The sequence below is a fragment of the Urocampus carinirostris genome, chromosome 6 (assembly GCF_059441175.1).
Source record: "Urocampus carinirostris isolate Australia breed hairy pipefish chromosome 6, RoL_Ucar_1.0, whole genome shotgun sequence".
NCBI lineage: Eukaryota > Metazoa > Chordata > Actinopteri > Syngnathiformes > Syngnathidae > Urocampus > Urocampus carinirostris.
The window spans coordinates 42879509-42987088 of NC_142354.1; the positions used below are offsets into that span (position 1 = coordinate 42879509).

General features: G+C 40.4%; 4 protein-coding genes across 6 annotated transcripts in view; 2 read left to right on the plus strand and 2 right to left on the minus strand.

Annotated features, from left to right (window-relative positions):
* Positions 1–22711, plus strand: part of phactr3b (phosphatase and actin regulator 3b) — a 72216-nt gene extending 49505 nt beyond the window's left edge. For both annotated transcript variants that reach the window (XM_088339056.1, XM_088339057.1), the window contains exons 9-13: positions 10056–10111; positions 14504–14565; positions 15827–15967; positions 21058–21134; positions 22222–22711. In XM_088339056.1, coding sequence (XP_088195182.1) covers positions 10056–10111; positions 14504–14565; positions 15827–15967; positions 21058–21134; positions 22222–22237 — 352 coding nt within the window. In that variant the 3' untranslated portion in view covers positions 22238–22711. The remainder of the gene's footprint in view (positions 1–10055; positions 10112–14503; positions 14566–15826; positions 15968–21057; positions 21135–22221) is intronic.
* Positions 22712–28104: 5393 nt separating this feature from the next.
* ppp1r3db (protein phosphatase 1, regulatory subunit 3Db) lies at positions 28105–37337 on the minus strand. Its single transcript, XM_088339060.1, has 2 exons — positions 37291–37337; positions 28105–29261 (listed from the first exon to the last, which is right to left on the minus strand). Exon 2 carries the CDS (start codon positions 29237–29239, stop codon positions 28379–28381), a length of 861 nt encoding a protein of 286 aa, XP_088195186.1. The 5' UTR covers positions 29240–29261; positions 37291–37337; the 3' UTR covers positions 28105–28378.
* A 129-nt stretch (positions 37338–37466) lies between these two features.
* LOC148364856 (solute carrier family 41 member 1-like) lies at positions 37467–60400 on the plus strand. Its single transcript, XM_088339118.1, has 10 exons — positions 37467–37598; positions 44675–44782; positions 47369–47440; positions 51627–51771; positions 51852–51998; positions 53954–54098; positions 54170–54249; positions 57824–57958; positions 58021–58169; positions 60236–60400. The coding sequence occupies exons 1-10, from the start codon at positions 37467–37469 to the stop codon at positions 60398–60400; spliced, it is 1278 nt and encodes a 425-aa protein (XP_088195244.1).
* Positions 60401–66574: 6174 nt separating this feature from the next.
* Positions 66575–102375, minus strand: LOC148364857 (carbohydrate sulfotransferase 11-like). 2 transcript variants are annotated; one of them, XM_088339059.1, is made up of 3 exons: positions 101994–102375; positions 82872–82951; positions 66575–69708 (listed from the first exon to the last, which is right to left on the minus strand). In XM_088339059.1, exons 1-3 carry the CDS (start codon positions 102085–102087, stop codon positions 68866–68868), a joined length of 1017 nt encoding a protein of 338 aa, XP_088195185.1. In that variant the 5' UTR covers positions 102088–102375; the 3' UTR covers positions 66575–68865. The 2 variants fall into 2 exon arrangements, with proteins under 2 accessions (XP_088195185.1, XP_088195184.1); XM_088339058.1 differs by having other exon boundaries at positions 82866–82951.
* Positions 102376–107580: the final 5205 nt, after the last annotated feature.

Genomic DNA, 107580 nt, shown 5'->3' on the forward strand with positions numbered 1-107580 from the left:
TCTCGGCACACGTTCAAAGTTGATCGTGAATATTTGAAGTCACCGATATTGCACTTTGCTCCTAGTGGGTTCCTGCAGAGCTCACAGAGGAATTCCTGTGTGATGCTTGATCCTGTGGGAAAGGGCAGAACATCCATGCCTTGTGTTTAGATTCCATTTGGCTATTTTATATGTCAGTCTTTGAACGTGTCCTCTTCATGTTGCGCAATGGACCTTTGGGGTCGGGAACCTTTTTGACCCAAAGAGCCATAAAAGCAAAAAAATATTTCCAAAAGAAATTGAGAGAGCCACATCATATATTTTCAGACAATATTTTTTCACTGTGTGTCATTTGATGATTTCATCAAATGTATGAAATGATAATAATGCCAAATCCTGTGTCCCAAATCAATGTAAATATGCCATTTACAATTTGTCTTCCACCTTCAGTTAAGAGTGTTGAGGCCATTTTTTTCCATGTCCTTAATAACGGTTTCAAAACAATGTGCAAGCAAAGTCCTTTTGTAAAAATGTCACCAATTACTGCAAACGATAAGCATATCGTCATATTTACTTTAGATGTAGACTGCACTGAGCGACAGAGAGAGAGAGAAGGAAGTGCCTTGCGCTTTGTGCAGGGATCCGCCCACCTGTCATTTTTTTACATGAAATTTGTCCTTAATAACGGTTTCAAAACAATGTGCAAGCAAAGTTCTTTTGTAAAAATGTCACCAATTACTGCAAACGATAAGCATATCGTCATATTTACTTTAGATGTAGACTGCACTGAGCGACAGAGAGAGAGAGAAGGAAGTGCCTTGCGCTTTGTGCAGGGATCCGCCCACCTGTCATTTTTTTACATGAAATTTGTCCTTAATAACGGTTTCAAAACAATGTGCAAGCAAAGTTCTTTTGTAAAAATGTCACCAATTACTGCAAACGATAAGCATACGTCATATTTACTTTAGATGTAGACTGCACTGAGTGAGAGAGAGAGAGAGAAGGAAGTGCCTTGCGCTGTGTGCAGGGATCCGCCCACCTGCCATTTTTTCCATGAAATTTGTCCTTAATAACGGTTTCAAAACAATGTGCATGCAAAGTTCTTTTGTAAAAATGTCACCAATTACTGCAAACGATAAGCATATCGTCATATTTACTTTAGGTGTAGACTGCACTGAGCGACAGAGAGAGAGAGAAGGAAGTGCCTTGCGCTGTGTGCAGGGATCCGCCCACCTGCCTTTTTTTTTACATGAAATTTGTCCTTAATAACGGTTTCAAAACAATGTGCAAGCAAAGTTCTTTTGTAAAAATGTCACCAATTACTGCAAACGATAAGCATACCGTCATATTTACTTTAGATGTAGACTGCACTGAGTGAGAGAGAGAGAGAGAGAGAGAAGGAAGTGCCTTGCGCTGTGTGCAGGGATCCGCCCACCTGCCATTTTTTCCATGAAATTTGTCCTTAATAACGGTTTCAAAACAATGTGCATGCAAAGTTCTTTTGTAAAAATGTCACCAATTACTGCAAACGATAAGCATATCGTCATATTTACTTTAGATGTAGACTGCACTGAGCGACAGAGAGAGAGAGAAGGAAGTGCCTTGCGCTTTGTGCAGGGATCCGCCCACCTGTCATTTTTTTACATGAAATTTGTCCTTAATAACGGTTTCAAAACAATGTGCAAGCAAAGTTCTTTTGTAAAAATGTCACCAATTACTGCAAACGATAAGCATATCGTCATATTTACTTTAGATGTAGACTGCACTGAGCGACAGAGAGAGAGAGAAGGAAGTGCCTTGTGCTTTGTGCAGGGATCCGCCCACCTGCCATTTTTTTCCATGAAATTTGTCCTTAATAACGGTTTCAAAACAATGTGCATGCAAAGTTCTTTTGTAAAAATGTCACCAATTACTGCAAATGATAAGCATATCGTCATATTTACTTTAGATGTAGACTGCACTGAGCGACAGAGAGAGAGAGAAGGAAGTGCCTTGCGCTGTGTGCAGGGATCCGCTCACCTGTACTGCTCACTCAATCAAAGTCGTTTGCCAGCGTTTTTATTCATCAGTTGAAATGGTTTCTTATCGAACTTCTGCATGAAGTTGCTTCGGCTTTATATGGACCAAAATCGGGACAAAATCACTTGACTTTGGAACGCCACAGAGAGATGTGCAATAGTTACATTTTGTTTCGGAGCCATATGTACTCATGAAAGGAGCCATATATGGTTCCCGAGCCATAGGTTCTCTACCCCTGGTACAGAGGAACCCCAGGAATAATTTGGCCGGAATTTATCAGTCAAGGCCAAATAAGGCACAAAACAAGCACCGCATACAATCCACTAGCCAAAGGAGGAAGACTTCCAGGTCAACAACCTCGGTCAGGAAGTCGCACGATAGATTTGTTTGGGTTAGCGAAAGTGAAGGAGGTTCTCTTCATTTTTTTGTGGCATTTCAAGCTAAATTATCTGCCACTTCTGGACTGGCTGAGATGCTTGCAAGGGTGCCCTCGTCCCGCCTTTGCCTTGGAGCCGTGCTAGTGAGGAGGAACGAGCGAGGCATTAGGACACACCTCGGTGGGCAGCGGCTGCCTGAATCATCTTGAGCGCTCTCCTTCGCTCTCGGTGGCCCAGATTTTGCATCATTGCTTGCCGTTGGAGGGGACTCGTTCTTTTGACATGCTTCTGAGGTCATCTCACAAACGATAGCTTTATATTTCATTTACGAAATACTCTACCGATGAACTTTGGAAATTACAACGCCTGTTCCCCGTCCTCTTTTGTCCTGAGGACAATAGCGTTGGTGGCTACACCATTTGGTCCTACTGTATAATTGGACATTACTGGAAATAGGAGAATTTCAACTGTTTCTTTTTCTTTCTTTTTTGTTGTTCTACACTGAAAACAAGGTTCTTCTTCTGTGGTGAAATAAAAGACATTCTCCTACGCTGAAAACGAGGAACTGTCAGACAGGACGAAAGGAAGACTGAGATCACTTGCGCTCGTTTCTTGGTTTTATTGAAAGGAAGGAAATGACAAGGTGGGATTCTTCGATCCGTTGGTTGGCGGATTGACGGAACTTGACAGGCGGGTGAAGGCTTGGCGGGAATGGTCGCGGACAGGCGTAATCGTAGTGTTGTTGGCCAGGGCTGGAGAAGAAGGGCGTCGTAGTATTTGGAAAAGAGTTCAGGAGTCAGACGGGCAGGACAGGTCGTAGGCAATTACAGAAACGGGTCGGCAACGGAGATTAATCAGAAGAAAACAGGGAGCAGGCAAAGAGTCAGAGGTACGGGCTTACTGAGCTGAAGGCAACAGGTAGCGTGAGTACAATCAGACAAAGTGTTACCGGAAGCTGGGGATTTAAATGTACAGGGTGCACCAATCAGCTGTCCTGGCTGTTGGCGCCAAATCCTGAACACAGGTGTTCCCGATCCGGGTGATTGTGACAGGAACATCTCGATCTATGCCGGGAACTTGTCAAGAGCCCACTCGGGTGGTGCGGGAAAGAAGTGCAGAAAGCAGTGGTCTTTTATGTAAGCAGGGTTTGGTATACAGGAAGTCAGCTATCGAGGCAACAATTGTGGTCCAAGATCCATGCAAAAATATCATATATATATATATATATATATATATATATATAAATATATATATATATATATATATATATATATATATATATAGTATGTTGTAGGCTTGTATATGTAACTCTTGTATTGTTTTGTACTGTAAAACAAACATTTCAGAAAATATATAATAATATAATAATAATAATAATAATTTCCTTGTATTGTCATTCTGTGTAACAATGTACACAGAACGAAATGTCGATTGCACCTGACCCGTTGTAGCGAGCCGATGCAGCCGCAGCCAACAGAGGGCGCCGCCGACCACTTTTTAAGTCTTAGGAATGACTCGGCCGGGGCGCGAACCACCGACCCCCCAGTCTCAAAGCGGGCGCCTTACCATCTAGGCTACTGAGCTGGTCTAAGATTAACTGGGCAACCCGGTGGACAATTCTGTGTACGGTGGACCTGGGTACACTGAAGACCTGTGACACTGCATGGTAGGACAGACCGTGGGCCAGCCAGTACACGTAGATCAGGACCTCCAGCTCATGGTCCCAAACGTGGTCCTGTTACCTCTTCAGCAGCTCCTACAGTGCATGCATGGCCTTCCTGCTCAGCCTGAAGTCTTGGATGAGTTCAGACTCCACATCGGCTGGATGGGAACATTCCTTTCCAACCTACAGTAGCTTATGGAACGGCCACTCTTGTAATGATGCATCAGGGCTGCATAGCGCCGAAGCCGTCTTCGGTTTAGTGCATTTCTCCTCCGTTGATTGAAGAGATGGAGAAAAGTGATAAGCACCCAGGGGATCGGGGATATGCTCTATTAAGAAAAATTAAATAGAGTTTAACTCACTTTTGGAAGTTACACTTAAAGGGGTCCTTCTCCGTGGTAAAAAGTGGCAGGAAAAAAAAGCGTTCCAACCATTTTCTCAACCGCATCAAGCTTTCTTATTCCACTTTTATTTCAAAAGAAATGGCTGGCGTCTTCTTTACTCTTTACACCATCCATATTGAATGTGAACGGATGCACGAGATATTTAACAATAAAAATGTCAAAGCTCTTAGAGTGCTGGAGATACAATATAGAATGTTTGAACTCGAACTCGGAAGAGGAAGCGGATTTCTTCTTCGGGGTGGATGCTGGGTGACCTCTCACAGCGCCACACGCCTGTAGAGGCGGAAAGAAGCACTACAGTAATATCCTGTGCACACAATACAAAATCTAACTTGCAGCAATGAAAAAAATGTTGGTATCTACCGTTTTACGTAAGTTAAATGGTCGTAAGTAGGAGAGCGTCTGTACTGTTATAGTAAATTTGATTTTGATGTCTGTTAACATGGCACATGTAAACAAATTGCATTTTCGTGCGGATAAATTGATTACAAAGCATGGGCAGTGTTCATTTGAGCTCTGAAAAGTGATGGGTCCCGGGGACTCGCATGCTCAAAAATCGATGGGTCCCAACGGAGATCTATGGCTCCCCAAAATTTAGTGTTATCCAGGTTGAAATTGTAAATCGGCGACAAATATATAATATAAATCTTTATATTCATTCAGTTTTAATCATCACAGTTCATTGGTAATACAAAGCAAGTTATCACTTCAGATATTTCAGTTCATATATTCTTCGTGGTTTGCTGTCCCGCCACAGTTGTAATGCCTTCTCAAGGTCCAATCCATTATCCTTTTCCTCATAGCGTCACCAGGAATCTCATTTAGTCCATTTTTGCAGAAAATTCCTTTTATTGCTAGAAGTATTCGAATCGTTCACTTCAGCACACGTGTTTTCCTTGCCTGACGCGATCTTCCGAAGAATTTCTCCGCCGTTTTTTCGTGCCGGAATTATTGCCGTTGTTTTCACTTTCTGCATTATGTTTCGACTTATTACTGAGACCGAAGAAATTATCAATTTTGTGTTGATTTTCACCTTCCCTGGACGACAACCACTTCAACAATGACGTCGTCTCGAAGCAACAAGATCTCGTTTGCCGTGCAGAGCGTGCAGACGAAAACTCGGACCGCGAGACCAAAACAACAATGGCAGACCTGCCTGACGAAAAGTTTGGAGTGTGGTAAATCTTTGTTAAAAATAAAAGGGTAACAATGACAATTTTGTGTCGAAAAAGTTGATTTGACACTATGCGTCCCCAGCAAAAATGATGCGTCTAGGACGCAGGGACGCGGGCAAACCAGAACACTGCATGGGGAAAGTGAAACACAGCTGTCGCCAGGGAAATTGCCTTTCCACGTCACTTATTGAAAATCAGTTTGCTTTCGTCACAGACCCTTAAAATTGTAATCTTGCCATTGTTATGTCACCCTGGAGTCTCATAAACAAAATGCTTAATGTACATCCGAGTTCAAAAGATTTTACTTCACTTGAGACCAATGTTCCCTGTAATTTTCCTTACGGGTCTGAGCGTTCACACAAAGTCGGTGAGCAACGCTTGAAACAACAGTGAGCAACAGCAATCCCGAGTGTGGCAACTTAATCATTATCAAACATGTCCAAAACTTGACATCACGTTACATTTTGCTGAGTTTACGGCAATGCAAAAAAATGTTTTCACTTTTGAACGAATTGACTAATGGAGTATTGCAAAGGTTGTACAGCCTACAAACGTTATTTGTTTTTTACAATTCTTTCACAAGATATCCATTTCTTTTTATTTCCTGATATATTTTGTTGCATAATATTAACATTTTTGGGGGTTATTGAGTCGGTTGTAAGATACAGAAGTGTACTTAATCACATTTTTAGTGGAAGTATAATGTCTGCAACAAGATTCACTTGATATCATTGGAAATTATTTGAAAGCAACACAAACTTTTTCTTCTTTTTTCCGTGTTTTTTTTTCACTTTTTTTTTTAATTCCTTTTAAAAAAAATCTCATTGTGTTTATTTTTTCCGAGCTGTTACTTTTTCTTTTTGTTCTCTATTTACTTTTTTCCTTCATTTCTTTCTTTTCTTTTTTTCTAAACGTTTCCTTCTTTTTTCTCTTCCTTTTGTTTCTTTTTTTCTCAGCTTTTCACTACTTTTTCATTTTGGTGTTTTTTTCTTTTTTGTTCTATTTCCCCCTTCCTTTACCAGCTCAGTAGCCTAGATGGTAAGGCGCCCGCTTTGAGACTGGGAGGTCGGTGGTTCGTGCCCCGGCCGAGTCATTCCTAAGACTTAAAAGTGGTCGGCGGCGCCCTCTGTTGGCTGCGGCTGCATCGGCTCGCTACAACGGGTCAGGTGCAGTCGACATTTCGTTCTGTGTACATTGTTACACAGAATGACAATACAAGGAAATTATTATTATTATTATTATTAAGTCATTTTGTGCATAATTGTACATAATATTTGGTCATGTTGGGATGAAAGAAGCAAAAACAACCTGAAGAGCCGTTTAGGACCCGAAAGAGCCGGTTCCTTTTAGTGAGCCGAGCCGAAGGAGCCGGTTCTCGACAAACTCTACTAACTTAACTCAACTTCGTTCTACTTCGACTCGACTTCAAAATATCGCATTTAAGGCACAACGTCAGGGGAACCCGTGTATTTTTACCTTCATGCACTGTAACTTTGACTTAAGTCGCTTCTTAATTAGTAATTTTGAGCCCTGATTTTTGTGCGCTGGCTCGATTTTCTTGTGCACTGAGAATGCGCGAGCAGTGCGCAATTGCGCATGCGCGCAGTTTAGAGGGAACACTGATATACACTACATTTCACAGTTTCTAAAACCTGAAACAAATTCATACATATACAATAAAAAAAATATTTTGAAGACAAAAAAACAGTGGATTTGTTTGCAATGGGGTCAGGTCGTGTGGGGGGGGATTGTCTGGAAATGCGATTGATCGAGCGTGTTGATTTGTTTTCAGAATAACAATAGCTGAATGTAGCATTTTATTGCATCTCATGCTAAAGTTCAGGTGATGTGGAATGCTGACTCGTGATTCTTGATGCACTAGATTGGGGTTTGTTGAAAGGTCAGTAACCTGACCCGCTATCAGCACTTAGTTTTTTTGACATGATCTCTGGAATTGGAGCACAAATTGTCCACGCATGAAGATAACATGTTCGAGTAGGAAAACAGTAATGTGCAGCCAGCCTTGTGCTGCCTCTGGCATTTATTGATCAGTATGTTATATGATGTACCGCTCACAAAGTCCTGATGGGAAGTCCGACTCTTTCTAAAGAACCGACATTTTCGGCTTAGCTCACTGAAAAGAACCGGCCCTTTCAGGTCCCAAACGAGTCCCCGGATTGTTTTTGTTTCTTTATTCCATACATTACCAATCGTGTAACATTATGCATGAAACAGCTTAAAAGAAAGAAAGAAAAGAAAGAAAAAAAAGCAAAATAATAAAAAACACAAATAAAAAAAATCAAAAGAAAAAAATTTCAGAATGGAAAATGGGAGTAAAAAAGAAGCAAAAAACAAGGGAAATCAAAAGACAAATATAAAAGAAAAAGGAAGGGGAAAAGAAGTCAAAAATTGGTAAAAAGAAAAAAAAGATGAAAAAGTGAAAAGAAAAGATGAGAAAAAGGTAAGAAAAAGAAATAAAAAGAGAGAAAATTGAAAAAAGAAAGAAAGGAAGAAAAGCTAAGAAAAAAATACATACATTACCGATCGTGTAACATTATGCATGAAATAGCTTTAAAGAAAGAAAGAAAAAAGAAAAATAATGACAAACACGGATAAAAGAATCAAAAGAAGAAAAATGTCAGAATGGAAAATGGGAGTAAAAAAGAAGCAAAAAACAAGGGAAATCAAAAGACAAATATAAAAGAAAAAGGGAAGGGGAAAAAATAAGTCAAAACTTGGTAAAAAGAAAGAAAAGATGAAAAAGTAGAATGAAAAGATGAGAAAAAGGCAAGAAAAAATAGATAAAGAGAGAGAAAAGGGAAAAAAGAAAGAAAAGAAGAAAAGCTAGGAAAAAATTACATACGTTACCAATCATGTAAGATTATGCATGAAATAGCTTTAAAGGAAGAAAGAAAAAAAATAAAATTAATGACAAACACAAATAAAAGAATCAAAATAAGAAAAATGTCATAATGGAAAATGAGAATAAAAAAGAAGCAAAAAACAAAGGAAAAGATGTACAAAGCTCAGAATAACGAAACAAAAGAAGAAAACATGATAGGAAAGAATGAAAAATAGAAGAAAAAGAAGAAAAATCAAGAACAAGAAGTAAACGGCTAGGAAAAAAGAAACAAAATTTAAAAAAAAAACAAATACAAAAGAAAAAGGGAGGGGAAAAGAAGTCAAAACTTGGTAAAAAGAAAAAAAGATGAAAAAGTGAAAAGAAAAGATGAGAAAAAGGCAAGAAAAAATAAATCGAAAAAGAAAAAAGGGAAAAAAGAAAGAAAAGAAGAAAAGCGTCCCGTTAATATGTCTATGAATAATAATGTAGCATTAGTAGCAAAACTAATTTTTGTTGAAGTTTGTTATTTAAGACATGTTTTGTTCTTGTTTGGTCTTTGTTGTTGTTTCTTGTCATTTTGGGTTATTTCCCGACCGTTTTTTGTGTCAATTTCCTCGTTTTTTTTGTCAGTTTTGTGTTTTCTGATTGTTTTATGCTCGTTTCTTGTCATATTTTGGCTCAATTCTCGTCACTTTTTTGACATTTCTTCTCACAATTTTTGTTCATTATTAGTTATTTACAGGGTTGGGTAGGGTTACTTTAACTGGATTACCTTCAATGACTTTTGGATGACTCCAATACCAAATATGCTGATAAAAGACAAAAGAAACTAAATATGAATGAGATTATGACTCACAACACGTGGTAAGCTTTCTCTCCTGGCTTTGATCTCTTTGATCTCCGGCAAAACGAACATAAAATGCGACAGAAACAAAATGAAAATAAATCCAAACAAGCTTGCCAACATCATTTTTGCCGTTCCATGTGTTCCGTAACTCCCCAAGCTTGCACAAAATGGAGTCATTTGATTCATATTTCGTTTCTTTTGCCTTTTATGAGCATATTTGGTATTGGAGTAATCCAAAAGTCATTGAAAGTAATCCAGTTAAAGTAACCCTAACCAACCTTGGTTATTTATTTTGGTTATAAACAACCTATTGAAAGTAAACAGCGTGGAATCCCAGGGAAAAAAAACACACACTTAATCGATCGGGAGCCAACTCCCGTCGTTCACTCGCCAGAGCTCGTAAAGCCGCTTCGCTCGCGAAAGACACATCACTACTACAAAGGCGGAGCGCGTGCTGCGCTCCGCTCACAAATCATCAGCATCCTCGCCGAAAAACTCTCTTTTTTTCTCAACTTCTCTTGCAAACCCACGAGGATGTCATACGAAACTTTTTGAAATCGCAACAACAGTGCCATTGTTTTCCTTTCGGGCGAATTTCGAGGGTGGATTCTGATGTGGATTCGGAGTTCGGAGTACGCGTGCAAGTGCGCTCTTTGGCGTTGCGCACGCAGGAAACACGAAAATTGGAACTGAGAACCCCCCAAAAACTGCAAGATGGTCCAGAACGTGATTCTGGTGTTTTTTCGCAGGAGACTCAGCCAGCGGCCCGCAGTGGAGGAACTGGAAAGTCGGAACATCTTGAAGCGTAAGTCCACTCGAAGTTTGGGTCAGGTCGAAAACAGCTAGTTTAATAGCAGGGTTGGGTAGGGTTACTTTAACGGGATTACTATCAATGACTTTTGGATTACTCCAATACCAAATATACTAATAAAAGAAAAAAGAAACGAAATATGAATAAAATGATGACTCACAACACGTGGTAAGCTTTCTCTCCTGGCTTTGATCTCTTTGATCTCCGGCAAAACCAGGGTTGGGTAAGGTTACTTGAACTGGATTACTTTCAATGACTTTTGGATGACTCCAATACCAAATATGCTAATAAAAATAATAATAAAACTAAATATGAATCAAATGACTACATTTTGTGCAGGCTTGGGGAGTAACGGAATACATGGACCGGCAAAATGCTGTTTGGATTTATTTTCATTTTTTTTCTGTCGCATTTTATGTTCGTTTTGTTGGAGATCAAAGAGATCAAAGCCAGGAGAGAAAGCTTACCACGTGTTGTGAGTCATCATTTTTTTCCTATTTAGTTTCTTTTGTCTTTTATTAGCAGATTTGGTATTGGAGTCATCCAAAAGTCATTGAAAGTAATCAAGTTAAAGTAACCCTACCCAACCCTGGTTGCATTTTATGTTCGTTTTGCCGGAGATCAAAGAGATCAAAGCCAGGAGAGAAAGCTTACCACGTGTTGTGAGTCATCATTTTATTCATATTTACTTTCTTTTGTCTTTTATTAGCATATTTGTTATTGAACTCATCCAAAAGTCATTGAAAGTAATCCAGTTAAAGTAACCCTACCCAACCCTGGTCGCATTTGATGTTCGTTTTGCCGGAGATCAAAGAGATCAAAGCCAGGAGAGAAAGCTTACCACGTGTTGTGAGTCATCATTTAATTCCTATTTAGTTTCTTTTGTCTTTTATTAGCAGATTTGGTATTGGAGTCATCCAAAAGTCATTGAAAGTAATCAAGTTAAAGTAACCCTACCCAACCCTGGTTGCATTTTATGTTCGTTTTGCCGGAGATCAAAGAGATCAAAGCCAGGAGAGAAAGCTTACCACGTGTTGTGAGTCATCATTTTATTCCTATTTAGTTTCTTTTGTCTTTTATTAGCAGATTTGGTATTGGAGTCATCCAAAAGTCATTGAAAGTAATCCAGTTAAAGTAACCCTACCCAACCCTGGTTGCATTTTATGTTCGTTTTGCCGGAGATCAAAGAGATCAAAGCCAGGAGAGAAAGCTTACCACGTGTTGTGAGTCATCATTTTATTCATATTTAGTTTCTTTTGTCTTTTATTAGCATATTTGGTATTGGAGTCATCCAAAAGTCATTGAAAGTAATCCAGTTAAAGTAACCCTACCCAACCCTGGTTGCATTTTATGTTCGTTTTGCCGGAGATCAAAGAGATCAAAGCCAGGAGAGAAAGCTTACCACGTGTTGTGAGTCATCATTTTATTCCTATTTAGTTTCTTTTGTCTTTTATTAGCATATTTGGTATTGGAGTCATCCAAAAGTCATTGAAACTAATCCAGTTAAAGTAACCCTATCCAACCCTGGTTGTTTATCATCTTGCTGCTACGGAAACCCGTAAAAACCATAAAACATTGTGAAATGCTGGACCAAAATAAAACATTAAATTAAAATGGTGCACTTTAGTCACCTTGAGTCTTCGCAGTTTTTAATCTTCTTCATGCTTTCTAGTGCAGGTTTTCGGTTGCACCCCACATTACAGCGACACCTGGTGATCAAATATCACGTAAAAAAAAGTCCATTTTTTTGCGATCGCAAATAATTGACCGACTTTCGTTCCAAAATAAATGGTCTTTGACCTCATATGCATCTTCAAAAGTTAAGCGACGAATCGGCTGTCAGTTTTTCAGTCCAGGAAACGAAAGCGTGGGCAGGCGTTGCTGCAACTCGAGGAATGAGATTGCACGACAGTTGTCCGCGTTCGGGACTGACCACCTGTGAGCCTGCGAGCAGCTGCCTGTGTCCATTTTCCATTTTACATTGCGCAGAATTGGAGCTTTTCCTTCTTTTGCCGTTTTTGGGTCATCTATTCCAATGGATTTCAACTGGTCTGACTTCAGGAGCCACCATCTCACCCTACATACTAATCGTGACACGAATCAGGGTTGGGTAGGGTTACTTTAGCTGGGTTACTTTCAATGACTTTTGGATTACTCCAGTACCAAATATGCTAATAAAAAACAAAAGAAACTAAATATGAATAAAATGATGACTCACAACACGTGGTAAGCTTTCCCTCCTGGCTTTGATCTCTTTGATCTCCGGCAAAATGAACATAAAATGCGACCAGGGTTGGGTAGGGTTACTTTAACTGGATTACTTTCAATGACTTTTGGATTACTCCAACACCAAATATGCTAATGAAAGACAAAAGAAACTAAATAGGTATCAAATGATGACTCACAACACATGGTAAGTTTTCTCTCCTGGCTTTGATCTCTTTGATCTCCGGCAAAACGAACATAAAATGCGACCAGGGTTGGGTAGGGTTACTTTAACTGGATTACTTTCAATGACTTTTGGATTACTCCAATAACAAATATGCTAATAAAAGACAAAAGAAAGTAAATATGAATAAAATGATGACTCACAACATGTGGTAAGCTTTCCCTCCTGGCTTTGATCACTTTGATCTCCGGCAAAATGAACATAAAATGCGACCAGGGTTGGGTAGGGTTACTTTAACTGGATTACTTTCAATTACTTTTGGATTACTCCAACACCAAATATGCTAATGAAAGACAAAAGAAACTAAATATGAATAAAATGATGACTCACAACACATGGTAAGTTTTCTCTCCTGGCTTTGATCTCTTTGATCTCCGGCAAAACGAACATAAAATGCGACAGAAACAAAATGAAAATAAATCCAAACAGCTTGCCAACATCATTTTTGCCATTCCGTGTATTCCGTTACTCCCCAAGCCTGCACAAAATTTAGTTTCTTTTGTCTTTTATTAGCATATTTGGTATTGGAGTCATCCAAAAGTAATTGAAAGTAATCCAGTGAAAGTAACCCTACCCAACCCTGATAGATAGATAGATAGATAGATAGATAGATAGATAGATAGATAGCAGGGTTGGGTAGGGTTACTTTAACTTGATTACTTTCAATTACTTTTGGATAAGTCCAATAACAAATATCCTAATAAAAGACAAAAGAAACGAAATATGAATAAAATGATGACTCACAACACGTGGTAAGCTTTCTCTCCTGGCTTTGATCTCTTTGATCTCCGGCAAAACGAACATCAAATGCGACAGAAACAAAATGAAAATATTCCCCAAAAAAAGAATTCATATGGAAAGGAAAAGTTCAAGAATTTATATACGTGTAACCGCGGTGTACCCGTCCCACCAAAGATCCCCATTCGCGCTGGACTCGATGATGAGGTTTTTATTACAGTTGCTGCAAATGAATGAGTCACAACACGTGGCAAGCTTCTCTGCTGGCTTTGATCTCGTTGGCAGCTCGTCGTAGATTGCAAAAACATATCAAAGAGCTTTCTTTTCAGTTTACATAAAATACATTTTAGAATATCAACCATCACAATACATTCTTACATCCATTTTAACAAGAGATCGTATAGTGTTTTTTTAACGTTTACAATGAATTCAACATACTTTTCTTTAAACTGAATTTCAACCAACATTTTATTTTTATATATATGAAAAAATAGAAATAATAACAATAACGAGTATAAAAACAGGTACAATTTACCTGCAAATGAATGAGTCACACACAACACGTGGTTAGCTCCTCTGCTGGCTTTCAACACTATAAGGGGAATTAGCATTTTAGCACAAAACGAAAATGAATCCAAACAGCTTGACAACATCAATCACATTACTGTGCATGTTGAGAGATTTGTCAGCTGTGGTTTTAATGTTTAAAATTAACTTTTTTGCGGAGCACCAAAAGATCGTGGCTTACCGTTACCGCGCTGTAGACTGCCAACGGCATCCGCCTTCCGGTCATAAGATCAAAAGCCAAACCAAACCTTACCCCATACCAGCAGGTGGCACTGTTGGACTCATCATTTCAGGAGACTTACACAAAAACTATACAACATATTTCAGCAGGAATTTCAAATAAATAAAATTTGTCATTAGACCCGTTACATAAATTTATAAACAAACTTTACCAGTTTTTCTGTGGTGTGGATCGGCGAGTGGCAATCGTCATTTACAGGGTACGGTTGCCATCTTTTGTTAGACTGTAGGTTATTTTTCTTAGCTTTATTTTCCCGTAGGCTTTCTTCCCCTCTGGACACTGGTCCGCAACCCACCAGTTGAAAAACACTAATCTGTTGATCCAGTTCCACAATTGCAACAGTGAAGTGACATTTTCACCGAAAAAGCTTTTCATTTTTGTCTCTCAACAGAAAGAAATGACCAGACAGAACAAGAGGAAAGGCGAGAAATCAAACAACGGCTGAACAGAAAGGTACACATCGTCATCTCTTTTTTGTTTAGGCACAGCACACAAAAACTTCACTCATTAGTTGACAAAAGGAAACAATTTACCCCAAAAAACAATTATATGACACATAAAAATGTGCCTAGGGAGGTGCAGAAGCTTAGAAGTACCTACCCCTATTCCATTTTCTTCCCTTGCAAGCAATGTTCCCTGTAATTTTCCAGGGGTCTGAGCGTTCGCACAAAGTCAGTGAGCAACGCTTGAAACCACAGTGAGCAACAGCAATTCCAAGTGTGGCAACTAATCCATTATCAAACATGTCCAAAACTTGACATCACGTTACATTTTGCTGAATTTTCGGCGATGCAAAATGATTTTTCTCTTTTGAATGAATTGACTCATGTACTATTGCAAAGGTTGTACGGCCTACAAATGTCGTTTGTTCTTACAGTTCCTTCACAAGATATCCATTTCTTTTTATTTCCTGATATATTTTGTCGCATAATATTAACATTTTTGGGGGCTTATTGAGTCGGTTGCACGATACAGAACTGTACTTACTCACATTTTTTTAGAGGAAATACAATGTTGGCAACAAGATTCACTTGATATCATTGGAAATTATTTGAATGCAACACAAATGTTTTCTTATTTTTCCCTGTTTTTTCCCTACTTTTTCATTTTGGTATTTTTTTCTTTTTTGTTCTATTCCCCCCTTCCTTTAAGTCATTTTGTGCATAATTTTACATAATATTTGGTCATGTTGGGATGAAAGAAGCAAAAACAACCTGAAGAGCCGTTTAGGACCCGAAAGAGCCGGCCCCTTTTAGTGAGCTGAGCCGAAAAAGCCGGTTCTCGACAAACTCTACTAACTTTACTCAACTTCGTTCTACTTCGACTCGAGTTCCAAATACCGCATTTAGGACACAACGTCAGGGGAACCCATGTATTTTTACCTTCATGTACTGTAACTTTGACTTAAGTCGCTTCTTAATTAGCAATTTCGAACCCTGATTTTTGTTGTTATAGGCTTTGTTTTCCTCCGGAGGGGGGGGGATGAGGGGGTGAGGGACAGACAGAGATGGGCGGATCCAACTAGATGTTTGATCTTACTGTACACACTGTCCAGTGTTTTTTCCCTAATTGCTCAGTCCACGTGTTGAATGGATTCGGGAAGTACAGTCCTTAAACATGCCCGATTAAAGTCGTTTGTTTTTGATACATTCGATGATTATTATCTGCAAAGCGCTGACTGTCTTTTTTGGGGGGTGTCTTTGATTTTTTGCAGCTCAATCAGCGACCGACAGTGGATGAGCTGCGGGACAGAAAGATTCTCATCCGTTTCAGTGACTACGTGGAAGTGGCCAAAGCTCAGGACTATGACAGACGGGCGGACAAGCCCTGGACCAGACTGTCAGCTGCTGATAAGGTAGCTAAGAATTCTTCTCAAGATGAACTCCATCGATATGTGAGAAATATACCATCGTTGTCTCTGTGGGAAAAAAAAGTATCGCAATTTTTGTTCATTCATACTTTTTTACATTGACGAAAACACCAAAATGAATACACCAAAAACATTTACAGTGGAACCTCGGTTCTCGGCCATAATCCGTTCCAGAACCCTGTTCGAAAACTGATTTGTTCGATCGCCGAAATCATTTTTCCCATTGAAAATAATGTAAATCGTTTTAATCCGTTCCAACACCCTGAATGTTTACCTTGAATGTTTAACGTAAACATAAAGCTAACCCAGGCTAATCGTACGTTCGCGTTATCGTAATCTTCCGTACGAAAGATCACGCTAACATGAACGTGTAAAAATAAAAAAATCAGGTCGTTTACAAGTCATTTAGCACCCGGGTCTCCACAACAAGTTGTGAGCGGTTCATTGGAAAGGGGGCTCTGTTCCAACACCCTGAATGTTGGGCTCCGTTCCAACACCCTGAATGTTGGGCTCCGTTCCAACACCTTGAATGTTTAACGTAAACATTAAGCTAACCCAGGCTCATCATACATTCGCGTTATCGTAATCTTCCGTACGAAAGATTACGCTAACATGAACGTGTAAAAATAAAAAAAAGGATAGAGAAAATAATTATGAATGGGATTTCTTACCTTTGTGGTGGTCAGCAGAGGGCGCTCGCACACCTCTTTCATATTTGGCTATTATTTCTTTCTTAAATGCAATAGTTGTACGCACTACTTTTCTTTTTTCACCTGTAGCAACTTTTGCTGCTTGCACTGACTTTCTTCTGAGGCATAATTAGGGGCTAAAACACCCGTACGCCGTTCATTTTTTTTTTAATTCCTTTAAAAAAAAATATCATTGTGTTTATTTTTTCCGAGCTGTTTCTTTTTTCTTTATGTTCTCTATTTACTTTTTCCTTGTTTGTTTCTTTTCTTATTTTCTGTTTTTTTCAGAATTTTTCTTTCTTTTTTCTCTTCCTTTTGTTTCTTTTTTTCTCAGCTTTTCATTACTTTTTCATTTTGGTATTTTTTTCTTTTTTGTTCTATTCCCCCTTCCTTTAAGTCATTTTGTGCATAATTTTAAATAATATTTGGTCATATAGAGATGAAAGAAGCAAAAACAACCTGAAGAGTCGTTTAGGACCCGAAAGAGCCGGTTCGTTTTTGTGAGCCGAGCCGAAGTAGCCGGTTCTCGAAAAACTGTACTTACTTTACCCAACTTCGTTCTACTTCGACCTTGACTTCCAAATACCGCATTTAAAACACAACGTCAGGGGAACCCGTGTATTTTTACCTTCATGCACTGTGACTTTGACTTAATTTGCTTCTTAATTTGCAATTTTGAGCCCTGATTTTTGTGAGCTGGCTAGATTTTCTTTTGCGCACTCACGCAGTTTAGAGGGAACATTGGAGGTGGCTGATTGTCTAACTGAAAACAGCTAGAAAAAGGAAACGTCAAGGGGATTGGAAATTAGAAATGGGGTAAAGCTGCTATCTTTTGGGGAAAAAGGGACTAAAAGAGCCAAACCCTGACATTTTTTCAATTTAAACTTCATGCTTTTAAGTGCTTTTAAGAGATGACTGCAAGACAACAATGTTCAAAAGATGAGATTGTCACAGGACCGGACCTGATCGGAGGCAGGAAGGTTGAACTCATTCGCGTTAACGATCAGTTACTTTTATTAAGGAAATAAAAGTCGTCCAACACTCAGAGACAAAAACAAAAACAGGCTTACAGGCAAACAGGAACTCAGACTAGGAATACTCACAAAACAGGCTTTTACTCAGAACGGGCAAGTACAGGTTTCCTCAAGTCAAACAGAACAGAATAATACAAAGTAATGCAATGAACCCGCAACCGGAAATCCCCAAAACCCGCCCTTAAGAAGCACACACGCAAATTAGAAAATCTGCTACAGCCGGTGCCAAGGGGGCGGGGCCAGCCGGTCGCCACGGCAACCATGCTGGACATGTCAGAGATATAATGATGCAAATAACACAAGCAAGTTCATTTTACTTTAAAGGTGGGGTGAGGTTGAAATTAGAATATTTTTTCTATTAAGTACACAATGACAATCTGAGTCCAATGGATCTTAATTTCTCCACACTGTGCCTATCTGCTTTTATCTTACCTTTATCAGAGCTGTTCGCGTCGAGCAGCTGATTAGGTAGAAGGAATGGAGCATAGAGTGACTTTATGCTTGTCATCGCAGTTTTTTGTTAGTGTAGCATGAAAAGTAAGAAAAGGCCTGTTTCAAATACAGTCCAAATGCCAACCGAAACCCGCAAAAAAACTGAAAAAAAGAATTTGATCAACCAAGTTTAAGAAATGAACATATTTGATGAATGAGCGTACTGAGGCTGCGATCATGGCCTGAGTCAGAAGATGGCGGCAGAGAGTATCAAATTTGGGACAGCACTTTTGTGTTGCAAGTTATAACGAAAGTACCGTATTTTCCGCACTATAAGGCGCAGCGGGTTATAGGGCGCACCCCGAAAAAATAGTTTTTGGTCCTATTTTTGTCATACATAAGACGCACCGGATTATAAGGCGCTACAATGGGAAACAGTCAGATAGTTCAGTCCAACTTATTACCCCCTTAACGTTCCCAAAGCTTGCAAAGACGCAAATACGTGTTGAGAACACGTGCGGATGCGGTGTCCGTACGATGTCACTCAAATACATCGTTCCATCATTCGGAAGGTTAAAGTCTTGGGATTCAAGAAATGCCAACCATTCCTTAGTATCTATTTTCTTTTTCGCTCGCAACTTTACTGTATATATGACAATAAACACTTGGAATTGAGTTTAATTTAAAAATAGACACTCCATTCCATCCATTATCTGCACCGCTTATCACAGAAACATCGAGTTCAGTCTGAAACAAGATACAGGGATGATCTATATAGCCGGAGTAGCTCACCGAAGTCGTTGTGTTCATAATAATGTGCAGCCGTGGTCCTCTTATATCCGTGAGTTTAGTAAATCCAGGAGAATAAAATATTTACAAATACAAAATAGTAAAAAAATGCTTTCTGTATGCCGTCAGCCACGTGCTATATGCATTCATCTTTTTCGGACAATTGCAGGCTTTGTTTTGCCGTTTAAGCCAATGCCAGCCTGTAAATGATAAAAAGGATCCGCCCCCTTTACCTCCGAATAACTTTAGCCAATAGTGATCGATTCAAATGATGATTGACACATTGGTTAGCCAATGAAACGCCGGTAAATAAATCCCAGCATACACCGCGGACTTGGCGTTCGGGGGAAAATCTAGTCGGCGGCTGCTTGCCTTAGTTGCAAGACTTTGCGACTTCATATTGATCCATATATAAGGCGCACTGTATTATAAGGCGCATGGTCAGCTTTTGAAACAAATAAAGGCTTTTAGGTGCGCCTTATAGTGCGGAAAATACGGTAGTTTTCCTTTTTTCTTTTCTTTTTGATAACAGATACATCTTTTTGAGGTCATTTTAGCTCTTAATGGACAGAAAAGTTGATAGGTTTATAGTTTAGTTCACGGTTCACAGATCCCTTTACCACCACGGTCGTAGGGGCACCACTTCCTGCGGTGTGTCTAGGGCATACGGGTCAAAGAGGCGGCCCGCGGGCCAGATCAGGCCCGCTAAGGGATTGAATCCGGCCCGTGAGACAACACTCAGAGAAGCGCAAGAGAAAAACAAGCTGCAGGTTGAAATAGGTCAACTTGATGTTGCCAAAGCCAGGTGCCTTGAACAAAGACAATGTACTTGCATTTCTCTCTCTCTCTCTCTCTCTCTCTCTCTCTCTCTCTCTCTCTCTCTCTCTCTCTCTCTCTCTCTCTCTCTCTCTCTCTCTCTCTCTCTCTCTCTCTCTCTCTCTCTTTCTCTCTCTTTCTCTCTTTTCTCTTTCTCTCTTCATCCCCTTCGCACTTTCTTTTCTCTTTTCTCTCCTTCTGTCTTTCTATTTCTCTTTGGATTTCTTTCTTCCTCTCCCTTTTTTCCCCCCTCTCTCACGACATTTTATCTCTTTTGTTTCTCACGCTCTTTCCCTCTCTCTCTTTTTTTTTCTTTGTCCCGCCCTCTCTCCTTTTCCCTCCCTCTTTATCTCTCTTTTTCTTTCTAAAATGACTACATTTTGTGCAGGCTTGGGGAGTAACAAAATACATGGAACGGCAAAAAATGATGTTGGCAAGCCAATTGCATTTATTTTCATTTCGTTTCTGTCGCATTTTATGTTCGTTTTGCCGGAGATCAAAGAGATCAAAGCCAGGAGAGAAAGCTTACCACGTGTTACGAGTCATCATTTGATTCATATTTAGTTTCTTTTGTCTTTTATTAGCATATTTGGTATTGGAGTAATCCAAAAGTCATTGAAAGTAATCCAGTTAAAGTAACCCGACCCAACCCTGTATATACACACTCCCCAACCTAACCCCCTCGACATTGTTTGCTGTGTACTGTTTCCTGCAGAACACAATGCATGATAGGTTGATATCAAAGACAATTCAATTCAATATATGCAAAGTATCTAAACCGTTGAAATTAAACTGTGATACAGCAAGAGTTTACGGTATACTCGCATATAAGCCTACATCACTTATAAGGCAATCTCTCAATCTGATCTAAAATAGCCGTACACAATAAATGGGAGAAAACATAACTGAACTATTCCATATTCACCTTGTCCTTGCGCTTTAAACCGCTCGAAGATCTCCTTCTCCATTTCAGGCTACTGCTCAGTTTATGATTTTTTTTCCTCACCAATGTCAAGATCAAACCTTTGCAAAAATCAGGAATGTCACAGTTTTCCACGTGTTGCAGTTCCAGGTCATCTGCTGTTAACACATTTGCTCTCCAGTGATGAATCCTCTTTCCATCTACACCAAACTTTCTTGCTGCTTGCAGGTTGCTGGGTTCTCCAGCGGCCTTTCTCACTTTTAGTCTGTAGTATTGGACAGGCATTTTTTTTTTCCTTCGGACATTTTTGCAAAAAAATAATTTTAGGAATGAAATGATCAAAATGAAGTACACTTTACCGTAAATTCTGACATGTGGCATGTTTCTGTGCAGGCGGCCATCCGGAAAGAACTGAATGAGTTCAAAAGTACGGAGATGGAAGTTCATTCCTCCAGCAAACACCTGACAAGGTTTGTCTATGGCCTTTTTGTGTTTTTTTTAGTGTGTGCGTGTGTGTCTGTATTTGTGTCTTTTGCACTTTATTTTTATTTACGCTAGACGCTGTTTGGCTTCCCCCTAGTGTCTCGGGGGCCGGAAGGGTAGATTAGAGAGAAAGAAGAAAAGAGAAAGAAATAAGAGAGGGGGAGAGAAGTAGAGAAGGGAGGACAAAGAAAGAGAGAAAGGGAGAAAGAGAGAAAAAAGCAAGAGAGCGAGAGAAAGCATGAAAAACAAGAGATACAAAGAGAAATAGTGAGACAGGGGAAAAAAGAGAAATATAGCGAAAGAGAGAAGGAGAGAAAGGAGAAAGAAATAAAGAGAGAAGGAGAATAGAAGAGAGAGAAAGAGAGAGAAGGAAAAGAGGAAGAGAGCAAAAGAAGGTAAAAAGACAGAAAAAGACCAAGAGGAACAAAGAAAGAGAAAAAGAAACACAGAGAGAGTGAAAGAGTCTATTCTCTGAGCGACAGGAAGCCAGTACAGATACCTGAGCACAGGACTGATATGGATGACTTCCGGGTTCTAGTCAGGACCCGAGCAGCAGCGTTCTGGATGTTCTGCAGCTGTCTTACAGCTCGTTTAGAAAGTCCATGGGCACCAGCAGAAGGCCTGTCCCTGAGGTTCTCAGGGTCCGAGATGGTTCCTATGGGACCAACATGTCACAGATGTACTTCGGTGCTAGACCATGAAGAGACTTATACACCAGCAGAGCTGTTTTAAAGTCTATTCTCTGAGCGTCAGTAAGCCGGTGCAGAGACCTGAGCACAGGACTGATATGGTCGTACTTTCTGGTTCTAGTCAGGACCCGATCAGCAGCGTTCTGGATGTTCTGCGGTCTTACAGCTCGTTTAGAAAGTCCAGTCAGAAGGCCGTTACAGTAGTCTAACCTGCTAGAGATAAATGCATGAATTCGTCTGGTTTAGACAGTAAACCTTTGATTCTGGCAATGTTTTTGAGATGATAAAAGGCTGATGATGTTATATAATAGAATTCTTGATTGATGAACCCAAAGTAGGAGCATATGTACCTACCCAACCTTTATTTATTTTTTTCTTTCTGCAGGTTCCATCGCCCTTAGCAAGGTTTCTTCTGTGAAGAGTTGCTGATATTTGGTTCAGTCAGTGAAGACCTTGCACAAAGTCTTCCAGTGTACCGACCCACAGTCAGTGGGTGTCCTGATATTTGGGTCCAGTTAACCTTCAGAGGCTATGTCTCTAGAAACGGAGCCGCGGGTAGACCAGATCCACTCACAGGAGCATCTCACGCGAACAACAGGAAAACTCACAATCTCAGAGACGTTTTTGTTTTGTTTTGAGGAAACGGACAATTTTTTTGCGGTGGGGGCGTGGGAGGTGCATGTGGCCCGGCGGTCCCGTTCCACTCTCGTTTGACTCCCCACCTTGTGTCTGACCGTCACTGGTTCAGTTGATGATGAGTTTCATATCGACAGCGTCAATGTTCTTAATCAAAAAACCTTGTCTGTGTACAAGAAGACCTCCCTTTGTAAGCACTATTTATTGTCTGCACAATACAGGTTTTCAATTTTTAAAAACACGTTTGTCTGTCATTTTATTCAAATTTAGTTTCTTTTGTCTATTATTAGCATATTTGGTATTGGAGTTATCCAAAATTAATTGAAAGTAATCAAGTTAAAGTAACCCTACCCAACCCTGATTATAATTGTGTTCATAGTATCAACTAAGCGTTAAATTTAACCTGGTTTGTCTATTTTGTCCAGCCGCCATTTTGCTAATGGTTATCCATTGTCAACTGAAAACGACACAGTGTTTGCTTAAACCTGAGCAACTGGCCAATCACAGCTGGGCTTCAGAGAGCAGTTGCTCTGTGATTGGACGTGATCAAAATCTCAGCAGCTTAGATCTAATTCTCAGTGGTCAGCTATTAGCAAAATGGTGAAGCTCTGAGATGGATAAAACAGGATGTTGCTCTTAATTTGATATTCTACAGATCACAAATCTCATAATTAAAGGGACATTGTGTTTTATTTAGTGCCTCCTAGTGGTAAAAAATAATGGCTAAGCAGGGTCAGGCCTGGTTTGAACTCAGACTGCTCGGGAATACCAGATACTGTAAAGAGGTCCTTTGGCAAACACTCTGCTACAACAGCACTGACGGTACCTTCCCCCGTATATGATTTTCCCTAAGAGACCAAATAAATTAAATTGAATAAGAATTATAGGAAAAAAATAAGATCAATATTACTTAAACACATTAAAAAGGAAAGTCTTTATTATTGACTGCCTCCTAGTGGTAAATAAAAAACCTTTTTATATCAAAAATATATATATATATTAATTTAAATAATAAGCATATGAACATGTATTTTTATAATACTTATAGGTCAAGAACTATTCATTTAATTTGCATAAAAATAGAGGAAGCTGGTATAATTATCTACAATTCTACAGCAACAAAGACATTTTTGGGAACTATTGTATTGTTATTTGTATTATTATTATTATTTTGTGTTTATTCATAAAAATATACAAAGGGAATTTATTTGGAAATCAGAAGCAATATTGATATAATGAAGGACTCTTACTCTATATAAGAAATGTTTACTTTTATTATATATTACTAGATATTTTTTCACTTTTATGTTTCTAAAATTTTGTGGGAAGATGCAGGGATTGCGGAACTCTATTTTTTGTATATTTTTAAAAATATGGTCAAATAAGAGACTGAAAATGAGCATAAGTACCGTAAATTCCGGACTATAGAGCGCACCTGATTATAAGCCGCAACCACCACATTTTAAGAGGAAAACCGATTTTGCACTTACACAAGCCACACCTGTATATAAGCCGCATGCGCCCACATTAAAAAATGTAACACAAACACAAAATTAACCCAAACCCGACTTTAAGTCCCGCGATTGAAACTAAATGTCCTTCATTAAAGTACACAGTCCAAAAATCCCAGCCGGCAAAATGAACGGAAAATGATACCGGTACTTAAGGTTTGATGCAGACCTGCAGAGTCCGGGTCCCGTTGAAAGTAATCCAAGGAAAAAAGTGTATATTTCCAAAGGTAAGGGTGGGAAAAATATATATCCACTATTGTCCGCCGTGTCCACAAACCGGTCTTTACCGGTCCCCACTTCCCGTCACCCCCCGTTTGTTCCGCCCCTCCTTTTTCATTCGCCCGTGCATGTGCCTTTCTTTTTGCATTTTGCATAATGAGGGTATGTTTAAGCTAATTTAATTTATGCACAAGCCAAGAAGTTGCAGTCTTCCTCGGCGCATATATTCCACCGGTCTAAATCTTACCTTTTGTACTCGAGCGCCGCTGGCAGCCGTTAGGAAAATGACATAAATTGGCCGCATCACTGAATAAGCCGCAGGGTTGAAAGTTTGGGAAAAAAGTAGCGGCTTATAGTCCGGAATTTACGGTATGTACCCCAAAAAACATACATGGAAAGAGAATGATTCCTCTTATTCTATATATTATTTATGGTGTTTAACTCACATTTCTAGGGTATGGATTGGCTTTCACAATATTCATCCTGCGGTTTCATACTTTTGCAAATAGGCATCATAGAAGGCCTCGCCATGCATATTTAAAACAGCGATAACATTTGTTTACCAACACATTCCATACAACTTCCATGCCATTTTTCCCCTTGCAGTCCCACAACCAAAATTTATTGTTAGCATCACAAGCTAGGTGATACGAATGATGTGTCAGCTTTGAATCACGTCATTCAACTTCTGTTACAAATTCTGAAAGGAAAATACTACGTAGCAGCCAAAAGTTTGAGTAGCCGAGCACATTTTGGCTCTCAGGACGTCGGAAACTTTCATGGAGCCAGCCAGTCAAAAACACAGTTTTATGCGCTTGCACATCTGACACCGGAAAAAACGAGGTCATGAGCCATTACTTATAATAAACATTAAAAATAAATAAGGTCCAAGGTCATCATTTGTCTTGCACAGACTACCATTAATCCATCACCTGATCAGAAACCTACATGAGGGCTGAAGGATTTTACACATTTGACTATAAAGGATTTTATACGATTGACTACAAATTATTCAGTTTAATGCAATACTGTGCTTTGGTTCAATGTACAAGGTCAGGGCAGGCTGGTGGAAGATATTGTTTACAGGAACGGCAGGAACACCTGATACTTCATATCGGTACTAAAAATAAAAGTAATAATAAAAATACCAGATTTTTAACTGCAATGTTTCAGACTGATACCAGACACCGATACCACTACAGATACCATTTAAAGTACCCTTTTTAACATATTCACACATCATTTCAAACCAACACCTATAACATATCAATTTAACCTTTTCAGTTACCATGTTAAAGAAATACCAATTAATTCTAAAAAGGATTTTCTTAAAATTGTCTAAAATATGTGGTATTCCTTAACTAATTAATTTCCAGGTCCAGATTGTAAAATAGCCATAATGGGAAATATACACCGTACCAAAAATATTAAAAAACAGTTATGAGCATGAATAATGGAATTTAATGCAATCTTGTGTACTCATAGTTGTGTCTGTCGTTAAAAATGGCATCAAATTTCACAAATCCAAAATATTTATAGTTGAATACATGCACTGGTATTGGTCTGGACAAAAGTGTTAATTTTGTTGTCCTCATGTTGAGGTTTTTGAGTTTTTCCTTGCCCTCATGTTGGTTCCAGATCAGGGGATGATGTAACAATAGTCTGAAAAATAGTCTGTGCAACCCTTTGAGACTCTTTGTGATTAAGGGCTATACAAATAAAAATGACTTGACTTGTTAATAACAGATGCAAGTAAATCATCAGACACTAGTATGGCAATTAAATCAAGTTTCAGTATCATAAATCAAAAGATCAAAGCGGCGCTGCCACTAGCGGCTGCCTTTTCCAGCAGCTGCCCTGTTGTTTTATTGTCTGCTCCTATCTTCGGTGTTTTTTCTTCCCATTTTGACAACTACACTATTTATTACTTCTATCCTATGGACATTGGTTTTAGCGCACAAAAATGCGTTTATTCAAGGAATCAACTCCTTGCCCTGAAGAACTCTCGTGCCGGCGTGATGAAGGGGCCTATCGTGGAAGAAGAGCCGGAGTTAGCTAAGCGGCTAGCTGCGTTATAAGTCTTCGGTACCATCCGTAATCATGGTAAATGCGAACTCACGACCAAATAAGATCATCGAGTGCTGGTGGAAAACATCGAAGCGCACAGGGAGCGCAGTTGCTGTGTTTTGCGGAAACGTGGCTCACGTTTAGCATTCCAGACGCTAACGTGTAGCCACCCGGAGCTACCCGGAGCTATCCGGCTTCGACGCTGCTATACAGAGACACGAAAGCCGGGGGGAATCGGAGAGGAGGCGGACTTGTTAACACGAGGTGGTGTAACCCTGGGCACAAAGATTTCAATCTGCCGCAGGGATGTCGAACTTTTGGACTAGCGTGACGTCATCCGCTCCGCTACAAGCACCCCTAGGGCATCATGTTAATCTGTAAATAAACAATGGGGTAGACTGCTGGAAGTGTGAATTTCCCTACGGGGATGAATAAAGTATCTATCTATCTATCTATCTAAATACTGCAGTTGAGTAAACGTGATTCTCACAAATATCTCAATCTCTGCCTCAAAAACATTTACCGTATTTTCCGCACTATATGGCGCACCATGTTATAAGGCGCACCTTCAATGAATGATATATTTTAAAACTTATGCCATACATAAGACGCACCCCATTATAAGGCGCTATAAGTGCATGCTGGTTTAAGATCAGGTAATTGTGCAATTTTGTAATTGTAATCCTGTGCAGTCCTTCGAGACATTTTTGGGATTAAGGGCTATTTACGGTAAATAAATGTGACGACTTGACTACAGTAGAGAATGTAGTTACGTTATGCAACCTCTAGATGTTGCCACGCTCAAGGGAATGTCAACAAAACATTCAAAAAGGTCCAACTTTATTAACAAACAAGCTTTCCACAACTCCATTCACTCCCAAAATAAATAAACAGCCGTTTTATTATTTTCTCTGAGGTAAAGCATTTTCGTGACACATCTTTGAACAACATCGACATATCATTTTATTTTTTGTCCATTTAGTCAACACGCAAAGAAAAAAACGTCTGATACTGTTATTTTAAATGAAACGTTAGTGCAATCGCAATAAAGTGACACTCGTAATGTGCAAAAACAACGAGTGCAAAGCAATAACATAATAACTGTAAAATGTAAAACGTAAACACACAAAAGAAAAACAAAGATCACTCTATAAGCTCCTCATCGACGAATCCCTCGAATTCTTCTTCTGCTGTGTTCGAATTGACCATATCTCAGTGAATGGGCCATCCAACACGTCCGGTGTTTTTGTGCCAGCGCTGTTGCCTTCATACGTATAGTTATCGTACTGACACTTCTGCTTGCCGCTCTTTGTTGAACAACCCACTGTTCAAGTGTCTCCTCTAACTCTGGCCATCTTGCTTTATTGCCACGGAAACTTTGTTGAGTTTTCCTTACTTGGCGGAGCTTATCTTCATCCTTTCTCCACTTCCGTACCATCGATTCATTTAAGTTTAACTCTCTCGCTGCCGCTCTATTGCCGTGTTGTGCTGCGTGACTGATCGCTTTGAGTTTAAACTCGGCGTTGTACGCGTGTCTCTTAACAGGAGCCATTTTTTATACAAATGCACGTATGAAAGAGAATCTCGCTCTCTCTCTCTCTCTCGCTCTCTCTCTCTCTCAAACGTGACATTCTGAATAATTCTGCGTTTGTTTAAGGTAAATTGTGCTTTACATCTTCACCAGTCATAACCCTGGATTCAGACAAATACTGTATTTATTGAATATGAATTAAGCAGTTTAATGGGGTAGCCATTTTGCCACTTAGTAAACAAATACAACACGAGCCCCGGCAACTACCAATCGTTTAATATTTCCCAGTATGCACAGCGCGAAAAATGGAGTCGGCGGCTGTTTCTCGTAGTTGCGAGACCTTGCGAATTTCATATTGAGCCATATATAAGGCGCACTGTGTTATAAGGCGCATGGTCAGCTTTTGAAAAAAAATAAGACTTTTAGGTGCGCCTTATAGTGCGGAAAATACGGTATTTAAAGTGATCAAATCACCACTAACCGTGGATCCCAATAGAGCTTTTGAGTACACCCAGGTAACTGAATCACATCATTGTTCAAACGGACATGCCCTAGCAACAGCGCCCTCTAGAGGTGACTTATGTAAAATGCAGCATGCTGTCCTCGCATTCCCTCGGAACCTTCACTTTATAACTGTGACACGTCAGTTTGTAATTGCAGCCATTGTTGTTGTCCCAGTAATCCGAGCCTTTGACGTGATAGCAGACGGCAAATTCCAGCAAAGCCCCTGGCAGCAAAATGAAAGGCGGCACCGGTAGACGGAATCGAAAGACGTCGCGTTCCCCTCCGGCCCCGCTCGACACCCACCAAGCCACCGTGTCCGTGGATGTCCTCCAGTTGGTAAAAGAGTAGTGAACTCTGACCTTTTTCTCATAGTCTAAATTAAGAACTTGAACGGTGCCGGTGATGCCCAGCTCAGAGCATGAAACCTTCTCCAGGCCAACGCCTTGCGCACGTACCCGGCTCAGGAAGTTGGGTTCTTCTCCCAAGTTTTCGGGGAAGCATGGTTTGAAGTGGGGCAGCGACAGCTCCAAAGACTTCCCGAAGGCCTTCTCAGAGCTCATCAGAAGTCGAAACATGACGTGGTGGGGGACAAGGGGTCGCTCTTTGACTCGGAAGACCTTCACCTCCTCTAAGTCCAGGCCCAAGGAGTCCACGAAACGGACTTGCTGGCTCCGGTGTTTCCGCCGGCGCTCAGACGGAGAAGGAAGGGACTGAGCTCGTCGTCTCGTTATCTTCTTGTTGGGCGAGCCAATTTTTGGGTCACTTTCCGCCAAAGGGGGTCTGGGGACTGGGGGACGGATCGGGATCGGAGCCCGGGGAGATGGCGGTCCGGGGTCATAAATGCACCGGAGGCGGAGGGTGGTGGGAGCTGTTTGTGGTGGGCCCCGCTTCTGGATGGCCATGTCGGTTCTCCATTTCTCGTAAACCTCGGCCATCTTGGTCGCATGAAGTATTTCGCTGTAGGAAAAGTATATCTTACATATTTAAAGGTGTAGGGTATATGGTTATAAGTGTTTTTGTTTATTGTTATCAAACACTTGAATTGTTATCAGTGTTTCCTCTAAGCGCACAAAAATGAGGGCTCAAAATGACTAATTAAGAAGCGACTTAAGTCAAAGTTACAGTGCATGAAGGTAAAAATACACGGGTTCCCCTGACGTGATGTCCTAAATGCGGTATTTTGAAGTCGAGTCGAAATAGAATGAAGTTGAGTAAAGTTAGTAGGGTTTGTCGAGAACCGGCTCCTTTGGCTCGGCTCACTAAAAGGAACCGGCTCTTTCGGGTCCTAAACGGCTCTTCAGGTTGTTTTTGCTTCTTTAATCCCAACATGGCCAAATATTATGTAAAATTATGCTCAAAATGACTTAAAAGAAGTGGGGAATAGAACAAAAAATAAAATAAAAATACCAAAATAAAAAAGTAGTGAAGAGCTGAGAAAAAAGAAACAAAAGGAAGATAAAAAAAGAAGGAAAAGTTTAGAAAAAAGCCAGAAAAAAGGTAGATGAAGAAACGTGGGAAAAAAGTAAATAGAGAACAAAGAGAAAAAAGTAACAGCTCGGAAAAAATAAACACAATCAGAATTTTTTTAAAGGAATTAAAAAAAAAAGTAGAAAAAAACACGGATAAAAGAAGAAAAAGTTTGTGTTGCATTCAAATAATTTCCAATTATATCAAGTGAATCTTGTTGCTAACATTGTACTTCCACTAAAAAATGTGATTAAGTACAGTTCTGTATTTTGCAACCGACTAACTAAGCCCCCCAAAATATTAATATTATGCGACCCTGCCCACTGCCCGATGATTGCTGGGATGGGCTCCGGCCCCCCGCGACCCTACTGAGGATAAGCGGTACGGCTAATGAGATGAGAGATGAGAAAATATATCAGAAAAAAAAAATGGAAATCGGCCGTACAACCTTTGCAATAGTACATGAGTCAATTCATTTAAAAGAGAAAAATAATTTTGCATTGCCGGAATCTCAACAAAATATAACTTGATGTCAAGTTTTGGACATGTTTGATCATTAATTATCTTGCCACACTTGGGATTGCTGTTGCTCACTGTTGTTTCAAGCGTTGCTCACCAACTTTGTGTGAACGCTCAGACCCGTAAGGAAAATTACAGGGAACATTGATTGTTATTTTTTTTTATAATGGAATATTCTGTATATACAGTCTATACAGTAATCCCTCGCCGTATCGCGGTTTACTTTTCGTGGCTTCGAAACTTCAAAAAGTGTATTTTTATTGTGTATTGTGATGTGCAGCAGACAACACACAGCAAATGTTTTTACGGGGTGCTTCGTGGAGCGCTGTGTGTGTGTGTGTGTGTGTGCTGGATGGCGTGATTTCCGTGACAGGCTGGGGTATGCTGTTAGTCAAACAACTGGGCAGGTGCACAACTCAACGTATCCACCAAAAACGTACTGCGAAGCACAGCGACAGCTACCAATTTAGTGGCTCATTACATCGAAATAAAAAACCAATGAATTAAATCAGACTCTGAGGAGGGCGGTACGGCGGCTCAGTGATTAGCATGGGATTCCTCTCACATTCCAAATACATGCGCGTCGTGTTGATCGTCCTACACTTCTCTCAGTGGGATGCGGAGATCATAATTCGCGCGTTTGTTACCTCCCGTCTCGATGACTGTTATGCACTACTCTCCGGTCTTCCGATGACCAGACTCAAGAGTCTTCAGCTGGTACAAAATGCTGCAGCGAGGCTTTTAACTAGGACAAAAAAGTCCCATCACATCACGCCGATTTTGGCTAACCTGCATTGGCTCCCTGTTAGCCTAAGATGTGATTTCAAGGTTCTCTTAATATTATACAAAATCATACATGGACTTGCTCCCTCATATCTTTCAGATCTGATTTCCCCCTATGTTCCGATCCGAAGCCTTCGTTCTGAAAACGCTGGTCTACTAGTGATCCCAAGAGCCAAGAAGAGATCCGCAGGTTCGAGAGCGTTCTCCATCCGGGCACCGGTGCTGTGGAATGCTCTTACCCCTGAGATCCGATCTGCAACCTCAGTGGAAATGTTTAAATCTAAGCTTTAAACACACTTCTACTCTATAGCATATGAATGATCTATACTTTTCGTGGACAATATCTCTGTATTATTTGTGATTGCAACATCCTTTGCTGTCTGGTAATCCTGAAAGGGGGATTACCTCATGTGCGGTCCCTTCTCAAGGTTTCTTCATTTTCCTCATGTTTCTGAATTTTTCCTTGCCCTCATGTTGGTTCCAGATCAGGGGATGATGTAATAATAGTCCGAAAAATAGTCTGTGCAGCCCTTTGAGACTCTTTGCTATTAAGGGCTATACAAATAAAAATGACTTGACTTGACTTGACTGTGCCATGAGGCTGGCAACCAGGTCAGGGTGTCTCCTGCCTACTGCCAAAAGATAGCTAGGATTGGCTCCAGCAACCCCGCAACCTTCAAGAGGATAAGCCGGGCAGAAAATGAATGGATGGATGGACTCTGAGGAATGTCAGGATAAATGAAAAAAAATGCCAATCACCACAGAGTGCTGCGTGGTTTAGAACTGGGTCTGGGAAGAGACAGAGGCGGCGGAAGAGCTGCGGCTACGTGACAACTCACACAAGCCACCCATGCGGAGCCTGTTTCTTACCAACGCCAGATCCATTACCCTTAAAACAGATGAGCTGGAGTTACAACTCATGGGAAACCGCTACATTAGCAGTGTTCTCGTTTGCCCGGTGGTAACAACGGCAATAATTCCGGTAAGAAAAAACGGCGGAGAAATTCTTCAGAAGACCGCAAAGGCAAGGAAAACACGTGTGTTGAAGCGAACGATTCGACGAAAGAAAATGATTTTCTGCCCAAATGGACTCAATTATATTCCTGGTTACACTATGAGGAGGATGATAAGGGATTGGACCTTGAGAAGGCATTACAACTATGGCGGGACAGCAAACCACGAAGAATATATGAACTGAAAAATCTGAAGTGATAACTGCTTTGTATTACCAATTAACTGTGATGATTAAAACTGAATGAAAATATAGATTTATATTAAATATTTGTCGGCGATTTACAATTTCAACCTCGATAAGACTAAATTTTGGGGAGCCATAGATCTCTGTTGGGACCCAGAGATTTTTGAGCATGCGAGTCCCGGAGACCCATCACTTTTCAGAGCTAAAATGAACAATGCATTAGTGACAGTTGTATTTCATTTTCATCAAGGAGACCTGGCACAACGCTAACATGCACTCTCTACATAACTTTCTTCCAAAAGGAGCGGGCCCCTAATTTCATTGTAGTATTGTTTAATGACAGTTAATACCATTCATCGATTCAACTTTTATTTGTAGATCTATCGTTGTTATTTTGTTACAGTCATATATATTATATGCAGTGTTCTCGTTTGCCCGCGTCCCTGCGTCCTAGACTTATCATTTTTGCTGGGGACGCATAGTCTCGAATCAACCCGGGACGCTACTTTTTTGACACAAAATTGTCATTATTACCCGATTACATTTTTTTAAAAGAAAGATTTACAGCACTCCAAACTTTTCGTCAGGCAGATCCGGCAGATGTTGTTTTGGTCTCGCGGTTCGAGTTTTCGACTGCACGCCGATCGATCTCGAGTTGTGTGGTGAAAAGTCCGTCTCTTTTTAGCGAAGCGGCTTTTTCGGCTCAACTCATTCAAGAGAGCCGGCTCTCAAACGGCTCACTTGCTTTGATGCATTATATTACGAATGGTTATGTTGTAAAAAGAAGTTAAGAAAAAAGGGAAGTATAAAAGGAGAAAATGAAAAAAAGACAGGTTTGTGGTGATCCCTTTAATCGGTATATTACCAACAACAATTTGATGCAGAAAATTAATTAGAATAGAATAGAATAGAATAGAATAGAATAGAATAGAATATACCTTTATTGTCATTGCTACAAATGGGCTAACATATTGTGACAACGAAATTGGGCATGACACTCCAGTTTTACACATTCATAGTGAGGTATGAGCAAGAAGATAAAGGAACAGAGAAGATAATGTTATAAGACAAGGGGGATAAGGCTATAGTTATAATTTACATGGTATTTACACAAAAAATGTCGGCATGTGGGATGTTACATACAGGGTTGTCGTGATAACGTTGGTATCGTAACGGTTGTGCAATAATTTGATGATTAAAACTGAATGAATATAGATTTTTATTATATATTTGTCGCTGATTTACAATTTCAACCTCGATAACATTAAATTTAGGGGACCCATAGATCTCTGTTGGGACCCATAGATTTTTGAGCATGCGAGTCGTCGGGACCCATCACTTTTCACAGGTAAAATGAACACTGTATACGAAACTGACATCTAAAAAAATGTTTCTACTTTGTGGAGTTTGACTATCGCGGTATGAGCAAAACCCTGCCAAAAAAAAGCAAATACTATATTTATTGAATATTCTATAATACATTGCAATTAAAGGGAAAACAACATTTTACAGGCTCAGGCATTTGTTAAACAAACAAAAGCATGTGTACTTTCTACTATTTAACATTACAAATAACCTCTGTACTGCCACACTATAATTTTGAAAATAATCTAGCTGCTACACTGTAATGTACTTTTTTATAAGATTTGTGCGTACGTAATGTAGGATTGTCAAGCTGTTTTACGTATTTGTACAACTTAAACCGCAACATTATTGGCGCACAGGTGGACGCAGATAGAAAAGGGGCGTGGCAACCGTTTTGCTAATCAGAATGCCAAAGACAAAAGTAGTGAAAAACAGCGAAAAGTAAACGGCGATACGGCGAGGTATTACCTTCGTTAATATATGTACACACATATGTATTATACAGGGTTGGGTAGGGTTACTTTAACTGGATGACTTACAATTACTTTTGGATTACTCCAATACCGAGCGGCTGCCTTTCCAGCAGCTCCCCTGTTATCTCTCACTTTTTGTGATTTTTTGTTTTATTTCCTGCTTCTATCTTCGGTGTTTTTCTTCCCGTTTTGACAACTACACTATGGATTACTTTCTATCCTATGGACATGGGTTTAGTGCACAAAAATGCGTTTATTCAAGGAATCAACTCCTTGCCCTGAAGAATTCTCGTGCCGGCGTGATGAAGGGGCCTATCGTGGGAGAAGAGCCAGAGCTAGCTAAGCGGCTAGCGGCGTTATAAGTCTTTGGTACCATCCGTAATCATGGTAAATGTGAACTCACTAACAAATAAGACCAACGAGTGCTGGTGGAAAACATCGAAGCGCACGGGGAGCGCAGTTGCTGTGTTTTGCGGAAACGTGGCTCACGTTTAGTATTCCGGACGCTAACGTGTAGCCACACGGAGCTACCCGTGTTGTGGTAAATACACTTGCATTTGTAGAATAGATTTGCATACATGTAGAAATTTAGAAAGACTTGCTTACAGTTGTGGGAAAAGGTCGGGTTGACATCGTTTGAAGATACTCTTGGCAGACGATTAAGTTTCCTTGAAGATAGCGTGCAAGGGACGGGACTCTCTGAACTTGATACGTGATACAGGACCGCCTTTTGGGGTGTATTCAATCTAAGCTTAATCGTCGCTACCAGCTTTAAAAACATTGTCATGTTCCCAGCTCTCTGAGAAACTTCATTGATGCATCAATAAAAGTTGTATCTCCCTCCCACGAGGCTGGCTCCTGTCCATTTTCCTTATCCACATATGAGAAGACTTTTCTCTCGATTATCGAACCTGCAATTTCCCCAACACCCGCAGCTATCCGGCTTCAACGCCGCTATACAGAGACACGAAAGCCTGCGGGAATCGGAGAGGAGGCGGACTTGCTAACAGGAGGTGGTGTATCCCTGGACACAAAGAAAAGATTTCCATCTGCCGCAGGGATGTCGAACTTTTGGACTAGCGTGTGACGTCATCCACTCCGCTACAAGCACCCCTAGGGCATCATGTTCATCTGTTAATAAACAACGGGGTAGACTGCTGGAAGTGTGAATTTCCCTACGGGGATGAATAAAGTATCTATCTATCTATCTATCTATCTATGCTAATAAAAGACAAAAGAAACTAAATATGAATAAAATTAATTTCGTGCAGGCTTGGGGAGTAACGGAATACATGGAACGGCAAAAATGATGTTGGCAAGCTGTTTGGATTTATTTTCATTTTCTTTCTGTCACATTTGATGTTAGTTTTGAGGGAGATCAAAGAGATCAAAGCCAGGAGAGAAAGCTTACCACGTGTTGTGAGTCATCATTTTATTCATATTGAGTTTCTTTTGTCTTTTATTAGCATATTTGGTATTGGAGTCATCCAAAAGTCATTGAAAGTAATCCAGTTAAAGTAACACTACCCAACCCTGGTATTATACATGGTTTAATATCTTGCAAAGATTACTGTCATAAACCAAAAAACAATGCACAAACCTCAGAGTTGCAACCACTGCTTGTTGAGAAGTTTGGCTCCTTGAAGTTCGACGAGAAAGCTTGAGTGTTGATCAACACAACAGCGTGGTGTCGACAGACTACTTTCACTTTAGCTCTTCACATTAAACCTGAAACCTGCCCGGGGATGGGAGGTGTACAGGGAATATTTATAGCAAATAGTGTTGGGCTGTCCCTTTCTGCTCTAATAATACTTGCAGTCATCTTGTTCTGCTCAAGTCAATTTTCCTTTTTTTTTTCCCTGACGGTAAACAGGGTTGGGTAGGGTTACTTGAACTGGATTACTTTCAATGACTTTTGGATTACTCCAATACCAAATATGCTAATAAAAGACAAAAGTAACTCAATATGAATACAATGACTAAATTTTGTGCAGGCTTGGGGAGTAACGGAATACAGTGGAACCTCGGTTCTCGACCATAATCCGTTCCATTTCTTTGTACGAAAACCGATTTGTACGATCACCGAAGTCGTTTTTTCCCATTAAAAGTAATGTAAAATTGTTTTAATCCGTTCCAACACCCTAAATGTTTACCACGAAAGTCAATATGAAGCTAACCCAGGCTAATTGTACGTTCACGTTAGCGTAATCTTCCGTACGAAAGGTTACGCTAACCCAAACGTGTAAAAATTTAAAAATCAGGTCGTTTACAAGTCATTTAGCACCCGGGTCTCCACAACAAGTGGTGAGCGGTTAGAGGATAAAAAAAAGAATTATGAGTAAGATTTCTTACCTTGGCGGATGTCTGCAGAAGCCATGCTGTATTGCTGAAAGAAGGGAAACTCGCACACCTTCTTCATATTTTGCTATTATTTCTTTCTTAAATGCAATAGTTGTACGCACTACTCCTCTTTTTTCACCTGTAGCAACTTTGCTGCTTGCACCGACCTTCTTCCGAGGCATAATTCGGAGTTAAAACACTCCCTTCACCGCTTTTGAAAAACGAAAGCAGAGAAGGAGTGCGTGTTGCCGTGACAACAGTTCTTCACGAGGGGTGGGGGCAATCCACACTCGTACGCGCTCAGCATCGCCCCGAACTGCGATTTTTTGAACGAAAAGCGAAGCAAGAATTTCTCGAAATTTTTGGTCAAGAACCGATTTGTTCGAACTGAGAGGCGTTCGAAAACTGAGGTTCTACTGTACATTGAACGGAAAAAAGCTGTTTGGATTTATTTTCATTTTGTTTCTGTCGCATTTGATGTTCGTTTTGCCGGAGATCCAAGAGATCAAAGCCAGGAGAGAAAGCTTACCACGTGTTGCGAGTCATCATTTTATTCATATTTAGTTTTTTTTGTCTTTTATTAGCATATTTGGCATTGGAGTAATCCAAAAGTAATTGAAAGTAATCCAACTGAAGTAACCCTACCCAACCCTGATCCCAATTACCTGGATTACTATTATTTTTACACAGTATGCCTGTGATATGTGGGCTCAGACTCAACACACAGGACCCATAAAATGCTGTTAGACTGCTCGTATAAAAAGAAAAAAAAGAAAAAAAGAATGCTGTCAGACCATCATAAATGCACATACTGTATCTATGCAGATTTTACACTGCTTACCGAACTTGGACCTGGAGCTCATCCAAGCGGACTTTGGGTGCAAGGTGGACTACGCCCAGGACGGTCCTTGCATGATAGGGGTGAAATTCATCAAACTCCAGTATGTCCTGAGCAGAGAACTGATCTTCCATGTATCTGGATTTCAATCAACTCCATGCTGAAAGTTCATATAGAAAATGATAGAAGACAAATTTGTGATTTCAGCTTCTAAAGAATCTTTGCAGAGGATCTGCCTTCAGGTGCTGCCTTCCTACATGCTGGCTGGGCTAGGGATGGTGATAGCCGGCATCCTCCTGGATCACGTGCAGGTCAGTGTCTGTTAACTCATAACTAACTTGCCCATTGGTAGGCCGAGTAACTTTAATATATTTCTGTTAAACCTTTACTGGCAACCAGTGTTCCCTCTAAGCTGCGCGCACTGCACATTCTCAGCGCACAAGAAAATCTAGCCGGCGCACAAAAATCAGGGCTGAAAATTGCAAATTAAGAAGCGATTTAAGTCAAAGTTAAAGTGCATGAAGGTAAAAATACACGGGTTCCCCTGACGTTGTGTTGTGTCCTAAATGCGGCATTTTGAAGTCGAGTCGAAGTAGAACGAAGTTGAGTAAAGTTAGTAGAGTTTGTCGAGAACCGGCTTCTTCGGCTCGGCTCACTAAAAGGAACCGGCTCTTTCGATTCCTAAACGGCTCTTCAGGTTGTTTTTGCTTCTTCCATCCCTATATGACCAAATATTATGTAAAATTATGCACAAAATGACTTAAAGGAAGGGGGAATAGAACAAAAGAGTAAAAAATACCAAAATGAAAAAGTAGTGTAAAGCTGAGGAAAAAAAACAAAAGGAAGAGAAAAAAGAAGGAAAAATTCTGAAAAAAAGCCAGAAAAAAAGAAAGAGAAACAAAGGAAAAAAGTAAATAGAGAACAAAAGGAAAAAAGTAAAGACAATGAGATTTTTTTAAAAGGGATTTAAAAAAATGGAAAAAAAACTGGGAAAAAGAAGAAAAAGTTTGTGTTGCATTCAAATAATTTCAAATTATACCAAGTCAATGTTGTTGCCAACATTGTACATCCACTAAAAAAATGTGATTAAATACAGTTATGTATCATGCAACCGACTAAATAAGCCCCCAAAAATGTTGTATGCGACAAAAGATACCAGGAAAAAAAAATGAAAATCTTGTGAAAGAATTGTTGTAAAAACAAATGACATTTGTAGGCCGTACAACTTTTGCACAATACATTAGTCAATTCATTCAAAAGTGATTTTTTTTTGCATTGCCGGAAACTTAGCAAAATATAACTTGATGTCAAGTTTTGGACATGTTTGATAATGACTCAGTTGCCACACTTGGGATTGCCGTTGCTCACTGTTGTTTCAAGCAGATGCTCGCCGACTTTGTGTGAACGCTCAGACCCGTAAGGAAAATTACAGGGAACATTGCTGGCAACATTGATCCAGTAAAGCAATGCCGTTTTCTACAGTAAGAAGCCGTACTCGTAAGGTTTTTGGGGAGTTCGGCAACCATGCTAGAGAGTATGTGGAGAGGTAGACGTGGACAGCGTTGGGCAGGGTAGGGTTACTTTAACTGGATTACTTTCAATTACCTAGGGATGACTCCAATACCAAATATGCTAATAAAAGACAAAAGAAACTAAATATGAATAAAATGATGACTCACAACACGTGGTAAGCTTTCTCTCCTGGCTTTGATCTCTTTGATCTCCGGCAAAACGAACATAAAATGCGACAGGAACAAAATGAAAAGAAATCCAAACATCATTTTTGCCGTTCCATGTATTCCGTTACTACCCAATCCTGCAAAAAAATTTGTCATTTTATTCATATTGAGTTTATTTTGTCTTTTATTAGCATATTTGGTATTGGAGTCATCCAAAAGTCATTGAAAGTAATCAAGTTAAAGTAACTCTACCCAACCCTGGACGTGGACCACATGCATATATTTTGTCCGTGTCCAAAGATGCTCAAGTTATTTCTTAATCGGTCCGAAATTAATTCTCATGTGTGACGGAATAGCATAAAACCTCTCGTCATAGAATATTAGTCAAAAAATCGGTCAGGGTTCAACAAGCTGTTACATACCTGTCAACCTGTACGATTATTATGCATTTTAAGACGTGTACGACGTACGAGAAAATCTGTACGGAAAAACGCAAATTTGTAGATAATGGGTACCATCCGGGATACACAGACTATCACGAAACAGCAAATCAATCAAGTCAAAAGAGTTTGCCGCGGTAGCCTCTATCTCGGCATCGTTTTTTTCGTTGCAAACGAAGCGTGCTTTGATGTAGTGAAAGGAACCGGCTTTTTCGGCTCAACTCATTAAAGAGAGCCAGCTCTCCAACGGCTCACTTGCTTTGATGCATTATATTACGAATGATTATGTTGTATAAAGAAGTTAAGAAAAAAAAGGAAGTATAAAATGAGAAAAAGAAAAAAGACAGATTTGTGGTTATCCCTTTTATCAGTATATTACCAAGAATAATTTAATGCAGAAAATAAATTCATAAGTTGAATAAGAAAATGTATTAGTCTACCTAATTATATTTGCGTGTATTTTTTCCTTCTACAGTGAACGTCCAAGCGACTTCATTTTTGAACTTTTTCTATAATAAACCTCATTCATGTCGAGCAACTCCGGATCTCACACCAAATCGTTCATGAACAATATATATGATATAACGAAACACATGTGTCAGGAGACCGGACCAGAACGGAGGCAGGGGGCAGGAAGGGAGAACTCATTTGCGTTAACGATCCGTACTTTTATTAATAAAATAAAAGTCGTCCACACTCAGGGACAAAACAAAACAAAAACAGACTTACAGGCAAACAGGAACTAAGACTAGGGATACTCACAAAACAGGCTTTACTCAAAACGTGCAAACACAGGTTTCCTCCGAATCAAACAAAACAGGACAGAGCAAAACAGAACAGAAAATGCAAAGAACCAGCCACCCGCAATACCCAAACCCCCCCCTTAAGAAGCAAACGCGCAAATTAGGCGATCTGCTTCAGCTGGTGCCCAGAGGGCGGGACCAGCCGGTCGCCACGGCGACCATGCTGGACACGACAACATGTACAATATAACATGTTAAACTACATAAATAAACACGTTTGAAAAAAAAATATGGCGTAAGATTATTTTTTATTTTGTAAGGGAAAATACGAAATTTTTTAGGGGAATGGAGCCCTGGAGCTTGACAGGTATGCTGTTAACATGCGTCTGTGTGTTCCTGAAGTGGGACTTTCCACTTTCAAGTGCCGATGTTTGATTTGTGAGCTTCAGCTGTTTGGCAGTCGCACTGACATTGAGGGTGACCGTGCCCCCCGCAGACGACCATGCAGGCAAATATACACTTTGACAAACAGAAAGGAAAATAAATCAATGCTTCAATCAACAATAAGACGAGACAGGCGATTGTTGTTTCTTCTCAATAAGTAGAATTGGTTTATTCCTGAAAAATGTAAAAAATACATTTTTTCATTTTAAAATTAGGACCATAGTACCACGTATTTCATGTTGAGAAGGCAAAAGAGACTTTTGCCTTTAATTTCTGATTCTTTAATTGTCGTGTCCAGCATGGTCGCCGTGGCGACCGGCTGGCCCAGCCCCCTGGGCACCAGCTGAAGCAGATCGCTTAATTTGCACGTTTGCTTCTCAAGGGGGGTTTTGTGTATTGCGGGTTGCTGGTTCATTGCGTTTTCTGTTCTGCATTATTCTGTTCTGTCTGTCTGGAGGAAACCTGTGTTTGCACGTTTTGAGTAAAACCTGTTTTGTGAGTATTTTTAGTCTGAGTTCCTGTTTGCCTGTAAAGCCTGTTTTTTTTTTTTTGTCCCTTAGTGTTGGACGACTTTTATTTTGCTAAATAAAAGTATGGATCGTTAACGCGAATGAGTTCATCCTTCCTGCCCCCTGCCTCTGTTCTGGTCCGGTCTCCTGACATTAATTGCTTATACTTTTGTTGCTTTGGAGTGTAACTTTATGCTCGTAACTACAATTTTGTTAGTGTAGCATATGAATGGTAAAAGAACGAAAAGGCCTGCTTCTAGTAGAGTCCAAACGCCAACCCAAACCCCAAAAAAGATTTAAAAAAAAAACTTTATTCTAATGCGTCTAAGAAATGCATGTACTTGCATGCAAAACATAAGTTGCTTGACTGCAATGATGGCACAAGCCACAAGATGGCTCAGCGTGTAGGAAAATTCCAAATTCTGTGCAGCACCTTTGAATCAATAGGTTTTTCAAATTATTTTTTATTACCACAAGAGGGCGCTCGATTTTAAAAATACACACACACACACACACATATATATATATATAAATACTGTGATTGGCTGGCAACCAGTTCAGGGTGTCCCCTGCCCACTGCCCGATGATTGCTGGGATGGGCTCCAGCACCCCCGCGACCCTACTGAGGATAAGCGGTGCAGTTAATGAGATGAGATGAGATGAGATTTTATATATATATATATATATATATATATATATATATATATATATATATATATATGTATATGTAACCGCGGTGTACCTGTCCCACCAAAGATCCACATTCACGCTGGACTGGATGATGATGTTTTTATTACAGTTCCTGCAAATGAATGAGTCACAACACGTGGTAAGCTTCCCTGCTGCCTTTGATCTCTTTGATCTCGTTGACAGCTCGTTGTAGACTGCCAAAAACCCCCACCTTCCTGTCGCAAAGTCTAAAGCCAAAACAAATCTCACCACATACCAGCAGGTGGCAGTGTTGGACTCATCATTGCAGGACACTTATACAGAAACTATAGTTTTTATCACTTCCGTTACATATATATATATAAATATATATATATATATATATATATATATATATATATATATATATATAAAGAACATTTCCATTAAATAAATTGTACAAGAACTTGGCATAGCCATGAGTCCAAATAAAAACAATAATAATGAAATTATTACTAATTATAATACTATATGTATACAGTACTCCGCAACTTTAAAGTGAATAAGCACTTTGGAAAATGGACGAATGTATGTATACAGTAAGTTTTCCATAATGTTTAGTTCAGCTTGTTTTCTGTTTCTTATAACTTTGATTGAAAACATAATCGTTTTTAGTTTATCTGATTAATCCCAAAATAAGGAACTGATTCATGGATTAATATTCTTCTTTGTCGCAGCCCTTTTAAACAAATGATTATAATGTTGACAATAAGTATTTTAGTCAGAAATATGAAATTAAACTATAAAGAAGGGCAGCACGGCGGTGCAGTGGTTAGGAGTTTGTATGTTCTCCCCGTGCTTGCGTGGGTTATCTCCGGGCACTCCGGTTTCCTCCCACATTCCAAAAAACATGCATTTCAGGTGAATTGGCCGGTCCAAATTGTCCCTAGGTGTGAATGAGCGAGCGAGTTGTCTGTCCCTGTGTGCCCTGCGATTGGCTGGCAACCGGTTCAGGGTGTCCCCTGCCCACTGCCCGATGATTGCTGGGATGGGCTCCAGCACCCCCGCGACCCTACTGAGGATAAGCGGTGTAGCTGATGAGATGAGATGAGATGAGATGACTATAAAGAATGGGTGAGGTCCCAATATCCAAAAGGGTGCAATTCTCTGCCATCATAAAAACGCAGGTATTACTCACAATGGAGAGCTGCAGAGAATAAAGGACATCCATGAGCAATGTCCCAAGACCCAAAGTCAAATTTCTACTGAGTCATTGCCAGTGTGTGTGTGTGTGTGTGTGAGGTACATGAGGTAATCCCTACAGCTCAGCAGTGCAAAATTTGAGTTTCTGAAATATGCTTCTTTTGCAACCTACAGCAAGGGCAGTTTAATGCAATACTTTGTATACAGGGTTGGGTAGGGTTACTTTAACTGGATTACTTTCAAATACTTTTGGATTACTCCAATACCAAATATGCTAATAAAAGACAAAAGAAACTAAATATGAATCAAATGACTACATTTTGTGCAGGCTAGGGGAGTAACGGAATACATGGAACAGCAAAAATGATCTTGGGTTTATTTTCATTTTGTTTCTGTCGCATTTGATGTTCGTTTTGCCGGGGATCAAAGAGATCAAAGCCAGGAGAGAAAGCTTACCACGTGTTGTGAGTCATCATTTGATTCATATTCAGTTTCTTTTGTCTTTTATTAGCATATTTGGTATTGGAGTCATCCAAAAGTCATTGAAAGTAATCCAGTTAAAGTAACCCTACCCAACCCTGCTCACATGATGGCAAACTTCGCTGAGTCCCTGGATCCAGGCATCTTCAACTTTTTCCAATGTTTCCTTCTCTAGCTCCTCACTAGGTTACTTTAACTTCATTTTTTGATTACTCCAATACCAAATATGCTAATAAAAGACAAAAGAAACTAAATATGAATAAAATGACTAAATTTTCTGCAGGCTTGGGTAGTAACGGAATACATGGAACGGCAAAAATGATGTTGGCAAGCTGTTTGGATTTATTTTCATTTTGTTTCTGTCGCATTTGATGTTCGTTTTGCCGGAGATCAAAGAGATCAAAGCCAGGAGCGGAAGCTTACACTCCATTCCATCCATTATCTGCACCGCTTATCACAGAAACATCGAGTTCAATCTGAAACAAGATACAGGGACAATATAAAACCCGGAGTAGCTCACCGAAGTCTTCGTGTTCATAATAATGTGCAGCCAATATCCTCTTATATCCGTGAGTGCAGTAAATCCAGGAGAATAAAATATTTACGAATACAGAATAGAAAAAAATGCTTTCTGTGTGCCGTCAGCCACGTGCTATACGCATTCATCTTTTTCGGCCAATTGCAGGCTTTGTTTTGCCATTCAAGCCAATGCCAGCCTGTAAATGATAAAAAGGATCCGCCTCTTGACCTCCGAATAACTTTAGCCAATAGTGATCGATTCAACTGATGATTGACACATCGTTTTCGGCCAATTGCAGGCTTTGTCTCCCGTTTAAGCCAATGCCAGCCTGTAAATGATAAAAAGGATCCGCCCCCTTGACCTCCGAATAACTTTAGCCAATAGTGATGGATTCAAATGATGATTGACACATTGGTTAGCCAATGAAACGGCAGTAAATAAATCCCAGCATACACCGCGGACTACTTCGCCTTCGGAGGAAAATCTAGTCGGTGGCTGCAAGTTAGTCGGAAAACTTAATGTTGATCCATAATTAAGGTGCACTGTATTATAAGCCGCATGGTCAGCTATGGAAAAAAATAAAGGCTCTTAGGTGCGCCTTATAGTGCGGAAAATACGGTACTCAATTTTTGGGTGCCAGTATCAGTCTGAAAATTTGCAGTAGTGTACATCCCTAATGTTACTGATGATAATGATTCTTAATAGATGTTATACTTTTCAGCACTGGGTGGTGTTCCAAGAAATCTCCGAGGTTTTTATCCTGGTTCCAGCTCTGGTGGGCCTGAAGGGGAATTTGGAGATGACTTTAGCGTCCAGATTGTCGACAGCCGTGAGTGGAAACACACCAATACATTTCATACTCTCCTAAAAAGGAATCTGTAACTATTTACCTAGATCTTCTTCTTCTTTTTGCATTAAAACGTGCGCTCACTTTTGCTGTATTCAGTGTTCATTTGAGCTGTGAAAAGTGATGGGTCCCGGGGACTCGCATGCTCAAAAATCTGTGGGTCCCAACAGAGATCTATGGCTCCCCAAAATTGTGTGTTATCCAGGTTGAAATTGTAAATCGGCGACAAATATATAATATAAATCTATATATTCATTCAGTTTTAATCATCACACTTAATTGGTAATACAAAGCAGTTATCACTTCAGATTTTTCAGTTCACAAAAATATTGTACATCATACAAAATAATATTGCTGAAATATTAGTCTACATATTCATGCAGTTTTAATCACTTTAGATTTTTCAGTTCATATATTCTTCGTGGTTTGCTGTCCCGCCACAGTTGTAATGCCTTCTCGAGGTCCAATTGCAGCAACGGAATTTCCATAGCTAATTTGTGGTTTTCATTGTCGTTGTGCCGATCGAACGCGCTTTTCTGAAAGTTCGTATTGCGAAATGATTTATGCAATTCAGTTTTTTTGTCACGCTGGGTGCACGCATCACAGAACATATAGCCTCCATTATCATCCTCCTCGTAACTAGGAATATAATTGAGTCCATTTTGGCAGAAAAGTCCTTTTCTTGCTAGGAGTATTCTTTTGTTTAACTTTCGTCGAATGGTTCGCTTCAAAACACGTGTTTTCCTTGCCATCGCGGTCTTCTGAAGAATTTCTCTGCCGTTTTTTCTTGACAGAATTATTGCCGTGGTTACCGCTTTCTGTATTATGTTTCGACTTATTACCGACACTGAAGAAATTACCATTTTTTTGTTGATTTGCACCTTATACCAACTGTTTTTACGAAGGCATACTTCTCTTTCACTCGACAACCACCAAAACAATGACGTCATCTCGAAGCAACGAGATCTCGTTTGCCGAGATCGGCGCGAGACCAAAACAACAATGGCGGATCTGCCTGACGAAAAGTTTGGATTGCGGCAAATCTTTGTTAAAAAAAAGAAGTAGTCGGGTAATAATGACAATTTGGTGTCAAAAAAGTGGCGTCCCGGGGACGCACGTTGATTCGACACGATGCGTCCCCAGCAAAAATGATGCGTCTAGGACGCAGGGACGCGGGTAAACGAGAACACTGTGTATTGGTTTCAATATTGTTTATTGTATAAGTTCAAATATTGGATACAAGTATGTTATTTCCAGTGAATGATAACAATTAACAATTAAATGACATTTAAGCAGGGGTAGGCACAGTTCTAAGGTCTTGGGAACCTTCTGTGTGGGTTCAAATCCAGCTACCGGACTTACTGTGTGGAGTTTGCATGTTCTCCCCGTGGGTTGCGTGGGTTTCCTCCGGGCACTCTGGTTTCCTCCCACATTTCAGGTGGATTGGCCGGTCCAAATTGTCCCTAGGTGTGAATGAGCGAGTGAGCTGTCTGTCCCCGTGTGCCCTGCGACTGGCTGGCAACCAGTTCAGGGTTTCCCCTGCCCACTGCCCAAAGATTGCTGGGATGGGCTCCAGCACTCCTGGGACCTTACTGAGGATAAGCGGTGTAGCTAATGAGATGAGATGAGGCTGCCCCTCACCTGTCATCATGGAGATATAAGATTAGAAATATATTTAATGAGTATATTTTTATAATGTTGTGGTTCTCTCTCGTCTAACCTCAAAATTTGGGGATTTTCTTTTTCCACATCGCTAAATTTTTCACATTGTATTACAAATATTACGCAACTTGTACGTAACATATTGCCAGGGTTGGGTAGGGTTACTTTAACTGGATTACTTTCAATTACTTTTACCAAATATGCTAATAAAAGACAAAATAAACTAAATATGAATCAAATGACTCCATTTTGTGCAGGCTTGGGGAGTAACGGAATACATGGAACGGCATAAAGCTTTTTGGATTTCTTTTCATTTTGTTTCTGTCGCATTTTATGTTCGTTTTGCCGGAGATCAAAGAGATCAAAGCCGGGAGAGAAATCTTACCACTTGTTGTGAGTCATAATTTTATTCGTATTTAGTTTCTTTTGTCTTTTATTAGCATGATTGGGTAGGGTTACTTGAACTGGATTACTTTCAATGACTTTTGGATGACTCCAATACCAAATATGCTAATAAAAGACAAAATCAACTAAATATGAATAAAATGACAAAATTTAGTGCAGGCTTAGCGAGTAACGGAATACATGGAACGGCAAAAATTATGTTTGGATTTATTTTCATTTTGTTTCTGTTGCATTTTGTGTTCGTTTTGCCGGAGATCAAAGAGATCAAAGCCAGGAGAGAAAGCTTACCACGTGTTGTGAGTCATCATTTTATTCGTATTTAGTTTATTTTGTCTTTTATTAGCCTATTTGGTATCGGAGTCATCCAAAAGTCATTGAAAGTAATCCAGTTAAAGTAACGCCTACCCAACCCTGTTTACGTGATATTTTTAATTCAACTCTCCAAAATGTTTCAAGCAAGTGTAAATATTCAAAATTTCATTCGACGCTCTTTGTGTGCAGGCCAACACTGGGAAGTTGGTGGAACCTCAGCAGAAGTGGAAGACGCTAAGCTGTAATTTAGCTCTCATCCAGGTGAGGCCCGCATCCTCGTTCCATTCCTTGAGTTTTGGTGATTTACTTGAATTCAACCTCCGGGATTCTGACCTAATATTTGGATGAAGAGACAAGAGCTGAAGAGAGCAGTTCTGTTGAGGTTACAAAGAAAAAAAAAAGAAACTGTTAAAGTCAATCATTATCAAGACTATTTAGTGGCTATACTTGCACAGATAAAATACATGTATATAGTTGAATTCTACATGATGGTGGCAGAAAAGAACTTACGTCCTTCCTGGGTGAAGTCCAAACAGAGAGAGGGAGTGGTTTATTTTGCGTCAGAGAAATCAGTACACTCGAGAACACGACTTCAAAATAAAAGAATACAAGATTGATAAACGTACAAGAGATATAATTACACTCATTGTTGAAACGTTACTTTATGTGTATGTGTGTATGAGAAACATTGTTTTTATATTTAGTAATATAAAAACAAGCTAATTACCTTGAGACAGAAATTCAAGAGATTTACATTGAAAACCTGACAGACACAAACAGAATATTCTGGGCTGGTGATCTTAACAAAGTCCTCCCTTAATAAAATGGCTGACCACTGTTTTTGTAGGAAAGGGGCATGAATTGATAGAAATGAAACTTAACTTAAAAATGAAAGCTAACTGAGATAGGATTTTCCTGTAAAAGTATGAGAATCCACTTTTGTTAACACTGGATCTAAATATATTTTGCAGATGATATGGTAAGATTATGGCAGATTTATCAGAACACCGCTGCTGGGAAAGTACAGCCATTGAATGGATATATTGAAATATCAAATGAATACAGCAAGTAAATACCGTAAATTCCGGACTATAGAGCACCTGATTATAAGCCGCACCCACCACATTTTAAGAGGAAAACCGATTTTATACTTACACAAGCCGCTCCTGTATATAAGCCGCATGCGCCCACATTAAAAAAATGTAACACAAACACAAAATTAACCCAAACCCGACTAAGTCCCGCGGTTGAAACTGAATGTCCTTCATAAAAGTACACAGTCCAAAAATCACAGCCGGCAAAATGAACGGAAAATAATACCGGTACTTAAGGTTTGATGCAGACTTGCAGAGTCCGAGTCCCATTGAAAGTAATCCAAGGAAAAAAGTGTATATTTCCAAAGGTAAGGGTGGGAAGAATATATATCCACTATTGTCTGCCGCGTCCACAAACACTCACCTTTACCGGTCCCCACTTCCCGTCAGCCCCTTCTTTTTTATTCGCCCGTGCAAAACATATCAGAATAAGTGTCTGAAATAAATACATTACAAAAATATACAGTTGCAAATACATATTATACATGGTTACACATATTTACAAAGTAAGACGGTACACCAAGAGAGTTTTCAAAGCTTTAATAATAACTTTCATCCCAAACGGTGCCTGTGACAGGTAGCAACACACGAGCAACACGCTCGCAACACAGTAAACGGGTCTGTTAAAAAAAACATATCGTACTTGTAAAAATCACGGTAAACCGTCCTCATCTTCCTCCTTAGAACTGAAGCCGTCAAAGTCGTCTTTCTCAGTGTCGGAAAGAACACAATTTAATTTATGCACAAGCCAAGAAGTTGCAGTCTTCCTCGGCGCATATAATCCACCGGTCTAAATCTTACCTTTTGTACTCGAGCGCCGCTGGCGGCCGTTAGAAAAATGACATAAATTGGCTGCATCACTGAATAAGCCGCAGAGTTGAAAGTTTGGGAAAAAAGTAGCGACTTATAGTCCGGAATTTACGGTACTTCATTCAAATATGTGGATAAATAAAGTGCATTTATAACAACTAAATGAATCGTGTGATTTTCAAAGTAATGATGTGCTAATAAAATAATCAAATCTAGCTGGAAAAAACATGCAATCATGACTATATTTTCAATTACGCATAATAATAATCTAAGACACAGCTGTCAAACAGGCGGCCCGCGGGCCAGATCAGGCCCACTAAGGGATTGAATCCGGCCCGCGAGACAACACTCAGAGAAGCGCAAGAGAAAAACAAGCTGCAGGTTGAAATATGTCCACTTGATGTTGCCAAAGCCAGGTGCCTCGAACAAAGACACTGTACTTGTATTTATTTCTCTCTCTCTCTCTCTCTCTCTCTCTCTTTTCCACCCCTTTTCTCCCACTCTGTCTCTTTCACTCTGTGTCTCTCTTTTTCTCTTCCTTTGTTACTCTTTGTTTCTTTCTCTCTCTGTGTCTTTTAACCTCTTTTGCTCTAACTTCCTTTTTTCCTTTTCTCTCTTTCTCTCTTCATACCCTTCGCGCTTTCTTTCTCTTTTCTCTCCTTCTGTCTTTCTATTTCTCTTTGGATTTCTTTCTTCCTCTTCCTTTCTTTTCCCCCTCTCTCATGACATTTTATCTTTTGTTTCTCACGCTCTCTTCCTCTCTCTCTCCTTTTCTTTCTTTGTCCCGCCCTCTCTCCTTTTCCCCTCCCTCTTTCTCTTATTTCTTTATCTCTCTTTTTCTTTCTCTTTAATCTACTAGTTCGGCCCCCGACAGAATGTTTGTTCTATCGTGTGGCCCCCGAGTTAAAATGAGTTTGACACCCCTGATCTAACACTACCCAGAAAAAATACATCCATATAGAAATCCATCCATTATCTGCACCGCTTATCCTCAGTAGGGCCGCGGGGTGCTGGAGCCCATCCCAGCTATCTTCGGGCAGGGGACACAGGGACAGACAATTCCCTCGCTCATTCACATCTGGGGACAATTTGGACCGGCCAATCCACCTGAAATGCATGTCTTTGGAATGTGGGAGGAAACCGGAGTGCCCGGAGAAAACCCACACACGGGGAGAACATGCAAACTCCACACAGGAGGTTTGATTTCATGACCTCAGAACTGTGCCGTACACGCGCTAACAATCCAGGTCCAGGCTTTCATTCAGCACCAGTTTAAATCAGTAAAAAGCACATCTATATGCCTTTAAAACGTTATTTCCCAAAATGCATCACTTCAAAACAAGGAAGTGGACACGCAAACTATCGGCATACCCTTCACAGGTTTGCAGCAGCAGACAACAAAAATAGCACCAGTAAAAGATAGAAAGTTTATCGGACAAAAGCTGCAGCATAAATACTCCAAAGAAGCAGCAGAACATTTTTCATGCTTGTTCACGTTTTTTTTTTGTTAGTGTAGCCTGGAAATGATAAAAGTATTAAAAGACCTGTTTTAAATGCAGTCCAAATGCCAACCCAAACCCTCAAAAAGATGAAAGAAGAAGAGTTTATTACCGTAAATTCCGGACTATAAGCCGATACTTTTTCCCTAATTTTCAACCCTGCGGCTTATTCAGTGATGCGGCCAATTTATGTCATTTTTCTAACGGCCGCCAGCGGCGCTCGAGTGTTGCTACCATTAACTGGCCTGTCAAAGCTATATTATTATTATTAAAGCTTTGAAAACTCTCTCGGTGTACCGTCTTTCTTTGTTAATATGTGTAACCCATGTATAATATGTATTTGCAACTGTATATTTTTGTAATGTATTTATTTGTATTTATTTTATTATTATTCTGATATGTTTCGCACAGGTGAACGAAAAACAAGGGGCGGAACAAACGCGGGGTGCCGAGTTTAAGTGGGGACCGCTAAGGGTGAGGGACAGACAAGGAAAGAAGAGGGGGTAAAAAGTTGGTTAAAGAAAAAGGAGTTGCGTGAGTAAATGTGTTCGTCTGATATATTTTTCCCACCCTTACCTTTGTAAATATACACTTTTTTCCTTGGATTACTTTCAACGGAATCCGGACTCTGCAGGTCTGCATCAAACCTTAAGTACCGTATCATTTTCCGGCTGTGATTTTTGGACTGTGGACTTTAATGAGAGGACATTTAGTTTCAATCGCGGGACTTGAAGTCGGGTTTGGGTTAATTTTGTGTCGGTGTTACACGTTTAAATGTGGGCGCATGCGGCTTATATACAGGTGCGGCTTGTGTATGTACAAAACCGGTTTTCCTCTTAAAATGCAGTGGGTGCGGCTTATAATCAGGTGCGCTCTATCGTCCGGAATTTACGGTAGTACTCGAGAAATGAGCCGATTGAAGCTTCGCTTATGATTACAAGCCAGTAGATGGCGGCAAGGGGAGTACCAAAATTTGACGCTACGGACTCCACCTTGAAAGAACCCAGATAACACAAAATTTTATGAATTGTACTCCTGAAAAAGGTCCAAGCCACCGTTGTCGGCTTCCTAGCTGCCGTGGCAGCAGTGAGTCTCGGAGGTGTGACTCGCGGAAGATTGGATCTTCTCCATGCCGCCATCTTGTGTGCTAGCAGCGTCACAACAGCTTCCGTTGCTGCGCTAGTTCTCGGTCAGAAATCAAACGCTCCACTCGACCTTCCACGGGACGTCTGCGGTCACTTTTAACCAGTTTGGTTATCGTTTCGCCAGGCTTGGTGATGGTGGCGGTGATCATGGTTTCCAGTAAAGTGGGCGTCAACCCCGATAACGTAGCCACGCCCATCGCCGCCAGCCTGGGTGATGTCATCACGTTGTCATTGCTTGCTGGGGTCAGCAGCTTCTTCCTCTGCTACAGAGGTGAGACTGAAGAAGAAGAAGTTTCGTATTCAGCAGGGATCTCCCACCTATTTGAAGCCGAGAGCTACTTTTTGTGAACGATCGGCACCGAGGGCTACGAGTTGGATACGCGTTCGAAATAATGTCATGTTATTGCTATGTTGTTACTATATTATTACCAGGTTGTTATGATCAGAAGTTGAGTTTTAATATTATGAAAACATCGTGTCAGTTAGAAATCCAATTTTGGAGGAAATAGCAATGACACATCAGCAATGTTCCCTCTAAGCTGCACGCGTGCCCAGAGCTTTTCCCTGCACAAGAAAATCGAGCCAGCTCACAAAAATCAGGGCTCCAAATTGCTCATTAAGAAGCGAATTCAGTCGAAGTTACAGTGCATGAAGGTAAAAATACAAGGGTTCTCCGGACGTTGTGTTCTAAATGTGGTATTTGGAAGTCAAGGTCGAAGTAGAACAAAGTTGAGTAAAGTCAGTAGTTTCACACAAAGTCGGTGAGCAACGCTTGAAACAACAGTGAGCAACGGCAATCCCAAGTGTGGCAACTAAGTCATTATCAAACATGTCCAAAACTTGACATCAAGTTAGATTTTGCTGAGTTTCCGGCAATACAAAATTACTTTTCACTTTTGAATGAATTGACTCATGTATTAATGCAAATGTTGTTTTTACAACAATTATTTCACAAGATTTCCATTTCTTTTTTTTCCTGGTATCTTTTGTCACACAATTCTAACATTATTAGTATTTTTTATTTAGTCGGTTGCAAGATAGACAACTGTATTTAATCACATTTTTTAAGTGGAAGTACAATGTTGGATTGACTTGGTATAATTGGAAATTAATAGAATGCAACACAAACGTTTTCTTCTTTTTCCCTATTTTTTTCTATTTTTTTTTTAATTCCTTTAACAAAATCTCATTGTGTTTATTTTTTCCGAGCTGTTACTTTTTTCTTTTTGTTCCTTTTGTTTTCCTTTGTTTCTTTTTCTTTTTTTCTGGCTTTATTAAAAAAAATTCCTCCTATTTTCTCTTCCTTTTGTTTCTTTCTTCTCAGCTTTTCACTACTGTTTCATTTTGGTATTTTTTTCTTTTTTGTTCTATTCTCCCTTCCTTTAAGTCATTTTGTGCATAATTTTACATAATATTTGGTCATGTTGGGATGAAAGAAGCAAAAACAACCCAAAGAGCCGTTTAGGACCCGAAAGAGCCGGTTCCTTTAAGTGAGCCGAGCCGAAAAACTCTACTGACTTTACTCAACTTCGTTCTACTTCGACTCGACTTCAAAATACCGCATTTATGACACAACATCAGGGGAACCCGTGTATTTTTACCTTCATGCACTGTAACTTTGACTTAATTCGCTTGCTGTCGTCTCATTTTGTTTTATTTTGTTCAACAGGAAGAGGGCAGCAATGTCCATACTTTGTTTTATTTTCCAAGGATTTCCCTGGCAAAGGAGTTAAAATTAGACAGGCACAGGGGCGGATAAATGAAGGCACTAACATGCCACTTTTGAAGTGAAGAGCTTTGCTGTGTGTTGCAATAATATAATTCCTATCGTCAGGGTTGAGTAGGGTTACTTTAACTGGATTACTCCAATACCAAATATGCTAATAAAAGACAAAAGAAACTAAATATGAATAAAATGACTCCATTTTCTGCAGGCTTGGGGAGTAACGGAACACGTGGAACGGCAAAAATGATGTTGGCAAGCTGTTTGGATTTCTTTTCATTTTGTTTCTGTCGCATTTTATGTTCGTTTTACCGGAGATCAAAGAGATCAAAGCCTGGAGAGAAAGCTTACCACGTGTTGTGAGTCATCATTTTATTCCTATTTAGTTTCTTTTGTCTTTTATTAGCATATTTGGTATTGGAGTCATCCAAAAGTCATTGAAAGTAATCCAGTTAAAGTAACCCTACCCAACCCTGCCTATCTTTGATTCAAACAATGTCCAGATGTGTGGTACCTCCCTCTTGTGGCATGCACTTTCTTCTTGCTTCTTGTACCGTTGTGGGTCAACGTGGCTCGCAGGTCTCCTCCAATCAAAGAAGTCCTCAGGTCAGGCTGGCAGCCGGTTATTTTGGCCATGTCACTCAGCAGGTAATCGGACACTTTTCTCTTTTTATACTTTCTGTCAAAATGAATTAAAACAAAAATATTTGTGTTTTTAGTCTTGGTGGTCTGATTCTGGATAAGACAGTGAGCAATCCAAACTTTGAGGGTATGGCAGTGTTCACGCCGATAATCAATGGTAAAAACCATCAATTATGATACATACAAACTTTCTCTCAATATATGTACATGTATATGCACTCTCTCTCTCAGTCTCTTTTTTCTCCACCACTTATCCTCTCAAGTCAAGTCAAGTCAAGTCCATGCAAACATGTATATGTTAATAAGAGAACCTTAAAGTCACATCTTAAGTGGACTGGGAGCCAGTGCAAGTTGGCCAATACAGGAGTGATATGCTCAAACTTTTTGGTCTTAGTCAAAAGTCTAGCTGCCGCATTCTGGACCAGCTGCAAACTTTTGATGCTAGACATCGGGAGACCAGAAAGCAATACATTACAGTAATCAAGCCGAGAAGTAGTGTTTGAAAACAACTCACGACAGTGAGCTGGACCAATAATCAACATTTCTCTCTCTCTCAGTCGCTTTTTTCTCCACCACTTATCCTCTCAAGGGTCACAGGGGCCCATCCCAGACATCTACGGGCAGTGGGCAGGGGACACCCTGAACTAGTTGTCCCTTAAAATGACCGCTTTTACTTTACATGACGCCTGGGTTTAAAGAGATGACATTATCGCCATCTTGCTTCTACCGGTACCCTCCAAAAAACAAAATCATTGTGAAAGGCTGGGCAAAAAAAAAGGAAAAGAAAAAACTGCTTTTGGTCACTAAGTTTCTCCCTTGTGCTTTGAAGTCAAGTCAAGTCAAATTTATTAATATAGGCCTTAATCACAAAAATGTCTCAAAGGACTGCACAGGATTACAATGACACAATGACCTGATCTTAAACCAACATGCGGGCAAGGAACAACTCAAAACCTCAGCGTGAGGAAAAAGAGAAACCCTGACAAGGGACCTCACAAGTGGTATCCCCCTTTTAGGATGACCAGGGTGAATTACATTTAGCATTACAGTACACAAACATAGTAAACACTAGGTGACATGTTGAAAATTTGTCCGGAAAGTGCATGACAGCAGCGACGCCCCCAGCCTGTAAACTAGTCCAGTAAGTCTATGACGGCCACGACGCAGCTTCCCATCTCTGCCCGCTGGTCCATGCAGGCGTTCACATGCTTCAGGTCAAACGCTGGTCCGATGACTCATCTCCAAATGGTCCTTCTCCTTCGTATCACCACCAGGCAGGCGGTCGGAAAAAGACAGGACAATACAGAATATGAGCTGGGCATCGATCATAAGCTTCGGAATAGAAGTGTGTCTTAAGCCCCCGGGCAGTGGGCAGGGGACACCCTGAACTAGTTTCCACCCAGTTGCGGGGCACACAGACATACAACTCACTCACTCACTCACTCACACTTAGGGACAATTTGGACCGGCCAATTACCCTGACACACGTTTTTGGAGTGTGGGAGGAAACCTACGCATGCGGGGGAGAACATGCAAACTCCGCACAGGAAGGGGCCAGTTTAGCTACATTTGAACCTTGGACCTCAGCACCGTGGGGCTGTTTGCTGACCACCCAGATGCGGTTTCACCCCTCATATATATGTATATTTATGGATATATACAGAGTGAGAGTGAGGGAGTGAGGGAGTGACAGTGAGAGTGAGAGGCCGAGAGAGACTTAAGTATATACACTCAGATTTACAAATGAATAAACCTACATTTTAGTCATCATTTGATTGGCAGAACAGACAAACTATATATACAGTAATCCCTCGGTTTTCGCGGTTAATGGGGACCGAGACCACCCGCGAAAACTGAAAATCCGCGAAGTAGCGACGCCCCTTCAAAAATGCTTCAAAAATAACGTATACAGGTATACAGTATACCCCCTGCCATTAAACCGAAGAGATCGCTTGCATGATGGCAAGGAGTTCTTGGGTGACTCATCCAGAACTCTTCACACTGGAACTGAATGTACCAAAACATGACCCACAAGTGTAGCCATGTCTTACATAATCAATTTACACGGAATAGGACTGCGGCGAAACCACTACGAACCATTCAGTATGATTGTATTAACCGCTCTCAACCACATGCAGCCATCGCAGTTTATTTCGCTTGTTAACACTACCGGTTCCATATTGAAAATAAACAGTGAAAATGTGATTTTTGATGAGTGTTTGTGAAGCATTTTGTGAAACAGTTAAAAAAATGGCAATGACTAAGCATTGTGTGGCAATGACTAAGCGGCAGTGACTAAGCATCGTGTCAGGACCTCCCCTCCCCTTCACAATAAGAGTGTCCACACCGTGTCCTCAGTTGACATAAGCGTGCGCTTGCTCAGGTCAATAAATGCTTTTACCGAGAAGGTAAGGTATATTTTTTAGACTCGCAAAGCTCTGAACTCGCAGAAGTGGAACCGCGAACTAGCGAGGTTCCACTGTATTAACTGCAGCACAGAGAATACACGTTTTATTGACTTGCCTTTACTTCATGATAAAGTGTATCCACTGCTCTTTTTTTTTAAATAAAAGCATTAATAGATAGGTAACCCTCTGTTACGAAAAGAAAAAAAAAGTTCATGCAACGAGAAAAAAATTACAAAATGGCTCGACTTGCTGAGAGCTTGCAAATACTATCACGTGCCTGCCAACACAAACACTTTGTCCCTTAAAATAACCACTTTTACTTTACATGACGCCCGGGTTTAAAGAGATGACATTATTGCCCGCCATCTTGCTGCTACCGGTACCCCCTAAAAAAACAAAATCCTTGTGAAAGGATGGGCAAAAAAAAAACTGCTTTTGGTCACTTAAGTTTCTCCCTTGTGCTTTGAAGTCAAGTCAAGTCAAATTTATTTGTATAGCCCTTAATTACAAAAATGTCTCAAAGGACTGCACAGGATTACAATGATACAATGACCTGATCTTAAACCAACATGCGGGCAGGGAACAACTCAAAACCTCAGCGTGAGGAAAAAGAGAAACCTTGAGAAGGGACCTTACAAGTGGTATCCTCCTTTCAGGATGACCAGGGTGAATTACATTTAGCGTTACAGTACACAAACATAGTAAACACTAGGTAACATGTTGAAAATTTGTCCGGAAAGTGCATGACAGCAGCGACGCCCCCAGCCTGTAAACTAGTCCAGAAAGTCTATGACGGCCACGACGCAGCTTCCTATCTCTGCCAGCTGGTCCATGCAAGCGTTCACATGCTTCAGGTCAAACGCTGGTCTGCTGACTCATCTCAAATGGTCCTTCTCCTTCGTATCACCACCAGGCAGGCGGTCGGAAAAAGACAGGACAATACAGAATATGAGCTGGGCATCAATCATAAGCTTTGGAATAGAAGTCTGTCTTAAGCCTTGATTGAAAAGCACTCGTTTTTTTTGTTTCATTACACATTTATTGGTCAAATATTACACAGTATCACTTTAAAAAAACATGATACTGGTGGCCGTATTTCTTTTGGGGTGGCAGGTTGAGATTTTTTGACGAAACAAGTGTGCCTTGGCTTAAAGAAGGTTAAGTATTTTTCTAAAACTGATTTTTCTTCTCATTTAATATTGTTTCTTGTCAGCATTCTGTCATTTCCAGATTTCCCATAATCCTCCACCTTCATCTGCAGCTGTGTGCGTCAATCCACTGGATATTTAACTCTGACATCAGCACTATTCTTTCTGCATGCAGGTGTTGGAGGAAACCTGGTCGCCATCCAGGCCAGCAGAATGTCGACCTTCCTTCACCGTTGGAGCCTTCCTGGAGACAGGCCATTCAAAATCACTTCACAGTGTCCTGGACCTTACTCGACTTTCTGTGCCTCAGGTAAAATCAAAATTCCAAACCGACCATGAAGATGGTCCTCATTTGCTTTCTTTTATGGTCAGAGATGGATTCCAAGTCCGCCAGTGTCCTAGCCATGCTTGTTGTGCCAGGTCATCTTGTGTTTCTGTACATGATCCAGCTTCTCCAAGCAGGACACAAGACCATGACGACTCCATTTGTTGTTTGTTACCTGTCTGCTGCATTGCTTCAGGTAATTTCATGTTTGCTCTTTCAGAAGACTTTCATTATACAGTGGAACCTCGGTTCTCGACCATAATCCGTTCCAGAACCCTGAATCCGATTTGTTCGATCCCCGAAATCATTTTTCCCATTAAAAATAATGTAAATCGTTTTAATCCGTTCCAACACCCTGAATGTTTACCTTCAAAGTTTAACGTAAACATAAAGCTAAGCCAGGCTAATCGTACGTTCGCGTTATCGTAATCTTCCGTACGAAAGATTACGCTAACATGAACGTGTAAAAATAAAAAAATCAGGTCGTTTACACGTCATTTAGCACCCGGGTCTCCACAACAAGTGGTGAGCGGTTCAATGGAAAGGGGGCTCCGTTCCAACACCCTCAATGTTTAACGTAAAACTTAAAGCTAACCCAGGCTAATCGTACGTTCGCGTTATCGTAATCTTATGAATAGGATTTCTTACCTTTGTGGTGGTCAGCAGAAGGCGCAGATGGACGGTGGTACTATTATGTCTTTCTTAAATGCAATAGTTGTACGTACTACTTTTCTTTTTTCACCTGTAACAACTTTGCTGCTTGCATTGACTTTCTTCGGAGGCATAATTAGGGGCTAAAACACTTCGTACACCTATATTAAAAGCGAAAGCAAAACGCGATAACAGTTGGTCACGAAAAGAGCGATCTACACCCGTACGCCGCTCAGCATGGCACACTAGCGTACGCACTCACGCATAACCGGCGTTCGAACTCCGATTTTTTGACCGAACAGCGAAGCAAGAATTTCTGGACATTTTTGATCGGACTCCGATTTGTTCGAACTGAGATGGCGTTCGAAAACCGAGGTTCCACTGTACCAGTGTTCTGGTTTGCCTGCGTCCCTGACGCATCGTTTTTGCTGGGGACGCATAGTGTCAAATCAACGTGCGTCCATGGGACGCAACTTTGTGGACACCAAATTGTCATTATTACCCGATTACATTTTTTTTAAACAAAGATTTACCGCACTCCAAACTTTTCGTCAGGCAGATCCGCCATTGTTGTTTTGGTCTCGCGGTTCGAGTTTGTTCTGCACGCCGATCTCGAGTTGTGTGGTGAAAAGTCTGTCTCTTTTTAGAGAAGCGGCTTTTTCGGCTCAACTCATTCAAGAGAGCCGGCTCTCCAACGGCTCACTTGCTTTGATGCATTATATTACGAATGATGATGTTGTATAAAGAAGTTAAGAAAAAAAGGAAGTATAAAAGGAAAAAAGGAAAAAGACAGATTTGTGGTTATCCCTTTAATCAGTATATTACCAACAATAATTTGATAGAGAAAATGAATTAATAATTTGATGATTTAAACTGAATGAATACAGTGGAACCTCGGTTTTCGAACGCCTCTCAGTTCGAAGGAATCGGAGTCCGACCAAAAATTTCGAGAAATTCTTGCTTCGCTGTTCGGTCCAAAAATCGGAGTTCCAACGCCGGTAATGCGTGAGTGCGTACGCTAGGGTGCCATGCTGAGCGGCGTACGGGTGTTTTAGCCCCTTATTATGCCTCCGAAGAAAGTCAGTGCAAGCAGCAAAGTTGCTACAGGTGAAAAAAGAAAAGTAGTGCGTACAACTATTGCATTTAAGAAAGAAATAATAGCAAAATGGTGTCCGAGTGTCTGATCTTGCCTGCGCCTTCTGCTGACCACCACAAAAGGTAAGAAATCCTATTCATAAGATTATAATAACGCGAACGTAGGATTAGCCTGGGTTAGCTTTATGTTTACGTTAAACATTCAAGGTAAACGTTCAGGGTGTTGGAACGGATTAAAACGATTTACATGATTTTTAATGGGAAAAATGATTTCGGTGAGCGAACAAATCGGTTTTCGAACAGGGTTCTGGAATGGATTATGGTCGAGAACCGAGGTTCCACTGTATATACCTTTGTCACCGATTTACAATTTCAACCTGGATAAGACTAAATTTTGGGGAGCCATAGATCTCTGTTGGGACCCATCGATTTTTGAGCATGCGAGTCCCCGGGACCCATCACTTTTCACAGCTCAAATGAACTCTGATTATACTAATGCAAGTGAACTTCGATTAGGTGATCATTCTTCTGCACGTGGCTAACGTGATGGTGCGGTGGCTTTGGCAAAGGGGATTGGACCCGGACAACTTCTCCATCCCTTACTTGACGGCGCTGGGTGACTTGCTGGGAACAGCTTTTCTGGCCTTGAGCTTCCGACTGGTTGAGAAGATTGGTGCCTGAAGGAGCCGGATTTTGGGGAAATCATCCCCGGGCTGGGATTGTTACATATTTAGGGAAGACTCGAAGGTTCACGAGGTACGAACAGAGAGCCTTGATCGAGATCACCGGTGTCAAAGAGGCGGCCCGCGGGCCATTACAGGCCCGCTAAGGGATTGAATCCGGCCCGCGAGACGACAATCAAAGAAGCGCAAGAGAAAAATGAGCTGCAGGTTGAAATATGTCAACTTGATGTTGCCAAAGCCAGGTGCCTCGAACAAAGATACTGTACTTGTATTTCTTCTCTCTCTCTCTCTCTCTCTTTCTGCGCTTTTTCACCCACTCTCTGTCTCTCACTCTCCGTGTCTCTCTTTTTCTCTTCCTTTGTTACTCTTTGTTTCTTTCTCTCTCTGTCTTTTTAACTTATTTTGCTCTAACTTCTTTTTTTTCCTTTTCTCTCTTCTCTTTCTCTCTTCCTACCCTTTGCGCTTTCTTTTCTCTTTTCTCTCCTTCTGTCTTTCTATTTCTCTTTGGATTTCTTTCCTCTCCCTCCCTTTCCTTCCCTCTCTCTCATGACTTCTCCTTTAATCTCTTTTGTTTCTCACGCTCTCTCCCTCTCTCTCTTTCTTTGTCCCGCCCTCTCTCCTTTTCCCTTCGGCCAGCGAGACAACACTCAAAGAAGTGCAAGAGAAAAACAAGCTGCAGGTTGAAATATGTCAACTTGATGTTGCCAAAGCCAGGTGCCTCCCACAAAGACACTGTACCTTTATTTATTTCTCTCTCTCTCTCTCTCTCCCTCTCGACATCTCTCCATGTCTCTCCTTTTCTCTTCCTTTGTTGCTCTTTGTCTCTTTCTCTCTCTGTGTCTTTTTAACTTATTTTGCTCAAACTTCCTTTTTTTCCTTTACTCTCTTCTCTTTCTATCTTCCTACCCTTTGCACTTTCTTTTCTCTTTTCTCTCCTTCTCTTTCTATTTCTCTCTGGATTTCTTTCTTCCACTCCCTTTCTTTCCCCCTCTCTCATGACTTCTAGTCAAGTCAAGTCATTTTTATTTGTGACGCCCTTAATCACAAAGAGTCTCAAAGGGCTTCACAGGTTATTGCAAGGACTATTATTACACCATCCCCTGATCTGGAACCAACATGAAGGCAAGGAAAAACTCAAAAAACTTCAACATGAGGAAAATGAAGAAATCTCTTGTTTCTCACGCTCTCTCCCTTTCTCTTTCTTTGTCCCGCCCTCTCTCCCTCTCTCTCTTAGTTCTTTATCTCTCTTTTTCTTTCTCTTTAATCTACCAGATCATGCACGCTAAGGGACTATTTTTTTAAGACTATTATTACACCATCCCCTGATCTGGAACCAACGTGAGGGCAAGAAAAAACTCAAAAAACCTCAACATGAGGAAAATGAAGAAACCTTCTCTTTTTGTCTCTTTTGTTTCTCACGCTCTCCCTCTCTCTCTTTTTCTTTCTTTGTGAACTAATATACATTTTCAGTCTCAGTCACTGTAAGCACAAAGCATACTTTTTGCCATTTGACGTTTCCACTTAAGAACATACATTTATAATTTAACTCTATGTGTAAAATGTCTACAGGGTTGGGTAGGGTTACTTTAACTGGATTACTTTCAATTACTTTTGGATGACTCCAATAGCAAATATGCTAATAAAAGACAAAATAAATTAAATACGCAGCACGGGGGCGCAGTGGTTAGCGCGTGTGTGGCACAGTTCATGTCTTGGGAACCTCCTGCGTGGGTTCAACTCCAGCTCCAGACTTCCTGTGCGGAGTAGGGTGGTCCTTAATGGGGGTCGAAATTTTTTTTTTTGAAATATTGGGCTCTGACCCCCCGCATATGTTCTTATATCGATAAAAACACACTGTGTGCAATTTTGAGCAATTTGGATAATATTTAGAGGTAGCTCAACGACTTTGAAATTTCCCAAAATGGTAAAATTTTGGCAATTTTCGAGAAAAAACGGAAATCTTAACCCTATGTGTACGGCGTTTTAGAACATCCAATTTCAGTCCATTGCTTATAATTGTAACACAAGAAAAGTTACAAATAACTTTGTACACTAGGTCTGATATAAAGTGCGAAAAATCCTTATTTTTCATACCAAAATTTCAGAGGCCTTGAGCGACCTCTAAATATCCTTTGATTTTGTTGAAACTTTGCCTAATTACGTTTTGTATATATTGGAACATATTCAAGGGGTCAGAGCATGAAATTTTAAAAGTCGAAAAATAAGGACCACCCTAGTGCGGAGTTTGTATGTTCTCCCCGTGCTTGCGTGGGTTTCCTCCGGGCACGCCGGTTTCCTCCCACGTTCCAAAAACATGCATTTCAGGTGAATTGGCCGGTCCAAATTGTCCCTAGGTGTGAATGAGCGAGCGCGTTGTCTGTCCCTGTGTGCCCTGCGATTGGCTGGCAACCAGTTCAGGGTGTCCCCTGCCCAATGCCCGGAGATGGCTGGGATGGGCTCCAGCCCCACCTGCGACCCTAATGAGGATAAGCGGTACGGCTAATGAGATGAGAAACTAAATATTAATAAAATGATGACTCACAACACGTGGTAAGCTTTCTCTCCTGGCTTTGATCTCTTTGATCTCCGGCAAAACGAACATAAAATGCCACAGAAACAATGAAAAGAAATCCAAACAGCTTGCCAACATAATTTTTGCCGTTGCATGTATTCCGTTACTCCCCAAGCCTGCACAAAATGGAGTCATTTTATTCATATTTAGTTTCTTTTGTCTTTTATTAGCATATTTAGTATTGGAGTAATCCAAAAGTCATTGAAAGTAATCCAGTTAAAGTAACCCTACCCAACCCTGGAGGTCTAGTATCGTCCTTTCTGAATGCAATGCTTTAGTGTCTAATATTCAATGAAATAAACTGTTTCTTATTGACATTTATTCGAACATTGCGTCAACATTTTTGGGAGGCTCGCAAGATGCAATTCGGTCAGAAATAGCACAATAAATTAAAAAAAATGGTAATAAGAGTATCAAATGAAACACAGGCACATTTATATTATTTTTTTTCTCCGGGGTGAACTGAAGTTTGAGCGTCAAAAGGCACATGCGAGACATTCACTGTCCAAATGCGATCAGAAACATTCATTGTGTTTTGAAATATCGCCCAACAGAGAAATCACATTTCGTGTGCGAACTGAAAACAAGAAATCCTCATCCAATTTTGAAAAAAAAATCGTTTTCACAATCAAAGACTAGTATTCACTTGATAACTGTTTACAGTGAGAGAAAAATTGAACCCAATTTTACCTTGTTTGCCTTGTAAGCTGTACAAATGAAGGAAGAACCGTTAAATCCCATAAATAACACATACACAATGTTCCCTGTCATTTTCCTTACGGGTCTGAGCGTTCACACAAATTCGGTGAGCAACGCTTGAAACAACAGTGAGCAACGGCAATCCCAAGCGTGGCAACTGAGTCATTATCAAACATGTCCAAAACTTGACATCAAGTTACATTTTGCGGAGTTTCCGGCAATGCAAAATTATTTTTCACTTTTGAATGAATTGACTCATGTACTATAGCAAAGCTTGTACGGCCTACAAACGTCATTTTTTTTTTACAATTCTTTTAAAAAAATTCCTTTTTTTTTTTGTCGCATAATACTAACATTTTTGGGGGCTTATTTAGTCGGTTGCACGATACACAATTGTATTTAATCGCATTTTTTAGTGGAAGTACAATGTTGGCAACAAGATTCACTTGATATCATTGGAAATTATTTGAATGCAACACACACTTTTTCTTCTTTTTTTCCTGTTTTTTTTCTATTTTTTAAAAATTCCTTTAAAATAAATCTCTTTGTGTTTATTTTTTCCCGAGCTGTTACTATTTCATTTTTGTTTTCTATTTCCTTTTTTTTTCCTTTGTTTCTTACTTTTCTTTTTTTCTGGCTTTTTTTCTGAATTTTTCCGTCTTTTTTTTCTATCTTTTGTTTCATTTTTTTCTCAGCTTTTTACTACTTTTTCATTTTGGTATTTTTTCTTTTTTGTTCTATTCCCCCTTCCTTCAAGTCATTTTCTGCATAATTGTACATAATATTTGGTCATATAGGGATGAAAGAAGCAAAAACCACCTGAAGAGCCGTTTAGGACCCGAAAGAGCCGGTTCTTTATAGTGAGCTGAGCCGAAGTAGCCGATTCTCGAAAAACTCTACTGACTTTACTCAACTTCGTTCTACTTCGACCTTGACTTCCAAATACCGCATTTAGAACACGTCAGGGGAACCCTTGTATTTTTACCTTCATGCACTGGGGGCGGCAGTAGCTCAGGAAGTAGAGCGCTCGTCTTGGGATCAAGGGAACCCAGTTCGAATCCCAGCTCATCCGTGTTACATGTTGAAGTGTCCTTGGGTAAGACACTGAACCCCTAATACCCCCCATAAGCAGGTTAGCGCCTTACATGGCTGCAATACAAGGCCGCTAATGGGAAATGTGGAGCACATTGTAAAGCGCTTTGGGAAGCCTTGACTTGAAAAGCGCTATATCAATGCAGATCATTTCATTTCATTTTCATTTCACTGTAACTTTGACTTAATTGGCTTCTTAATTAGCAATTTCAAGCCGTGATTTTTGTGAGCTGGCTAGATTTTCTTTTGCGCGGAAAAGCTCTGGGTAGTGCGCGATTGCGCACACACGCAGCTTAGAGGGAACATTGCACATACCCATATTAAACAATTACCGTATTTTCCGCACTATAAGGCGCACCTAAAAGTCTTGTTTTTTTTCAAAAGCTGACCATGCGCCTTATAACACAGTGCGCCTTATATATGGCTCAATATTAAATTCGCAAGGTCTCGCAACTACGAGAAACAGCCGCCGACTCCATTTTTCGCGCTGTGCATACTGGGAAATATTAAACGATTGGTAGTTGCCGGGGCTCGTGTTGTATTTGTTTACTAAGTGGCAAAATGGCTACCCCATTAAACTGCTTAATTCATATTCAACAAATACAGTATTTGTCTGAATCCAGGGTTATGACTGGTGAAGATGTAAAGCACAATTTACCTTAAACAAACGCAGAATTATTCAGAATGTCACGTTTGACAGAGAGAGAGAGAGAGCGAGAGAGAGAGAGAGAGAGAGAGAGAGATTCTCTTTCATACGTGCATTTGTATAAAAAATGGCTCCTGTTAAGAGACACGCGTACAACGCCGAGTTTAAACTCAAAGCGATCAGTCACGCAGCACAACACGGCAATAGAGCGGCAGCGAGAGAGTTAAACTTAAATGAATCGATGGTACGGAAGTGGAGAAAGGATGAAGATAAGCTCCGCCAAGTAAGGAAAACTCAACAAAGTTTCCGTGGCAATAAAGCAAGATGGCCAGAGTTAGAGGAGACACTTGAACAGTGGGTTGTTCAACAAAGAGCGGCAAGCAGAAGTGTCAGTACGATAACTATACGTATGAAGGCAACAGCGCTGGCACAAAAACACCGGACGTGTTGGATGGCCCATTCACTGAGATATGGTCAATTCGAACACAGCAGAAGAAGAATTCGAGGGATTCGTCGATGAGGAGCTTATAGAGTGATCTTTGTTTTTCTTTTGTGTGTTTACGTTTTACATTTTACAGTTATTATGTTATTGCTTTGCACTCGTTGTTTTTGCACATTACGAGTGTCACTTTATTGCGATTTCACTAACGTTTCATTTAAAATAACAGTATCAGACGTTTTTTTCTTTGCGTGTTGACTAAATGGACAAAAAATAAAATGATATGTCGATGTTGTTCAAAGATGTGTCACGAAAATGCTTTACCTCAGAGAAAATAATAAAACGGCTGTTTATTTATTTTGGGAGTGAATGGAGTTGTGGAAAGCTTGTTTGTTAATAAAGTTTGACCTTTTTGAATATTTTGTTGACATTCCCTTGAGCGTGGCAACATCTAGAGGTTGCATAAAGTAACTACATTCTCTACTGTAGTCAAGTCGTCACATTTATTTACCGTAAATAGCCCTTAATCCCAAAAATGTCTCGAAGGACTGCACAGGATTACAATTACAAAATTGCACAATTACCTGATCTTAAACCAGCATGCACTTATAGCGCCTTATAATGGGGTGCGTCTTATGTATGGCATAAGTTTTAAAATATATCATTCATTGAAGGTGCGCCTTATAACATGGTGCGCCATATAGTGCGGAAAATACGGTAGTCCCCAAAAATTCCTCTCCAGTTTTAAATAATAGTTGTTTACTGTATATTTTTTGAATGTGAGATAAATGTCATTAGTATTACTATAATATATACTTTCGTGCACGTCGGCGCGGTGGTTGGGGCGTGTGCAGCACAGTTCTAAGGTCTCGGGAACCTCCTGTGTGGGTTCAAATCCAGCTACCGGACTTCCTGTGCAGAGTTTGTATGTTCTCCCCGTGCTTGCGTGGGTTTTTCTCTGGGTACTCCGGTTTTTCTCCCACAATCCAAAAACATGCATTTCAGGTGAATTGGCCGGTCCAAATGGTCCCTAGGTGTGACTGAGCGAGTGAGTTGTCTGTCCCTGTGTGCCCTGCGATTGGCTGGCAAGCAGTCATGGTGTCCCCCGCCCACTTCCTGAAGATAGCTGGGAAGGGCTCCAGCACCCCCGCGCCCCTACTGAGGATAAGCGGTGCAGATAATGGATGGATGGATGATTACTGTGAACATGTTTTTAAAGTGGGCGGCACGGCGGCCGAGTGGTTAGCGAGGACAGGAAGTATTTTGTTCAGATCGAAGACTATACGTCAGACCAATTGGCAGTGACCTGTGGGGTCCCCCAGGGGTCCATTCTGGGACCCCTCTTGTTCAATTTTTACATGCTGCCCCTGGGGCAGTTAACACGCAGTAATAACGTGTCCTACCATAACTATGACACTCAGATTTACATCTCGCTGACAGCAGGTGAACATGGGCCCGTGAACTCACTCTGTCACTGCCTCCAACAGATCACTTTGTGGATGCAAAACAACTCTCTCCAACTCAACTCAGACAAGACTGAAGTCATTGTTTTATGGCCCACAAATTCCCCAGAGCAAGTGTCATCAGTCATCTGGAATCACTTAGTTTAAAAGCTAAAAATCAGGTTAGAAATCTCAGGGTAATAATGGACTCAGACCTAAACTTTAACAGCCACATTAAATCCATAACATCATCAGCCTTTTACCATCTCAAAAACATTGTCAGAATCAAAGGTTTACTGTCCAAACCAGACTTAGAGAAACTTATTCACGCATTAATCTCTAGCAGGTTAGACTACTGTAACGGCCTTCTGACTGGACTTTCTAAACGGGCTGTAAGACAGCTGCAGAACATCCAGGACGCTGCTGATCGAGTCCTGACTAGAACCAGGAAGTACAACCATATCAGTCCTGTGCTCAGGTCTCTGCACTGACTTCCTGTCGCTCAGAGAATAGACTTTAAAACAGCTCTGCTGGTGTATAAGTCTCTTCATGGTCTAGCACCAAAGTACATCTGTGACACGCTGGTCCCATATGAACCATCTCGGACCCTGAGAACCTCAGGGACAGGCCTTCTGCTGGTGCCCAGAGCCAGGACTAAACAGGGTGAAGCTGTGGTTCAGTTCCATGCAGCTAAACTCTGGAATAGTCTTCCTGATGACCTCAGACAGGCGTCTACTCCGACAGTGTTTAAGTCCAGGCTGAAAACAGCTCTGTCCAACTGTGCATTGACTGAAAGGGTTCTATCTGCACTCTTCGCTTTTACTTTATTTTAATTCATTGATTTTATTATCTTTTTTCTGTGGTTTTAATGCAATTTAAAACTTTTCAATGTCTTTTTCTTCTATGTTTTAACTGTAATTGAGTGTTTTCAACCTGTCTCTTTGCCATTTCTGTAAAGCACTTTGAATGGCCTTGTGTATGAATTGTGCTATACAAATAAACGTGCCTTGCCTTGCCTTTAAAGCAGCCTTAAAGTTTAAGTTGAAGGTTTTACGTGGCTTTAACTCATTCAAGTTTTAAAGCGGATTTAACCTTTAAATTAAAAATGGTTTTCAGGTTTTATCACATTATGTTTGGCAGCCCTTTTCTAGGCTGCAATTGAGTCCTTTCTATTTCCCGTCGGATATTTAAACAATCTCTTAGGAAAATAACAAAGTTTCATAACAAAGGGGGTTTCTCCTGGGTGAGTTGTTAGCCCTCCGCAGGATAGTCGGTTGGTGGGGCTGCCACCTCACAGCGTACCAACACGCTGGGGTCTTTGTTTGTCTGGAACCTACCCCGGAGACCGGCCCGCCATGGGCGACCCTACCAGGAGCAAGCTCCCGACGGTATCGCTCTCCAGGGTCACTGGAACACGCAAGCCCCCTCGCCGCATCAAGGCCAGACCCATCCGAGGGGTCTGGCCTTAGGAAAATGTTATTTATGGGATTTTACTGTAAGTGAGGTTGTAAATTCATTACTGTTACTGTCCTATCCCATCATTAACAGATGTCAACCAAAATGCCGCAATTTTTCAAAACTTGAGGTATGCTGGCATCGAGTAGTTAAACAGCAGGAAGTCCATGCGAAAGAGGTTAAACAATTTCTTCTGATAGAAGGGGCTGATGTTCAGAAAGAACTTTGCAGTCATGTCTCCCGTAGTCCTGGCGCTCTTCGAGGAGGTTGGGAACCTGACCTTGTCCTCCACTCCCGCCAATCGCAGCACATAGCTGGAGTCCTGCTCCAGCGTCTCGTACTTGCCCACCACGTCGTAGTGGATAAGGCAAGGGTGGCACAGCGAGTGCACCCGTTCCCAGTGCTCGTTGAAGGGTTCCTCGATCTGGGTGGCCGGGTCCACCAGATAATACACAAACTCCTCGAAGGAGACGTCGTGGCCTTTCTCCAGAGCTTCCGGCTGAGGGTTGGCCCTGTGTCGGCGCACTATCTTGGTGCCGTATCGTTTATGAAATGCCGTGTTGTAGCTCCGGGTGAATTTGTTTCTGTAGGCGGACACGAGCCGTTCGAAAGGCTCCCGCACGAAGACGAACTTCAAGTAGGAGCGGAGGCGTCGGTTGATCTGGGAAGGGGAGTATTCGGACAAGGCGTGCAGGTTTCCTGAGACGTGGGCCTCGTTCGCCGGTATATCCAAAGGGTCTTGACGGGATCCGGCGGCACCGGTTAGGACCATGAGTACTCGCTTCCAGTTGGTGCAGGCCACTTTGGGGACGTAGCAGTACAGTAAACCGTGCTGGTCATCTACAATAATGTGCTTTAGGTCTTCGGGTATAAGAACTCGACGTTTACGGGTGTAGGAGCGACAGGCTTCTTCTAGAGACTCACGTCGGCCTTGATGGATGGTTTGCACAGTTGACTCTACCTACAATGGAACAAAAAAACAGTTATATTTAGGACGTACCGCATTTTCCGCACTATAAGACGCATCGGATTACGAGATGCACCCGAAACAATAGTCTTTTGTCGTATGTTTTTCGTACATAAAGTGAACCAAGATGAATTATATTGTACATATAGAATAGAATAGAATAGACCTTTATTGTCATTGTTACAAAATGGGTTAACATATTGTGACAACGAAATTGGGCATGACACTCCAGTTTCACACATTCACAGTGAGGTAAAAAAAAACAGAAGATAAAGGAACAGAGAAGACAAAGTTATAAAACAAGGAGGATAAGGTTATAGTTATAATTTACACAAAATTTACACAATAACAGTGTAATGAATAATTATTGTGCAACGATTAACAAGTTCAATGATTAAGAAGACGATTAACATTGTTTGCAACCAGATTGTGACGTGAGTAACGTTCCCTGTAATTTTCCTTACGGGTCTGAGCGTTCACACAAAGTCGGTGGGCAACGCTTGAAACAACAGTGAGCAACAGCAATCCCAAGTGTGGCAACTGAGTCATTATCAAACATGTCCAAAACTTGACATCACGTTACATTTTGCTGAGTTTCCGGCAATGCAAAAAAAATTCACTTTTGAAGGAATTGACTAATGTATTATTGCAAAGGCTGTACGGCCTACAAACGTCATTTGTTTTTACAAAAATTCTTTTATTAGATTTCCATTTCTTTTTCGTAATATCTTTTGTGGCATAATACTAACATTTTTGGGGGCTTATTGAGTCGGTTGCACGATACTCAACTGTATTTAATCACATTTTTTAGTGGAAGTAACAATGTTGGCAACAAGATTGACTTGGTATCATTGGAAATTATTTGAATGCAACACAAACTTTTTCTTCTTTTTTCCTGTTTTTTTCTATTCGTTTTTAATTCCTTTAAAAAAATCTCATTGTGTTTATTTTTTCCTAGCTCTTACTTTTTTCTTTTTGTTCTCCGTTTACTTTTTTCCTACATTTTCTTTTTTTTTTTGACTTTTTTCTGAAATTTTCCTTCTTTTTTCTCTTCCCTTTTTTTCTCAGCTTTTCACTACTTTTTCATTTTGGTATTTTTTTCTTTTTGGTTCTATTCCCCCTTCCTTTAAGTCATTTTGTGCATAATTTTACATGTCCTGAATCAGTAGTGCAATATAGCAGCAAGAAGTTTTTTTTTTAAATTATTGATTAAACAGTACAGAAGTTATTTGAAAAAAAAAAAATAATAATAACAATGACCATTTTTAAAGCATAGTACATTTATTTGTTCAGCCTGTAAATAATATTTGTTCTTTGGTTTCAATGTATAATGGATCATTTAATAAATAAATTTAAATAAATGAATGAATAAATAGGGCAGCACGGTGGCGCAGTAATGAGCGCGTGTGCAGCACAGGTCTGAGGTCATGAGATCGAACCTCCTGTGTGGAGTTTGCATGTTCTCCCCGTGCATGTCATTAATTAACATGCATTTCAGGTTAATTGGCCAAAACCAAATTGTCCCTAGGTGTGACTGAGCGAGTGAGTTGTCTGTCCCTATGTGCCCTGCGATTGGCTGGCAACCAGTTGAGGGTGTCCCCTGCCCACTGCATGAGGATGGCTGGGATTGGCTCCAGCACCCCCGCGACCCCGTGGGCACAAAGGTGCACTCTAAGGACAGCGAAGGTCATGTTGGGCCTTTTAGCTAACATTTATGACACATGCAAGTTTGGCACCGCACCAGCTTCATCATGTATAGAAATTATTTTACTGCTGAGTTTATTTCTCTTCAGGCATCTGGTCGGACAAGTCATCCAATGAAGGGATGTAATGAATTTGTGAAAAAAAAAATAGCTCCAGGGTTTAAAGCCAGGGTTGGGTAGGGTTACTTTAACTTGATTACTTTCAATTACTTTTGGATGACTCCAATAGCAAATATGCTAATAAAAGACAAAAGAAACTATATATGAATAAAATGATGACTCACAACACGTGGTAAGCTTTCTCTCCTGGCTTTGATCTCTTTGATCTCCGGCAAAACGAACATAAAATGCGACAGAAACAAAATGAAAATAAATCCAAACAGCTTTCCAACATCATTTTTGCCGTTCCATGTACCGTAAATCCCGGACTATAGAGCGCACCTGATTATAAGCCGCACCCACCATATTTTAAGAGGATAACCGATTTTGTACTTACACAAGCCGCATCTGTATTTAAGCTGCATGCGCCCACATTAAAACATGTAACACAATCACAATCACAAATTTAGCCCAAACCCGGCTTTGAGTCCTGCGATTGTAACTGAATACAAAGTACACAGTTAGCAAAACCACAGCCGGCAAAGTGAACAGAAATTATACCGGTACTTGACATTTGATGCAGACCTGCAGAGTCCGGGTACCCGTTGAAATTAATCCAAGGAAAAAAAGTCTATATTTCCAAAGGTAAGGGTGGGAAAAATATATACCGTATTTTCCGCACTATAAGGCGCACGTAAAAGCCTTTATTTTTTTCAAAAGCTGACCATGCGCCTTATAAATACAGTGCGCCTTATTTATGGATCAACATTAATTTGCAAAGTCTTCCAACTAACTTGCAGCCGCCGACTAGATTTTCCCCCGAACGCCAAGTAGTACGCGGTGTATGCTGGGATTTATTTACCGGCGTTTCATTGGCTAACCAATGTGTCAATCATCATTTGAATCGATCACTATTGGCTTAAGTCATTCAGAGGTAAAGGGGGCGGATCCTTTTTATCATTTACAGGCTGGCATTGGCTTAAACGGCAAAACAAAGCCTGCAATTGGCCGAAAAAGATGAATGTGTATAGTACGTTGGGTTGACGGCATAGGGAGCATTTTTTACTATTCTGTATTTGTAAATATTTTTTTCTCCTGGATTTAAAACACTCACGGATATAAGAGGACATTGGTTGCACATTATTATGAACACAACGACTTCGGTGAGCTACTCCGGCTATATATTTTCCCTTTATCTTGTTTCAGACTGAACTCGATGTTTCCGTGATAAGCGGTGCAGATGATGGATGGAATGGAGTGTCTATTTTTAAATTAAACTCAATTCCAAGTGTTTATTGTCATATGCACAGTAAAGTTGCGAGCGAAAATAGAAACTAAGGAATGGTTGGCATTTCTTGAATCCCAAGACTTGAACCTTCCGAATGATGGAACGATGCATTTGAGTGACATCGTACGGACACCGCATCCGCACGTGTTCTCGGCACGTATTTGCGTCTTTGCAAGCTTTGGGAATGAACTATCTGACTGTTTTGTCCACGTTCCCATTGTAGCGCCTTATAATCCGGTGCGTCTTATGTATGTCAAAAATAGGACCAAAAACTGTTTTTTCGGGGTGCGCCCTATAACCCGGTGCGCCTTATAGTGCGGAAAATACGGTAATCAAGTTAAAGTAACCCTACCCAACCCTGTTTAAAGCTCATTCTATTTGGATTGTGCAAGTGTTATTCTTTATTTTTTTTCCCTCCCGAGCACAAAGAAGCAAACAAAACGCTACAAGTCAATCAAACCTGCCAGGGATGATTTATCTCCTATACGTTTGTCCTTTTCACAGGGATCCTTAACTGAAAACATATTTAGAAAGCAGCCACAATGTTCTCTTTATGTCAGGCACGCCTTAGGGCACATGTGTCAAAGAGGCGGCCCGCGGGCCGGATCAGGCCCACTAAGGGATTGAATCCGGCCCGCGAGACAACACTCAGAGAAGCGCCAGAGAAAAACAAGCGGCAGGTTGAAATATGTCAACTTGATGTTGCCAAAGCTAGGCTCCTCGAACAAAGACACTGTACTTGTATTCATTTCTCTCTCTCCCTCTCTCTCTTTTTTCCACCCCTTTTCTCCCACTCTCTGTCTCTTTCACTCTCTGTGTCTCTCTTTTTCTCTTCCTTCGTTGCTCTTTGTCTCTTTCTCTCTCTGTGTCTTTTTAACCTCTTCTGCTCTAACTTCCTTTTTCCTTTTCTCTCTTTTCTTTTTCTTTCTTCCTACCCTTTGCGCTTTTTTTTCTCTGTTCTCTCCTTCTGTCTCTCTATTTCTCCTAGGATTTCTTTCTTCCTCTCCCTTTCTTTTCTCCCTCTCTTGCAACTCTTTATCTCTTGTTTCTCACGCTGTCTCTCTCTCTCTCTTTTTTTTCCACCCCTTTTCTCCCACTCTCTGTCTCTGTCTCTTTCACTCTCTGTGTCTCTCTTTTTCTCTTCCTTGGTTGCTCTTTGTCTCTTTCTCTCTGTGTGTCTTTTTAACCTCTTCTGCTCTAACTACCTTTTTTCCTTTTCTCTCTTTTCTTTTTCTCTCTTCCTACCCTTTACGCTTTTTTTTCCCGTTCTCTCCTTCTGTCTTTCTATTTCTCTTTGGATTTCTTTCTTCCTCTCCCTTTTTTTTTCTCCCTCTCTCGCGACTCTATCTCTTTCTCACACTCTCTCCCTCTCTCTCTTTTTCTTTCTTTGTCCCGCCCTCTCTCCTTTTCCCTCCCTCTTTTGTCTTTATCTCTCTTTTTCTTTCTCTTGAATCTACTAGTCCGGCCCCCGACAGAATGTTTGTTCTTTCGTGTGGCCCCCGAGTTAAAATGAGTTTGACACCCCTGCCTTAGGGTTTTTAATTTATATTCAATGCACAAGATATAATCTGTGATGAATTATCTATGGCTGCAAGATGCAAGTAAAGAAGGCATCCGATGAGATTCCTACGCAACAATGAAAAACAGAAGGAAGTCGCTGAGGCAGTTAAACACTATAGAAATCAACGCCATATTTTTCTTTTTTGATGCAGACATCCGAAAGCGTCTCAGGAGATGGCTCAGTACATCACGTCCTTGGATTCCAGAATTTGAGATGTAAAGACATTTGTTTTTTATTACGTGTTCTTAACATTGAAATACAACATCGACCCCATTGACCACAACATGCACTGGGAGACCTCCAACTGTTATTGACATTATGGATTTGGCTGTACAAGTTTTAAAAAAATAAGCCAACTGTTTCCAATAATAAATATATGGGAGATGGTTTTCGAAGACACTTGACTTGAAGATAGATGAGAGCCTAAAAAGAAAATATATGAGTCATATCAGCATGACTGTGAGACCTATAGCTAACATCCAAAAGTCAAATTCTTCTCGGGTCTTTTTTTTTCCCCCCTCTTTCTCTTTACAATTTAATCCCTCAGTAAAGCTGCTGAGTTCTTAATGGTCTGCGACGAGATACTGCCAAGGCTAGCGGATTAATATATGTCACTGCGCTAATACAACAAAGATGTTTTTCCTTTTTCCCCCAGTTTTAAGTACCGTATTTTCCGCACTATAAGGCGCACCTAAAAGCCTTTATTTTTTTCAAAAGCTGACCATGCGCCTTATAATACAGTGCGGCTTATTTATGGATCAATATTAAGTCACAAAGTCTTGCAACTAATGCAGCAGCCGCCGACTCGATTTTCCCCCGAACGCCAAGTAGTCCGCGGTGTATGCTGGGATTTATTTACCGGCGTTTCATTGGCTAACCAATGTGTCAATCATCATTTGAATCGATCACTATTGGCTAAAGTTATTCGGAGGTAATGGGGGCGGATCCTTTTTATCATTTACAGGCTCGCATAGGCTAAAGGGGCGAAACAAAGCCTGCAATTGGCCGAAAAAGATGAATGTGAATCACACGTTGGGTTGCACTACGGCAGGGGTGTCAAACTCATTTCAACTCGGGGGCCACACGGTAGAACAAACATTCTGTCGGGGGCCGGACTTGTAGATTAAAGAGAAAGAAAAAGAGATAAAAAGTAAGAGACAGAGGGAGGGAAAAGGAGAGAGGGCGGGACAAAGAAAGAAAAAAGGGAGAGATGGAGAGAGCGTGAGAAACAAAAGATTAAAAGTCGTGAGAGAGGGGGAAAAGAAAGGGAGAGGAAGAAAGAAATCCAAAAAGAAATAGAAAAACAGAAGAGGGGAAAAGAGAAAAGAAAGCGCAAAGGTAGGAAGAGAGAAAGAGAAAAGAGAGAAAAGTAAAAAAGGAAGTTAGGCCACACGATAGAACAAACGTTCTGTCGGGGGCCGAACTATTAGATTAAAGAGAAAGAAAAAGAAAGATAAAGAAATATGAGTGAGAGAGGGAAAAGGAGAGAGGGCGGGACAAAGAAAGAAAAAGAGAGAGAGGGAGGGAGCGTGAGAAACAAAAGATAAAAAGTCGTGAGAGAGGGAGTAAAGAAAGGGAGAGGAAGAAAGAAATCCAAAGAGAAATAGAAAGACAGAAGGAGAGAAAAGAGAAAAGAAAGCGCGAAGGGTATGAAGAGAGAAAGAGAAAAAGGAAAAAAGGAAGTTAGAGCAAAAGAAGTTAAAAAGACACAGAGAGAGAAAGAGACAAAGAGCAATAAAGGAAGAGAAAAACAGACATAGAGAGTGAAAGAGACAGAGACAGAGTGGAGGAAACAGGGTGGAAAAGAAAGAGAGAGAGGGAGTGAGAGAAAGAAACACAAGTACAATGTCTTTGTTCGAGGCACCTGGCTTTGGCAACATCAAGAGGACATATTTCAACCTGCAGCTTGTTTTTCTCTTGCGCTTCTCTGAGTGTTGTCTCGCGGGCCAGATTCAATCCCTTAGCGGGCCTGATCCGGCCCGCGGGCCGCCTCTTTGACACCTGTGCACTACAGCATAGAGAAAACATTTTTTTACTATTCTGTATTTGTAAATATTTGACTCTCCTGGATTTACTACACTCACGGTTATAAGAAGACCATGGTTACGTATCATTATTGAACGTGATGGCTGCAAGAGAACTTAGGTGAGCTATGCGGCTTTATATTTTCCCGGTATCTTGTTTTAGAACGATCTTGATGTTTCTGTGATGAGTCTATTTTTAAATTCAATTCAATTCAAAGTGTTTATTGTCATATGCACAGTAAAGAACCCTGTTTCCCTGCACAATAAAATTCTGACTTTGCTGTCCACGCAGTGGCCAGCAAAAAATAAAATGGAAACTAAGACATGTTTGGCATTTCTTGAATCCCAAGACTTTAACCTTCCGAATGATATTTGGAACGATGCGTTTGAGTGATTGGTGACATCGTACATACGATGTTTCCGTACATGTCTGACACGTATTTGCTTCTTTGCAAGCAAGGGGGTAATACGTTGGACTAAACTATCCGACTGTTTGTCGACGTTCCCATTGTAGCGCCTTATAATCCGGTGCGCCTTATGTATGGAAAATATAGGACCTAAAACTATTTTTTGGGGGTGCGCCCTATAACCCGGTGCGCCTTATAGTGTGGAAAATACGGTACATGAGCTTCAGTGATTGGCATGAGAAAGCCAACCACAAGCAAGAGACATTAAGGAGATTCGGATAATTCTCTGGATCAGTCAAAACTTACTTTCACTCGGGCGAAACTAAACAGAGTTTTCAAATGTCAGTTTCCGTATGCACATCTTTGTTTGATGCGTTCTTTTTATACTGTCACTGGAGTAAAGCAATGCTCTAAAACCAGTTAGCTTAAAAATAGTCCATTAGGATCTAGTGGACCTATTTTAACAGGGGTTAGACTGACTCAATATTAATCTCATCTCATTAGCTGCACCGCTTATCCTCAGTAGGGTCGCGGGGCTGCTGGAGCCCATCCCAGCAATCATCGGGCAGTGGGCAGGAGACACCCTGAACTGGTTGCCAGCCAATCGCAGGGCACTCAATATTAATGACAAAAATGTTAAAAAGGTTGCTTAATTTTAGTTTGGTAACGAGAGAAGAAAAGAAGAAGGAAGAAATATATTTACTCGGCTGGTAGAAATAGCGTGCAGGAGAACATCCCGACAAGGCTAGGCTAAAAAGGCTGGCCTGCTAAATTGAAGGAAAGAGCTACTGTTTAGTCACCGGACTCTCTGTAGTTGGTTCTTCTTCCTTCTGCTTTGTAGGACTTTTTATATGATAGAGTGACGCCTAGTGGTCAAAAATTTCATCATGTACCGTTAATAAATGAAAACCGAATTGTCTCCCTGGCCGCTCGAGGACAGTGTTGAGTTTGTATAGCTTGGTGAGTTGGTTCTGGTGTGAAACTGCCTTCTCTTATCTATTAAACCTAACTACTTAACTTATTTAATGCCACACATGAAAATATTTTCCCTCGTTGTTTGTGAATAAATGCACACACAACAATTTCCTCTCATGTACAAAAAAATATGCTGGGAATGTCCATTGGCCAGTCAAAACTGTCACTGATTCAGTGTTCCGGTTTGCCCGCGTCCCTGCGTCCTAGACGCATCATTTTTCTGGGGACGCATCGAGTCAAATCAACGTGCGTCCCCAGGAAGCAACTTTTTTGACACAAAATTGTCACTATCATTTTTTAAGATTTACTGCACTCCAAACTTTTCGTGAGGCAGATCCGCCATTGTTGTTTTGGTCTCGCGGTTCGAGTTTTCGTCTGCACGCCGATCTCCAGTTTGAGTTGTATAGTGAAAGTCCATTTCTTTTTAAAAAAACGGCTTTTTCGGCTCAACTCATTAAAGAGAGCCGGCTCTCAAATGGCTCACTTGCTTCGATGCATTATATTACAAATGATTACCGTAAATTCCGGACTATGGAGCGCACCTGATTATGAGCCGCACCCACCACATTTCGGGAGGAAAACCAATTTTTGTACAAACACAAGCCGCACGCGCCCGCATTGAAACAACGCAATAAAAACACGAAATTAACCCATACCCGATACAGTCCAAAAAACACAGCCGGCAAAATGAACGGAAAATGATACCGGTACTTGAGATTTAATGCGGACCTGCAGAGTCCGGGTGCCCGTTAAAAGTAATGCAAGGAAAAAAGTGTATATTTCCAAAGGTAAGGGTGGAAAAAATATATATCCACTGTTGTCGGCCGCGTCCACAAACACGTCCCACCTTTACTCCACTTCCCGTCAGCCCGCGTTTGCCCCGCCCCTTCTTTCTCATTTGCTCGTACAAAACATATCAGAATAGGTTTCTAAAATAAATACATTACAAAAATATAGAGTTGCAAATACATATTATACATGGTTACACATATTTACAAAGAAAGACGGTACATCGAGAGTTTTCAAAGCTTTAATAATAATATTATAACTTTCATCCCAAACCGTGCCTGTGAAGGGTAGCAAAATGCTACTAGCAACACGCTCGCAACACAGTAATCAGCTCTGTTAAGAAAACATACCGTACTTGCAGTTAGCACGGTTAACCGTCCTCATCTTCCTCCTTATAATTGACGTCATCGAAATCGTCTTCCCCAGTATGGGAAAGAGACTAGGTCATATAGACGCCGCCCCACGCTCCCTTATTCACAAACACGCTAGCATCACGCTCGCAAAGTAAAGTTTATGTGCGGTAGCTCTGTTTCCTTCTTTATCGGACTGCTCGATTGCGTTTAGCTTGAAAGCTGCGTCATGTGCCTTTCTTTTTGCAATTTGCATGATGAGGATATGTCTACGCTAATTTAATTTGTGCACAAGCTAAGAAGTTGCAGTCTAAATCTTACCTTTTGTACTCGAGCGCCGCTAGCGGCCGTTAGAGAAATGACATAAATTGGCCGCATCACTGAATAAGCCGCAGGGTTGAACGTTTGGGAAAAAAGTAGCGGCTTATAGTCCGGAATTTACGGTATGTTGTATAAAGAAGTCAAGAAAAAAAGGAAGTATAAAATGAGAAAATGAAAAAAGACAGGTTTGTGGTGATCCCTTTTAATCCGTATATTACCAACAATAATTGAATGCAGAAAATGAATTCATAATTTGAATAAGAAAATGTATTATTCTACTTAATTCTATCTGCATGTATTTTTTCCTTCTACAGTGAACGTCCGAGCGACTTCATTTTTGAACTTTTTTTTAATAATAAACCTCATTCATGTCGAGCAACTCAGTGTCAAACAACAAAATGTTCATTAACATATATAAAAACATGCATTTCAGGTGAATTGGCCGGTCCAAATTGTCCCTAGGTGTGACTGAGCGAGTGAGTTGTCTGTCCCCTTGTGCCCTGCGATTGGCTGGCAACCAGTTCAGGGTGTCCCCTGCCCACTGCCCGATGATTGCTAGGATGGGCTCCAGCACCCCCGCGACCCTACTGAGGATAAGCGGTGAAGCTAATGAGATGAGATGAGATGATACAAGGAAACACATCTAAAATATAACATGTTAAACTACATAAATAAAAATGTTTGAAAAAAAAAGAAGATTTTTTTTGTACTTAAGGGAAAATACGTCAGTTTGTAAGGGCATGGAGCACACTAAATTTTGGGGACCCATAGATCTCCGTTGGGACCCATAGATTTTTGAGCATGTTAGTCCCCGGGACCCATCACTTTTCACAGGTCAAATGAAGTGAGTGAGTGAACTTTGGTCACTAGTTTAGGTTTTAACCATCAACCAGAATGAATGAATGTTTCCATTCCAAAATGTAAACGTAGGATAGAACTTAACACGCATTTCTAAATGGAAAGAAGACATTGAAGAATTGCAGAAAGCATAAAAAGGCCACTTATTTTTTTAGACACCAAACAAAACCTCTAATTGCTGGTATGGAGTGATCATAAACCTTTCCAGCATAACATAATGGAATTTCACCAGTAGCATTACAAAAATATGCTGTTCTCAGCATGAGGTCCAACTGTAGCAACTTTCAAACTAATAAAAGAAAAAATGTTGTCACACAAAGATTGAATTGTTTTCAAATCCGGGAAGAGGTTTTGCAAGGTATCACTTTTCTTGTATTTCTTGAATCCAAAAAGACACTCGAGCAGCTGGACCCACCGTGTGAGCACGAGATGTTCTGGGCGAGAAATGCTCGCGATTAGTAGAGGGAGCTAAATCTCCGCCAGCAAACGCACTGGAGAAAAACAGCAGGACTGATACGTAAAACGCAAAACTCACGCTGTGAAGTACAACAACTTTAGGTTACATTTAAGAAGCAAAGGGATAAGACATGTTTTCACAGCTTCTTTACTTTGCATTTTCATCTCATTAGCTGCACCGCTTATCCTCAGTAGGGTCGCGGGGGTGCTGGAGCCCATCCCAGCAATCATCGGGCAGTGGGCAGGGGACACCCTGAACTGGTTGCCAGACAACCGCAGGGCACACAGGGACAGACAACTCGCTCGCTCATTCACACCTGGGGACAATTTGGACCGGCCAATTCACCTGAAATGCATGTTTTTGAAATGTGGGAGGAAACCGGAGTGCCCGGAGGAAACCCACACAAGCACGGGGGGAACATACAAACTCCGCACAGGAAGTCTGGAGCTGGATTTGAACCCACGCAGGAGGTTCCCAAGACCTTACAACTGTGCCGCACACGCGCTAACCACTGCGCCGCCGTGCTGCCGCTTCGCATTATTTTGCAAAAATATATATTGAAATCAATTTATCAACATGATTGATAATCAAGTGATCATGATTGTAGCCTTAACTCAGTGGTGTCAAACTCATTTGAACTCGGGGGCCACACGATAGAACAAACATTCTGTCAGGGGCCGGACTAGTAGATTAAAGAGAAAGAAAAAGAGATAAAGAAATAAGAGAAAGAGGGAGGGAAAAGGAGAGGGTGGGACAAAGAAAAAGAAAGAGAGAATGTGAGAAACAAAAGAGATGATAAAAAGAGAAATAGTGAGAGAATGGGAAAGAAAGAGCAAAAGATAGAAATCCAAAGAAAAGTAGAAAGAGAGGAGAGAAAAGAAGAAAAAAGAGAAGGGGAGAAAGAGCGAAATGGAAAGCAAGAGAAAGAGAAAAGGAAAGCAAAATAAGGTAAAAAGACACAGAAAGAGACAAAGGAACAAAGAAAGAAAAAAGGGACAGTGAAAGAAAGAGAAAAAGGGAGGAAAGAGAGAGAAAGAAATATATAAGTACAGCATCTTTGTGAGAGGCACCTGGCTTTCGCAACATCAAGTTGACATATTTCAACCTGCAGCTCATTTTACTCTTGCGCTTCTTTGAGTGTTGTCTCGCGGGCCGGATTCAATCCCTTAGCGGGCCTGATCTGGCCCGCAGGCCGTCTGTTTGACACATCTGCCTTAACTCAACTTCTTACTTAAACATGTGTAAATAAAATAAATACTGCGATAAATGGGAAAACAAATATAATGTATGAACACATAATGATAGATTGATATATAAATAAGACAAAGATAGATTGATCATTTGAATTATAGATATTCAGAGATATCAGGTACAGAGGTACAGATATATATTGGCCCATAAAATATATTGGGTGATAGAGATAGAGAATTAGAACGATAGAGAGATATAGAGGCAGTGTTCTCGTTTGCCCACGTCCCTGCGTCCTAGACGGCTCATTTTTGCTGGGGACGCATAGTCTCAAATCAACGTGCGTCCCCGGGATGCAACTTTTTCGACACGAAATTGTCATTATCATTTTTTGACAAAGATTTACGGCATTCCAAACTTTTCGTCAGGCAAATCCGCCATTGTTGTTTTGGTCTCGCGGTTCGAGTTTTCGTCTACACGCCGATCTCGGCAAACGAGATCTCGTTGCTTCGAGATGACGTCATTGTTGTGGTGGTTGTCATCGATTTAAGGTGAACATCAACACAAAATTGGAAATTTCTTCAGGGTCAGTAATAAGTCGAAACATAATGCAGAAAGTGATAACAACGGCAATAATTCCGGCACGAAAAAACGGCGGAGAAATCCTTCGGAAGATCGCGGAGGCAAGGAAAACACGCGTGTTGAAGCGAACGATTTGACGAAAGAAAATTAACAAAAGAATACCCCTAGCTAGAAAAGGACTTTTCAGCCAAAATGGACTAAATTATATTCTGGTTACGCTATGAGGAGAATGATAATGGATTGGACCTTGAGAAGGCTTTACAACTATGGCGGGACAGCAAACCACGAAGAATATATGAACTGAAAAAGCTGAAGTGATAACTGCTTTGTATTACCAATTAACTGTGATGATTAAAACGGCATTTTTAGCAAATTAGGGCATAGGAAAATCTTTGCTTATAGGATCACTTTGTTGTAGTTTGTAAAAAGTTAGGATTGACATTGGTAACATATAGTGAGTGTGCAGAGGCTATGGTGGGTCAACAAAAAAAGCAAAAAGCTTTAAGAGTAATTTAACATAAAAAAAGATTAGTGAAGTAATTCATTGACAGTTACCAGATCACCCTCATGAAGTGCTTGCAGTGGATTCCTCCTTGGCTTGTGCCCGATGCTTCTTTGCGCTGGTTGGTCCGAATCTAAGGTAAGATGAGGAGACAAAATGAGTTATTTAAAAAAAATAAAATAGAAAAACTTTTGGCAGCACGGCGGGGCAGTGGTTAGCGCGTGCGCGGCACAGTTCAAAGGTCTTGGGAACCTCCTGTGTGGGTTCGAATCCAGCTACCGGACTTACTGTGCGGAGTTTGTATGTTCTCCCCGTGCTTGCGTGGGTTTCCTCCGGGCACTCTGGTTTCCTCCCACATTCCAAAGACATGCATTTCAGGTGAATTGGCCGGTCCAAATTGTCCCTAGGTGTGAATGAGTGAGCGAGTTGTCTGTCCCTGTGTGCCCTGCGATTGGCTGGCAACCAGTTCGGGGTGTCCCCTGCCCACTGCCCGATGATTGCTGGGATGGGCTCCAGCACCCCCGCGACCCTACTGAGGATAAGCGGTGCAGCTAATGAGATGAGAGATGAGATGAGAAAAAAACTTTTGAGTTACAACCAGTGTTCCCTCTAAGCTGCACGCGTGCTCGCCCATTCTCGGCGCACAAGAAAATCTAGCCAGCGCACAAAAATCAGGGCTCAAAATGACTAATTAAGAAGCGACTTAAGTCAAAGTTACAGTGCATGAAGGTAAAAATACACGGGGTCCCCTGACGTTGTGTCCTAAATGCTGTATTTTGAAGTCGAGTCGGAGTAGAACGAAGTTGACTAAAGTCAGTAGAGTTTGTCGAGAACCGGCTTCATCGGCTCGGCTCACTAAAGCGAACCGGCTCTTTTGGGTCCTAAACGGCTCTTCAGGTTGTTTTTGCTTCTTTAATCCCAACATGACCAAATATTATGTAAAATTATGCACAAAATAACTTAAAGGAAGGGGGGAATGGAACAAAAAAGAAAAAAATACCAAAATGAAAAAGTAGTGAAAAGCTGAGAAAAAAAGAAACAAAAGGAAGAGAAAAAAAGAAGGAAAATTTTAGAAAAAATCCAGAAAAAAATAAACGGGAACAATGACGGACAGGGAATACCAACAGGAAACAGCACCGAGTCAAAACCCACGTCTTGCGGGGCAGAGGTTCGTTGACGAAGAGTGAGAGCACTGGGTTTAAATGGACAGAAAGCCAATCTGTCAACGAGCCGCAGCTGGCGCCATACGGGCTGGGCCAATTGGGCGCCATGGCAACTGTGACATACGATGTTTTTATCCGTGTAATTCATGGAAGTAGGGTCAAATAGATTCAGTGAACTACACTAAAATATTTTTTTTACTACGAAATCCAAATGACCCGGCTGACTGAGCGAGCGAGTTGTCTGTCCCCGTGTGCCCTGCGATTGGCTGGCAACCCGTCCGGGGTGTCCCCTGCCCACTGCCCAATGATTGCTGGGATGGGCTCCAGCACCCCCGCGACCCTACTGAGGATAAGCGGTGCAGCTAATGAGATGAGATATTGGATCCGAGGGAAAATGAAAGAGACGTGCAAACTTAATATGAGAGCAACTTCTGTCATTTCACTCTTAAAAAAATGGCATACAGATGGCATGGATGAAAAAAAGCACAATTCTAGCTGCTATTTTTAGCAATTATTTTGAATGAAAACTGATTTGTCATAGCGACCTACTTTAAAATACAAAGACTAAGCAAAGTGTTTCGTTTTTCACAACATAAAGCTGCCCATTTACGGTAGTCAGATTTTTTTTTATTATCCATTTGGTTTGATGTTAATAATTCAAGACAGTTCAATATACTTTATATAAGCACAGAGCTCTCTCGGTGTTCGTGGTTAATGGGGACCAGATGTCACAGGCCAGGAACGGAGACGGGACCCAATAGCGCTTGTTTTCTCAGTTTTTTTTGATAAGAGAAAGAGAGAAAGGCTTGCTTGCACGATCCGCAGATCGACGAACACAGGCAACAGGTGGCAGGAACGCGGAAGTGGCGGTGTCGAGTTCGTAAGCGAGGTCAGTAGCAGGAGGCAGGCAGGTAACGGGGCGGAACAGGTCAGGTAACAGGCAGGCAGAACGGGGCGTAGTCAGGTCCGGAAACAGGTTGGCAACAAAGATCAGGCAGAAAAAAGCAGGGCAGGAACGGAGTCAGACGAAAGGGCTTACTGAGCTGAAGGCAACCATCTGACGGCTTCCAAGAGGAAGCCACGGGTTTAAAAAGAGAGTGTCCACCAATCAGCCGCCGCAGCTGCGCTCAGTCGGGAATCATGACACCAGAACCACCCGCGATAATTGAAACTCTGAATGTAGCGTTTTCCCACGGTTTGTAGCTCCAGGTTATCTGTTTCATGGCTAATGGACCAGGTGTTGGTAAGATGCAAGGTTGAAATGGTTGCTTAGGAGAACTGTTAACCTCGCGCTTAGCAATAGGCCGGAACAGCAGCCTTGCTCATGCCTTTTCCCGGATGCCGCCCAAATCGCCTCTGATAATAATCCGCACAGCACCCGCTGGTGATCACCATCTCCTTGCAGCCTTGTGACTTTCCTCTGAGCCTAAATTCATTGAAGATTTTCATTTCATTTCAACAAGCCGCAAAAATACTCGTTCATCTGTCGCTGCGCTCCGCCAGTTTGTCTGGGGGAGAGGGGCCGTGTGAACACATGGACTTCTGCCCGTTGTTTGACTGAGAGTATAGAGGAGCCTATCACAGTGCTGCACACAATCACGCCTACCCAATATAGAACGGAATAGAATAGACCTTTATTGTCATTGTTACAAAATGGGTTAACATATTGTGACAACGAAATTGGGCATGACACTCCAGTTTCACACATTCACAGTGAAGTAAAAAAAAAAAAACAAGAAGATAAAGGAACAGAGAAGATTAGGTTATAAAACAAGGAGGATAAGAGGTTATGAAAATACATAAATATACATAGATACAAACCGCTCCTCGGGTTAGTCATGTGCTCTGTCCGTACAGAACAAACCATGCGTTGATATAAATGACAATAAAGACAATTCTGTCAAGGAACGGACCAGGAGGCTGGAAGTGTGAACTCATTTTGCGAGTACGATCCGTCACTTTATTTTAGAAAATAAAAGTTGTCCAACACGCAGGGACCAAAGACAAAAAACAGGCTTAAAGGCAATCAAAATCGCAAACTAGGCATTTACTAAGAACAAACGGGCAAGAACAGGTTTTTCCTCAAGTTAAGCAATGGTCTGTCAACGGGCAGTCCCAAAAGGAGCGATAAAGTATCCCACACGCAATCAAGTCAATGTGTCTCAGCCGGTGTCAAGGGGCGGGACCAGCTGGGTGCCTTGACGACCGTGCAGGACATGACAAATTCAAAATATGTGAAAAAGTGAACCAGAGATAGCTAAAGAGCAAAGTAGCCCGGAGTCGCTTCATTTTTTCAGGCTTACAACATGAATTATGGCAAATACGAGAAACTCAGTGACAAGATGTACTGGCTATGAAGAAGTGCCTGGCGTTGTGTCACGTTGTTGTCGTGGCAACGAGTAGATGAAATGTAGCACTTGCCATAATGTAGTAGTCAAATGTGTTAAGAAATACAGCCATTCCTTGGCCTGTGTTTTGGGGGCGGTGTTGTGATTTCCGTGCCTCTGAGTAGTGTGTGGATACTGTGATAATGTCATTGGTTAGCTATTATTCGTTTATTATCGTGCTATTTCAAACATTCATTTTGCATTCATTCTATAAAATACACTTAAAATAAATTAAGAAAACAAACATTCCACACCAAAATCCATACGTGCAGACCCACCAATATTTTAGATTTTTGAAAATACTGCGTTTGTTAAAAAAAAACTACCAGCCAAATCCATTCATTGTCCAAATGACCCTGCAAATGTTTACTGAAAAATTATTTAAAGAGTAATTGTTTTCTAAATCTAATAAATATTAGGGTATTGTTAATTGAATGTAAATATATATATATATTTTTATTTTTTTCCCCATGACACAATAACACTCTATACTAAATTTACTCAACTGTTTCATTGAATGTGACTTGTTACTGTCGTCTTTCATGGTGCACACAAAAAAAAATTGAATAATATTTGTCAAAAAGTAGCTAAAATTGTTCATGTTTTAGAAATTTCAAATTAAAAAAATTAAAAAATGGCGATAACCACTGATTAATCAACAACAAATTGATTGTTGAATAACCCAATTCATTGTTGCACTTTTATTTTAGTTAAATTAATCAGCACTGCAGTTTCCTGTTAAATGAACGCTCAGGGTTGGGTAGGGTTACTTTAACTGGATTACTTTCAATTACTTTTGGATTACTCCAATACCAAATACGCTAATAAAAGATAAAATAAACTAAATATGAATAAAATGACTACATTTTGTGCAGGCTTGGGGAGTAACGGAATACACGGAACGGCAAAAAGCTGTTTGGATTCATTTTCATTTTGTTTCGGTCGCATTTTATGTTCGTTTTGCCGGAGATCAAAGAGATCAAAGCCAGGAGGGAAAGCTTACCACATGATGTGAGTCATCATTTTATTCATATTTAGTTTATTTTGTCTTTTATTAGCATATTTGGTATCGGAGTAATCCAAAAGTAATTGAAAGTAATCCAGTTAAAGTAACCCTACCCAACCCTGATAATAACTGTTATTACTTCAAATGTGGGTTTAATCAATGCATACCACTATCACTGGATATGTTTTAACCAGGGTTGGGTAGGGTTACTTTAAGTCAAGTCAAGTCATTTTTATTTGTATAGCCCTTAATCACAAAGAGTCTCAAAGGGCTTCACAGGTTATTAAACGGAATCTTTTTTTTCAGACTATTATTACACCATCCCCTGATCTGGAACCAACATGAGGGCAAGGAAAAACTCAAAAAACCTCAACATGAGGAAAATGAAGAAACCTTTAACTTGATTACTTTCAATTACTTGTGGATTACTCCAATACCAAATATGCTAATAAAAGACAAAAGAAACTAAATATGAATAAAATGACTCAATTTTGTGCAGGCTTGGGGAGTAGCGGAATACACGGAACGGCAAAAATGATGTTGGCAAGCTGTTTGGATTTATTTTCATTTTGTTTCTGTCGCATTTGATGTTCGTTTTGCCGGAGATCAAAGAGATCAAAGCCAGGAGAGAAAGCTTACCACGTGTTGTGAGTCATCTTTTTATTCATTTTTAGTTTATTTTGTCTTTTATTAGCATATTTGGTATTGGAGTCATCCAAAAGTAATTGAAAGTAATCAAGTTAAAGTAATCAAGTTAAAGTAACCATACCCAACCCTGTTGACAGAACGCTTATTTTGTTATCTTCCCGTTTTAGGATATGGATTGCATTTCCCCAAACACTACGCTTCCCAGAATCTGCCGTTACTGAAATCCCCCTTCCTAATTCCACCCTCTGTTTCGATGAGACGCAGAGTGCATTGAAAGAAAGGTCTTTGTTTGTCGGTTTAACCCTACCTGCACCCAAAATTGCTAAAAAAAAAAAAAAAGAGCTTTCCTCTGCATTCCTTTCAACCTGTACAGGACCAGGAACCTTAGCAATGCAAAAATATATAGAAGAGGATGTGTGTTGGTCTTGTCTGGGTCATAAACGAACCTCTGTTTTTTGGTCCCGCTGGAAGAAGCAACCCCCTCTCTACCCCAATCCCACCAACCTTCCCTGCCAAAAACCTTGACTGAGAGAGACTGTACGAGGGGAAGCCTGATCATTTTGCCCGCAAATGTGTGCTTTAAGGGTGTTGGTAAAAAGGCAAGGGCATGTGGGAGGTGTCATTGCTGCCTTTGGACTCTTCAAGTCGTGCATGCCGATGTCAAGTCAGATAACATATTCATATGTAACGTGGCATCTTTTGCAAACTAGTACCGTATTTTCCGCACTATAAGGCGCACCCCCCAAAAAATAGTTTTTGGTCCTATATTTTCCATACATAAGGCGCACCGGATTATAAGGCGCTACAATGGGAACATCGACAAAACAGTCAGATAGTTCAGTCCAACTTATTACCCCCTTAACATTCCCAAAGCTTGCAAAGAAGCAAATACGTGTCTCAGACATGTACGGAAACAGTGTCTGTACGATGTCACCAATCACTCAAATGCATCGTTCCAAATATCGTTCGAAAGGTTTAAAGTCTTGGGATTCAAGAAATGCCAAACATTTCTTAGTTTATTTTTTCCTGGCAACTGTGTTGACAGCAAAGAAAGAATTCTATTGTGAAGGGAAACGGGGTTCTTTACTGTGCATATGACAATAAACACTTTGAATTGAATTTAGTTTAAAAATAGACTCATCACGGAAACATCAAGATCGTTCTAAAACAAGATACCGGGAAAATATAAAGCCACCTAAGTTCTCTTGCAGCCATCGCGTTCAATAATGATACGTAACCATGATCTTCTTACAACCGTGAGTGTAGTAAATCCAGGAGAGTAAAATATTTACAAATACAGAAGAGTAAAAAATGTTTTCTCTATGCCGTAGTGCAACCCAACGTGTGATTCACATTCATCTTTTTCGGCCAATCGCAGGCTTTGTTTCGCCCCTTTAGCCTATGCGAGCCTGTAAATGATAAAAATTATCCGCCCCCTTTACGTCCGAATAACTTTAGCCAATAGGGACTGATTCAAATGATGATTGACACATTGGTTAGGAAATGAAACGCCGGTATATAAATCCCAGCATACACCGCGGACGACTTCACCTTCAGGGGAAAATCTAGTCGGCGGCTGCTTGCCTTAGTTGCGAGACTTTGCGACTTAATATTGATCCATATATAAGGCGCACTGTATTATAAGGCGCATGGTCAGCTTTTGAAAAAAAGAAAGGCTTTTAGGTGCGCCCTATAGTGCAGAAAATACGGTACTTTAGGGAGTTGCACATGTGACCCATTTTCACCATGTGCAAGTAAATAAGGATTTCCTTAAGTCATATTCAGGAATGTTTTCATTTAATGCTTGCACTCTACAGAAAGTGTATGAAACGTTGTGGGTAGAAGTTGCCATCTTTTTGTTCGTACAAAGTTTACCCATTGTTCAGATGAATTTGCTTCGTAGTTTCATATCCATAGTGTTCATTTGACCTGTGAAAAGTGATGGGTCCCGGGGACTCGCATACTCAAATATCTATGGGTCCCAACAGAGATCTATGGCTCCCCAAAATGTAGTCTTACCGAGGTTGATATTGTAAATCGGCGACAAATATATAATAAAAATCTATATATTCATTCAGTTTTAATTATCACAGTTTATTGGTACTACAAATCAGTTATCACTTCAAGATTTTTCAGTTCACAACAATATTGTACATTATACAAAATAATATTGCTGAAATAATTATATTAATCTATATTTTCATTCCGTTTTAATCATCACGGTTAATTGGTAAAACTAAGCAGTTATCACTTCAGATTTTTCAGTTCACAATATTATAACATTTTACAAAATAATATTGCTGAAATATTAATCCATATTTTCATTCAAACAAAATAGCTATGATGTGCAAATCCCAATCCGAACATCCCACCTATTTCTCCAAAAACGTTCTTTTCTTAATCCCTTGACTAGATACCGACCTTATCGTCCAGTTGTGCTTGTAACTTTATCCAGTACACACCTATGGTTTTAACATACAGCATGTTCCTTATACATGCCACGATTTCCGTAAATTCCGGACTATAAACCGCTACTTTTTTCCCTAACTTTCAACCCTGCGGCTTATTCAGTGATGCGGCCAATTTATGTCATTTTTCTAACGGCCGCCAGCGGCGCTCGAGTGTTGCTACCATTAACTGCCCTGTCAAAGCTATATTATTATTATTAAAGCTTTGAAAACTCTTTCAGTGTACCGTCTTACTTTGTAAATATGTGTAACCCATGTATAATATGTATTTGCAACTGTATATTTTTGTAATGTATTTATTTGTTTTTTTTTTTTAGACACTTATTCTGATATGTTTTGCACGGGTGAACGAAAAATGAGGGGCGGAACAAACGCGGGGTGCCGAGTTTAAGTGGGGACCGCTAAAGGTGAGGGACAGACAAGGAAAGAAGAGGGGGTAAAAAGTTGGTTCAAGAAAAAGGAGTTGCGTGAGTAAATGTGTTCATCTGATATATTTTTCCCACCCTTACCTTTGTAAATATACACTTTTTTCCTTGGATTACTTTCAACGGGACCCGGACTCTGCAGGTCTGCATCAAACCTTAAGTACCGGTATCATTTTCCGTTCATTTTGCCGGCTGTGATTTTTGGACTGTATACTTTAATGAAGGACATTTAGTTTCAATCGCGGGACTTGAGGTCAGGTTTGGGTTAATTTTGTGTTTGTGTTACATGTTTAAATGTGGGCGCGTGCGGCTTATATACAGGTGCGGCTTGTGTATGTACAAAATCGGTTTTCCTCTTAAAATGTGGTGGGTGCAGCTTATAATCAGGTGCGTTCTATAGTCCGGAATTTACGGTATTCAAATTTCAAGTACAACTGTGAGATATAAATCAAAAGAAAACTACAAGAGCATCCATCAGCCACAAAAATGTACTCCATAAGCATATTGGCCCATTTCAGAGCATGTATGTGCTCCCAACCACATGAGGTAGGTCTTTTTTGGACCTGACACAACAGCTCACATAACTCTCACCCCATGTTACACATTGCACATTTTCAGAACCGACTCGCCTCCCTCTTCCTCTCACACAGACCGGCATGGGATATGTACATTTTTGGGACGCATGATATTGCAAGGCATGTCTGAATGAGGGCATTGTGTGTGGCCGGAGGACCTGGAAATGTTTGGCCTGGTGCAAATCCTGAAGCTGTAACTTCTTTTTATGCAGCTGAGGATAGAGTTTGGTCATAAAAATGATTGCACGACTCATTTCTTTGTGTCAGAAGGTTATACTTGAATTTTTAGTTCCAGAAACCATAACTGTAGACAGTGTTCATTTTACCTGTGAAAAGTGATGGGTCCCGGGGACTCGCAAGCTCAAAAATCTATGGAACAGAGATCTATGAGTCCCCCAAGTTTAGTGTTATCGAGGTTGAAAATGTAAATCGGCGACAAATATCTAATATAAATCTATATATTTATTCAGTTTTAATCATCACAGTTTATTGGTAATACAAATCAGTTATCACTTCAAGATTTTTCAGTTCAGAACAATATTGTACATTATACAAAATAATATTGCTGAAATATTTGTCTATATATTCATGCAGTTTTAATTCATCTCATCTCATCAGCTGCACCGTTTATCCTCAGTAGGGTCGCGGGGATGCTGGAGCCCATCCAAGCAATCATCGGGCAGTGGGCAGGGGACACTGTGGACTGGTTGCCAGCCAATCGCAGGGCACACGGGGACAGACAACTCACTCGCTCAGTCACACCTAGGGACAATTTGGACCGGTCAATTCACCTGAAATGCAGGTTTTAGGAATGTGGGGGGAAACCGGAGTGCCCGGAGGAAACCCACGCAAGCACGGGGAGAACATACAAACTCCGCACAGTAAGGCCGGGAGCTGGATTTGAACCCACTCAGGAGGTTCCCACGACCTCAGAACTGTGCCGCACACGCGCTAACCACTGTGCTGCCCCGCAGTTTTAATTATCACAGTTAATTGGTAATACAAAGCAGTTATCACTTCATATTTTTCACTTTGTATATTCTTTGTGGTTTGCTGTCCTGCCACAGTTGTAATGCCTTCTCAAGGGCCAATCCATTATCATCCTCCTCATAGCGTCACCAGGAATATAATTTAGTCCATTTTGGCTGAAAAGTCCTTTTTTCTTGCTAGGAGTATTCTTTTGTTTTTCTTTCGTCGAATCGTTCGTTTCAACACACGTGTTTTCCTTTCCTCCGCGATCTTCCGAAGAATTTCTCCACTGTTTTTTCGTGCCGGAATTATAAGCCGTTGTTATCACTTTCTGTATTACGTTTCGACTTATTATTGACACTGAAGGAATTACCAATTTTGTGTTGATTTTCACCTAATACTTACTGTTTTTTCGTGGGCATACTTCTCTTTCACTCGACTACAACCACCACAACAATGACGTCATCTCGAAGCAACGAGATCTCGTTTGCCGAGATCGGCGTGCAAACGAAATCTCGAACCGCGAGACCAAAACAACAATGGCGTATCTGCTTGACGAAAAGTTGAGTGCGGTAAATCTTTGTTAAAAAAAGTATCGGGTAGTAATGACAATTTTGTGTCGATGCGTTCCCAGCAAAAATGATGCGTCTAGGACGCAGGGACGCGGGCAAACGAGAACACTGTGTAGATAAAAGGGATGACTGCCTGGAAACAGGTCGAACTATTCAAAAAACACAATTGCTACATTTGAAGATTGAAGTTTTTCTCTGTAGAGCGTAGTTTGACAAAGTTTTCATAAACAAAGACAACAGGGTCACTTGGGTTCCCAAAAAAAAAGCCATGAACACACATAAAGTCCAGCTGGCCTATTTCACAACACTGATGACTCAGATTAACAGAGTCCAAGCATGATTCAGGAAAAAAATGGCTAGTGTCACACTGAAGACACAATTACTTTTTACATATAGCCCTAATTTTATATATACGTAAAAAGACGCTTATACAATATGCAACTATGGAAACTATTTTTATAACTTCTTAGCATATTGTTTTTTCTAAGCGCATATGCTTTCAACGCGATAAAGTAAGTACGAACAAAACATGAACATGAATGACAGATACACAAGATACACAATTTAGAAAACATTACCAGGATGTCACCATTTTACAGCCTACAGTCACACTTTTGTTGGAAATAAAAATTAAAAACACTAACAAATATACCAGTGAAATAAGACACATAATCAACTAACTACCGTAAATTCCGGACTATAAGCCGCTACCTTTTCCCCTAACGTTCAACCCTGCGGCTTATTCAGTGATGCGGCCAATTTATGTCATTTTTCTAACGGCGGATAGCGGCGCTCGAGTGTTGCTACCATTAACTGCCCTGTCAAAGCTATATTATTATTATTAAAGCTTTGAAAACTCTCTCGGTGTACCGTCTTTCTTTGTAAATATGTGTAACCCATGTATAATATGTATTTGCAACTGTATATTTTTGTCATGTATTTATTTGTATTTATCTTAGACACTTATTCTGATAAGTTTTGCACGGGTGAATGAAAAATGAGGGGCGGAACAAACGCGGGGTGCCGAGTTTAAGTGGGGACCGCTAAAGGTGAGGGACAGACAAGGAAAGAAGAGGGGGTAGAAAGTTGGTTCAAGAAAAAGGAGTTGCGCGAGTAAATGTGTTCATCTTATATATTTTTCCCACCCTTACCTTTGGAAATATACACTTTTTTCCTTGGATTACTTACAACAAGACCTGGACTCTGCGTGTCTGCATCAAACCTTAAGTACCAGTTTCATTTTCCGTTCATTTTGCCGGCTGTGATTTTTGGACTGTGGACTCTAATAAAGAACATTTAGTTTCAATCGCGGGACTTGAAGTCGGGTTCGGGTTAATTTTGTGTTTGTGTTACATGTTTAAATGTGGGCTCATCCGGCTTATATACAGGTGCGGCTTGTGTATGGACAAAATCGGTTTTCCTCTTAAAATATGGTGGGTGCGGCTTATAATCAGGTGCCGCTCTGTAGTCCGGAATTTACGGTACTGGTTAACCAAACACGAAACTATTTGTGCCAAGGTTTAACATTACTGTTACTTCGATAATTCAAATATGTGAGATGGATAAACTAAAAAAAATCCAGAAATCACAATGCATGTTTTTTTTAACAGTGTATTTGTATGATGTAACGGGTGTAATAATAACTTTTGTTTTATTGAAATTTCTGCTGAAATATGTTGTATAGTTATTGTGTAAGTGTCCTGCAATGATGAGTCCAACAGTGCCACCTGCTGGTATGGGGTAGGGTTTGGTTTGGCTTTTGAAATGTGACCGGAAGGCGGGGTTTTTGGCAGTCTATAACGAGCTGTCAATGGTAAGACACGTTTTTTTGTTGCTCCGCAAAAAGTTACTTCAAACATTAAAACCACAGCTGACAAATCTCTCAACATGCACAGGAATGTGATTGATGTTGTCAAGCTGTCTGGATTTATTTTCGTTTTGTTTCTGTCGCCTTTTATGTTAGTTTTGCCGGACGTTGCATGTTGTGCTAAAATGCTAATTCCCCTTATAGAGATCAAAGAGATCAAAGCTAGCAGAGAAGCTTACCACGTGTTGTGACTCATTCATTTGCAGGTAAATTATACCTGTTTTGATACTCGTTATTGTTATTATTTCTATTTTTTCATATATATGAAAATAAAATGTTGGTTGAAATTCAGTTTGAAGAAAAATATGTTAAATTCATTGTAAACGTTAAAAAAACACTATACGATCTCTTGTTAAAATGGATGTAAAAATGTATTGTGATGGTTGATATTCTAATATGTATTTTATGGAAACTGAAAAGAAAGCTCTTTGATGTTTTGGGCAGTCTAACAGCGTGCTATCAACGAGATCAAAGCCAGCAGAGAAGCTTACCACGTGTTGTGTTGTGACTCATTCATTTGCAGCAACTGTAATAAAAACCTCATCATCTAGTCCAGCGTGAATGTGGATCTTGGTGGGACAGGTACACCGCGGTTACAATGATACAACTGCAAATAAATATTTGAACACCTGTGTATCATCTAGAATTCGGACCCTGAAAGACCCGTTAGTCCGCCCATTAGAAGACCACCTGCACTCAACCTGAATTAGATACACCTATTCAAGATTGTTAGCTGCATAAAGACACCTGTCCACCCCATACAATCAGTAAGTCTTTAACTTCTAACATGGCAAAGACCAAAGACATGGGAGACGAAATTGTACACCTCCACAAGGCTGGAAAGGGCTACAGATCAATTGCCCAGCAGCTTGGTGAAAAAAGGTCCACTATTGGAGCAATCATTAGATGATGGAAGAAGCTGAACCTAACGGCCAATCTCAATCGGAGTGGAGCCCCATGCAAGATATTACCTCATGGGGTCTCAATTATTCCAAGAAAGGTGAGGAAACACCCCAGAACTCCACGACAGGAGTTGGTCAATGACCTGAAAAGAGCTGGGACCACCGTTTCCAAGGTTACTGTAGGTTAAACACTAAGATGTCATTATTTGAAATCATGCATGGCACGAAAGGTTCCCCTGCTTAAACCAGCACATGTCAAGCAAGACCCGTCCTTAAGTTTGTATATGACCATTCGGATGATACAGAGGAGTCATGGGAGAAAGCTTTGTGGTCAGATGAGACCAAAATAGACATGTTTGGTCATAATTCCACAAATCATGTTTGAAATGAAATGATCTGCATTTATATAGCGCTTTTCAAGTCAATGACTTCCAAAAGCGCTTTACAATGTGCTCCACATTTCCCAATAGCGGCCTTGCAGCCATGTAAGGCGCTAACCTGCTTATTGGGGGTATTAGGGGTTCAGTCTCTTACCCAAGGACACTTCCACATGTAACACGGACGAGCCGGGATTCAAACTGGGATCCCTTGATCCCAAGACGGGCGCTCTACCTCCTGAGCTACTGCTGCTTCCATTGGAAGAAGAAGAATGAAGCGTATGATCCGAAGAACAACATCCCTACTCTGAAGCATGGGGGTGGTAGCATCATGTTTTGGGGGTGTTTTTCTGCACATGGGACAGGACGAGTGCACTGCATTAAAGAGAGGATGACTGGGGCCGTGTATTGTGAGATTTGGGGGAGCGACCACCTTCCCTCAGTCAGAGCATTGAAGATGGGTTGTGGTTAGGTGTTCCAACACGACAACAACGCGAAGCACACAGCCAGGAAAACCAAGGAGTGACTCCGTAAGAAGCATATCAAAGGTATAGCATGGCCCAGCTGGTCTGCAGACCTGAGCCTAATTGAAAATCTTTGGCGGGAGCTCAAACTCCTTGTTTCTCAGCGACAGCCCAGAAACCTGACTGATCTAAGAAGATCTGTGTGAAGGAATGGGCCAAAGGCTACTGTACAAAATATTAACAATTATTTTCTTGCACCTCAGCAGCAACCAATTTATCCTACACTTCAAGTGCAACAAAAATTAACAGAAAACAATATAGCAAAATAACAATCAGCAGCAATGTTCCCTTTAAGCTGCGCGCGTGCGCAATCGCGCACTGCCCGCACATTCTCAGCGCACAAGAAAATCTAGCCAGCTCACAAAAATCAGGGCTCAAAATTGCTAATTAAGAAGCGAATTAAGTCAAAGTTACAGTGCATGAAGGTCAAAATACACGGGTTCCCCTAAAGCTGTGTTTTAAATGCGGTATTTGGAAGTCAAGGTTGAAGTAGAAAAAAATTGAGTTAAGTCAGTAGAGTTTTTCGAGAACCGGCTTCTTCGGCTCGGCTCACTAAAAAGAACCGACTCTTTTGGGTCCCAAACGGCTCTTCAGGTTGTTTTTGCTTCTTTAATCCCTACACGACCAAATATTATGTAAAATTGTGCACAAAATGACTTAAAGGAAGGGGGGAAATAGAACAAAAAAGAAAAAATACCAAAATGAAAAAGTAGTGAAAAGCTGAGAAAAAAAGAAACAAAAGGAAGAGAAAGAAGAAAAATTAAGAAAAAAGCCAGAAAAAAAGAAAAGAAAGAAACAGATTAAAAAAATAGTAAACAGAGAACAAAAAGAAAAAAAGGAACAGCTAGGAAAAAATAAACACAATGAGATTTTTTTTAAAGGAATTAAAAAAAAGAATTAATTTGATTAAAATAACTAAATTTCGTGCAGGCTTGGGGAGTAACGGAATACACGGAACGGCAAAAATGATGTTGGCAAGCTGTTTGGATTTCTTTTCATTTTGTTTCTGTCACATTTTATGTTCGTTTTGCCGGAGATCAAAGAGATCAAAGCCAGGAGAGAAAGCTTACCATGTGTTGTGAGTCATCATTTTATTCATATTTAGTTTCTTTTGTCTTTTATTAGCATATTTGGTATCGGAGTAATCCAAAAGTCATTGAAAGTAATCCAGTTAAAGTAACCCTACCCAAACCTGTGTGTTATACACGACAGTGTGAAATAAATATATCAAAACAGCAGTTTAGGAACATTAAGTGTTTAAAGACGCAGAGCCCAATAATGACAGAAAAAAATGGCGGAGCTTACTTTTAGTACAGTTCAGTTTTAATTTGTAAACACAAACTTTGTGACATTGGCTCCGTTTGTCCCAGGAGTCAACTGACTGCCAGTAGTTTATGTGTCATGCGAGTTGAATGTACTGTTATTATTATTTACTCTGGCAAATATGCAAGTGTGTCTCATTTGCTGCATGAGAATCCACTGACTAGCTCAGAGGTGTCAAAATCATTTGAACTCGGGGGCCACACGATAGAACAAACATTTTGTCGAGGGCCGGACTAGTAGATTAAAGAGAAAGAAAAAGAGAGATAAAGGAATAAGAGAAAGAGGGAGGGAAAAGGAGAGAGGGCGGGACAAAGAAAGAAAAAAAGAGAGCGGGAGCGTGAGAAACAAAAGATAAAAAGTTGTGGGAGAGGGGGAAAAGAAAAGGAGAGGAAGAAAGAAATCCAAAGAGAAATGGAAAGACAGAAGGAGAGAAAAAAAGAAAAGAAAGCGCAAAGGGTAGGAAGAGAGAAAGAAAAAAGAGAGAAAAGGAAAAAAGGAAGTTAGAGCAAAAGAAGTTAAAAAGACAGAGAAAGAGACCAAGAGCAACAAAGGAGAAAAAGAGAGACACAGAGAGTGAAAGAGACAGGGAATGGAAGAAAAGGGGTGGAAAAGAAAGAGAGAGAGGGAGAGAGAGGGAGAGAAAAAGAAATACAAGTACAGTGTCTTTGTTCGAGGCACCTGGCTTTGGCAACATCAAGTTGACATATTTCAACCTGCAGCTTGTTTTTCTCTTGCGCTTCTCTGAGTGTTGTCTCGCGGGCCGGATTCTATCCCTTAGCAGGCCTGATCTGGCCCGTGGGCCGCCTGTTTGACTCATTTTAACTCAGGGGCCACACGATAGAACAAAAATTCTGTCGGGGGCCGGACTAGTAGATTAAAGAGAGAAAAAAAAAAGAGAGAAAGAAATAAGAGAAAGAGGGAGGGAGAAGGAGAGAGGGCGGGACAAAGAAAGAAAAAGAGAGAGCGGGAGAGACCGTGAGAAACAAAAGAGATAAAAAGAGAAGTCGTGAGAGAGGGGGAAAAGAAAGGGAGAGGAAGAAAGAAATCCTAAGAGAAATAGAAAGACAGAAGGAGAGAAAAGAGGAAAGAAAGCGCGAAGGGTATGAAGAGAGAAAGAGAAAAAGAGAGACGCAGAGAGTGAAAGAGACAGAGTGGGAGAAAAGGGGTGGAAAAAAAGAAAGAGAGAGAAATAAATACAAGTACACAATTGGATTTTTTTTCAAGGAATTTAAAAAAAAAAGTGGGGAAAAAAAAACTGAAAAAAAGAAGAAAAAGTTTGTGTTGCATTCGAATCATTTCCAATTATACCATGTCAATCTTGTTGCCAACATTGTACTTCCACTAAAAAATGCGATTAAGTACAGTTCTGTATCTTACAACCGACTAACTAAGCCCCCAAAAATGTTAATATTATGCGACAAAATATATTGGGAAATAAAAATCTTGTGAAAGAATTTTTGACAGCACAGGTGTCAAACCCCCGGCCCGCGGGCCACAACCGGCCCGCCGTGTCATCATATCCGGCCCGCAAGACCGTTTGACATGATTAGTTGCGATTGCTTCAGCAAGGCACAACTACATTGCCAAGTGCCGTAAGCACAACTATTATAATCCCCCGAGATATTATTATTATATCTATCTTCTTCCGCCAAAATTCCGTGTGGAACTCCTCCCAGAGCTTTTGGAGTAGCCCAACGATCCATATACCAAAAATTCCGGCCCGATCGGGACTCTCGTGCGACAATATGGATGAGCGATACGAGACCAAAAAATGTCCCCATCCAGAATAATGGGTTTTGAGAATCTCCCATCCGGAATACATGGGCCCATACAAATCAATGGGTAGCCATGGCAACCAGGGCTTTCCTGAGGGTAGTCATAGTCATCAGGGACTGTCCAGGGTGGCTTGAGGGGGCCAGACCCACATTACCTTTAACTAAATGGTGAATGGTGAATTACAAAGAGTGTATGCTAGCGAGACGATGCTAACAGCTATGTGCGCCGCTAGCAAAGTGTTATTAGCGCAAGCTAGCTGTAAACACTGTTGGTGATTAGTTGGGCTGGCTATGCCAGCCCAAAGTATTAGCGATGGGAGGTTGATGCTATGCTATTCATGCGTACACCAACCCAAGTATTAGCGCAAGCTAGCTGTAAACACTGTCGGCAATGCTAACTTCTTCATAGTAAAAATTTTTGGTAATGGCTATATTTTAATGACTTCATATTTACTAATTATGCTAATGGTCTCATGTTAATGAGTTATGCTAACAGATACATTCTAAAAAGTGATGCTAACGGCTAAATGCTAACTTCTTCATGCTATAAAATTTTGGTAATGGCAATATTTTATCGACTTCATATTAACAAGTTATGCTAATGGGGACATGTTGATGAGTTATGTTAATGGTTACATGCTAAAAGGTGATGCTAACGGCTAAATGCTAACTGCTTCATGCTAAAAAGTTTTGGTAATGGCTATATCTTAACGACTTCATATTTACAAATTATGCTAATGGCCTCTTGTTGATGAGTTATGCTAAAAAGTGATGCTAACGGCTAAATGTTAACTTTTTCATGCTGAAAAATTATTCTAATGCTAACATGCTCAAGACTCAGCAAATTGAATGGGCTCAATGCATTCCGGATGGGCCAATTCAAATAGAATGGCTCATTCCATTCGAACATGTACATTTTAATTTTTTTAATGTGTAATAAAAGTGTTATTACTATGTTATTACCATGAATGTGGTTTTTTTTAGACCTCCACAAGGCATATCCTTGTTGCTAAGGGTTCTGGGCCCATCTCAAATGAACTTGCCAGTACCGGGGGGGGTGTGGGGGGGACAGAGTCCCCCCCACAAAACCAAGTAAAAAAATGACAGAAACATCCCTTTGAGTTAAAAACTTTATGCTAACTCTTAATGCTAACAACCAGGGTTATATATACATGCCGGGATCATCTTCCAGATCAATCACAACTCTTACAATTGCCGCGGGAATTGTCTAGTTGTTATTAAGGGCCCGTCAATATGAAGAACGCCGTCTTATCCCTGGACATCGTTTTCTGACATTGTAGTCACTTCACCTATTCCTTCATATATAACGTATACTATACTATATACCAGGGGTTGGGAACCTATGGCTCGCGAGCCAGATATGGCTTTTTCTATGGCTCAGACAAATTGAATTGCATGCAAATTTTCTCCATCTCGTTCAAAACTTGAGCTATTGATCCTGTTCAGATGCATGGGTCCCAACAGAGAACTATGGGTCCCCAAAATTTAGTCTTATCGAGGTTGAAATTGTAAAACGGTGACGAATATATAATAAAAATCTATATATTCATTCAGTTTTAATCATCACAGTTTATTGGTAATACAAATCAGTTATCACTTCAAGAGTTTTCAGTTCACAACAATATCGTACATTATACAAAATAATATTGCTGAAAGATTAATCCATATTTTCATTCAAATTATGACTCACAATACGTGGTAAGCTTTATCTCCTGGCCAAACTAACATAAAATGCGACAGAAACAAAATGAAAATCAATCCAAACAGCTTGCCAACATCATTTTTGCCGTTCCATGTGTTCCGTTACTCCCCAAGCCTGCACAAAATTGAGTCATTTTACTCATATTTAGTTTTTATTTTGTCTTTTATTAGCATATTTGGTATTGGAGTAATCCAAAAGTAATGGAAAGTAATCCAGTTGAAGTAACCCTACCCAACCCTGTATATATTGCATCCAGGTTTTATATACACACACACACATTGATTATATATATATATACATATATATATATATATATATATACATATATATATATATATATATATATATATATATATATTTATAAACATATAATAATTGATTTTCTCGGTTATTATTTGACATATTGATCGGGAAAGGCGTGGGGGAAGGGAGTGAAATATGCAAATGAGCTGACGGCTGCTTTCTACTCACCTGGTTTTAAATTGGCGTTGAAATAAAAAATAACCATAGCGAAGCATCCCAGACTTAAAGCAAAAAGCATTCGAACGTTTTTCGGTTTCCTCATTTTGAGACCGGCTCGACGCCCGATCTCTGCCGCTTTTCATGCGAAAAAGGCGCTTTTGTCTGGCCGGGATGTCTACTTGATCACGGGCATCGATCCGCGGTTCTGACCTTTGCGGTTCGCGAGTACATCCTCGCGTGCCCGGGGACGAAGTATACGAGGACTCGGAAGTTGAGTTCGGCAAAGAAGAAGCCAAGGATGAAGGAAAAAAGGCGACTAGTGACAAAGAAGGCGAGGCATTTTATTTAAAGATGTCTTGGACGCCCGGGTGGCGTTTTTCCAAACGGTTTCGCCAAGTTAACCCTTGCCAACTCGGACCGGATGTAGCTCGGTTTTTGGTTTCCACTGAGTTGTACTTTTCAAAGTAAAGCGCTTTTTTTTGCACATGGCTCATTGTCGGTCACGGATTGCTATTGTTTAAATTTTCATTCAGTCACGTTAATCAATTTATATTAATAATTTAATAACTTACCAGTATATATTACTGCTTGTATTGCCGGGATTGAACAGGGCTATCTTAGAAAATCTAGAGCCACGTGGGATTTTTCGCTTTCTGTGCAAAAATGTTGACATAAAATAATAAAATACGGTAGTTGTTGTAACGCTTCTAAATACTATGTATTATTATCATGTCCGAATTAAAATCGTTGCACTTTCCAAAAGAATCCATAGTAATTTTTATTTTGAAGAAACGCGGTTGAACACGTTTGGTTTCCGGACACAGGTCAACCGTTATTAAATACACACGCGTGTTTTTTGCTACTAACAATGGAAACGGTAATTCAAGATTATATTAATCTGCATTTTATTTGTTATTCTGCAGGTTCCTCAAACGCATTTTAAAAATATAATACAAAAAAATCGGATTTGAAAACAAGCATGCCATGTCATTGTCTGATGATTTATAAGCAGGGTCGGGTAGCGTTACTTTAACTGGATTACTTTCAATGACTTTTGGATTACTCCAATACCAAATATGCTAATAAAAGACAAAAGAAACTAAATATGAATAAAATTAGTAAATTTCGTGCAGGCTTGGGGAGTAACGGAATACATGGAACGGCAAAAATGATGTTGGCAAGCTGTTTGGATTTATTTTACTTTTATTAGCATATTTGGTATCGGAGTAATCCTAAAGTAATCCAGTTAAAGTAACCCTACCCAACCCTGACTGTAAGCACGTCACTTTAACAATTCGGAAATAACATGTTTTATTATTTCAAAAAAAGTATACGAAACAGTTTTTAGGTAGGGCAGACAAACAAAAGTTTTGAAACGATTGACAAGTAATGTTAGTTGACTTGGATTTTTTTCCGGCAATTACAAAATTAGCCCGGAAACAATGTCCTTACATACCTTAATGATTCAATTTAGAAATGTTCAAATTCATTTTTTTTTGTATAAAGGCTCCTTTATAACTACACTGACGACCTGATTCTGGATGTTTTAGTGCCCCCTTGTGGTTTTTACCATGCAGTTTTTTCTAGACAACTTAATTCGTGTTGAAGATTTTAAAAGGAATAGTGTATTATTTAGCGCCCGAATAAACTTCATTTTAAATATTGCAAATATTAGATGAAACTCTTGTTAGGAATTAAATATTAAAATGTACCGTTTACCAAATTGTTCAAATGAGTTATCTGAATCCATTAACCAAACACAACCTACGTTCTCCTCACAATCCGCGCTTGTTTCTTGATGGAAAAATGAACAAGAGACCGGCATTTCCGCACGGGGGCAGATTTAATTTCTTAAATAATTTAGCTAAGTGAACTCCATCGAATAAATGGCCGAATTCGTGTCGCTCGAGTCTCCGTCAAGCCTCCTCTCTCGATCTTCTGCCTTTTTTCCCCTCTGCCCACGTTTCTTCTGCAAGCTGGTGTGCCGGCTCTTCCCATGGGCGTGCTAATGAAAGCCCCCACGTGGGGACCACCCCCTTGCCTCGATGTCTGGAGAAACTCAAAACAACACCGAGCGTTTATCGAAACAATGCCTGACGTCCTTCGTCAGAGTCTTGTTATCAAAATTCCCCAGCCAATTTGGAACTGCGTGACCTAAAGCCCACTTGCTGCTTGAAAAGTAATCAAGAAATTCAGAATAAAACAAGCGCAAAATACCACTGCTCTTAAAAGGTTTAAGCTTCAACTCTGAATTGAGTCAGTTATAGCTTTAAATGAGTTGACAGAGTAAAAACAAAGAACTTTAAGTGGGCATGGCGTATTAACAGGGTTGGGTAGGGTTACTTTAACTTGATTACTTTCAATTACTTGTGGATTACTCAAATACCAAATATGCTAATAAAAGACAAAAAAAACTAAATACGAATAAAATTACAAAACTTTGTGCAGGCTTGGGAAGTAACGGAATTCATGGAACGGCAAAAATGATGTTGGCAAGCTGTTGGGATTTATTTTCATTTTGTTTCTGTCGCATTTTATGTTCGTTTTGCCGGGGATCAAAGAGATCAAAGCCAGAAGAGAAAGCTTAACACGTGTTGTGAGCCATCATTTGATTCATATTTAGTTTCTTTTGTCTTTTATTAGCATATTTGGTATTGGAGTAATCCAAAAGTCATTGAAAGTAATCCAGTTAAAGTAACCCTACCCAACCCTGCGTATTAAGTTTCCTAAAAGTAATTATATACAATAAATGAAAAACCATGCAACATGCACTATTTTTAAATCACTCCGTCAATAGATTTGTATATATTTAACATGAGCCCCACCTGGAGGGAGTTGACATGATTCTCCGCCATCTTGCTGCTATGGGTACCCAAAATAGTCAAGTCATTTTTATTTGTGACGCCCTTAATCACAAAGAGTCTCAAAGGGCTGCACAGGTTATTGCACAGACGATTTTTTCAGACTGTTATGACACCATTCCCTGATCTAGAACCAACATCAGGGCAAGGAAAAACTCAAAAACCTCAACATGAGGAAAATGAAGAAACCTTGAGAAGGGACTGCACATGTGATAATCCCCCTTTCAGGATGACCAGGCTGCAATGGATGTTGCAAGTACAAACAGTACAGAGATATTGGCAAAAAAGAAATAGTAGTTTTGACATGTTTGAGTCTCCATAGTTTGCATTTTTCCAGGTGCTTTTGGCACTCATTTTAGGTCAGACTGCACAAACCAGCGACATCTCATAGTCAAAGAATCCACACTGTTGGTTTTAATTACTAGAATCGCTTTCTTCCATCTTCGCAACATTGCTAAAATTCGTCCCATACTGTCTCAGTCGGATGCGGAGATTATAATTCACGCGTTTGTTACCGTCTCGATTACTGTAATGCACTGCTCTCCGGTCTCCCGAAGTCCAGAATCAAGAGTCTTCAGCTGGTACAAAATGCTGCAGCCAGGCTTTTAACTAGGACAAAAAAGTCCGATCACATCACACCGATTTTGGCTAACCTGCATTGGCTCCCTGTTAGCCTAAGATGTGATTTCAAGGTTCTCTTAGTATTATACAAAATCATACATGGACTTGCTCCCTCATATCTTTCAGATCTGATTTCCCCCTATGTTCCGGTCTGAAGATTTCGTGCTGAAAGCGATGGAGGTTTGAGAGCGTTCTCCATCCGGGCACCGGTGCTGTGGAATGCTTTTCCCCCTGAGATCCGTTCTGCAACCTCAGTGGAAAAGTTTAAATCCAAGCTTAAAACACACTTCTACTCTATAGCATATGAATAACCTATATTTTTGAAGACAATATCTCTGTATTATTTGTAATTGCAACATGCTTTGCTGTCTGGTCATCCTGAAAGGGGATGCCACATGTGCGGTCCCTTCTCAAGGATTCTTCATTTTCCTCATGTTGAGGTTTTTGAGTTTTTCCTTGCCCTCATGTTGGTTCCAGATCAGGGGATGGTGTAACAATAGTCTGAAACAATAGTCTGTGTAATAACCTGTGAAGCCCTTTGAGACTCGTTGTGATTAAGGGCGTCACAAATTAAAATGACTTGACTAGAGTTGGGCTGCAGTGAATGGTTGACCATACATGGATGTAGTAACCAAATTCTAAAACAGAATTTTTTCTCCATTTGTTATACAATTTACTTTGGTGCCATTTTTCAAGTTATTTTAGACCAAAAGGACCCATTTTGCTAGACAGTTACAAGTTTTGTTTGCCGCAAACTTAACTCTGAATCCGTTCGAGTCCCGACATATTAGCCAGCACTCTGGCATTTATAAGCAATTGTTGCCCTTCACAAGCCATGCTAAACAACTAAAACAATTAGAATCTTTGTTTGAAAAACATAAATGTATATATTTACTTGCCAGCCCTACAAGAAAGAATTTCAACTATATCACAATAAAAGGGAAATATAATATTTTGAGAGTTCCCCCCAAAAATTCATTTTTAAATACAGGTATTAATTTCCTTTACATCACAGGTGTCAAACTCACGGCCCGCAGGCTACATCCGGCCCGGCGTAAATGAAATGATCTGCATTTCTATAGCGCTTTTCAAGTCAAGACTTCCCAAAGCTCTTTACAGTGTGCTTCACATTTCCCAATAGCGGCCTTGTATTGCAGCCATGTAAGGCACTAACCTGCTTATTGGGGGTATTAGGGGTTCAGTGTCTTACCCAAGGACACTTCGACATGTAACACAGAGGAGCCGGGATTCAAACTGCGATCGCTTGATCCCAAGACGAGCGCTTTACCTCCTGAGCCAATGCCGCCCATACAATTATATCCGGCCCGCGAAGTCTTTTTATTTACATCTACTATATTGGCCCGGGTCCATGAAACCCTGATAACTTTCAAATTATACTCGGATACTAAAAACCACAATGGCTGAGAAAATGATGTTAACTGACATCGCCGGTAAACCCGTGTGTCTTATTTGTGGAGTTTTGTGGCCGTAATTAAGGAATTTCATGTTAAACGGCACTACTAGACAAAACTTCAGAGTAAGCTGAAAAACCTTGAATCCAGAGAAAAGATACAGAAAGTTGAAGAGAGAAAGAAGAATATAAAGATGTTTTTCACTAAAGCAAATTCCCAAAGTGAAAAGCACAAATTTTATTTATATTTTCCGTTTTTTCTTATTTTCATTTTTAAAGTTTTGACTAGGCGGCGCAGCTACCGGAATTCCTGTGCGGAGTTTGTATGTTCTCCCCGTGCTTGCGTGGGTTTCCTCCGGGCACTCAGGCTTCCTCCAAATTGTCCCTAGGTGTGAATGAGCGAGCGAGTTGTCTGTCCCTGTGTACCCTGTGATTGGCTGGCAACCAGTTCAGGGTTTCCCCTGCCCAATGATTGCTGGGATGGGCTCCAGCACCCCCGCGACCCTACTGAGGATAAGCGATGCAGCTATTGAGATGAGATATTTTTATGGAGAGCAACGATTCTTAATTCATTCAATGTTCACATTTGTTTATTCTGGAATAATATTCCCGACTGATTTTTAAATTTATATTTATTTATCTTTTATTTTTTTTAATTTTTTTTTTTAAAAGGAACGTGTATTCAATAAATATTTATCCTGTA

Coding starts and splice junctions, on each gene's coding strand:
- ppp1r3db (XM_088339060.1), bottom strand. CDS start 29,239: ATGGCCGAGGTTTACGAGAAATGGAGAACCGACATGGCCATCCAGAAG.
- LOC148364856 (XM_088339118.1), top strand. CDS start 37,467: ATGATAGAAGACAAATTTGTGATTTCAGCTTCTAAAGAATCTTTGCAG. Junction 54,250..57,823: donor GTTCACGCCGATAATCAATG/GTAAAAACCATC, acceptor TTCTGCATGCAG/GTGTTGGAGGAAACCTGGTC. Junction 58,170..60,235: donor TGTCTGCTGCATTGCTTCAG/GTAATTTCATGT, acceptor AACTTCGATTAG/GTGATCATTCTTCTGCACGT.
- LOC148364857 (XM_088339058.1), bottom strand. CDS start 102,087: ATGAGGAAACCGAAAAACGTTCGAATGCTTTTTGCTTTAAGTCTGGGA. Junction 82,952..101,993: donor CAACGCCAATTTAAAACCAG/GTGAGTAGAAAG, acceptor ATCTTACCTTAG/ATTCGGACCAACCAGCGCAA. Junction 69,709..82,865: donor ATGAGGGTGATCTGGTAACT/GTCAATGAATTA, acceptor GTTCCATTGTAG/GTAGAGTCAACTGTGCAAAC.